The sequence below is a fragment of the Peromyscus maniculatus genome, chromosome 6, assembly GCF_049852395.1.
Source record: "Peromyscus maniculatus bairdii isolate BWxNUB_F1_BW_parent chromosome 6, HU_Pman_BW_mat_3.1, whole genome shotgun sequence".
Classification (NCBI taxonomy): Eukaryota; Metazoa; Chordata; class Mammalia; order Rodentia; family Cricetidae; genus Peromyscus; species Peromyscus maniculatus.
The window spans coordinates 71,372,915-71,517,093 of NC_134857.1; the positions used below are offsets into that span (position 1 = coordinate 71,372,915).

At 42.0% G+C, this 144,179-nt stretch overlaps 2 protein-coding genes and 3 long non-coding RNA genes across 6 annotated transcripts; 2 read left to right on the forward strand and 3 right to left on the reverse strand.

The window, feature by feature from the left end:
- Positions 1 to 36,628: 36,628 nt before the first annotated feature.
- On the reverse strand, positions 36,629 to 37,827 carry Prr9 (proline rich 9). Its single transcript, XM_006976221.2, has one exon. The coding sequence runs from the start codon at positions 37,749 to 37,751 to the stop codon at positions 37,401 to 37,403; it is 351 nt and encodes a 116-aa protein (XP_006976283.1). The 5' UTR covers positions 37,752 to 37,827; the 3' UTR covers positions 36,629 to 37,400.
- Positions 37,828 to 45,146: 7,319 nt separating this feature from the next.
- LOC143273898 (uncharacterized) lies at positions 45,147 to 46,757 on the reverse strand. The gene is made up of 2 exons (XR_013052183.1): positions 46,304 to 46,757; positions 45,147 to 45,439 (listed from the first exon to the last, which is right to left on the reverse strand). It is a non-coding gene; the product is annotated as an uncharacterized LOC143273898 (long non-coding RNA).
- A 380-nt stretch (positions 46,758 to 47,137) lies between these two features.
- Lelp1 (late cornified envelope like proline rich 1) lies at positions 47,138 to 48,843 on the reverse strand. Its single transcript, XM_006976457.3, has 2 exons — positions 48,692 to 48,843; positions 47,138 to 47,616 (listed from the first exon to the last, which is right to left on the reverse strand). The coding sequence occupies exon 2, from the start codon at positions 47,594 to 47,596 to the stop codon at positions 47,255 to 47,257; it is 342 nt and encodes a 113-aa protein (XP_006976519.1). The 5' UTR covers positions 47,597 to 47,616; positions 48,692 to 48,843; the 3' UTR covers positions 47,138 to 47,254.
- A 7-nt stretch (positions 48,844 to 48,850) lies between these two features.
- Positions 48,851 to 95,805, forward strand: LOC121830220 (uncharacterized). 2 transcript variants are annotated; one of them, XR_013052182.1, is made up of 6 exons: positions 48,851 to 49,046; positions 61,512 to 61,662; positions 71,187 to 71,376; positions 75,315 to 75,436; positions 84,342 to 84,504; positions 85,269 to 95,805. It is a non-coding gene; the product is annotated as an uncharacterized LOC121830220 (long non-coding RNA). The 2 variants fall into 2 exon arrangements; XR_013052181.1 differs by lacking the exons at positions 75,315 to 75,436; positions 84,342 to 84,504; positions 85,269 to 95,805 and having other exon boundaries at positions 71,187 to 71,631.
- Positions 95,806 to 139,287: 43,482 nt separating this feature from the next.
- On the forward strand, positions 139,288 to 140,364 carry LOC102914102 (uncharacterized). Its single transcript, XR_013051935.1, has 2 exons — positions 139,288 to 139,318; positions 140,034 to 140,364. It is a non-coding gene; the product is annotated as an uncharacterized LOC102914102 (long non-coding RNA).
- Positions 140,365 to 144,179: the final 3,815 nt, after the last annotated feature.

Sequence of the window (144,179 nt, forward strand, 5' to 3'; positions counted from 1 at the left end):
GCTGGAGTAAGTTGACTTGATTCTGTTGGGTGTATACCGAGAAGGGTATAGCTGAATCATGTGCAAGTTGTATTTTCCATATTCCAAGGAATCTCCACACTGAATTCTGCACTAGTTGGACTTATTTATATTCTCATCAATGTTATTAGTGTTTTCAACCCCATCAAATTCTTTTTTTGTTTTCTTTTTTAAAAATTTATTTATTTTAAGCCAGGCGGTGGTGGTGCATGTCTTTAATCCCAGCACTCGGGAGGCAGAGCCAGGCGGATCTCAAGTGAGTTCCAGGAAAAAGGCGCAAAGCTACACAGAGAAACCCTGTCTTGAAAAAAAAAAAAACAAAAAAAACAAACAAACAAACAAAAAAAACAAAAAAAATTATTTATTTTAATGTACACTGATGTTTTTGCCATGGGTGTTGGGTCCCCTGAAGCTGGCATTACAGACAGTTGCAAGCTACCATGTGGGTGCTGGGAATTGAACCCGGGTCCTCTGGAAGAGCAGTCAGTACTCTTAACCTCTGAGCTATCTCTCCAGCCCCCCATCAAATTCTTGCCATGTTGTTAGTCTGTTTTCTTCTTTCTTGTAGAAAACTGTTTTGACTGGAGTGACATGGAATCTCCATGTAGTTTTAGTTGGCTAAATTGTTGAACTTTTGGCCATTTAAAAGTGCCCGTTTTGTTCATTTGTCCATTTATTTATTAGCTCATCTGTTCTTTTTGATGTTCAACTTTTAAAACTCTTTCTATATTCTGTATCTTAGTCGCCCATTGGGTGAGCGTCTGATGAGGTGCCCCACGCCGCTCTCCAGACTGTCTCTTTATTCTACCGTTTCTTATGTACTGCAAAACCCTTCACATTTCTTGCAATCACATCTGTCAATATTTTCCTGTAATTACTTGAGCTATTGGAGTCTTTGTCAGAAAGTCATCGCCTGTGTTCTATCTTGAAGTGTTTTCCTTCAGTACTTTCCAAAGTTTTGGGTCTTAAGTTCCAGGTTTAGTTTCATTCTGAGTTGGTTTTTGTACAGGGTGAGAGCTAGGAATACTGTTTCAGTCTTTCCTACAGTCCCTGAGGTTTTGAGGGCCACAGTATTTCTACATGGGATTCTAAACCTTGGAAAACTCAAGTGCAGTTGACTCCAAGCAGCTAATAATTCAAAATGTCTAAAACTGAAGTTTAGTTTTAATTGATACCTGGCTGGTGTATGTTCTTTTTTATGGGTTATAGTGTGATACTTTAAAAAACTTTTCTTCCATTTTTTAATTGACAGTTTCGTGCTCTTCAAGAGGAATTTTGGTCATTTTCACGCCCCTTCCCTCTCATCTCCCTCCTCCTCCCATTGACTCTCTTTTTAAGAGTTGCCTTTTATTTTCAGGTCTTTATTTGTGTGTGATCCACTGGGATGAATTATTTTGGGTTTTAATATACTTTATTTACTTCACTATATTCAGACATTAACACCATAACATGTAATAAATATTACAGAGACATTTTACAGTCTTTTTCTCATACTTAGTCTTTGAAACCAGCATACTTTGTGTGGAGACCACATCTTAATTGGGATCAGCCGTGTGTCAAGTGGTGTCACTCCTGAGGCTGTCATAGTAATACCTTTTGTTGTCAATGTCGCAGGCCTTCATGGAAACAGATTGGATCGGGTCAGAATAGGCTTAACTATTTGATATCATAATCAATGATTTCTTCAAATAAGATGGTTTCTAGTGTTAACTGAATAAAACTAACCCAAAAGAATAACTTTAAAAAATCTACTCATATCCCAAAACTCTACTTAAAAATATTGTTCATTAAACCGGGTGTGGCGGAGCATGCCTTCAATCCCAGCACTTGTGAAGCAGAGGTAGATGTATCTATGTCAGTTTGAGGCCAAACTGGCTTACAGAACGAGTTTCAGGCTAGCCAGAAATATGCAATATGATCACCTCAAAAACTTCTATTTATTTATTTAGAAGTGTATTCTTTGAGAATTTAATGCATATATGCAATGTGTTTTGGTCATACCCAACTTCCTCACCCCTGCAATTTCCCTAAGACCTCTCCACACTCCTTCCCAATTTCCCATTCCATTTCAAAAACTACTGACTCCAATTAGGTCTCCCATGCTCCAGTGGGTGGATGTGATAATTTGACACACGATTATTTTGAGATCTATAACAAATTATTGTAAATGTTTATTACCTTACAGTGACAAAGAACCCAGGAACTTATTCTTCTTACTAACTTTATTTTGATATCCACTATCCATCCTCTGGCTGCTCCATTTTCCTTCCCTTCCTAGCAAGTAATAACCACCATTATATTCTCATCTATGAGGTAAATTTGAGACTCTAATTCTGTGTTCATCAGTACAGGCAGCTCAAGTGTATAAGGCACTATGCTAAACATCAGAGATATCCAGAATGTGAGTGTCTTTTGTAGAGTTAGGGAGGGGGACAGGAGAGAAGAATAGTGCTCTGCAATTGCTTCTGTTACCCTATATATCATTTAGTAGGGGAAAAAAAACCTCTAAGTAGTATATCCACTTTGTCAACAGGTAGACCGTGTGGGTGACACAGCCTTACAGTAGTACCAGATCTGTGGCTCTTAGCTCTCAACTAATCTTGCATGAGTGAGTGTTCTAAAAACCTATTGTGCAATCCCCTGGACCAAAAGTGTTCTTTACTTCGATATCTGTATAAAAAGCTGATTATCACTTTGTGTCATATTAGTCAGGAAATGATAGGCTTCTGTAGACTTACGACACATGCATAGTTGGGGTTTTGTAAGACTTGACATATCAAATTTTTGAGATTTATAGCTTTGGACACTTAACCCTGAAATGTATGCTCACTAGCACATATGACTTGTGCAATATGCTAGATTGGGCCATGGCCCCCGACCCTACCTGTACTTGTATTTGTAGAGGGGGATGGAGCCTTAAGTAAGTGACTCTGAGTGTAAACTGGTATTCGGTGAGTCTCACTGGAAGTGAGGATTCTTGAGACTTTCAGACAATTAGGAGTGAGACAGTTCAGTTCCAGGCATTAAGGGTCTCATACACAACCACAGATAAGATCTTCAGGGAAATCTCAGCCTCTCACTCATGAATCACAAGCGTTGAAGACTCCTTCCTTCTAGGTTTAGCTTATCTCTGCTGGAGCTCCCCATTTCTGTAGGCATCTTCTTCCTAGCAGGTAGAGAGGAGGGAGAAAGACAGCTCAAAGATGTTCGGTACTGTGATGTGAAATCAGGCTGTGTTTACAAGCTCTGTTGGAAGAGACGTAGGGAAGGAAGGTTCTGGACTCTCTCTGAGAAGACTGCTTCTCTGACCGGAGACACAAAGCCCCAGCACTTAGGGTTAAAGACTGAGGTAAGATTATATACCTTGATTTTCAGGCGTTTCAGTCTACTATAAGCTTGCTTATTACAACTTTTAAAGATCTAGAGTCAACACACCTGGGTCCTTATGACTGCACTCTGGCTGTGTCTCTAACTGAAGCTCAAACCAAATCAAATGGTTGGTGAAGAATAAAATGCCCACAGGGTGGGAGTTGGGGAGCTCAGCATGGCAGGAGCAGAGGTTTGGAGGCTTCTTCCACTTCCATGGTTGAGGAACAGTTTTCAAGTCTGGCCCAAGAAGTGTCTCAGGGTCCAAGCACCCCTTTGAGGTTATCATTTCTCTCCTCTCTTCAGACTTCCTGTTTGTGAAGGAGTGGTCATCCCTGGTTTTGAGGTCTGAGGGATTGCCTCTCTGGTAGAATTCTCTCTCTAGGGAGAGAATTTGAATTGGAGTTGCCCTTAAGTCTATTCCATACACCTCATCACCATCCTTCTCTGAAGTCTTGAGGAACTGCAGCTACCATGTAGCACATCAGAGAGTTATTAGTACTACAGTTGTTTTGAGCTATGTAGCCTGCTCATGCAATCCATTGGACTGGTCTCTCTTTTGGGTTATAGTTGTCCTTGGGGAAGGCTCTGGCAATTTCTTTGCTCTGCATCTTAAGGTCCCTATGTATGGAGTCTTCATCAGTATGCGGGTTCAGGTTGGCCTTCTTTTGGGTGTTCGTGAAGGTCATTATTTTGCCAGTGGTGAAGACTTAATCATTTCAAGGTCCTCAAGAGCTTAAGGATGCAAATACATGGAGCAGTGCATTTAGGCACACTGCTCACCCAGGCCTGAACACTTTCTCTGGAAATATGTTCATAGGCTTGTCTCCTGCTAGCACTGTTTGAGTTTTCTCAACAGTTCTATGCTCTCAATCATTTGTTATTCTCTCTCTCTTTTTTTAGGTGATGAAGTATCTCTGAAGGTGTTGGATTTGCTCAAATTCTCAGAGCCTTTAAAGCTTCAAGGATAGTATCAGGTCTGGCGAGACGGCTCAGCAAGTAAAGGTGTTAGCTGCCAAGCAACCTAAGTTCATTCCTCTGACTTCTGCATGCGTGCTTATCATTTTCATCATCCCACCTAATTTCGGCCCAGAGAGGAGCGCCATAGGAAGAAGGGGTCAAAGGGCCTGGATCACCAGTGATTTAGATTTGACTATATAGATGCCAAAACTGAAGCCTGGAAGCAAGCATCTTGCCGAGTTCAAAGACTGTTGGAGGTGAAGCCGGATTTAGAGTGCTCGAGCTCATGTGCATGTACGTACACACACACACACACACACACACACACACACACACACACACACACACCATAGTGAATGGATAACTGTAAAAACTAAACTGGTTTCAGTCTTTTCAATGTCTCTGTGAGGCCAGGAGCAGAGGATGCATTCATGAATGTGTCCAGGTCTTCTGGGACTGTTTTATCCATTCATGGTGCTGGAAGCTCCCGCAGCCATCTTCCAGTCATACCTCAGTTACAGAGATAGATGAAGATCTCAAACTGGAAACAGGCTAAATCATTCCTCCAGGCCACACAGCAAGGCCAATGCTAGACTCTGCTTCCTGGGTATACCACTTATCATTTCTCCCTTTATAGATTTTTGGTTGTGGTTTTTTTGGCTTTCCCCTGAGCAATGTTCTTCTTGGAGCTGGAGGTATGGGAAGGTATAGTTAAAATGACAGCAAAAGTTTTATAGCTCATTCTGACAAGCTGAAGCAAGCTGCTAGCCCGAGCATGTTAGCTTCTAACCTAGAAGATCATCTCATAATGGCAAGGCCCGGTTTTTTACAAGAAAACAGGTGTTGTGTAGCCTGAGGGTACAGGGCCCATGTCTTGAGCTCATATATAAACTTTACAAGAAGGGAGGAGCAGTGAGTGGCATCAGTATTGTGGTCCAGCTTGGTTCTGAGATAAGGAACATAGCCAGAGGCGTCTCAGGTGCAGGGTGGCTGTTGGTGGCTTAAGAATGTTGAATCCCTAACTAGCCCATCCCTTTATTTCCTTGGATGGCTTATCTGTGTTATTTTAACTGGGCCTAAAGTTAAACAGAGTCTGGAAATCAATAGGACTGAAAGGGAAGATCAGAAGCTCTTCAGACCTGTAGTCTTTACACTATTTGTCCTAAAGCTTTAACCCATGCCTTTCAGCTTCATGATGTCTGGGGTGACCTGCACCCTCATACTTGCCCTTTACTCAAGGTCACTGCAAAGCAAGGCAGGCCAAGGGCTCTTCTCATCTTGACTTGACTGTTTTCCTGTGTGACCCTCTGGAGTAAGGAGGCAATGTTGATGACATGCTGTTTTTAAAGACCCCTCATTGTTGCAGTGACTTTGGGCGCCACTTCTCTATTGCCACGGCTTTTAAAAAGTTCACAAATGGAGTGTGGATCCAGTCTCTGTCTTGACCAATAAACCCCATACTTCAGACTTGATTATTCTAATTTTTGAGCATTTTTCAAACTGTAGTTTTTATTTCAATAGCTGGACCTGTCCAACTCAGGTGGATGGCCTCAGGCTAAACTTCCCCCCTGTTTATAAACATAAGAACCATTACAGTTTAGTTGGTGGGTCTCTAGTAAAGAGAGCCCCAATGCCTTGGTCTGTGGAGTCAGAATCTTGCTGGGCTCCATATCATTTAGGTGACATTTGATTGCCTAATTCTCTAGTCTCACCCAGCTCAGAGCTGGACCTCAGAGTAAATACTTGATAAACATCTGTTCCTCAACTAAAGGGATGATGAGAATTTAGCTTTGTGGCCTCGGGGGTATAAAATATGACTTAGTTTTCCATTCGACCAGCTTAAATGAATTGATGAATAAATGGACCACATCCATCGATTTTCTTCCACCATCTACCACTGTTCATCCAAAGTACCCAATTCCTCCTCCTCACCTCCTGTTTCCTGTTTTTCAGAGTATTTCCTGCATCATTTCCCCTCTGACTCTTACTGTCAGTTCCCTGTTGGCTTTTTGGATCAGGCTTGCAGTATAGCCAGAAACTGTGTTAATCGTTGGTCTGTTCTAAAGGATGTCATCACAATCCTTCTTCTGCTGAGGTATCAGGATGTTGTGTGTGTGTGTGTGTGTGTGTGTGTGTGTGTGTGTGTGTGTTCTAAACCTGGCTCAGTACCAACAGTCTTTGAACTCGGCAGGATACTTGCCTCCAGGCTTCAGTTTTGCCACCCATAAAGTCAATCTAACGCTTTCATAACCCCATCCCTCTGACCCCTTCTTCCCATGGTGCTTCTCTCTGGGCAGCAAGAAGGGAGGCATAGGAAATGGCAAAAGTAGTGAAGAAACTAGATTCGATGTTGGGAGCTACAGACTTCCAAGAAGAAAGTATGGGGACCTTAGTCCTCTCTGAGGGTCAGCCAGCCTCAAGCTCAAATCAGAAATTTTGAGTTTTGGTAATTTTTTCCCCCAAAGTATTTCCCCCATCAGGTTGAGAGTGAGGAAACATGGAGGGTGTAGCAGGAAGGATGGGTGAGTGAAGGTGACCTGTGCTGTGAATAAACTTTGCAGAGTGTTATTAGGAAGGGCGTGCACAACTGTGTAGCATTAAGACAGGCATGTAGGTAGTCTGCATTGCTTCCTTCCTCTCGAACTGGCTTATGTTGCTTCGACCAAAAGGAAAGATTAACTTGTCTAAGTGTGTTCTTGTGCCTTTGCTTGTTGTGTCTAGGTGCTCTGGGGAGTCCTCTGGTGGGGACAGCTGGGCCACTAGTAACTTCCTCTGCTGAAGAGCAAGTGAGCAAGCAAACGAAAACTCACAGCAACAGCAACAGTCAGCAAAGCAGAGCAAGGCAGTTACCTCGGATTCTAGGATCCAAATGCAGGCAGGATGGAAACGTTGGTATTTTCATCTTGTTCTCTTTTTCCGCTCTTGTTATACTCTTTTTTTCTATAACCTTCAACTTTGGGAGCTTATGTGACCCTGTGAGACACAATCCCAACGCCACTCTGTGGTCTCTGTAACCACTGGTTTTATTGCCATTGTCTTATCACCCACTCCCCATCTTGACCTGTAGACTTTCCAGCTGCCCTGCAGTGTCTGGGCCTTGGGAACTCGGTTGGATTTCTTTGGGTTGTTTCCCTGCCAACCGGTGAGTTGAGACCACACCTTCCCTTGTATACCCAGTAGAATTATAAGGAAGATTTGTTGTGTGTAGACTGCCCTCTCTCCTCCCAAAACGTTTCTTCTTGGCTGCTCGGACTTCCTTGGACATAACCTTGTGCCTCAGTTCCCTGGCCTTTGTTTTGCTCCCTAGAACCCTTGATTTCTCTCTGTATGTTGCTTCCATCTTGTTTCCTTAAATATCACATTTTATTCACAAGCTCCTTGGGCCAGGAGTTGCTTGAGAATGTGTGGTCAGAGAAACCACCTCTTGATGCATGGGTTATAGGACACAAAGGCTGGGGAGAGGGGGGCGGGGAGGGGAAGCCATCCTAGAGGTACATTTGGAAAAGAAATCAGTTAGAAAGCCTGATAGCTAAGGGCTGAGGCTTGGGAAATACAGAGGAGGGAAGAGATCCTAGAACAGATGACGTTTTCATTAAGACTGGAGAAGGGAAAACTGATCTCTTTCTCCAGACTTGAGTCTGGCTCTCATACTGTTTTTGTGTGCAAATGTGCACCTATGACTGTGTATACGCATGACACATAAACATCATGTGTTCATACATGGGTGCATGTATCTATGTATGTGATGGGTATAAACGTATCTGAATCTCCACATGGCTGTGTCTGAGGTAGGCCTAGACATGTTTATGTGTGTGATGTGCGTATCTATGTCAGTGCGTGATACATGTGTGATGTATATACATGACCCTTGCCCTCCTTTGGTGTCAGCATTTCTCCTCTTATCCCAGGCTTTCTCAAGAACCGGCTCCCTTTCCCTGGGAATGCAGGGAGGTTGCTGGTCTCCTCCCTGGCCCAGGGGCTTCTCTCGGATTCTCACTCGTCAGGTCTCGGTGTGCTTGGCAACTGCCTTGTCACTCCTGGAAACGCTGTAGCACTGACCCTCATGGTTCTTCCTTATCTCTACCTCTAGCAAAGCAGTCGACCTGCCTAAGTGACGACCATCCTTCCGCTGCAATTCTTCTGCATCCTCATTTCATGATTGAGTCCCAGATTTCTGCCTGACATTCACTGTCCAGACACAACTCTGCCCAGTCGGGCTTTTTGGTACCTTCTTATCACCTGCCATGCTTTTCTCTCTAGCCACAGCACAGCCTTCCTCCTCTGATTTGTGTGGTTTTTATTTACCTCTCATCAGGCATCCTGTCCACATCAGTTCCCACTGCAGGACTTCACAGTCTGACCGGGAGAATACCTCCTCTTCCAGCCCAGCGATCCTGTTTCCCATTAGACCGAGGACCTCTAGGAAGCTGAGCTACTGCTTGTTTGCTGTCTTACATCTCACTTACCTCGCACAATGCCTGATGTGGCCATAATGAATGCTAGTAGGAAAAAAATGGGTGACTGCCCATTTCTGGGTTGTTAGCATCCTGGCCTGGACATCAGGTGTTTGGCTTGATGAGACAATATTAAGTTTTCTTCCCATTTTTCACCTTCTCAACAAGACTGCTCCTTGAAAGCAGGGATGGAATTGTAGCTTTAGTAAGTCCAGAATCTGTGGACACATGATCAGTACATGAAAAGATAAGGAAGCAATACAGAAGGAAATGGAGAAAAGGAAAGAGAAGAAGAAGGCAGGAAGGACAGAAGAATCTTACACAGGTCTGTGGCAGAGCTGGTTTTAGTCTGCAGAAAATAATAACCACCTCTCCGCAGGCAGCTGGGGGTTCTTGGGGTTCATTCCAGCCAGTCCCAAAGGCCATAAGACCAGTTGACCCCCAAAGAGGCAAAGCGAGGCTGTATCATTTTACAAGCTTTGAAGTATTTGTCACCACTGGTTTCTGAATTATTGTTCTTTCATTTTCAACACAAATGTGATGTCAGTATCTGGATTAAATTATTCTTGGCACTTGATTGCACCTCATACTAATTAGCACATTTTTCTCCTCGTCAATTGCTGAGGAGTTGCATGAACTGAAGCGTGACTGCTGCTAGTGAATCACGAGCTCTCCTCATTCTAATCATTGTGTGTCTCTTTTACTGTGTACTAGTACTCCAGATCTGTGATTTTATGGATGTGATTGCTTAGGGGTGAGGTCAAGGAAGGTAACACCGCAGGAAAATGTCTTTAAAAATAATTTTCGCAGGTGAAAATAGCAAGTTTATATATATATATAATGTATAACAACTGTGGTGGAGACAAATGCATGTTCCCCATGCTTTCCTCTACTGTTTTCCATAGAGGGTTCACAGGCCTCCTGGGAAGTGTGGTGTGGTGCAGGGGTCCTGCTGTGTTCAACCAAGGTTCTAGAGCAGACTCTCTTCTCCTGGTAGATACAGACCCACCTCTCCATCAGGAGCAGACTGCTGGATTTACGGCAGCTCACATCTCAGGAGCTGACTCTGAGTATCCTCTTTGGACAAGGCCAGAGGCCTGCTTAGGCAGTGTGTCCTAGGAGCTTCTGATGTAGCCTAGAGTGCCCTAGACTCTTCCATTCTGCTTCTAGCTCATTCCTGAAAATGTTCCCTGCCTTATGGAGAGACCTCAGTGATGGACTTGGTTTCAGGACATCTGAGGTATAAACCTGGTTTCGTGTCTTGCCTGCTGCAGGATTACAGCGCGCTCCTTTGCTTTCTGAGCCTTCTCTTCATGTGTGGAGTGGATTTGGTTCGCTGATGACTTGAGGAGCTGTGATAGCTACACTGGATCCTTTTGGTAAAGCTACTGGAAAAGACCTGGTGTCCATTAAAGCTCCAAGTGCTCCCAGTGAAGTTTAAGAATTCATTTAAGTTAGTGGGTGGTCATCTGATGGTCCAGAGTGCATCTCTACCTACTCAGTACATGGTGACTACGGGTCAGAGCTGTAGTAAAAAAGAAACAAAAAAGAAGCAAAAGAATCTGGCAAAATGTCCGGTGTCAATTAGGGGATGTGGAGTGTGGTCAGGGGCTTGTCTCTGGTTGGTTTGTGTTCTCTGTGGTTCATGTTGGACCAAAGTTCTGGTTAATCTTGCTCTTTCTGTTCTTATGTACTATTTTCTTCTCCAAGCCACTCAGTATGATTATTGCCAGTGGTAACAATGACCATTCACTGAGTTCTAATTACCTGCTATCTGCTATATACAGTGCTCTCTATGCTCCCATTGACCCTCACCACACTCCATGGCACTACTTTCCACAGTTTTGGATAGAAGTGAAATGTTACACATTCAGAGGTAACTGAACCTTGGCTAGTAGCTATTTGGTAGATATTTGCCTGGATCCAAGGCTCTCAGTTGTTTGTTTTTTTAAAAAAGTAACTTTGATGTCTTTTATGATGGAATTCAACATCAGCATCAGTAGATGTTTTCTGAGAACTATGTATTGCTGTACATTGATCTAGGTAAACACAACAAACAAATTCTTGCGTTTATCTCAGGAGCTTACACTCTAGCTTAGTGGTAAAAGGACTGAGTTTTTAATGCTATGCTGGGCAGCTTGACTCATGCTATCTTAGTTTTTTTCATTTGAACCAATGAGTGAATCTGTGTAGTTGGTCTAAAGTTTCCTCTAGCTTTGACTGCAAATTTCAAGACAGAAAGCCTAGGTATTCCTAGTCTTAAAATTCCCCACAAAATTGCTGGAAGTCTGTCCTACTTCTTGTTTGATGGGCAACCACAGTGGATTGAGGATACTCAAGTGTATGTGTATAGTATGTCTAGAGATGAGACCCCAAATGTTCTGAGTAAAAGTCATTTTGTTGGTTCTTCAGTCTTGGGTGGATTCAAGGCTAAATTCTCTGAAGAATCCATAAAATGGAGGACCCTTAGAGGCTGAAATTCTAGCAGATTTAATGGGAATCTTTCATGGTAAAATGAAGGGAAGAAGTGTGAGTCTGTCATACAGTGTTGGCCTTTGCATGTGGACTACAAAGCACTCAGGAGGAGCTAGCTGACCAGATTTTCGAAAATGGGAAGAAACTGAAGAATGAGTGAGGACTTTAGGAGGAGCTTTGCATTTGTGGCCCTACAAGGATGTGACTTCATCGGAGGGTGAACTTGCCTTGGCGACCAGGTCACCCAGTTTTACTTGAGAGCCGAGCCTTGGTGACATTGCCATCATCATCACTGTCATTGTCAATGCCATTGCAAGTGGGCTGTGGACAGGGCGCACTGGTGTCACACTTAATCCACGTTCTTGCTCAGCACCATGTTAGCTCTAGAAGCTCAATAAAATACAGAGGAAGGAATCAGGGGTGTGTTCTGCAAGGTGACGCTCGTTGTTGCTCCTACTCTACCTAATCCCAGTGATTCAAGTGCAAGACAATGGGTGTGATTCAACGGAGCCATTAGCTGGCAAAGATGGAACCAGCCTGGTCTGAGTCCAGATTACTTCTTTGCTAGCATGAGTTTCAGAAATGGTTCTGAGTTCCAGAGATGCCATAGCTGGGGTGGTTGAGTGCCTAGACAGGCTGTTGTGGACACGGGGATCTGCCTTTTTCCTTTCCTTCTTCCCCCTCTATGTTCTCCGTCTCTTTCTTCTTTTCCTCCTTCTTTCCTTTCTTTGTTTTCAATAACTCTTTTCTGATTCCTTAGCTTAATTACCTACTTTGTTGTTTGCTGTAGAACTGGACAACTGTCCTTAGCTGGACTCAGTGTCTGTGGGAAGTTGGGACAGGTGTGGCCAGTGGAACATTGCCACCATTTCTGGAATGTAGGCTCACCTCCTACTTGGTACCGTCCCACATAGGTAATGGCAATTAGTATGGCCAGACTCTAGCAGGTATGAACACAGCTTACCCAGGGTGAGCTACGACAGCCACCATCACTATCATTATCATCATTATTGTTACAAGTTGGCTCTGGATAGGATGTATTGGTATAGCCTTCTTACTCTCTTCAATTTTCTTTCTTTCAAGTATTCATATAAAATTAAGATTCTAGATAAACCCCAAATAGAGTGGACACAGAACCCCGAGATGAAGAGCAAACCTCTGTGACTAGAAAGGAGTGAGTGAAGTCCAATAGTCCAACCAACTTGGGAGCTATTATATTTGGGATCATCATTCTTATCTATTTCTTTGTACTTTGGTAGTCCTGGTAACAGAGTTATTGCCATTATTTTTTTCTTTGTACACCTTTTGAACCCAACACCTTTATTTTCATGATTACCAGTGCTATGTCTACACTGCCATTTCTTCCGGTTCCCTGCCAGTTATCAAGCATAGAATGGTTATCATTGGCTCGCTGTCATCACCATCATTACCCTTTTCCTACTACTTCCTCTGCTCATTGTCAGCGTCAATACCACCACCTCCGCCACTCATCGTTACTGCTGGGGCCACTCTGAATGTTAGTGCCACCTCCACTCATTCTCATCACCTCCACTGCTACCACTGCGATACCCACCTTAGTGACTTTACCTCTGTTGTCCCACCACCACCTCCACTGCCACCATTACCAGTCTCATCATCACTATTTATTACGCCACTTCCACCGTCATCATCACCACTAACACCAGCGCCATTACTCCTTCTCACAATTGCTGTCACCCACCAGCACCTCAAATGCCACCACCATCTTTATCACTTATCACCTCTACCACAAGCCGCCACCATCACCATCTCAACCACCACAACTACCAAGGTCACGTTCACCATTGCTACCATGATCTGTTTTCACCAACGCCACTGTTTCTACCACCATGATCACAACCAGCTGGAGGATATACTTGAAAGATATACAGCCATTCCCACATGATTGAACACCTTTAGGAGAGAAGTTAAAATTACTTTGTATCAATAAAGAAATAAAAGTTGGAAAATAGACCAAAAAATTGTAAGGAATTATAATTACATTGGAGTAAAAGGAAGGAATGTGTTCTGTGGAACTGGGGAACAGAGTGGGATGAAGGTCTCCGGAGAAATTATGATGAATTTATTGTGGACCTTATGGAGGTTTTTTTCTCTGTTGAGTAAATCCCACCCTCCCCAGGGTGACTTAAGAACAGGAATGCCTTGAGAAAGGAGAAAAAGACAATCTTTCTTTTCCCCTTAACATTCGATAACACATTTAATGCAGAAGTAGCTAGTTCTTTCTGATTATTTTTATTTTATAAACTCCAAACTATTCTACAATACTGGGATGTAGTCTCTTTTAAACACTGATCTATATTAGGTAAGCATGAGATTCTTCCTGACCGCCATTTCCAGCCACTGCTCCTACAGTACCCTCTCATAGGCCACCGATGCTATAATTTGGTATGGGGTTTCCCCCTTATTTTATTACATCTAGGCATGTATTTATAAATTATATGGTTGTGTAGCTTATGTTACCTGAGTAGTTTATTTTGTCTTTCACTTTTTTGTTTGTTTGGCTTTGTGTTTTTGCTTTTTCATTCAGTAATAAGTTAGCATAACAGTTAAGAGAATGCATCCTGGGGCTGGAATGACTGGAGCAGAGGCTATACTTGTTACACCTTAGTCACATGATCTGAACTATTAGACATGCTTAGACCCAATTTCCCCTTTTGTAAATCAGGATTGAGCATGCTTATATCCATGGGGTTAGCAATTAACTTGTGTAAGCATTTGGAACCATGCTGGGGTACATGGTGCTGACGGGTATAATGTCATATTATTGATTACCACTATTCCTTAGCAATTTAAAGCTGCATCTGGCCCAGTTACACAACCATTTCTAAGTTGACAGACACACAGGCTGCTCTGATTTCAAAGACTGCAGACAAAGCTCAAGCCTATTTTTGAAATGTGTCCTTATTTATATGAATGATATAGTTATTTAAAAGTGGACAAGAAATATATTTGGTTAGGTGTGGTGGGGCATACCTTTAATGTCAGTGCTCAAGAAGCAGAGGAAGGCAGATCTCTGTGAGTCTGAGGCCATCTTAGCCTATACAATGAGTTCCAGGCCAGCCGTGGGTACACAGTGAGACCATGCTTTAAAAAAATAAGAAAAAAAAGAAATATAAATTGCTCCTATTATATTACTAAGGAGGCTTTATTAGAAGAATACAATGATTGGGTGGGGCTGGAGAGATGGTTCAGTGGTTAAGAACACTCACTGCATAATTATGAGGATTAGAGTTCGGATCCCAGCACCATGAAACAAGTCAGGTGTCCCATGCATGCCAGTAACTCCAGCTCTGAAGGGGATAGACACAGGAAGATCACTGGGGGTTCCTGGATTCCAGTTTAGGTAGGAAAAAACTTCAGGCATACCCTGAGTTCAGGAAGAGACTCGCCTCAAAGGAATAGGAAGAATGGTAGAGGAGGATAGCCCCTTCTGGCCTCGGTGTGCATGTACACAAGCATGCACACACATGCACACAAACTACTAAACAGGTTAATTTAAAATGAAAATACAATGATAATTCACAGACATCTACTTCCTGTTGTTTTTAATTTTGTTTCTTCAGTAGTCTGAGCCACAGCACAATCTCACAGGTAGATGACCTTTAGAACTGGTAACCAACTTGGGAGCACGTAGAAGGCCACATTTTGGGAGACTTACTATACATTAAACTCTCTTGTAAGCCTGTCCATACAATTAGTTTACTCACCTTGACTATCCCAGCTCTAATCACAAGAAAATGGAGGCAAAAAAGGACAAAAGCTGCTGTAAATAGTAGATTCAGTTTACAGCTGCCAGTGCATAAGGCACTCTTAATATCTGCTCAAAGTCTAGGATACTTTCAACAAGTATCAGTGTTATTCTGAGGCTGACTAATGGTCTTAGGGCTATAGAATTGTTAGAATTCTCATTATCTTTGCTACTCACAGACTATATGTGAGGTGTTCAGACTCTGGAGCATTCATTTGCTTTGTCTTTCAAGTTGGTTCAATGATCCCTTGTATTATTCTACTGTTACAGAACACAGTCTTTTCCTTCTAGTAAATAAAACACACACTGCCTCCAAATTTTACTTCTTCCTGTTTCTTTATCTAAAACACCAGTTTTTCCTTTTGTTATGGTTGTTTCAAATGTTACAATTTAGGCAAAGTAGAATTACTTGTATGTAGAAGAAATAATTGGAGGTATGAGTTAAGATCTGTAAACTACTGTGTAATATCTCTGTAAGATAGAGGTTTGTTAGTCTTAAACTTTAGCACTATTTACTAACAAATTGCCACAACTGGCATTCCTGTTGTTTGCTCTCACATAAGAAACGAAGATAAATACCATTAAGTGCCAATGTGGATACAAAAGTATATATATATTTATGATGGGGGCAAAAACTGATGGATGAGGAGCTGTTATGTTGGGTGTCCAAGAAGCTAAGGTGGGAAGACTTGGATCTGGGGCTGGGGGAAAGATCAGCTGACATGGGAGGGTAGTGTATTGTAGGTAGACTGGAAGGGAAGGTACGATCCAGAAACTTACGCTGGAGTAAGAAAGAAATGTCCTTGTTTATTCGTGACTATATTGACAAGAAGCTGCAGCTACAAAGCTGAGAACGACCCGGTTCCTGCCCTCAAGAGTCTTATCTTGTAGTATGGAGTACAGAAATGAAAATGGATGATCCCAGGACAGGATAACAGCTACGCACACACTTCAGGAGCTCTTACAAAGTGCAGAAGTGGAGATCAACATACCTTCTGATCTTGGTAATGGTGACTGGATTTGACTGGTCACATTGGTGTGCCTGCATCATAAAGAAAAGATGCTCGGGCCAGGATCCTTCAGGGATATGGTGGAGGACAAAACAGGTAAAGGCAGGCAGAGGAAAAAAGCTATGTAGAAATGTGACGGTGGCTAGGCATTTTTGCAGGCAGGCCACTGTAGGGGTACGGAAGGATACCCCATGAGGTGGGGCACGTCACAGAGGGTCTGAAAATCATGTTAAGAGGATTTTGTCATTTTATTGAAGTTTTTTTCATACAATATATTTTGATCATGGTTTCCCTTCTTCCATCTCCTCTCAGATCCTCCTCCCATTCCCCTGAATCCAACTCCACGCCCTTTATTTTTCTCTCTTTTTAGAAAACAAACAGGCAAACAAACAAAAACCCAAACAAAATATAAAAAACCCACAAGAAACACACACACACACACACACACACACACACACACACACACACACACACAACCAACAAACAAAACCCTCCAAATCAGAAACCACAATATACAAGCAAAAGACCAGTAAGGAAAAAAAAAAAAAAAAAAAAAAAAGCCCAAACAAAGCAATATGAGACAAAATGTCTACAAAAATACCATTGAGTTCATTTTGTGTTGGTCATCTACTGCTGGGCATGGGGCCCACTTTTAAGTGTGGTTAATATACTCAGTGAGTCTTCACTGGAGAAAATGAATTTTTCCTTTGCAAGAGAATGTCAACTGGAAATAGCTTCTTGGTTAGGGATGTCTACTTCCCATTCTCAGTGCTGGGAAGCCATCTAGCTTAGACCCATGCATGCTTTGTGCATGTTACCACAGTCTCTGTGTGTTTATATATGTGTTGGTCCTGTTGTATTTGGAAGACACTATTTCCTTGGAGTCACCCATCCCCTCTGGCTCTTACAGTTTTTCCAATTCCTCTTCTACATAGCTCCCTGGACCATGAGGGGAGGTCTTTGATGGAGACATCCCATTTAGAACTGAGTGTTCTAAGGTCTCTCACTCTCTGCACATTGCCCAGTTATGGGGCTCTGTGTTAGTTCTGACATTCTACTGTAGGAAGAAGCTTCTCTGATGATGGCTGGCAAGGCACTGATCTATGGGTAGAGCAGAAGGTTGTTAGGAATAATTTTATTGCTATATTCCTTTAGCAGAACAATAATATTTGTCTTTACCCTAGGCCCATGGCCCATCTAGTCTCAGGTTCTTGGCCACCCAAGCAGAGTCAGGCATGGGTTCCGTCTCATGAAATGGTCCTTAGTTCCAATCAGAGAGTGGTTGGTTAATTCCACATTTGTGTCTCCATTGCACCAGCACATCACACAGGCAGGGTGGTCAGTTACTGTTGTAGTTGTGGTTTTAATTTTCATTTTAAAGGAGAGGTGAGTTCTCACAGGGATTTTTATATAAGAATGAATTATGATTGCCTTTTATTGTTACAGATAAGTTTTTTTTTCTTTAATCATTGATATCCCAAAGAAGAACTGAGCTGATTCGAGCTTGGTTCAGGCCTATTACCAGGAAAGAGAGCAGAGCCCGAATCCATTAGAACTAGTAGATTCTGACAATTATCTTGGGGAAGATCAGAAGGTAGATTTTAGTAAGGATGACTGAATTTGGCAGGTCACCCTGGCCTGTGGGACAATGTCACATGAAGCAAATGAGTAAGTTATTGAATAGATTAGTTCTGACAAGCCGCTGTAGTTATTTCATATAATCCTTACAATACCTCATGAATTTGACAAGTGGTCAATCCCGTCTCGCTGCTGAGGATGAGCAGTACGGACGTGCTAGAGCCTTCACCAGGCTCTGGTGTGCTCCAGATTCTGTTGCGGCATGGCGGCGGTCTTTAGAAGTCAGAGAGCTGTGAGCCCATTCTTCCTGCTGTGGCCCAGAGTCACCTTGTACAGCTGCACAAAGCAGACCCTGTGGGCATGAGCTGCTCTGTATCCAGAAAGGACTTCCTCAGTGGAAAAGTGACTGAGCCCTTTGGGATGAGTGAGTGCTTTGGGAGTGGGGGAGGGGGGGAACGGGACCCAGGAGAGCAACCGAGCTAGCATTTTCTGCTAAAGTTAACCCTTCTCCCAGAGTGAAGGCAGTATGCAAGACCTGAAGCAAGACCAGTGACCTCCTGCTTTCATCACACTGGATGGGCCAGATCAGCCAGACTCCATCTATCACCCATTCTGGAAACGCTGCTCCCTCCCAATGAGGCCCTGATCTGTCTGTGAAGTTCATCAGGTTTAGACACCTGCCCTCTCTGGTGCTGCCTTTCTTGTTCTTTTGACAAGAAGAAGGGTTTTTTTTACCTGCTCAGCTGGGAGGACAGATGGGTGGGGTGGACGGCAGTGAACCTAGGTAGCCCCACCTAGTTCTGCAAGGCTTTCTGCTGCATGAGGCCCATGGGGCTTGAGAGGTCTGAGGTGGCCATAACTCACACATTCAGGAAGGGAGGATGCCCTGGGATTCCACAGCTCAACATTTTAACTACTTTGTTTCTCTTTTAAAATACCTTCGTTTCCCCTTTATGATGTGACAGCCACCTGTCCAGAACTTCAAACCAGGACTCCACAATAGACGTGAGAAGTAGGAACTATTATCCACATTTTACAGATAAAAGTCTGTCATGTTCATTGACATCTAGCCATTGACCCTCAGGTCACACAAGCATGTGCTGTTTCGAATGATGACGAGACAGCAGATAGCATGACAAGGGCTAGTGACAGCAGTCCTCCGGCCTGCTCACAGCCTCACGTGGGATGAGGGGCATGAGTGTGCTTGGTAGACCACAAAGTGCTGCCTGCCTCTAGAGATGGACATCCTTACAGAGACAAAGGCTCCGTGCATTGTAAACATTGAGCAACACTGCCCCATGTGGGCCAGAAAGCTGAGCCCTGTCACTTGGACCTGCTTGGCCCTAATGGTGTGACTGGTGGTCTTAGCTCTCAAGGTTCCAGGTGTTTAACAGGGCATGATACTAACACTCAGTTCTCACATGCTGTGAAGGGACTCCCGTCCTCTGGCACCCACTACCTCCCATGTATTCCAAGTCCCTCTGCAGTGTTTGAGTCAGGCCTTGAGGCTGCTTGACAGAGCAGGGTCCCTGGCAACCCCTTGTGCTGGGATGGGGCAGAGATCTCCTTCATCCTCTCAGTCATGAATCTGTATGTGTTTATACTTGTGCTCTGAAAAAACACAAGTACATGGAGAAAATTAGGGGGACTTCACCGATCAACCCTTAATTCATTAGTTTGTGGTGAACTGTCATCTTCTGTTCCCTCAACTGTCCGAGTCAAGACTCTCTTGTTATATTTTGTTTAATAATATGCCACTCTTAAGCTCTTATAAAAGAATATGCAGCCACACGGTGGTGGCGCACGCCTTTAATCCCAGTACTCGGGAGGCAGAGCCAGGCGGATCTCTGAGAAACCCTGTCTTGAAACTGTGCCCCCCCCAAAGAATATGCATGTTACAGAAGTTATCAGAAACAGAAAAAAATAGAATTGAGAATAAGATCAGCAACAGGAATCAAATGAACCAGGGTCTTGCATATATTATCTTGAGTTAGCCATTCCAAGATGGATATACACATCAAAATTTTATAATTTAGAACATGAATATGTTTAGTTTTTAACTTTTCAGCAAAAAAAAAAATTGACTAATGGTTGGGTAGGGATGGCACACACCTTTAACTAAAGCACTTGGGAGGTAGAGGCAGGAGGATCTCTGTGAGTTTGATTCCAGGACAGCCGAAGCTATACAGAAAAACCATGTCTCAAAAAGAAAAATTAATGTGTAGAAATTTTCACCATCAAAGTATAAGATGTTTTTCTAACTTATTTTCATTTCTTTCAGTAATGAATAAAATAACGAACTTTTGATTACAAAAGTAATTTTTTTTTGAGGTAGGGTTTCTTTGTCTTATTTAGAACATTTCTAAAATACAGATAGCATCAATTGCACACACACACAAAAGTGACCTTCAGGCATAGATTACATGGTATTATTTTAGAATGTTAATTCCATATTTGTTATTTTACAGCCAATTTTTCTCATTAGACAATAGTATATCATGTTTTCTGTAGTTTGTTTCAATGGCCAAATACAACTACATTCTACAAATAAGGTCTATTTAACCAGTTCTCTACTGTTACTTTAAATGATTACTTTTTCCTACTGTTACAGAATTGCTGTAGTAAACATGGTTAATTGTTTCCTTCACTTTTTTCTTTATTTTTATTTCACTTATTTATTTCCCTGCGCATATGTGTGTGAACGCACACGTGGAGGTCAGAAGACAGTTTTGAGGAACAGCCCTCCTCTCACCATGTGGGCCTGGGTTTTGAACTAGGGTCCTTGTTCTTGGCAGCAGGCACCTTTACCCACTGAGCCGTCTTCAGGCCCTCAGCTATTATGGTAAATTCCTAGAAGCAGGTCCTAAGGTCAGTATACATATATCCTGTTTTGTGTTCCAGCAAGGGCAATGTGGAATCATTCCACTTAGAATCGGATTCCACCTCTGCCACCTGCTGGCTGAATGACCTTAGGTGGCTCAGGATGGGGAATTCCTCCCTGGTGAATGTAGCACATTCAACAGCAGCTCTTCCTTTACTGAGTTGCTACAAAACAGAAGAGGGTTAATCCCTGGTAAACACTTAGGCCGTGCTCTGACCCATGGCAAGCTAAATCCCAGGGCTATCATCATCGTTATAGTTGCTGTTATCCTTGCAAATGTGTCCTCCTAAAAGAATGTCCCAGTTTAGACTCCCACAAGCATTGTATAAGAGTATTATTTCCACATGCCTTTGCCAACACCTTTTTATTGTGTTGTTTGTCAACTGGATAAAGCCAGATTGTTGCTTTAATATATATATTTCTGATTACTAATGGTGAACAGTTTTGCATATTTATTGGTATTTATTTTGTACATTTATAAATTTTTACTCACGACTTTTTCTTGCTTCTGAGAGATTGCTCATCTTTTTCTTTTCTTTCTTTCTTTCTTTCTTTTTTATTAGTTCCTTCTTTGGCACTCTGAAGATAGTACTCTCTTGTAGATCTTGTGTGTTGTAAATATGTTTTTATCCTCAAATTGTTTTTTAGTGTGTGTGTGTGTGTGTGTATGTGTGTCCATGATCTTGTAAGAAGTCCAGAGTGTTCTATCATCCTCTGCTTTATTATTTTAAAATTAATTAATTAATTTTAAATTAATTAATTTAATTAATTAAATTTAATTTAAAATTAAATTTTAAATTTTAATTAATTAATTAATTAATTCCATGTCTGTTTCTGCTTGTCTGTATGTGTAGCACATGAGTGCTGTGGCCATGGAGGACAGGAAAGAACACCAAATTCCCTGGAACTAGAGTTCTAGGTGGTTGTGAGCTGCCTGAAGTGGGTGTTGGGAATCAAACCTGGGTCTTTTGCAAGAGCAGCTGGCCTGGTGACCTGGAAGTCCTGGTGATCCCTCTTGTTTGTGGTCCCTTACTCCAGGGCTGGGATTACAGATGCACACACACAGCCATGCCTGCCTTTTTATGTGGTTCTAGGGATTTAAATCCAGGTACTTACACAGCAAGTATTCTTGGCTGTTGATGCCATTCCCTGCCTCCCTCCTGATTTTTATTTTTTTATTTAAGAAATTTAAAAAATTTATCTTACATACCAACCACAGATCCCTCTCTTATCCCTCTACCTGCCCCGCATCCCCTCCTCCAAAAGGGTAGGGACTCCCATGGAGCCAGCAAAGCCTGGCACATTCAGTTGAGGTAGGGCCAAGTCCCTTCCCCTGCATCAAACCTGCTTTTTATTGTTCTATGAAATCATGTTTATGTTTTTAGACATTTAATTGTTTTTTTCTAGTTCTTGCTTATCTTTTCTCACTTAGAAACCCTCAAGTTCAACTTACCCATCTTTTAGCAATGTTTGATTTTAAGATTGTTAGTTTTTTTTAACTACATATTTATTTTATATGTATGTTTTGTCTGCATGTACATATGTGCACCATGTGTGTGTGCCTGGTGACTGTGGAGCCCAGAAAAGGGCACTGAATCACTTGGAACTGTAATTACAAATTGTTTGTGAGCCCAAACTGGGTTCTTTGCAAGAGCAGAAAGTGATTTTAACCATGGAGACATCTCTCTAGTTCCAAGGTTGTTAGCTTTTGCATTTGGGATTAAAATAAAATAGTTCTGAAATTTTAATGAGTTTCTCCACCTTTGGTTCAGTTATTTATTAATTAGTTATACTAAATTAGTTATTCTTGTTCCCCTTCTCCCTTTGCTGTCCTGTTCCATTGATCTTTGCCTTTTCCTGTGCTCATAATTTTAGTTTTTTGTAACTTTATAAAATTCTTTCATATTTGTGTTCACATTGTTATACACAAGAATTCCTCACCAACACAGAAATATTTCCTTGCTGTTATCACCTGTTATTTCTGTTGTCATCTTGCTATATCTATAAATAAGCTCAATATCGTCATTTAATTTCAATCAACTTACACTAGTTATTTAATTTGGGAAATTTGATATCTTAATCAGTTTTTTTTTTACTTCCCTGTGTAGAGATACAGAAAATCTCTATCATTTAATCAAGAAATTTAAAATGATTTTAAATTTTAGAATAGTTTAGAATTACAGTAAGGTTGCCACGGTAGAGTTGAGAGTGTTCTTGTGTGTTACAAACCCAGTCTTCCCCATCGCTACTCTTAGATCATCACAGTGCCTTTGTCATGCCATGGAACCAAATTCAGTACGCATTATTGCATTATTGTGGGGCTGGAGAGAGAGCTCAGGGGATAAGTGAACTGGCTGTTCTTCCAGGGAACCCGAGTTCAGCACCCGCATGATAGTTCAAAACTGTAACTTCCGTTCAAGGGATCTGATGCCTTCTTGTGCTCTGCAGGATCCTTCATGCATGTGGGGCCACATAAAGCTATGCAACTACATACACATAAAATAAAAGATAAATAAATAATTAAAAAGATTTATTTAAAAAATATGCATTTCTGTGAACTAATGCCCATATTTTATTTGAATTCCTCTAGGTTTTTTCAGATGTATTTCTTGGGTTTCATCATCCCATTCAAGACAGCACGTTAGTTCTTATGCCTTAGTTAGGCTTCTCTGACCATGGCAGTTTTCTTAGACTGTTTTTGGGATTACTTCTCAGTATTTTAGAGTGTTCTTCAATTTGGATTTATCTCATGTTTTCTTCATGATTAAATCAGGCATTTTTTTTTTCTAATATGGGTAGGGCAAAAAGAAAATCAGAATCCACTATAGGATCTTGGTTTTCTTGAGGGAGGCACTTTCTCTGCTAAGAAAACTGTAGAATAACTTTAGAGAGGGGTATTGAGTGTCCATCAAGAGTGTAGTGGCATATACAGAAGTAGCTTATCACGGCTTTCTGTATGACCCACATAAAATTCCAAGTCAACACATGGTGGCTTCAAGGTCCCTTCTGGGCAGACAGATTGATGCATTTCCTTACTTAGTAGTATAGTGTCCTTACATTTTATTTATTTCTGACACTAGAGACACCAGATAAATGCCCTTGCAATAGTGAGTGTCATTCCACTGACCTAAATCCAAAGACCCAGTTTTACTGTTTTAATTTGTCCTGCAAATAGAACTTAAAGGAGAGGAGTGGCAGATGGTGACTTCCTCAGACTATCTTGCCCAAGGAGGAAAAACTTAGAGCCAGTGTAACTGGACTCAAAACCTGGTTCCATGTCTTCACAAGCTCTTCAGCACAGTGACCTAACCTCTAGATGAAGTAGCTCACAGCAATTAAGTATGTGTTACTTAAAGAGGAGGGACAAATAATAAAGCTTGAATAGAATGTGTAGACTCCCTATTATTATAGATTCTTTTTCCATACTAGTCATTGATTTAACCTAAATTTTAAATATATGCAAAGGGCCAATAATCCTATACATCACACTTGCATTAAATAATTCCATCCACTTGCATAAGTAGGGGATGTGGAAGAGGTAGAAACTGAGAGCAGTCCATGTGTTTGTCAATCAGGAAATGCTAAAGTAGTGCCCTATGTTATTTGTGGGATTTGTTTTTTGGTTTTTTTTTAATAAATGATAAAAAATAATGTCTATTGACTGGAAATTGACAGGCTATCTCCATCCTGTTTTTCAGGACAGATAGTTTTTACTGTGGGGTAAATAAATTAAAATTATTCTATTTGATATTTGCATTTTTGGTTTGAAAGTAAAGAATCTGCCAAGAAATCTATACAATACATAATTTGTCAAGAATACTTTTCATGTGAAGAAAGGAGTCCCTAAGTGTCTCCAAAGAAGGCCACTAATTAATTTAAAGCCCCCCCCAAAAGAGACTATTTGTAAGTGTGGTGTGTGATGTATAGTGTATGCTGTGTGGTGTGTGGTGTATAGTGTATGCTGTGTGGTGTGTGGTGTGTAGTATATGATATGTAGTGTGTGGTGTGTAGTACATCATGTGCGGTGTGTGGTGGTGGCAAAGAAAAAACTCACCGTTTTTGGAGGGAATAACCTTCAAGGTATTTAAATGGCTACATTTGCTTGGTGCAGTTTAGACTTAAACTTGTCAATTTTAACACTGATATTACATCTTAAAAGTATGTGATGTTGCAGTTTAAAAAAAGAAGAAGAGGCAGCTGTTGTGTGGCTTGGATGATCTGGCACACTGCTGGTGTACAAAAGCACTAGTGTGGTAGTCACTATTCTTTTGGCTGAACCCTTGAGCCTCTGTGGATCAGAAGTTACCCTTTAAGACGTGTACTTGCAACACTGTTGACTGTATTCACACTTACTGGATGATTTGCTTAGCTGGTAGCTGGGTTGGTAACCCAACATGAAAATGAAGAAGTCAAACCAGTGCTCTAATTAGGATAGAAGGCTCTTGGCCTGTGAATTGAGCTAGGCTTTGGGGCCACCCACAGAAAAGGCTGCATTTTCTCTAGGACATATGTCCTTGGCTGAGTCTTTAGCTCTACAGCACAAGTAGATAACTGTGTTCTAAAAACAAAAAGGTTGCTTAGTTACTGTAAACAAAACAAGATTAAAAAGCAGGCAAGCAAACAAACAAACTCTTCTGCAAGGTTCCTTGTCTTGACTGATCTGCCTCAGCACCCTTTTGCTCTGAAGGAGATGCAAATTGGTCTCCCGGGTGTCATCTCCACAGCCAGCCTGCTTGTAAAACAATGCATCATGGAGTTGAGTTAACTGAGTTTCCAGGCAGATTTTTCAAAGATAAATACTTTCCTGAACGATCAGTGGAGGGTAGGACCTTGTCTCTTGGGACCCTATCTGCATCCTGTATGAAACTACATCATCTGTCTTCCGTTTCCATCAACCAGTCAGAGACTCATTTCCAGTGAAAGTACTGCAATGTTTCTGGACATTTGGTTTAGTTCCACCAACTAAAGGACTGAAGTTGTACTTTTGGGCTTGAAGTAATTTTTCTAAATTTTTGATGTTATAATTTTATAAATCAGAAAATATTTTGGAGTTTATACTTTAGTATTTTAATTTTTTATTTGAAAAATGAAAATTTTCATTTATAAATCAAGAACCCCCAAAGCACAAAATTTATATTACTATGAATCAAAAGTTAAGTTGATGCTGCTTTTTAAACAGTAAACATTCTTCCAACACTTATTTCTTTTAGCATATTGTAACTATTTTTTTTTTCTGTTTCTACATCTTCCTCTCCTAGTGAACTTTAATGCCCACAAGTACAGTAGAATTGTGTTATTATTTTGTGAACTTCTAGGACCTGGCTGAATCCCAAGCAAAGGATTCCATTACATGCTTATTGAGTGAATGGATAGATGATTGGACACATCATGCCAGTCTGATGAGTAATCACCTTTGTATTTAGCTGCCAACATTCTTTACGTTCAAGGACTCAACACCAGTCTGTAGCGTGAGCTGGAGATTGGATCTCCTTTTGGATGCCTGGGGTAGTCTCCATTGTTGTTTCATAGATGGAGTTCCTGACATTTCTTTTTAGAGCCACTGGATGTCAGACACAAAACGAGACTTAAAGAATATGTACTACAACTCCATATTTTACAGACAAAGAACTCAATGGCTTTTAATCTCCAGCTTTTCTATCTACCTTGGAGCTGGCACACAGATGACAATCAGAAGGGACTAATGATGTGATTTGACAGGACCTTGAAGTAGAGTCTAACATAACTTGAAGCTGTGGACAGAATAGTTAGGGATAGTCACCTACCTATGTCTTTAGCAACATCAGGGGCTGTGCACACTGAGGGAGATCTGTCAGAGGGAGAGTCTAGCATAAGCATTGGTAATTACTAGCTGGTTCTCCTTGTTGCTGTATACCTGATCCTTTCTCATAACCCTTTAAAAGCACTTTGTGAAACTATCCTCTTCTTTCAGCCCTTTCCATGAGTCAGCTCCATTGAGCCACTTCTCAGGCATCTTACCTGGGGTCTGGAGAGCTTGGGACAGGAGTTGGAAGTGTAGTGATCTTATTAGGTATTTTCCAGGGCTGTGTGAACATGGGATAGATCCTGGCACATCCTTAGTTTTTTTTTTTTCTCTGCTCTACCACTGAGCTCCAAATTTCTTCATTAGCAACTGGGTCAAGATACATTTGGGTAATAGTTTTGGCAATAGCTGAGTTAAGCTGCGATGATTTAAGCACTAGAGTCCAGAGTCAATGTTTTGACCCTATTTTTAGCTCCGGCTGAGTAGTCAATACATAACTGGAAAAACATACCTGCCCTTTGAGGACTGAACTTTTAATTTAAGTGTAGATTAGTGAGACAGTTTTTTAAAAATGATGTTTCATGCAATTAAAAAAATTAAGGTTTGAAATGAGTGAAGTTGAATATGTATGAGATAAATATCAAAACTTTTGTAGGTATTAATTAGGATTTGGAAGATTTTCTGTGGCTGGAGCTTTTCCTTGCTTCTTCAGTGGTACCTTAGGGTTAGTTTTGTGTCTTGCTATTCTGTAGAAGGTAGGGATAATTTCCTCTTCATCTTGGAACTTCCCCGAGGTTAGCTATGTCCTATTTCCCTGCTTTGGAGAGAGTTCCCTGATGGTAATCATTCAGTCATCAGATAGGGGCTTGATTTAACACAGACAAAAATCTGTGGTCAGCACAGTCCACATTCTTGGCCTGGTTGGTGGAGGGTGAGGGAGACTTGGTCTCAATATCCAGAGTCATTGCACTGGTTCTGTGTGTACATGTACATGCCTATGTCACATGGTGTGCAAGAATGTTGTGGGCAAGCATCATGTGTGTGATATTCTACAGGGTAATTTGGAAGAGTTGCTTCCTCTCCCAGGAGAACACAGTAGAGACAAAGAGGTAGATTTGAGTTCAATGAACTGTAAGGAGTAGCCACATATGGAATTCTACCTGGCCTAAAGAGCATTTACCATTTGGATTTGATTCAAACATTTGTACCTGATTCAGCTTCTGTGGTATTAAAGGCTCAGGTGTGGCTACTTTTGTAACTGGGGCATGGTGTTCATATGAGTAGTCCAGATCCACCCATGAAAGCCTTATAAATGGAAGTCTGGGCTTCAGCACTGGCTTCTCTGCTGGTGTTGGGAAGCAGGTGCTCAATCATGCTTTTTCCCACCAGCCTTCCCACACCCAGACTTCTGTAGCAAGTCTTTTATGTCCTTGAATGGGTCTGGTCTGGGTTGTCTCTGAGTAGCAAACCAGTCCTGGTGAATCCAAAACCTCCCTCAGCCCCTCCTTGTAGACCCTTGGTTCATTACATTCCAATCTCTCTCCTGAGCTACCACTTTTCTGGTCATGCTGCATTTAATGTCCTATTAGAATTGCTTGCGTCTTTGTGAACTCCTATCTTCTCTCCTTATCCTCTTATATCTCTTCACTTTGTGTTTCTTGGATATGTTCCTACTCTGCTATTCAACTCTGAGACCCTGCAGTATCCTGGGATTATTAGGGCCCTCTTTTCCTTGACTTTGGTGATCGTAGCCTCTCTCTTGTCTTTAATATCTTTTAGTGATAGCAACTCTCCGGTATATAGACACATATATTTCTGATCCAAGTATGTCTGAGTTCCTAGTATTCACCAGTCTGAAAGTGCTCCAGAATTCACCTAGTAGTCCAAGTAAAGATTATTATTAAATGAACAAGAATACATTAATTAAGCTATAGATAGCATGTTGCTCTGCTATTATTAAGCAAATTCTGCCAGCAGATTCAAGTATGAGGCTATGGGGCAATTCTCATTCAAATACCAAACCCCCAATGTTCTTTCATCATCATCATCATCATCATCATCATCATCATCATCATCAACACAAAATGTACCCATTATCTCTGTTACCTTGACCCTGATCACATTCCAAAATGACCCCAGACCCACAGCTCCCATTTGACCTGGCACTTACAGCATGAATTGTCAGACTTAAATTTTGCCTGACGGAGACAAGATCTCAGATCTAACTGAAAACATACAGTCCTGTGGCAGAAGGAGTTACCCAATGGTGCATTATACTCTGGTTAGGTGCTCTGCAGGGATACCTGTCATTCCTAATACAGGTGCTTGAATGGACTCTTCAGCATCAGATTCAGTTTTGGAGGTAGATAGAATAGCCGTCAAAACGCCACATTAAGCCTGAGTGAGAGTGTGTCACCAGAGGTCTTTTTCCTGGCTAAAGGCCGTATTTTTAGATCAAGAATACTGACCTTGGAGTCCAACGGTCTGGATGACTCTCACTGGCCAGATAGTTTTATTTAACAGAAAGAGAGGTTTATTTGGGCTTATAGTTCCAGATGAATACAGGTCCATCCCTGCAGCAGTGGGGAAATATGGTAACAGGCAGCTTGGTTATAGCAGCAGCAGGCTGAGAGCTCCCCCGTTAAATGGCAGCAGGAAGCAGAGAGACTAGCTGGGTAATCTTGATCAAGTTATTAAAACTTTTAGGTCCTCAGGTTACCAGTGGCTCATCCATTCACCCATTATTGTCGACCAGGATCTGACGAATGGTGGACTGTGACAAATGCTGTGTCTTAGACATACAGAGTGGGTGAGTAGCATGTGACTGAGGCATCACTGGGTGGCTGACCTAGGACACTGTCCCACCTCAGGACACCTATTCTGCTTCAGTATTGGGTTGTTTCCTGATCCTCTGCAGCATCAGGATTGTTGCACACTCTTGCCTTCCTGAATTCTCTCCGAAGTCACCGACTGCTTCTTCTCCATCATTTCACCAAGGCCTCCCCTGTTTCTCAGCCCCACTGTGTTGGGAGTCTCTGGGGGCTTGGTCTACAGTCCTCTCCTTGATCTATATTCTGCAGAAGATGACCTCTCCATCTTAAAATTTGGGAACTACCCGTTTAATCACAGCTCCTCAGTGTAGATTCCTCTGTTTTTTTTCTCCTGAGCTCCTGACTCTGAACCTCCTCTGTATTTACTTGGGTGTTACAAACAACTTGGCAGGAACGCAGTAAAAACTGAGCTCTTGGTCACCATCAGACCTGTTCCTTCATCTGTCCCAGTTTAACAAATGATAGCCACTGTGAGGCTGTGATTATTCTAGAAACTTTGAGTAAAGTAATAATGTTTCCTGTCCTTTTTGAATGCTTCCTGTAATCTGTTCTCATACTTTTAACTAGAGTGATATTTTAAATATATAAAGATAATAATAGTCTTCTGCCTTAAAAATCTTTAATAATTTTTATTATTTTTAGGACAAAGTTTTGTGGGAACTGAGTCCTGTGTACAACCCTTTCTATTGCAATTTTGAGTTTCATTCTCTCTATCTTTGTAGTGTTTGTGTTTGTGTGTGTGTGTGTGTGTGTGTGTGTGTGTGCATGTGTGTGTGTAAAATTCCCCCCCCAAACATTTTTTCTCTACCTACATTTTCCCCATCATCTCTTTGCCTGAACAATTCACTGATTCCTTGTTTTATATACCAAAGGGTTCTCTTCCGTCTCTAATGTCATACAATTTAGAATTAAGTGTTTACTTCTATGTGTGCTACACTGATTTATTTTTCTACTAGAGCTTGTGCTGAGGTAGAGGACTGTATCTGCCTGCCCACCCCTGCATGCTCACACTGCATGCTCATCACTGCCCACCTAGTGCCCAGAAGAGAGCTTGGTATGTAGAAGGTGCTCAAAAATGACAGAGAAGGCAAATACATATTCTCTAATCATTTTATGAATATTAACTTATTATTAAGTAAAAGAGGCAGGCCATATTGCTATTATTACTGTATAGACAAAAATACAAGTCTCAAAAAATTAAAAACTTACTCAAAATGTCACAGGTATTGAGAAAGCTGAGTTTTAAATCCAGTAGATCTGATTCCTGAGTCTATGCTGTGCTTAAAATAGTTTAAAAGATCCTCCCATTGGGGAAAGTGTCAGGGTAGATTTTCTGGGCTAATATAGAAAACTTTGCCTCCCATAGACAGCAATTTTTATGGTTCAACTATCACTTTTTAAAATGAATATTATTTTCTCAATCATTTAATTTATGTTTGTGGGATTCACTCATACTGCTTTGTGCAGTAGATAATCATTTGCATTGGTGTATTTATTTATTCATTGGCAGGAATTTGGGTTGTTTCTAATCTTTAGCTATTAGGAGTAACACTAAAATGAATATCCCGTATAAGCTTTAGGTGACCACATCCAGGATCCATGGCTAGGAGGGAATTCTGCAGTCACTGGCTGTGCATACATTTGGCTTCAATTATTACTGGTAAAGAATCTTCCAAAATAGTTGCTCGGTTTGCACTCTCAGCGCCTCACCAACACTGGCATGCTGCCTTTTAATTTTAGGCATCTTAGTCAGTATGCTTATGTTCCACGGCTGTTTTAAAATTTCCATTTCTCTGATGGACAGTGGGCTAAGCAGTATTTTCCTATGCTTATTGGCAGTACAGAAATAGTTTTATTGTTAGGGTGTGTTAACACAGAAACCCGAGACTCGGGAAGAGTTGGGTCACTTCACTAGCCACTTGGGGCACTTTCTCCCAGAGTACTCTAGAGAAGTTCTGTCTCCCATGCCCTGAGCTGGGGAAGAGAGTGGAAGCAACCTGTGTGAATGACAGTTCCCACTTGTTGCTTCACCAGGGTTGCCATAGGTTTGAGAAGCTCATTCTATGTTTTTGGATGAGGGCATCCCTTTAGTGATTGGTCAGCCAAAGCTGTTTTGTTTCATTCAGAGAGAAAAGAAGCCTGGTAGGCAACCAGTAAGCAATTCAAGTGCAAAGGATAAGACAATTAAAATATGAAAATAAATCTAGCCCTGCTCCCAAACATGACAGCCCAGGCCATTTGTTTGAAGGATTTTTAATCCTGGTTTACACAAAAATGTGTCCAGAGACTCCCCCTTCTGCTCCCATTTATTCAAAGGAGTAAAAGTTGTTCAGTGCCAACTATCCAACACATCTGGAACAGGCCCTGCAGGGCCATGTGTCCTCAGAAATCATTGCAGCTCCTATTTTCTTGGCACCAACATTTGCTCTCCATTCCCACATGACTGGCTGGCCCATTGGCTGTGACCCAGTCTGTGAGGCAGTCTCTCAATCAAAGTCAGTTGAAATGTGTCCTGAAGAAGGCTGAGTCTATCTGTGGTCATTAGGTGGTGCTGTTGGAAAAGGAAAAGATGAATCCTCAGTAGCTTTCAAAGGAGAACAGGTAAGCTATGAGGCAGGCCTGGAAAGAGGGGAAATATGGAAGCTATAGTTGAGGAGGCTCTGGCAGCCTGCCTACATCATTCTGTAGCTGGCTCTAGGTGTAAAGCAGGTGCTTTTTTTTTTGTTCTCTCTCTCTCTCTCTCTCTCTCTCTCTCTCTCTCTCTCTCTCTCTCTCTCTCTCTCTCTCTCTCTTTATGGTGAGAGAGAAAGAAGGGTATTAGCAGAAATGTCCAGACTAGATGGCAATGGGGATGTAAGGACAAGGTGTATCCCCCAGTACACCAGCTGTCTGGGTCAGGACCTGCTGACTTGTGTTTATATACTGATAACTTGAATAACTAGATCACCTGCCTGCTGATCTAGTTCCCCATGCAAGCACAGTGAAAGGGCTTATGAAGGGGACAGGTACTTGACATCAATGCTTCAGGTTTCCAGAAAGGTCTCCTGGATTGTAAATTGCTCCAATATGGATAACCTTGCTTGCTTTCCTTCTGTGCTTCTGCAACACCAAACGTCACATCTTTGTGTGCAGGTACACTACGAGGGAGAACAATGCCTCAGGTTGTCCAGAACTGGGTGGGTTCCCAGGATGCAGAATCTTCAGTGTGAAAATTTGGAAATTCCTAGATAAATCAAGATGAGTTGATCACTTCACCAGGAATGATGAAGGGGGATCCCAGAGGATCTTTGTCTCTGCCTCGGGGGTTGTGCTGGTGGACCAACTATGAGGATATCTTGGACCTCAGTTGCCTGGTCCTATGAAGTCAGGTAGAGTATAGCAAGTTTCAGGAGACATCTGGGGCTCTTTGGCTGTCAAGATACGTGTTGTTCACACCCAGGCAGCCACAAAGCATTGGGGGATCATGGAACAGATCCCTGGGTCCAGCATAGGACCTTGCCCTTCCCTATTTCCTCTGCCTTGCTAAAAACCATTAGATCACATTCCTTAAGCTAGCTATCAAGGTCCATTTTCTTATTTGGCCACTTTCTCCTCCTGAGTTTGACGGCCAAGGCCCAGCTATCAAAGTATTGAAGTCCAGCAACCAAAAGCCTCCTTTGGCTCACCTAATTAATATTCCCAATCAAAACAAACTACTCATCCACTGGGTTTCCCCTTCACCTTTATAAACTGTCATTTGCCTATGTGCCATGTCTGTCTCCTCTCTATCCAGAGGCAGTTCTTTGTCTCTTGGGACAAATATCCCTTCCCCTTCTCCCTCATCCTCTAGCTCCTGTCTTTGTCTCTTATCCCCTGCCCTTTGTCTCTCTGGGTCATATAAATCTGCTTTGTCCTGAGAACTTGGTCTTGGGGTGTCTTGTGCTGAATACCCATCCCTTCACTGAGAAAATGAGCCTGGCATCATGGAGGGGGTCTCATAGACTAGTAGACACAGGAGTGGGGGAAACTGAGTCAGATAGAGGCAAGTGCAGGTATAAAGGAGGCCATGAAGGATTGTCAGGCAAAAAAACAGGTGGGCCACTTGGTGTTGCTGGAGGGCTCCTCTCCAGGTTCCACCAAGCCCCGCAGTCCCACAATCCACTCATAAAATAATCACTCAGACGCTTATATTACTTATAAACTGTATGGCCATGACAGGCTTCTTGCTAACTGTTCTTATATCTTAAATTAACCCATTTCTATAAATCTATACCTTGCCACGTGGCTGGTGGCTTACCGGCGTCTTTACATGTTGCTTGTCCTGGCAGTGGCTGCAGTGTCTTTCTCTCCTTCCTGTTTCCCCAATTCTCCTCTCTCCTTGTCCCGCCTATACTTCCTGCCTGGTCACTGGCCATCAGTGTTTTATTTATATCGAGTGATATCCACAGCAACTTGGCACAAGGAGGAGAGAAATCTGGATGACAAAACCATAAGGCTGTAAGAGGAGGAGATGAGGAAAACAACCCAGCTGGGAGATTGGATTTGGGAAGTAGTGAAGAACTGCTACAGTGTGCTTAGGACTGACATCTTCTTGTCTCCTAAAACACATCCCAGACCTCCAAATATGAGTAAACTACTTCCTATAATTTACTTGTCCTTATTTTTGGCTTTAAGTTTGGCATCACATGTTTTGTTGGTCCCCAGGAGCCTAGAGTCTCAGAAAGCCACCAAAGAGTGTTCTAGAAGTTAGTGGCCTTCTTGCCTCTTCGGCTCAGGGGTCAGAGCTTTCAGTGTGAAAATTATGTGATCTCTTATTTCTAGGGAGAACCCTTGTGTCAGGTCCTAGTTCTGCATAGACAGGCTAACATAGGGACACTGGGAAGGCTTGGCTGTCACCTGCTGTCTTGTACATTTCCGGGGGCACAATGCATCCACAGCATCTCCAGCAGCTCCTGCTTCTTCGATATGAATCTAGTCATAAGTACGTTTTAGAACAGACCCACGGTTCATAGCTTCTGCCTGTGAACCCCAACTTTTGTCCTTTGCTACTTCATAGAAATTTCATTCTTCTCTCTTAAAAGCACTTAAAATATTTTAGGACAACTGTCCTGACTCCTACACTATTTCCTTCCTTCCTTCCTTCCTTCCTTCCTTCCTTCCTTCCTTCCTTCCTTCCTTCCTTCCTTCCTTCCTTCCTTCTTCTCCTTCTTTTCTCAATCTTTCCTTTTCTTTCTTTCTTTCTTTCTTTCTTTCTTTCTTTCTTTCTTTCTTTCTTTCTTTCTTTCTTTCTTTCTTTCTTTCTTCCTTCCTTCCTTCCTTCCTTCCTTCCTTTCTTTCTAAACCAAATATGTGACAAGTTTCTGATAGACTATTTCCCCATTGTTCTAGTTACATTTATTTTTCATGCCACTGTGGCTCTACGGAGTCAGATTCAATATGTTGGTGGTGGTTGTGGGGATCTCCATAGCTCTTTTGAATAAGTGAATCCACATCATTCTCTCTTGAACTTCTATCAGCGTGTGTTTTCCCCACAGGTCCACTGTTGCCACACACCCATTTATCTATCACCTAGAAGTCACAATACTGGGAATCTCCTTGATAATGCATCTTTCCCCTTTGAAAGGCTTCAGTACACATGCAGTCAGCTGGGGCAATCTGACTGTCATATGGTTGGATTTAGATGTCCTCATGGCCTCTGGGCTTTGTGAGCATGGATTGCGAAGCCTGGGTGAGAGCTCTGTGAGCACAAGACCCTGTGTAAGTTCCCATGACAGCTCGATGAAGCCTTTGCCAGCAGCTTGGCGTCTGCTCTCCTATCTGCAATCTGCAGCCTGGTACCCTTCCCATCACTGAGGCCTCCCCTATAATCACCAGCCTCTTCCCCTATCTGATGTGGTTGGACTGTCCCTGCTCATTAGACCTGCACTTCCTCTCAAGGTCTGGGTATCTGATCTTGGATTCCAATGTGTGCCTTTAGCGTTAGTGAACAAAGACCTCTGCTGCACTTGAGCCAAGCTAGAGACACAGTTGTGAGATTTGTCAGCCCAGAGGAAGTGTCAATGATAGGTCTTTTGAAGACCTTTTTGCAAGATTCATCCAGGAACCAGCTAGGCCCTGGAGATCGATGGAATTTTATTCTCAGTGTGAAAAATGGGTGAGAAAAAATTTTTCAACTAGCCACTGGGGCAAGATAACTGTAATTCTGGCATCTGGGGGATGTTCAGGGACTTGAGAGGACCAGGAGAGTTTTGGAAAAGGCTGTTGGTGAGAGCGGCTGGCAGAAAAGCTAGCTACTGTCTCTGCACAGGGATACTAACCTCTTGGCTCACCATTTCTCCAGTACCTGGCCGAGTGCCTGGCATTTGGGAAATGATTGGGTATTGCCTATGAGGATGATAGATCATTGCAAAGACAGTTCCCCCAAATCTCCCTTGAGTGTCATATGCACTTTTGTCAAGCCAGTCAGGGCTATAGTCAGGAGTAAGAGTGACCTGGGTTAGAATTCTGAACATGGGGCCCTACAAAAGGTCAAGCATGCTCTTCAACAGAGGGCAGCTGACCTCCCTGAAGCTGTGTGAGGATCTTGTTGAGAATGCGCACAAGACTCGGGACTTGGTCTAGACCACACGCCCATAATAACATACGATTCCACATGACCTCTTGAAGCTTTCCCTCAAATTCTGTCACAGTTGTGTCTTATTCTAGAAAATGTTTAAGTGTGAGAGACTAGTATGATTCACGTGTCAGGAGGTTCTCAGTTGAGTTAAGCAGCTGAGCCATCGACTCCACATGATCTCCACAGATTTCCTTCTCTCGAGATCCAGTAGGGAGGAGGTGGGGGATGGGAAAGGAGCTTCTGTTCTGCTCTGAGGACAAGCCTTGACACATCTTCCCCACAGGCCAGGTCAGGGCACTCAAGAAGAAACAGCCTTTGGCTCTTTCATGCCAGCCCAGCATTTTCTTGCCCTTTTACACAAGTTCACAGCTTTGTTTTGTTCTTAGGCGAGGGAGCGCTGGGACAAAACCAGGTCACCTAGGTTGGATTTACTGAAATCTGTCCAGATGGCAGTGCAGACACTTTGGCCCTCAAGTTTGTGTTCATCTCAGAGGCACCTTTCTTTCTCTCTGATGTGTGTAGCTGTCCATGGGTTTATTTGGGGGTACCTCTTCCGCACAATTTTCTACCCTCCATTTTAGTCCTTTCCTCTGGGAACCAGGCCAGAGAGCAAATAGACTACAGTGCAAAGAACCTGGGCCTGAGGTTCTCACCATGGGAAGGTCTCAGATTTTTACTGTGTTGTCTCATATGTGAAGCGTGTGTGTAGATGAGCCTGGAGAGGCTGTGAGCAGGCTGGTCTATGTGATCCAAAGGAAATCTCTCTGCCTCTGTCTTGTGCATCTGTGAGATGTGTTTTCATTCTTTTCCCAGATTCCCTTCCCAACGGAGGCTATCATTGCCACAGAGACAGCAGAGATAAGGAAGGGGCACACACACATCACTTCAGGGATCAGCTTAGGAACAGCTTTATTATATATTTTACTTTCACCAAGGAGAGAAAGGCAAGGGAGCTGGGGACAAACCAGCTCCTGTCACAGAGACACAAACTAAAGACCATACACGGCATCCAAAGCCCCCTCAAACCACATGGTTCAAAGCAGACCTTCCATGAAGCACAAAGACTGACAGAGATCCCAAGATCCCAACTTGTGTTTCCTTACTGCCTGTTTGAATTCAATCTTTTAAAACAGTTTTACAAAGCACAGGGCACATTACAATGTCCGACCATATTTTGTAAGGATGCAGAAACAAAGCTACACCATTTTTGATTTGGTAGCACCACCGACCTCTTCCTAACACCTGCTGTAGTGGCGATACCTAGAATAAAGCCATTAAATTCAGGTTGTGTTGAGGCTTGAAAGAGAGCCTTGCACTCTGAAAGGTGAACAGAGGCATCCTTGGTCAATATGTACCAAGGGATAGTTGAGCTTTTGCCGCAGGACAGCTGTGTTAGGCTTTGGTGGTCTCCCTGGATAACCACACCACTCCTGTGCTAGAGACTGTCCACCAACTGCAGAGAAGAGTACTCATTCACAGAGGTTGGGGAGATACAGAGAACTATCTTCAGAGGCACAGACCAAGTCCTGAAATCCTGGGGAAGTCAGGAGACAAGAAGGTGTATCGTACAGAGATACCCACAGGAGAAGGTCACCGGAGTGGGGACTGGGATTAGATTTTCTTCTGTTGGCCATCTTCTTGACTCCAGATGGCATATGAGCAGCTACTTTCCCTTGCCCTGGGATGAGCACTTCTCCTGGAGCTTCTGTGGGAACTCCTCCACACATTTTGTTTGGGCTAGCTCCTGACATGACTCCACACACTGAGGCAGGCACTGGTCTTGGCTTGGAGGTAGGCATGGATCTTGGCCTTGCTGAGGGCAGTTTCCTTGGCTTATCTCCTGGCACTGAGGATCACATGCCTCCTGAGCTTGGAGTGGACATTTGTCTTGGCAGGGGTCCTGACACGAGGGAACACACCCTTCCTCAGCTTGTGCCTGGCACTTTTCTTGGGTCTTTTGAAGACATGGAGGTGGCACACATGGTTGCTTGCACTGTTGATCACTGAAAGACATCTTGGGTGATTTGAAGAGCCTGAAAATAAACAGAAGATTTGAGATGTTTTGCACTCAAGGCACCAGACTGGAAGTCGGAAAGATATGGGTGGAGGGTTGATTGAGAGGGGGATGGGGGAAAACATAATTAACTCTAAGATTGATTTTTATCTCTTTCTTTTATATTTCTAGCTCAGCTCCCTCTGACACTTGTTTCCAAGATGAAAATGTTCTCCTGACTTTTGTCTGGATAGGCACAAGCTGAAAACCCCAGTCTTACCACACAATTTAACTAATAATTAAAAAAAAAACAGCTATAATATATTAAACAGAATGCATGAGATAGTTAAAGTGGTCCCAGAATGGCAAGCTGTCTAGAAAAAATAGTAGAAAGTATAGTCTAAGATAGGAACAGAAGAGTGGCCTCAAAGAGATGGAACATCAGGGAGGGAAGGAGGGAGGGAGAGAAGGAGAGAGAGAGGCAGAGAGGCAGACAGAGAGAGAGAAAGAGACAGAGAGAATGCTTACCTGATCTTCAACAAGATTCAACGAAGGATGTGAATTGTGAAGTCTAGGAAGGTGGGGACTTTTATATAGTGCTTGGTATGGCCTCCTGAAGGACTGGTGGGCCACGTGGGCTAAAGTCCTAATTGTGGAGTCACCATAACAAGCTTCATCTGAAATCATGAACCGTTTGAGTCACTGCTGTGATGCCTGTTAATCAGCCTTCATTTTGGCCTCTGGGTTCTCACCAGACCTCAGCAGGGAGGGGCTCCACTCAGAACTCTTTCATTAGAGGCAACAGGAAAAGAATGTTCATAAAATGTTATCTGTCTGTTCAACCAGGGCTGAGGTCCCTTGTCTACTCAAACCAGTTCAGGATGTGGTGAGAGATAGAATCAACCTTGCTCATCTCATCTTTGCTAGTAGGAAGAATCTACGCCCAAGGCCTGGGGTCTGCCTGAGTTGAGGACTTGTATGGTATATTTTAAACATTTCCACTGGATGTTCCTGCACGAAGAAGAAAACCCCTAAATTTATTTTGTCTAGACTAGCTCAAGGCTTGGCTCTACACGGTGAGGCAGACACTGGTCTTGGCTTGGAAATAGGCATGGAAGTCAGACCCAAGGAAAATGGCTTTCCTTAGCTTAGGGTTCTAAGTTGAGGCCCCACAGTGTCCTAGGCAGACATGAATTTTTTTCCTGTATAAAGTCCTGAAGAAAATTGGAGTAATTTCTTGCTCTTGAGTCAGGTAATATGGTGAATGGGAAAAGAGAAGATGCCAGCCTCATTTTCTCAACTTTGAGTTCTGGTGCCTTTTGAAAAGTAAAGCTTTTCTGAACAGCCAAGGAAACAAGTTGGAATACAGTACCTGTCTACTTGCCTCCTAAAAAACTTGTCAGATTTAGGTTAATGGAAATTGGGGGTGGGCTGGGATTGGGGTGGAAGGAAAAGTTTCGAAGCAATACACCATCTCCTCTGTGTCTTGCCCCTCTTATCTGATGAGTCCTTCTCTGGACCTGTTGAAATCCAGCAGTCTTCAAGCTCCACTCAAGTCTATCAGCTTTCAAGAGTCTTCCCTGGCCACTGTAAACTAGAAAGGAATTTATTTCTTGTTTTTCTTTTCTTTTTTTAGTTTTTCAAGACAGGGTTTCTCTGTGTAGCTTTGGAGCCTGTCCTTGAACTCTCAGAGATCTGCCTATCTCTGTTTCCCAAGTGCTTAAAGGCATGCACCACCACCACCGGGCAGGAATTCACTTCCTTATGAATTCCCATAATATTTATGTTCGTGATATATATATATATATATACATATATATATGATATTTATATATCACACATATATAAATTTATATAGCATATATAAATATATATGATATTATATATATCTATAAATAGACATTTAGTGTTGCTGTTATATTATTCTGGATTTGAAGTTCCAACCTGTGACAAAAATCACATATGTGATAACTGGAAGACCAGAGAAGGTAAATGATTATTGACAGGCATCAGTGAAGGAATGAAAGGGCAGGTATACAAGGCAGACAGCTGTGAGGCAGAGGAAGATCTACTTACAAGCCTCGGTCCCACCATCTAATTTTTTCTTTCTCTTCTGCTTAAATAATTCTTTTGAAAATTTGGATACAATACACAAAACAGAGTGCATAGGATCCTTAAAGATGTAAAGAAATGGCACAAGAAATAGCAAAGAATGTACAATCCCACGTAGAAGCAGAACAGGCCTCCTGAAGATGGAGCAGCAGCAGCAGCAGAGAGAGAAAGCGACAGAAAGAGACACAGAGAAACACAGAGACAGAGATAGACAGACAGAGAGACAGAGTGAGACAGAGACAGAGAGTGAGAACGAGCAGGATTAACCGAACTTCAACAAGACTCAATGAAGAATGTGAAGTGTGGAGCCCAGTAAGGTGATGACTTTAAATAGAAAATGAAAGACAGTCATTTATTCAATTAAATATTATATTTAGGGGAAATAATATTCATGACAGGAGTCTAGAGCAGGGGTTTTAAATCTTGCTATTTCTGCGACCCTCTAATACAGTTCCTCATATTTTGGTGACCCCCAACCATAAAATTATTTTCAATTCTACTTCATAACTGTGATTTAAATACAGTTATGAATTGTAATGTAAATATCTGTGTTTTCTAATGGTCTTAGGGGATCCCTATGAAAGGGTTATTAGACCCCCAAAGAGTTATGAGTAGTTGAGAACCACTACTCTATTGTGTTGTAGGAAGCAAGGAACTAGCAACTACTGAGTTTATTAATTTATTCTTTCTGCTAGGCACAACCTTGCTCTTTTAGGGACTCACACTGATGGAGATGGACAGAGGTCAGCAGTTATGTGCCAGAAAAAGTCCCCTTTGTTGATCTTGGGAGGCAGAGGCTAGAGAAGGGGCATTTTCAGGTAGGTTTGAAAGCAGAGTCTTAGTTAGAAGGTTTTTGAAGCACTGAGATCTAGTGGGATTAAAGGAGAATCCAAATCCATCTTAGGCTAGGCATGAATGAGAGATTAGGGGAGAGAATATGCTGAAGATTTCTGGAAGTTTCTAAACATGATTCATGAGATGACTTTGTTCATGCCACGTGCATTTCTGTGATTTTTGGATAAGCTCCAGGAAACTAAACAGCAATGTGAAGAAAAAATGCAGAGACAAGATCATATTCTTATGGTGGTGGATAGCCCATTTGGATAGATCCCTGGGTTCAGCTTCTCCAAAAGGCCTTCCCGTCTGCCATTAAATTAATTTGTGACCATTCTTAAAACTGATAGCAAAGTCCTCCTGAGGAGGATGGATAATGACTTGCCAAAGACATTCTATTTAATCAGCAGACTGTTTGGTTGTGTGGCAAAAGAGAATTAGATAGGAGATGGAAACTCAGTTGCTGATCAGTCTACTTTAAAACAGAGAGATTATCTTGGGTTATCCAAAGGAAGGGTGTAATATAAACAACAAGGATCCTTGAAAGAGCAGAGGGGGAAGAAACATTAATATCTAATGTGAAAGACCACACTGGCTGTTGTCGGCAAAGAAGAAGGAAGAACATGAAAAGAAGAGGGCAGCTGTGGAAGCTGGAAAAGCCAAAGAAATGCTCTCAAGGAGGCTCCCTATAGCAATGTAGCCTGGCTGGCCACTCTGAGTTTAGTCCACTGAGACCACCTGTCTTTTTCTTTTTCTTTGTCAACTAGACACAAACTTGAGCTATCTGGGAAGAGGACTATCAGTTGAGAAAATTCCCCCATAAGATTGGCCTATAGGTGTTGGCCTATCAGGTATTTTCTTGATTATTGACCGATGTGGATGGGCCCACCTGTATGGAGGGACAGTGTCATCCCTGGGCAAAGGGTCCTAAGTTGTATAAGAAAGCAAACTGAACAAGCCATGAGGAGACAGTCAGTAAGCGGTGGTTTCTCCATGGTCTCTGCATCGTTCCTGCCTCCAGTGCCCTGACTTGAGCTGCTGCCCCATTCTCCTGCAGTGGGAGTGTGAGCTGAAATAATCTCTTTCCAAGTTGCTTTTGGTCATGGTGTTTTATCACATCAGGAGGAAAGTAGCTAAGACAGCCCATAGACTTCTAACTTTGAGAGCTGCAATGCATTTTTGATGTTTTGTTCTACTAAATTAACTGTAATGTGTGACGGAAATGCTAAGAAACTAATACTTCTCACTATCTGGAAGCTCTTGGGAACTTGGAAGGAGTGAGGGCTCAGATGAAGTAGTGGCAACTCCTTCTAGTTCCTTTGTTTAGGAAGATCCCGTCATTTGTCCTATCAACACACTCGATCAAGACCTTCTTTTGGTAAAGGAGGCTTAAAGATCCATGGAACAACTATGCTCAGGGTTCAGGAGTGACTCTACCACATAGAACATGTGCAGTATTGGATTAATGGCAATCCCTTAGAGACTTATTTTCCCTTTTTGTGAGAAACCAAAAATCATATTCACAAATTCCTTTTGAGAATAATTCAGAGTATATAGTAACAATTGGTACCCTCATACTACCTATAAAGTCCTGTATTGATTATCGGCTCAGGACTTACTTTTTCCATGGATTCTTCCTTGATTTTCCAGCTCTCCATTCTATCCTTTACTCTGACTCCCTAACCTTTGACTTTACTTTTCTATTCACTGTGATATGTAGACAATTTAGTACTGTCTCTGTCCTTAACAGAGTCTGACCAGTCACTTGACCCTCTCTGGCCTCCAGCCATCATTAGGAAAGCAGACTCTTAGTAGGGTTCATTCCAACCTTCACATTCTGTGATGCTATAAATGATACTATAAATGTAAAGCTCAGTGCTTCTGTGTCTTTCTAAGTGTTTGGTCACATGTATATGGTTCCCTTCTCCTTGTTTAGAAGACTGAGTCTTCTGTTCTCTGCATGTAGCAGGGTCTGAGAAAGATGGCTGAGTGACCTTAGATGATCTATCATCTCCTTGGTGAAAAGTAGGAGATTTCGGGCATCTGAGTCTCTCAAAAACCAACCTCAGTGGCCCAGTTAGTTAGTAATGAGGCTTGGATATCTTTGGGGAGATTGTCCCACCCCAAATCATAGGATGACTAATTTCCCTGACTATGTTCAGTCCTCTAGTAAGACTAGTGCTGATCTGATTTGAAGGGTATCTGAGAATCTCGACTTCTGGACCTGTTATTATTGGGAGCTGGGATGTAATTAGACAGAGAGACTCAGGTAATGCAGATCATTGTTTTTCCTCCATTCCCATCAAATAACAATCTCCTTTGTGTAGATCATAAAAGTTCCCAGACTCCTTTGATTCATTCACCTGTATATTATAGGGCAATGGGTCTGATAACGCTGAAAAGTATAGAATGTGGCTCATCCTGTTTGCTGGCTCGTAGGTGCCTCTGGAGTTTACTGAGCTTATGAATCCCGTGTGGAGAGAGCACTGTACTTCTCTTCCCTTCTCTTCATGTCACCCACACAGGGAGTCTGAATCAGACAGGCAGAAGCTGTAAATCACAGGCCCTTTGGGCCAGAGGGCCATACAAGAACACCTGACTCCACTTCCTTGTTTTAGCTCCAGCACGTGATTTTAACAGGCAACACAGACCTACCTATCAACTGTGATTTTTAGATGATGAAAGTGAGGTGTAAAATCGTTTGGGCCTTGTTCCAGGTCATATGGTAAGCTCATGTCTTGGGCAATGGACATGAAAAAGCAGACTGTTTTACCGGAGGAGACTTCATGAGCTCCAAGAAGACAGCAAGTGTGCATACCAGCCTGTGGTTCTTACAGACGTGAGAAAATGTTCAAATGTGCATGCCTTCACCTTCAAGGGGGCAGGAGCCCCAGGGAAAGAGCCACTGACAGACATGGGGAGAAATCATGGTCCTCAAACTGCTTAGATTTGCTGTTTGTCTTCCTTTTTTTTCCCCACTTGAGTCGGGGTCTGCCTCATGGGGCCCTACATCGGGGTTAGAAATCTTCTGACAACCCAGCTAACTCAGAGTAGTTTTGGTTCAGTGGTTCCTCACCTGGGAATGCCATTTCCAGCTCAGATAGTGATGTGAAAGTCTCCTTTGGTTCCTCCATGAGCCCAGCTGGCAAATGGAGCAGAGGGAAAGACCCCCAATTGCGTTGTCTTAATAGGTATTTTTCATCCTTTCCTTCTCTCTGCCTCCCTCCATTGCACTAGTTCATATAGCAGATGGCAGGTAGCCTGCAGCCTTTCCTCCAGCCCAAGGGCATCCTAGCTAGCCTGGATTTTCAAAGCGTGCCAGTGCTAGGGATCTGTGGTGGCATCTGCTTTGACACTCTCTGAACAGACCCTTAGAACTGCTTTGCCAGGAAGAAAGATTGCTTGGCCTTGCCCACCTCATTTTATGTAAGCCCTCTATCTGGCCCTGTACAGATTGATGATCTCACTCTTGGGATGTTGCTTATATTTGTATAGCTCTCTACCATTTAAGGCAGAGCCTTGGTGGCTGCCATGGGAGCTGGGAGTAATTACAGCATTCTGTGGAGCTCTGGCACCCTCATCACATTCTGGTCTTCTTCCACAGAACTGCCTTTGATCTAACTCTTTGTTGGAAAGGTAACCATTAAGATGTCTATCTTCAGTTTCATTTACATGGAAGATACAAGTACTAAGCTGGCAATAGACATTTTCTTGTTCTCAGACCTGGCTTCCTCCTAGATGGCACATGGGCTTCTAGAAACTGAGGCTTCAACTCCTGGCCTATTTTCCAATGGTGCCACTTGGAAGGCCATGTGCTGAAGGTGAACTTGGCTCTGCAATGTACATGTGCCCTTCCAAGGTCTATCAGAGACTCTGGCAGTCCTTGAAGTACTGATTATTATTTTATGATTATTTATTTTTATTCTATTATACAACAAATAAGTGAAGGTTAATGAAAATTCAGAAAGCAAGATAGAGTTATTTATATCCCCATTATACTAGAACAGTGAGGACAGGAACACATTTTCTTCTATTATTATTCATAGTGGTTTTGTGTCGAAAATACTTGCTTCATGCAAGCTGATGTCTTACTGTTTCCTCTTAATTATTTTCACGTTGGTCAGCAGACACAAGGTTTTGAATATGCTGAAGTATTCTACCACTGATCTATAATAGCTCCTGCCCTTCTTCAGTATAGGTTCAGTGGCTGAGCAGTGCACCATCAAGTAACAAGTCTAAATCAAATGTAATCGAATCTCGTTAGATATTTACATCTTTTTTCTGAGTTACACTGTGATAATTGCTTTTATTTACCTAGCTTCTACTCCTACCTTCACAGTTATTTTTGTCTAATTTATCTGAAATGAATGCACAAGGGCAAACTGTTGAGGCATTTCATGCTTTTGACATCTATTACCATGTTTGCAAATTTATTTTCTAAAAGGGTGACCAATAATGACACATTAAGACTAAGTTCCAGGGATTTATTATTTTAGTCAAAATTTAGATGCAGAAGGTCATCTCATTCTATTTTCAGCCTCCCCCTTTCGCTTTGATTGCTTCTGAGGTGAGGTGCTTTTCCTCTTGCTATAAACAGTTGATCACAGTCCTCCTTGTAACCTCACAAGGGTTTCCAGAAGTTTCTGATGTCCAGTAGAGGTATAAGAACGTATGAATTTTGGGACAAGATCCTGCCAGGAGACTCTGAGACTCAGGCCTTCTTCATGTCAGAGAAAGTAACTATTAGTTTTCACATGTGGAAACTGAGAAAATAGCGCCATGAAGCCCTTGTCTAGCTTTGACTCCTAGGAGTGTATCTATAATGAGTATAGGGGTTCAATCAGAAGTTGTTCCTGATGTCTTTTTTCAGGCATTTTTTTTGGAGCATCTGTATTTGTCTTTGACTGTTCTGAACCATTTTCTCAACACCCTTAGGAGGATGTGGAGGTATTGACATGGTGAGCCATTCTTGGGTCAACTTCTTTCATGATCTCTTACTCCTACTACAGAGAATCCCCAACATATCTCCATGTAAATGTTGTGGGCTCTTACAACGCACAGGTGGTTTGACCCGTGTGACAAAGCTGTCAGCTGCCTGGCTGCAGGAGTAAGCTCATGACCTTCTAGGAAAACAGGTGCTTGCCTGGAGCTAAGAGGAGCACCCTCCTGACCATTCACCAACTAGACCTGTGCACCTGGAATGCACGAGAGAGTGGGACACACACCTGGAGGGAGGGAGGGAGGGAGATGGAAAACTGCGGGTGAGTCCATGCACACGGGCTCTGAGGTTCTTGGTTGCTATAGTTCTCTTTAGTTCTGTATCCCACTGCAGTACCTATCCCAGGAATACAATCCAATCCATTCCTTCTTGTGAGTTTGTTTAGTTTGTCTGGACTCTCTAAACCCTTGTAAAATCTTCACTAAATATCAGCTGTGAATGCTTTTCCTAACTGGTGCCCTCCCACACTCATATCTAATTTTTGAACCTAAGTTTTAATTTTGAAATCATATAGATTTACATATTGCAAAAACAAAGGTCCCACATACTCTTCATTGGGGGTTCCTTAAGTAGTGTCATATTATTGAATTTTCATATCAAAGTGAGGTAGATGATACAGCATACACACCCTTGTTTTAGTCGTGTCGGCTTCTATGTCTGCAGGGGCCCCTGAGAACCTGAGCGCTATGCTCAGAAGAGTTAGAGTCTACTTAGAGCAGAAGTATGGAGTAATGACGCTCAGGTGAACAACGGACTGCCGCTTCACCCACTGTCCACTGCGCTCCAGTCCACTAAACACCTGACCTTTGTCTCTTCGCACCCGAAGTCTTGAAATAGCACTGTAACAGCAGCACTGTTTGTGCCATCTTCCCCGTGGCACAGTGAAGGAAACTGAGCCATGAGTAAGTAAAGCAACTGATGTAAAGTCACAGTGTCATTAGGAGGTGGAGCTGGAGTTTAAACACAGGCAGTCTGTCAGAGCCCCTCTGCTATGTGGCAGGACTAATGGCAGATCCGTGGAATGTTGACTCAAACTTTTCTACATCTTTGACCAATCTCCTCTCTCTTTCTCTGTCTCTGTCTCTGTCCCTCCCCCCTTCTCTCTCTCTCTCTCTCTGTCTCTTTCTCTCTCTCTCTCTCTCTCTCTCTCTCTCTCTCTCTCTCTCTCTCTCTCTCTCTCTCTCTCTCTCTCTCTCTCTCTCTCTCTCTCTCACACACACACACACACACTCCCCATGTCTTGTTTTCTGGAGTTACATACTTTCCCAGACACAATCACATTTAAGAAACCATTCAGACTTTGCTCTAGCAGGGCTTGGCGTTCTCTGGAAAGGCACCTTCCTCTAAGTGACAGGCAGAGGCTGTGGAGTTCTCGGAGATCTCACTGCCAAGGATTGCTTCTTGGCATAGCGCTGTGTAACAACCACCGCAAGACAAAGCAAATCCTCTAAGACGGCAGAAGTCTTGCACAGCAGAGGAACAGGTTTACTTGTCAGTTCATGGTTTTGCTTCTAGCCCCACAAGGTTGTAGGTGGTAATGGAGGCCAATGGTGGTGGGGTTGGTGTTGCCCATGGTGCCTCAGTCTGGGGGTGGGCATGAGAAGGGGCACTTGGGAGGGCAAGTCTTAACACATACCACAGGGGGGCATGTTGGTGGGCACGGTGGTGGACATGATGGGGAGCACAGTGGGGGGCACAGCGGGGCAGTTGGTGGGGAACACGGTGGGGGGCATGGCGGGGGACATGGGGGACATGGAGGACACTTGGGTGGTGGTGGGCACTTTTCCCGGGTACACTTGTCAGAGCAGCGCTGCAGCAGCTTCCTTAGACAACTGGGCTGGCATTTGGCCTCACACTTTTGTTCACATCTGGGATCACAGTTCTTGGGATCAAGGGGCTTATTTTTATCATCACTCGACATTTTTTCTTGGATATGGAGGCCTGAGAAGAAATGAGAGACAGAGTGTCAGTGAGGGACAATTCATGGACTTCTTCCTGCTGGACCATGCTGTTCTCATGTGTTTAAGCTCTAGAACATCTAAGCAAGCTGTCCTTGCCTGTGGACTTGGGGTATGTCTGGGTGTCTGCACTCACTTTGATTTTCTTTCATCCTGTTTCTGTTCTAGACTCTAAGCAGGTATTCTTAGGGTCCTGGGATGTCCCAACAACCATAAGACCAGTAATTTCAGTGTTGTTGGTATTTTTTGTAAACTCGTGGGTTTAGTGTAATTCATGCAAGTCATTATTTCAAGGGGTCCATAACTTTTCTTTGATTGCATTGATGAACGCATCGCTGGCTCAGCAAACCCCCCAGCAGGCTGCTTCTCTACCTTCTGGAGGTGTGTTAGTGAACAGGCTTGGAACTGCAGGCACACTTGGGAGTTCTTTCCTAAGCCATGCAGTCTTGAAAACTGCTTTCTTCTCTGGTAGACTGAGGCAGGGAAGACAACTGAGACCATTCTTAGTCCCATGAACCATTCTAGAACCATCCCTCCCTTCCCCTCAGGGGATTGTCAGGCTCTGCCAACTAGTCAGGAAAAGGAAGAAGTCAGGAGAGAAGAGATTAAGTGGGGCATCTAATTTTGTGAATTTATGAATGTTAGAAGCAAGACATATGATTTCCAGAAGGGAATTCCTTTTCTGTTGAGTTTTGCCCTAGGCTTTCCATAGGTCTTTCTCTATGGATAGTTTGACTCCTGGATTTGGACAGGGTTTTTAGTTTCTAACAATACTTTAGAAGTTGGCTTTAGTTGGTATGCCTTCGATTTTTATTTAATAATAAAAAGTAAAATTCCATGAAATGCAGTTTAAAAGTCAGTATGACTCTCTCGGGAGGCAGATCTTTAAATGGAGCTCCAAAATGGGTAATATTCACTCTAGTCCTCGATACTGAAAATAACAAGAAACTTTTACAAAACAAAACCCTCCCAGCCTTCCTCGGTACTGGGGTTGATGCAGATTGTTCTTAGGACACAGGATGCACAAGAACAATCATTGCTGTTCAGATGCCACTCACCCCTTCCTGTTGGTAGTGAGATTGACAAGCAGTCGAGTGAGGTGGATGATAGGGCTGTGCTTGGGGAGGTAGACTTTCCCCCTGGTTCCTCTGCTGCACTCTGAGGAAGCCAGGGGTGGGCTGGGGGCCAGCTCCATTTATGACATCACTACAGCATCATGAGTAGTGAATGTTGGGTGACTCCAGGACTCCCAACTCAAGTCCTGGACACGAGAATCTAGCTATGGTTACTCAACTCTCAGCCTAGCCTTCTCGCTTCTGGTCCCTCAGAATCGATGCTGGGAGAACCTGGCTACGGTCGAGGCTCAGAGGGCAGAAGGCTCGTGACTGCTAGGAACGGAAAAGCTGGCCACCGGTAAACCTGTGGTCTGTTGCTTCCCTAGACTCTCCCAACTGTTTCCCCTTCACCTTTCTGGAAAGTTTGTGGGGTCAATCACTTCTACTCTCTTTTCCAGATTTTAGTCATATGAGACTCTGAAGTATCTTTTATCTTCTCATACTTGCCAGCCAAAGTCCAAAGATGATTTTACCAGTGTCTCTGCATAAATTCTCCCTCCCCTCCCCTGTCTCCCTCCCCTCCATCTCTATGTGCTACTGGTGGGAAGTTAATGATTTTTTTTCCCTCACTCAGGGAGTAGTCACCTCTTGGTATCCAAGGTTAATATTCTTCATTTAAGTAGTGAGTGTAACATTCCAGACCACTTTTGACCAGTCTTGTTAACCCCAGATCCTGCTGTACGGAAAGGCCTTTCAGAGGTTCTTTCTGGCCCTGTCAAAGGCCAGGCCAGGGAGGTTTACAGTTGGAACTGGGCTACAACTGTAGCAATGGGAGACTGGCAAAAAAAAAATAAAGTAGTAAAAGGAGCTACCCAGATACAGGACTTGAACTCAGGCCCAGGAAATTCATCTTGATAGCCAGTCACTGGGGTATCACAAGTGGTTGTTTTTAAAACATTTTTATTTTTCATCTTTTTTAATATGTCTGAGAGTTTTGCCTGCAGGAATCTGTGTGCCCAGCATGTCTAGCTAGTGTCCACAGAGGCCAGAAGAGGGCTCAGAATCCCCGAGAGTGGAGGCACAGAAGTTGTGAGCCGCTGAGTGAGCTCACGTATTCCACATGAGTGCTGGGAGCTGAACCCCGGTTTATTGCAAGAGCAACCAGTGCTTTTAACCACCGAACCTTCCCTCCAGGCCCGCAAGTGACCATTACAAATTTGGTATGACCATATCTAAGGTGTCTACATGGTGACAACAGAGGGTGGGATGAATTAGTGGAGTGGCGGAATGAAAGTGGAAAGTGGGACAGACTGGTTGAAAAAAGAGAAAGAGGTGCATGTCTGAAGGAAGGCAGTGGTGAGGGTAGAGTCTGAGTGCTGATGGCAGAAACAGCACCGCAGAGGTCAGTTTCTGTGGGGAAGTTAAGAGGGAAGTGGAGATGACCCCAGTTTCAAGATGAGAGTGCTATGACTCGTGGGAACTGAAGAAGCATCTTCTTGCACTAGAGGGATAGGTGTTTGAGTCTGAGAATGCTGAGTGTGTTACAGAGGTACCTCCTAGTGATCATGGAGTGCTGAGTGTGGTTACCTGGCCACCTCTTCAGTGATCATTGGAAACTTAGCTTTGGCTTGTGCCACTGGGCCGACCCTCAGGTAGCTTACCTCGAATTTATTTTAATCCAACAGTCTTTACTGAGTGGATGACCATGAGTTGGTCCAGAGACAGGACTGAGGGAGAGGAAAGAAAAGGGATGGGGAGGAGAATCAGTTCACAGAGAACGAAAGAATGAATAAGGCCATAAACAATTAATGCAAGAGGGAGATGGGGCGTTTAACCACTTGGGATAACTGGTATTGGAGACGTAGCCTTGGTGCAGACCACCCATTTTCCTTCCTGTGTAATTTCCCATGAACTCTCGTTCCTCGAAGCTGTTCCCACATCTGTTTGGGAGCCAGTCTCCACCTGCTGTCCAGTTTTAGACACAGCTACCAATCTGGATATGGAGAAGGCAGCCACCTTCCAAAGTCAGTGCCAACGGTGGTGGTTTTTACTAGCCACTGTCCTTCCTTTCCTCCTTTCATTATCACTCAAGAATGTTATGTAGTGAACTGAAAGCAGTGTGATTTGCTCATCTTCTCAGCCTTTCAAGCCCTTTTCTAAAGCTCAGCGTATCCATTGGTGTTGCATTTGGTATCCCTGCTTCCAGCCTCACACTGGGCTTTAGTTTTGTGGGCACCTGGCTGGTGGCAGTTACTAATAAGATGACACATGAAGTGCTTCTTAGGTGACTGGGTCTCAGGAGAGAGGCTGCAAGAGGAGATGAGTAAGTGCTGCAGTCTAGCCAAGATTGGTAGCTAAGAGCTAGGTAGGGCCTTGGTGTCAGATTCCTAGGTTCAAGTCCTGCTTTCATTCCTTACTTCCCTAGTAATTTACTGATCCAGTCTACGTCTCAATTCTGTTACCTACAAAATGATACGATAGTAGCACTCGTTTAGGATAACGTGTAACTTGCCTTGAGTGTCAGACTCATTACCAAGTTTAAAACCTATGCTCTCACCATTGCATAGCCTCACTGTTTTCAGGGTTGTGAAGATCAGAGACACATCGAGAGACACTCAGGCAGTGTTTATTGCATCTGTTGCCAGCATGATGCCTGCCTTCTTCATCCCTTGGCTTTCCGGATCTCTTTCTGTGTCTGTGTCCCTCTTTGTCTCTTTCTCCGCCCCCCATATTTTATATGTGTGTGTCATGTTCGTGCATGTACACAGGTAGGCTCTTGTGTGTGTGTGTGTGTGTGGTGTATGTTCATGTGGGTGTATGCCAGAAGTATTGTGTGTTATTCCTCAGGCTTAGGCACTATTTCTCCTCTCCTCCCCTCTCCCCTCTGCTCCTCTTCTCTTCACTCCCCTCTCCCCTTCCCTCCTCAAGATGTCTCACTGGCTAACAAACCCTAAGGACGCATCAGTCTCACTTTTCCCAACAATGGCATTACAAACATGTGTCACCTCCCTACCATGCCCACTTTTTAAAATACATTGTTTCTGGGTACTGAATTCAGGTCCTTGGAAGAAGCAAACACTCCATCAGCTGAGCTGTCTCCCCAGTCCTGTGTCTCCATCTCTACTTGCTTCTCATCTCTGATCTTGGCTCTGACACGCACCTTTTCAGTTCTTATACTGTTCTTTAACCCTTTCTCCATACTATCATTTTCTGTCTTCCAGCTACATATCCTGGTGATGTTCCCATCAAGATTAAGTATTTCAATGTTAATGTTAAAACATAATTTCTGTTTTGAGTAGGGACAGTTAATATAAATGTCATTAATAAACAATAGTAATTTAGACATGAAGGCCAACCGAAGCCAAGAGATGGCTGGAAGAGATGTCTCAGTGAGTAAGAGTACTTATTCTGCAAAGTGTGAAGACAGGAGTTTGAATCCCTAGGCTGTTCCCACAATCCTGAAGGTGCGGCAGAGTTGGGTGGGTCCTGAGACTTTGTTAACTAGCCCCTCAGTGAAAGTGGTAAGCTTCTGGTTCAGTGAGAGACGATGCCTCCAGGCAAAAGGGTTGAGAAGGATGGGGAGGAACCTGACATCCTGCTGTGGCCTCTGAATTTATGGACATGGGTGTGCACATAGCACACACACACACACACACACACACACACACACACACACACACGTGCGCATGCACATACATGCACACACGCACACATGCACACACGCATGCACGCACACACATGCACATACACACATGCACGCACGCACGCACACACAGACAGAGAGATGGACACACACACAGACACACACACACCAGAAATTCTGTGGTCCCACTGTGTGTGCCAAAAGGTCAGGGAAATTGTAATAATTGGCAATTTTAGCTAAATTTCCTTCTATAGCTTTATGGTAAAGTCTTTTTTCTTCACATTTTAATTTATTCTTTGAGAATTTCAAACATGTATACAATATATTTTAATCATCTTCTCCTGGGGACTTCCCTTCTAAGTCCTCCTGGATCCTTCTTCCATGTCCTTCACCCCAGCTGCCCAAAGCTCCTCTTCTTAGGGGTGGGGCTTAAGAGCTTTCCCCTCGTTTTGCTGGGATATTGATGAACTTGATCATGCCCAGGTGTTGTGCACACAGCCATAGCTACTTGAGTAAATGAGTGCAATAGCCCTGCCAGGTCCAGAAGACATTGTTTTGCTCTGGTCCTCCTTAACCTCTGTCTTTTCTACTCTTTCTGCTCACTCTTTTGTGACATTCCCTGAGCAGGAAGTGTACAGGAAGTGTGATACAGAGGTCTCTTTTAGGGCAGAGCATTTTATAGACACATTTCATTCTCTGCACTTTGACAAGTTGTGAGTATCTGTATTAACCATTGTCCACTGCAAAAAGATGCTCATTTTGAGGAGGATTGAGAACTGCACTGTGAGTGCAGAGAGTATTTTGAAGGTAATTTGGCACTATGTTAACTTAGTAAAATAATAGTAATAGTTTTTCCCCTAGGTCATGTGAGCTCCCCAGCCATGGATTCTTGGCCAGATTTATAGCAACAGACCTGAGTTTACTCCTGTAGAGAGAGGTCTTAAATCCAACTAGAAAACAGTTGGTTCCTCACACAGCATTCATACCACTATTGTACTCATGGACAAATCTTTCAAGGATCATTATCATAGCTCACAGTGTTCTCAGCTGGGCAAGATCTTGATTTTTCTTCATTGAGGCCTACATGGCACCTTCTGGTACTATGAAAGCTATCAAGCATGGAGGAAGCTTCCTGGTCTGTATCAGTTTGATTTTTCTATGTCTTGTGTCCAGTGTATGGTGTCTTTAGTAATAGGGTCTTACAATCAAGTTCTGGTGGGCAACTGGGAACAATGACAATAGCTTGTGTTGCTTTTGGTGGTCTCTGGGGTCTCATTGATCAACAAATAAAAAGGAGGTATTCCATACATGGCTTTTTGCTTGCTAATCGATGACTTCTTGGAGTAGAATTAACCTCTGTGTAGAACAACTCCATTTAAACTTTTGTTTGTTCATTTGTCTGTCTGTCTACCTACCCATCCATGAAGCCTATAAAATAGTAAGTTTTCAAATGAATAGTTCAAATATTGCTAGTATTAGTTACCCCTATCCACATTCCCTCCAGTGTCCCCATTGAACCTACACCCCCATTGTTATTTTTCTATTTTTCTTGGTAAATTTTGTCAAATAAGCAGTACTCAAAGAATAAAGTCAGGATGGATCACTATTCCTTCTCTTGAAGACTTTTAATACCTCTTCCTTCCCCCAGGGTTTGACTCTTCTCTCAAGGTGAAATCTCTAGTAGATCCTATTGACTCTTAGGGTCATGCTAAGAAATGAGTCTCTGTTCATTTCCTACTACACGAGCAACCTTATATCCATAGCCAGAAGACAATTTCCCTGAATGCTGTAATTCTTCCTCTTTCCCACCTGCACTGCTGGGGGTAAGATGCCTCTACAAGAAAGGAGATCATCTTCCCCATTGGCTGTTTGGAGTTTCTGCTCCTCCTGGCTCATCCAGCTGTTTCTGGTTCTGAGTAAGGGTTGGTACTATGTACAGAAGAGAGCAATGACAACAAAACATTCTAAGTTCTCTGTAATACTGTATTCTATTTTTCTTCCCTGGAAGATCCTCTCCCTGGCACTCACATATAAGAGAAAGCATACAATATATGTACTTTTAGATCTGTGTTATCTTATTCAGGATGGTTTTTTTCTAGCATTATACATTTACCTGCATATTTCATAACCTCATTTTTTCTTAACAGCTGGATAATGTTCCATTGTATAAATGTACCACATTTACATTGTCTGTTCATCAGTTGATGGACATCTAGTCTGTTTCTGATTTCTGGCTGTTATGCATAGAGCAGCAATAAACATGGATGAGCAAGTATCTCTGTAGTAGGATGATTTGGGTATATGATCAAGAGTAGTACAGCTGGATCTTGAAGTAGATCAATTCCCAGCTTCCTAAGGAACTGCCACACTTGTTTCCATAGTGTTTGTGCAAGTTTGCACTCCCACCAGCAATGCATAAATGTTCCCTTTTCCTATATTCTTGCCACCATATGCTGTTATTTGTAAAAGAGAAGATATGGTTGAAGGACACCTACAATAAATCCATATGGAAATCTACTACTGCAGAAGCTTCCAAAAGCAAATATACACATAAAAGGAATCTAAATGAAGTCACCAATTAGTAGAAGTGACAATGCTCCAAGCAGACAACTTATGCTATCAAGTAAAACCTCCAATTCCAGGAATGGGTTGCATCTTGCTGAGTCATTAGCCAAAGGGGTCCTATGAAATCCCCCGAACAATATAGGCTATTGGTTTCTCTTCACAACTTAGTAGTAAGGCTCTATTGTTGAAACACTTATATCATTGGACACAGAGAAGTTGAGCTGGCACCTGACTTGAAGCCTCACTCCTACTGAGTAGCATTCATGGGGCTGGAAAGTATTCTGCACACTACTGGAGGAGAAAAAATAATCATCATTATCACCAATCTATAAACCCTACAACAGTGACCTGGTACACTAGTGACTGCAAGATAAACCAATGCAATAATGGCACTAATGTTATGAGATTAATCAAACACTTTGTGATTGGATTTAAGGCCCATTTAATGTGATGTAATCCATACTTGACACTGCTAAAATTGCCAAGGACCTGAGACTAGATAGGTCATTGACATAGGGGAAAGCCTATACTATTATTCTGCCAAAGGAACATAGCAATACAATGACTCCTCATCACATACTGCTATATCCAGAGATCAATGCCTCACTCAGTTCACATCAGAGAGTCTTTTTCTTGTAGATAGCAACTAATGCAGAGACTCACAACTGGACAATGAGAGAGTGAGAGATTTTGGAGCATTCAGTCTTGAAAGGGATGTTTTCATCAGACCCTCCACCTCAAGGCTGAGAGATACATGTGGAAGAGGATGCAGAAAGATTGTAAATGCCAGAGCTCTAAGGAAGCAGTGTCTTCCATGTACAACAGGGCTGATACACATATGAACTCACAATGACTGTGACAGCATACACAAGGCCTGTATAGGTTCAAGCCACTTGGGGTCCCAGCACTAAGAGGAGGAAGATGATGCGAGGTTCCATCTAGAACCAAGAAGCTGTTTGCAATTGATACCTGATGGGAGAAAAATCAGTTTTCTCCAATGAAGTGTCACTAGGAATATCAACTACACTCCAGGGCATGCCTCGTGACCAGTATTAGTAGACCAACACAAAACAAACATCTTGGCTTTTGTTGTGTACTTCTTATTGTATGTTTTGTCTTACTGGTCTTTTGAATGTTCTGATTTTCATTTTTGTGTTTGTTTTTTGTGTTTGCTTTTACTTGTTTTAAAAGAGAGAACATAATGTTGGGTAGGTGAGGAGTGGGGGGATGTGGCAGAGATTGGGGGAGAGTAAGGAGCATGATCAAAATACAGAGTAAGAAAAGAATTTTTAAAATTAAAACCTCAGCAATTGAACTAAATTAACAAAAAGAACTATTCTGAGCTGATGCAAGATGCTTCCGGGCTTGCCAGGGTCTTCAAGCTGACTTTTATTTCATCAAAGTGAATGTGCTCTTCAGGACCTTCCCTTCTATTGCATGGTTGGAATTTTTTTTTTTTTTTTTTTTTTTTTTTTTTTTTTTTTTTTTTTTTTGGTTTTTCGAGACAGGGTTTCTCTGTGTAGCTTTGCGCCTTTCCTGGAGCTCACTTGGTAGCCCAGGCTGGCCTCGAACTCACAGAGATCCGCCTGGCTCTGCCTCCCAAGTGCTGGGATTAAAGGCGTGCGCCACCAACGCCCGGCCACATGGTTGGAATTTTGATCATGTTTCTTTAACATTGGCAAAGGCATCTCCTTTGCTCTCTTCCTGTGGCTCCTGCATTCAGCCAGTTCTTCTCCAGCTTCTGTTGGCTTAGATCACTTCATTCTTAGAGGGTCTCTTGGACAGGATTTTAATCAAAGCTAGCACCAGTTTTTCTTTCCTTGTGCCTCATAGGTGACTCATGGGATCCTGCACACCTCTTTCTCTCCCCAATCACCATTAGTGATGTTTCCTGACATTTACACTCATTGGATTCAGGGAGAGGGGAGTTTCAAGATATCTTCATAACTCTAGTTCTGTGTTTATCTTGCTTGGTTTCACTGTGAATTTTGAGGCTGTTGTGGCCTTTTTCGGTCCTTTCTCCTCTGGGTCCCCCATGACCTGGACAGGGTCCTGCCTCTCTAGCCTTGTCTACTATTCTTTCTGAGATCTTCCTTCTCTGCAGAAACCTTCCAACTTTTCAGCCTCTTTTCTCCTCACACACTTACATTTCATCTCATTCTTTACGTTACTGCAGCCAAGCCAAAGGATTCCAAAGCCTGTACTCTTGCTGTTTTCTATGACCAAATGTTAAAGCCCTCGAGCTGATTGAACAAAGTGAGAATCCATCTATCTGATCTTTCCCAACATGCCCCTTATTGTGAGCCCCAACTCTAAACAATATTGCTATTCAACAAAGCTGCTTCTATATCAGAATCTGCCAGGCTCACACAGCCTGCTGCCCCCTTCTCCTTCTCAGCCTCACAGCACCTGTGCTCTTAGGGTTTGGTAGCTGTTTCCTTAGCCACAGGGTCCTGGCCAGTGTTGGTGAACGATACTGATCGTCTACCCCCATCAGTCTTATTTCCCGCTGGACTGTTGTCTTCACCAGCATCATTGTCCTAGACAGACGTCCTTTCCTCCTTCCCTCCATTTCATGCTCTATTATACGGCCACAGTGGGTTGCAATGTCACAAAAGCTTAACTACAGAACTTAAGAGGAGGGCCAAGGTTGCTCATTAAGGCTATGGGAACCGTACCAATCTGGCCCCAGTGCTGGTTTTTCTACTTTCTGTATTATTCCTGGTGTCAGGCTACATGCAGTTCTCAAAATTTACCGTGTCAGTTTCTGGAAAGTGCATTTTCATTTTCTGCCAGGCATGTCTTCCTCCTCCTGTGCTCAACTGTAAGTTGATAAAGAATTTACCTGAAACATTTATCTGATTCAGGCTGCTAGTTACTGCAGCCAGCCAGATCTTTCTAAAACAATGTTTTTTTGGATTGGAGATTAGATCTTGGGCTTCACACAGCCTAGGCCAGTGTTCTGTACTCCTGAGTTATATTCCCAGTCCTCCTTTTTCCCCCCTCGCTTTGTTACAGGCTACTAACTTATACTCAGGCTAGCCTTAAACTTTCTGGGAATACTGGCCTGGCCTCTACTATAAGACCTGGTGCATTCTGAGATTTTTATCTTCGTATTTTGTAGTTATAGAATTCTCAGTCTATTTCCATCATTTGATGATCTAGTCTAGAGAACAAGACCACTTATTATCTTTGTGACCCAGTGCCCAGTATGTACCCAGCATGCTAGTCTCTCAATAATAAAAGCTTATTGTCATTTAAACATTATTTAAACAGCTCTGAGTTATTCTCTCTAACTGGAATGCCCTTCCCCTTTGCCCCTTTCGTCTAGCTGATCTGTACAGTTTGAAAACCTTGCCTTTCATGCAAGACTCTCCTTCCTTCTCCCCTTGCCCCCAGAACACCCCCTAAAGCTTCTACTGGGAAGCAGCTCTGGACACGTGTCCTTTTTCACAAAGTGCCCTCACTCCAGAGAGGGGACTTTTATTATTGCCTCTTTATTGTTGTCTTGGGCCTCATATTTAAGATGTTCAATGACTATTTGAGGGATCTCTGGCTGGATTTGCAAGATGAGCTAAGATCAAATGAATTATCCAAAGAGAGATATCTGGTTCCTGGAAGGTGGGGTCTTCTCTATGGGTTAGCCTTAGTCATCAGGATATCTGAATCAGGCTAACAGTGACAAACCAAGGTAGCACCCTCAGCCCCAAGGACTGGAAATTCTACAGTCCCAGATGCAGCTCCATCTGCTCCAGAGTCCCAAGCAGAAAGGGACTTCCCATGAGATTTAGACCTCAGTCTCCCTTTCCTAGGAGCTCAATCTTTCTTACCATGAATTTCTACTTCCCACAACAAACATATTTTTCTGTCTTCTGAGAGCTGTAGGAGCAAGGGAGGATCTGAGACTAGGGACTTGAAAGGAAACCACCCAGGCAAGGGGTGTATAGAGGAGGCTGGGTAGATAGGATCATTCTCCAGAGGGAAGGCAGGCCTTCCCATCTCTGACATTGTGAGTACAATCTGCCCAGGGCCACTTCCCAAGGCTTCCTGCCAAGCTTCTGCTGCCTGTGCCCTGTGATCCAGCAAGGGGCAGAAACTGACTAGAGCACATGCCGTAACAGAGGCAGCAGACATGGAGAGAAGATTCTTCAACATGTTGGGAGTGTTTGCAGCAAGACCAGAGCACAGGCACAAAAGTCTTTATGCATGGAAAGAAGATGAAAAACAGATCAATTTTCCTCATCTGATATAGTATTAGAAACTAGGAAAGTCGGGAGGTGTGTTCTTGCTAATTTCTTGACCAGGTTTGCTTCATACGTATATATGATAGGAGGCTGAATTGACTTTTATTTTTACTTTATGTGTATGAATATCTATATGTAGGTACGTCACATACATGAACGTACTTATGGAAGCCACACATTTCAGATCCCTCTCTCTCTCTCACCTGATGTAGGTGTTGGGTACCAAACTGGATCCCTCTGGGAGAGCAGTGCACACTCTGAGCAGCTGGGTTTATAAACTCTCTGGCTCCAAAAACTTTGTTTTCTTAATGATCTTCTGTTGCCACCAGATGGCAGCACACATTGAGACAACAGCCCTTCTAGCCCTGTCTTTCAAACAGCTAAGCTGTGGAAACAGCCTAAATGGCTACTGCTAGATGAATGGATTGGAGAATGTGATAACTACACACAGCAGAACACCGTTCAGCTTTTAGAAATAGGATAGCCTGCCATCTCCAAATATGTGTGGTTTTTGGTAAAACAAATATTTTAATATCCCATTTATCTAGTCAAATGTACTCAATATTCTCATCTCAGAATCCTTAACTGAGATGTAAGGTAACATGTTCATAAATTCAGACATAGGATGGAACGTCTTTTGGGAGTATTTGTTATGCAACCTACCACCCAGTTACAAAGAGAAAACCTATCTCAAAAAAAAAATAATTGTCAATACTCATCAACTAGAATTCTGTTGGCTGCTGTATTTGTTTTGCTCATAAAGTTTTATGTTTCTTGAATGCAGAACACACACACACACACACACACACACACACACACACTATTAATTTTTTGAGACATCTTATGTAGTTCTGTAACCCAGGTTGTCCTCAGACTTGCCATGTAATGGAGGATGGCCTTCTTCCCTCCCTCAATTGCAGGGACTACCACCGGCTTACACATATATTTGAATCTCCTAAAAATTTTAACAAAACCAGGGGTGCCTTCTAAAAGCATTAATCCTGCTTCTACAGAGATAGTCTCAAACTTACTGTGTTTATTTTGGCATTGTTTGTATTAGAACGGACATTCCTTGTACTAGAATATCAGACAGAGGGTGACATTTGAAGTTTTGATTGTAAATTAGTATCTTACAGCTATATGTAACAGAGACCATAAGCTGCTCATAATCTTTAGTTTCATTTGGTAGGTAGCTGATACATGGCACAATGAATACAATTCAAAGGGAATATTGTTTTCTCTTTGTGACTCAGTGTCTTGACCCTCATGTTTCCATCCTGCTCAGTATCTCCATCACTGGCCACCTAACTCTCCTTAGGTCTACCTTTCCTCTGGGAATGAGGCATTTTATGGGATCTGGTCAGTTGGACTTGAAAAATGGAGGGTTTCACAGGGTTCCTCTTCCTTCCCCTGGATGCTGTCTTCCTAGCTAAGCCTAAGCCGTTAGTCCTTTTTCTGCACCGTCGCCCGTTCCCAGTTGCCCATCCCCACTCATGGGCATGTATTAGTCTAGATGATACCGGGGAAGAATAGTTGAGATTCTTCAGGGAGAATGCCTTTGATGGAAGGAACAGAAACTAGGCATGTGTCTGATGGTTGGGGATTGGATTGCAGGTACAGAAAACGTCCTGAGAAGATTTTGAGAGGGAGGAGGGAGGCTGAGGAGCAGGGGAGTTAGGAGCTTCACTAACTTCTCTGTGGCACATGGCAGGGATGGCTTCTCAAATGAACTGTGAGCTCATTTAGGAGAACCACCTTTTTCCTGTATGAAATCTGGAGAAAATGTAGTATGTTTTGATGTTTTTCTTTCCATAGAACACTCTTTCAGCTTCCAGTGGTAGGTGTGGTTAGGGATCAGTGTCTTTGTGGGTACAGGATACAGCCACAGAGGAACGGGTCATAGTCTCACCCATGGCAGTGGTGGTTACTACAGAAGCACAGGCCTGTCCATCTTGAAAAGATGTAATGTATTGTCTATGGGGCAGATGGGAGGCCTTTGCTGGTTTATTGTGGAGGTTTCAGGTTTAGTTAGAGATGGAAAGAAGAGGCTTTTTTTGAGATGTCTGTGGTTCTAGTTTTCAAAGGAAATTGAATCTGTGATGAGAGGAGAATCCACCCACTACATGTCCAGGGAGAGGACGGTGATCTCGGAGATGTCATCTCTGCTTTGGTGGGCCTTCCTATTGGCATGGGAGATGCTTCAGAGGGACATATTTCTGTTGGCCAGGGAGTGGAGGACAGGGCTCCAGAACCTGGGGAGGGAATTGAGGAGGACTTTGTGTTGCTGCTGCTGGCAGGTCATTTTTCTGTGGCTGAAGGGAATCTGTAGGAATAGCACATATTCAAAAATTTCCCTTCATTTTGTTCCCAGGACCTGCTGAGACCAGCACAGCTCTGCTATTTCATGTGCCAATGACCTTCTCAGCAGTCTTTCTGGCATAACCTTGATGTCCACAACACTGGCAGCAACTTCCAGGCAAAGAAACTCTTTGGAACCCTAACCATCTCCTTTCTGTCTTCAGGTGAGCAGACCTAGCTTGTGGTCCATGGTGAACACCATCCACGTGGTGTCCAGTGCAAGGGGGGGGGGGCAGCAGGTTTGGCACTGATGTAGCACTGTGGAGGTTAGGGACAGGGCAGGTTTCAGCCAGGGGGACTGGGGTCTGTATTGTCCCATTAGCTGTGGGAGGTGGATAACAGCCCTAGACTGCAAGAGTTAAGGGATGAGTTTGACAGTGAGGCAGGTACTGAGTGGATGTTCCACTGCAACTCCAAAGGAGACACAGACAGAAATCAGTGAGGATGGGGGCAGCAAGTGTGGGCGGAGGGAGGTCCTCACAGAAGCTTCCTGCCAATCCTGCTCTTATTCCATCGACCTAGAAGCGGAAGGCGTATGTTTACGTGGGGCTTGCAGCAGAGCTATCTGATATCGATGTGACCAGAAATGCCCCGTAGTCCTGCTCCCCGTCCTCACCAACTGTGGAAGCCCAAGGTCCCTTGATCCAGGCACACAGAGCTGCTTTCTGTGCAGGGGAGGCTGCTGCTGATTTCCCTAGGCTTCATGGTTCTTCTGAGGCTGGAGGTTTCGGGTCTGCCTTCAGAACAGGGCGTTACTCCAGTGCCCATCTCCTCCTTTGGGCTGGTCTTCATCCCTTCTCTTCCCCTTTTATTCCATCAGCAAATGAGCCTCTGCTCCGCTCACTCTTCCGTGAGTTCACAGTATGAGGCAGCTATACTCTCTCTCCTGTCCTCTTCACACTGGTTGTGAGGGGTAGTGACCGCCCCAAATCCTGGAACGAAGGAATATTAGCTTATCACACAGACAGACAGACAGGCCCCCCCCCCACAAGTTTTGCCCAATCCAATATATTGCTTACCACCTGTGGTCATCTCAGCTAAGGAAAATGAAAATACTCTGAACTGAAAACAGGCCATCTACTCTCATTTGTCTTGATTTATCAGAGATTTTCTCAAGAATTAAGTAGCTATATATATGTGTGTGTGTGTGTATACATTACTGATAATAATTATGGTAAAAAGTCTCTATATTTCTTACAGTCTTTTTTTTTTTTTTGATTTTTCGAGACAGGGTTTCTCTGTGTAGCTTTGTGCCTTTCCTGGAACTCACTCTGTAGCCCACGCTGGCCTCCAACTCACAGAGATCTGCCTGGCTCTGCCTCCCGAGTACTGGGATTAAAGGCGTGCACCACCACCGCCTGGCTAAAAGTCTCTACATTTCTAAAAAACAATTGCTCTATAACTTCCTTTTATTAGACGCACATGTGTCTAGGAATTTATGTGTCTTTATCAATATTAACCTTTACAATCCTCACCAAATCCTTTGAAAAACCAAGATCCACCTTCAGTGACCCATTTGTCGTTCCAAAGGTCCTGGACAGGTACATGACACCTTCTCCAAAGATGAAGGGCTCTACCTCTGTCTCTGAGTGTGGTTGCTTTTTTGTTTTTTTGAGACAGGGTTTCTCTGTGTAGCTTTGCGCCTTTCCTGGAACTCACTTGGTAGCCCAGGCTGGCCTCGAACTCACAGAGATCGGCCTGGCTCTGCCTCCCGAGTGCTGGGATTAAAGGCGTGCGCCACCACCGCCTGGCGCTTTGAAGTCTTTAATGCTTTAACCTATTCCTTCAACAAATTCCCTGGTTACTGATTATATTTGACCATTTACTGATGAGTTATGGGAGGGACTGTCACAGATGAGAAAGAAAGATCTGTGTAGGAAGGGCAGCAACTGGGATAGCCTTTGGGTAGATTGGAAGGGTAGAAGGCACACAGGTACTTTCAGAAATCAGGACAATGGGATTTTCTCATTGGTACATTTCCCTGAGTCTCACACTGTCCAGGTAGGCATTCTAGCCCACCCAGCCCCAAACAGTCCCTCCCCAGGAGATACATGGTAGGAATATGAAAGTGTAGGCTCTGTGTGTGCTAGCATTGGAGTGCCACTAAGCCTGGCAGGAGATAGGGTTTTCAGATCCAAGAGAGGCTTGACTTTGGTGATGGGCCTCACTTTTGATCTTGAGACTTTAAGCTCCTCTGTGATCCCATGCCAGGAAAAACTCTGTCATGCTATGGGTAAAGACTCTGGGAAAGCCCTGTGATTTTCAGATTGAAACACGATGAACTCTGTGATCTTTTAATTCACAGATAGTATTTCATATTATATGGGGAGTTGTTTCTAGTCTTTCCTGAAACATTTGGATAATCAACACCCATCTCCTGAGCACCTACTGCCTGCCAAGCTCTGGGCCTTACTTTAGGGATCCGAGAAGAACTCAGGGTTGCTTGCTATACTCATCTCAGGGAAGAAAGATCAGAGAAAGCACTCCTCAGAGCATTCACTCAGGTTTCATGTTGAGAAGGAGAGGGTGGCAGGAGATGTGACGAGGATGCAGGGAGAAGACGAGGATGGTTTTCCCAGACTCTGATCCTGAGAGTACAGCAGTCTCCTAGGTTAAACATCGTTGGCTCACTTAGATCAGCCACGATTTGCTTCTATTAAATCATATTTGCTCTTCAAGATGTTAAACCAGTTGCCATACCTTGGATGGTTGCAACTGTAGGACTTTAGTTCTGGTCTGGATGAACTTGTCTGCAGGAGACGGCAGGAGGGGGGGAGGTAGAGATGATGAACAGGTCCAGCTTCATCTCACATGCGCATTCTGTGGGGATCTCTTTGATGGGGAGGGTGATGGTTATGAATAGTTCAAAAGCAGGATTGAGTGAGTGAGGAGAAGGTTCAACCCTCTAGGAAGATCGGCAGCACCTACAGTGAACCCCAATGTAAGGATTCCTACCCATAATATGTACACAGGCTCAGAAAGTGTTCAGGAACAATTGTTTTTAGACAGGGTTTCTCTGTAAAACAGCCCTGGCTGTCCTGGAACTCACTCTGCAGACCAGGCTGGCCTTGAACTCACAGATATCCGAGTGCCTCTGCCTCCCAAGTGCTGGGATTATGCACCACTGCCCAGCTCAGAAAGTGATCAAATGATAGTTTTTATGACATGTTAAAACCTCTGAAGAGATGCTAACCTGTTGATGTTAGAGCCATCTTTTCATTGTTATTGTTCTTTAAACTAGTCTCTTTGATGTCTTTATTCCATATAGGAACTGAAACTGAATTTTAGTCCTTTTTCTAAAATACCTGAATCAGCCCAGGATACTCTCCAGTCTTCCACCCAAGACCTCAGGACCATATCATCTCTCTCTTGGAGAGACCATAGCTTGTATAGTATTCCTGAGACATGCACTTGTATGGAAAGTTTAGAAACCTCAGATTCTATCCAGCTTGAGCTATGCACACCTCCTTCTATCAGTATTCTTTGCTTAGCAACTCAGGACCATCACCTGCATGGAGCTGAGTTATATACACCCTGCTGCAAACAGTGGAATGTTACTTTTCCTAATAATCCCTTGTTAACTTCCTCTTTGTGGTCAGTTTCCATTCAAACAGGACCTGGAACAAATATGGATGGGAAACAGAGTGTTGATCTAGTTAGTCTGCATGGTTTGGAGAACCTGCACAGTAAGGTGAACTGTCTCCAAAATGAACCTTTAAGGTAACTTTTCTTTACCGTATATGTCTATGCATAATTGTACACATATATGTAAAGTTTATATATATAAACATCATATATTATTCATAAAGTATATAAAAACATTATACACACACACGCGCGCGTGTGTGTGTGTGTGTGTGTGTGTGTGTGTGATTAAAATGAGATGTGTCATGGGAAAAGGCTTATGTAGTAAATAGAAGGTGGTATCACCTAAGCCTAACAATCAGAAAACCACTGACCTTTTGCCCTTTAGTAACTGACTCCTCCTTCTACTGGACCCCATAAAGGAAAGCCCCAAACAACAATCAGGGGCCCCGATGCTCAAATACAGTGTACCCTGTTGTGGGATGGTCTGTATGTCAAATTGCCCTGATTGGTCAATAAATAAAATACTGACTGGCCAGTGGCCAGGCAGGAAGTAGGTGGGACAAGGAGAGAGGAGAATTATGGGAAGCGGAAGGCTGAGGAGAGAGACACTGCCAGCAGCTGCCATGACCAGCAGCATGTGAAGACGCCGGTAAGCCACCAGCCACGTGGCAAGGTATAGATTTATGGAAATGGATTAATTTAAGCCATAAGAACAGTTAGCAAGAAGCCTGCCACGGCCATACAGTTTGTAAGCAATATAAGTCTCTGTGTTTACTTGGTTGGGTCTAAGCGGCTGTGGGACTGGCGGGTGACAGAGATTTGTCCTGACTGTGGGCAAAGCAGGAAAACTCTGCTACAGTATACCCCTGCTGTTCAAATGCAGTGTACCCCTGCTGTTCAAATTCAGTGTACCTCTGCTGTTCAAAGGCAGTGTACCCTTGCTGTATACCCCTGCTGCTCAAATGCAGTGTACCCCTGCTGCTCAAATGCAGTGAACCTGATCTTCTCTATTGCTTTGCTTCTGAAAAAAGCTCTTGACACTTTGCAATCTCTATTTGCATCTTCAATTCTTTGAACAAGATGCCAAAGACATGGAAATACCAAATCCAGACAGTACCTTCAAGTAACTGTCTCCAGGCAGCTCTCCATCTGTTTCTGTGGCTCACACTTGATTTGGACTGATTTTAGCATGCAGAGGAAATATTAGAGGACTGGCCATCCCTATGCCTAAATGTTTGAAGGCTGGGCAAACCCTGGAGATCGTTATGGCATGAAACTTAGCTTTTGGTTTACAGTTTTGGTGAAGAAGTTGAACTGTAGATGTTTCCTTTTTTTTTTTTTTCCCTTAATAACCTTTCTCCACACCAAGGAAGCTAATTTTCAGATTCTTTCATTTGCTGGGCTTCTCTGTGCCAGCTGGCCACTCAAGAGCTTGAGGAATAATGCCAAGATTGGTTTTAGTAACACTGGCTTGATTGAGACATAGGTAGAAATTCTGATTGTTTCCAGGTATGGTACCACATGTCTGTAATCTGTAATTCCAGTATGCAGGAGGCTGAGATAAGAGAATTGTGACCCCCCAGGATACATATTCTGGACAAGAGGGGCTGCTTAGTGAGACTCTACCTCAAAAGATGAAAATCAAATAAATAGTAATAACACCCCCAACAATAGCAACAAATCTGAGCTGGAACTTAGCTAGAAGCTTGCTGTTTGGGCTAGCTTTCTTAGTGCCGGCAGTTGCTGGGCAGGCAAGTGGGAAAGAAAAGTCAGCAGTGGCCTTTCCCAATTCTGGACCATGCATGCTATAATACCAACTTGCCATGCAAGACGTGCCTCCTGGTTCTATAGTGGCACAACTGTTAAGGGGGCAAATGAATGATTTCTGATTGTATCTGAGGCCCATTCTCCAGGAGGGAGTGCATTGCTTACACTATGGACCTAGTCAAAGGCATGTGACTGAGGAGTTCATAGGCACCAGGAGAGAACCTACTACTTTTGATTTGCTAAATGGACATGCTGCCAATCTATATGTTTGAACCTATGGACTGGTGCTACCTCAGCTTTGATCAAAGAAGCTCTCTGTTGTAGCGCATGGTGGTTAATTTAGATTCAACGTTGTGTCAAAATATTGAGACCAAGTGACTGTCGAGTGGTCAGCCTTTGATTAGACATCCATGTCACCCCTCCAAGGCTCAGGAAATGCTGAAGAAAAAGGGTCAGAAGAAAAGTGCGAGTGTGATGGAGAGAAGGACTGTGAACTGTCTTATCAGCATAACACGGCCCTCACACTCAAACTCATGGAAGCTGCAGCTGTCTGCAGAGTGTCCACACAAGACTGAGCCCATCAACGTTCAGTCATCCATGTGTCGGGGCGGGGGGAGCATGGGACTCTGCCACAATCAGGGTAGATACTGGCACTGGACAGCTTCAGGGGGAGAGGAAGTCATTATTTCTAGTGATGCAGTCATTGACAATTTGCTCGTTCCCCAGTGCGTCAGTCCACAGCCAGGCCCATGTGGACAGCCCTGGTTAAACCTAGTGGGTCACAAAGCAAAAGCAAAAGCAAAACAAAAAGACATTGAAGTGGGAGGGGAGCTTCCTGGAAGGGGGAGAAGGGAGGGAGTTGGTGGGAATGTGTGTGTGTGTGTGTGTGTGTGTGTGTGTGTGTGTGTGTGTGAGAGAGAGAGAGAGAGAGAGAGAGAGAGAGAGAGAGAGAGAGAGAGAGAGAGAAGAGGATGGAAGATGAGTGTTACCAGAATGTATTATACGTATGCATGAAACTATTAAAGTCTAAATTAATTTTAAAAAAGCAAAGAGAATAAAAATGCAGATTGTCACTTGATTCTGAAATTAGTTGTAATAGGCAGCCATCTGCCTGATGCATCAAAATACTTAACGGCTGGCCATCACTTTTGTCCTCCTGTTCTGATTCTTTACATCTAGTTATAAGAGGAAACACAGCTGAGGTGGGCAAGTAGGCATTTGAGAAATGGTGGACTAAAACCACAGGAATGCATATAGGAAATGTACTGAATTATTTTGTGACCTGTTTCCTCTGTATGAAAGACCCTTTGTCTCAGTTACCTTTTCTTTTGCTGTGATAAAACACTGGCTGCCTTGGGTCAGAAAGTTTACTTCAGCTCCTAACTTATAGCTCATCACCAGGGGAAGCCAAGGCAGGAACACAAGGAGGGAATCTGGAGGTGGGAACTGAAGAGAGCACCCTGGAGAAAAAGCTAGCTACTGATGCATTTCCTCTGACTTGCTCAGCTAGCCATTTTCTTTACTTTTCTTTTTTTTTTTTTTTTTGCTCACTTCATCACCTTTATTCAAGTCTTAGCTGAGAAACAGAGCAAAAGAAAGAATGAAAGTCATTCACACAAGAAAGAAGGAAAATTCAGCTGTCACTGTACACAGATGACATGATTCTACGTGCAGGAAAATGTCAGTGACTCCACCACAAATGATTAGAACTAGTAAACAAATTTAACAAAGTGATGGGCTAAATATACAACATACAAAGCCTACAGCATTCCTATGCACTAAGAGCAAATGGCATGAAACAGAAATTTTAAAAAAGAAAGCCCCATTTACAGTAGCTACTAATCTTACACTACCTAGATACAAATTTAACTAAAGGGGCCATTTTTCTTATACTGTGGGGGCAGCACCTTCTAGTTGTAGCAGGAGGAGGATTAGTTGCCTTTGGCTCCCTCTTGTGCCTTGGTCTTTGGTTGCTGCTGACTCCTGCTATCAGAACCAGAATTTCTAGGCTTCTAATACTGACCAAGGAACTGTGGCTTTTTAGGAAACTTCTGGGGTTTCAACTCCGGGTTGGGACTGTTGAGGCGCCCAGCCTCTAGGATCTAGTAACTGCCAGGTTGTTGGCTTCTCCAGTGTGAGACAGTCACTGTGACACTTCTCTTGATGTGAGGCACCTTGGCCTCAAGGACCTGCAATGCCAGGTTCTCAGCCTTTCAGATGTGAGATAACATTTGCTACTATTTCAATGGAAGCTGATTCACTACATTCTTTACTACATTTAAATATAGTCACCTTATCCGTTCTGTTGCTCCAGAGCGCACCAATACACCTTTCCCTTCCTTAACTGGCCAGTACTCTTCCACCTGCCTGAAACACAGACCAACTGGGAAATGTTCATGAATGTGTTGGGTATAGGAGTGTACACACGTGTGCATGTAGAGGCTAGAAGCTGACATCTGTTGTTGTCCTCAGTAGTTTATCCACTTGAATTTTTGAAATTAAACCAGGAGCTCAGAAATTGGCTAGACTGGCTGACCAGCAAGCCCCAGAGATCCTCCTGTCTCCGTCTGTCCCTCCCCCTATCATGGAATTACGGGTGCTCACAAATGTGCCTGGCTTTTTATATGGGTGTTATCTGAACTCAGATCCCAAGCCATCTCCCCATTTCCAAAATGGAAAAATTGAAGAAGAAGAAGAAGAAGAAGAAGAAGAAGAAGAAGAAGAAGAAGAAGAAGAAGAAGGAATGTAAAGAGCAAGAATTTGTATTTAGATGTGGGATTGATAACTGTCAAATAAAAAGCTTCAAGTGCAGACATCATGTCTGGCCTTCTAAAATGTACTGTGATATACACACAAAATTAATATTCTGTGTCAAGTACCCACCATCAAAAATGTCATAAAATTGAACCATGTTCCACATTTCCTAGATTTAACATGAAACCTGCCAAGAGAAAACTGCAAAGTGCAGTTATCATGAGAAGCTGATGCTCTGTGTTGAGTGTATAATACTGTGCAATGAAATTACCCCTCAATTCCTTGCTTTGTCGCCATTTTAAATTCATACTCCACTTATTAGAAGAACCTGAAAACACTGGGTAGAGGTTTCTATCTGCTCTGTTGCCAAGGCCTCCCCAATCCTCATTACCATCCATACCTTGCAGACTCTCTCTTAGTATTTCAAAAGTGCGTCCTTCTCCCTGTCAGCTCCCACATACTCAGCACCACCATTTCACTCTTGATTAACATGCAAGTTCTTTCAGTCATTGGTGTTACCCAAGATTTTCAAACAGCAGGTCAGGAGCATTCTGCACTTGCAGTTACCTCCCTGAGCCTGCAGGGGGCAGCAGTAGAAATGGAGGAGTTAAAAAAAAATCCTGGTCATGATCACAAGGTCAAAAACTACAAAGGGTCTCTCTCTCTCTCTCTCTCTCTCTCTCTCTCTCTCTCTCTCTCTCTCTCTCTCTCTCTCTCTCTCTCTCTCTCTCTCTCTGTAACTTGGGAAGGGAATGGGTGGATATAGGTGCTATGAAGTGGCAAATGAAGCAACAGGGAAGGGGCTTCAACTGGGGAGCAGGAAGGGAGGGCAATAAAGGAGAAGGAGGAAAAGGGGAAAAATAATGTTAAAGTTCTTTTGACAAGGTGTCAAGGAATCATACTATTTTATATTTATTTAAACTTATTCACAATGCATATAAGGACACACACACACACACACACACACACACACACACACACACACACACACCTTAAAGGAAGTTAAGCTTCTTGGGCTAACAAAGCTCCCCATAGGAATCATATATTAATAAAAACACCAGCACCAGGCACAAGAAACTTTTGTAACGGTTGGTTAGGGTAGTCCAGGTGACTCCCAAAACAATATAGATTACCAATGCATCCCTTGGTTGCCCCTCAGGGGTTGAGGGTGGGCATCTGCTGCTGAAGACACCAAACACTTGAGATGATCTGGAGCTGGATCTGACCTGAAAGCCTCTTTTCTGCAGTCCAGCTTCTGTGGTCTCAGAAATACTATGCAAGCTGCCAAGGGAGGGAAGAAATTCAGCAGTCCCACGCAGCGGCAACATCTATTAACCATGACAACTCTCAGCATGGCAAGATATGCATAAAGTTGCAATAAGTGTCACTCACGTGCCACTGGTAACCAATTGCCATCTAAGGACTTAAGGCCCACTCAGCAGGAGGGAAATCATGCTTGGTACTGGAAGCTTAGCCAGCTTTCCGGGGATATTGAGGTCATGTTAGAAACATATTTACTACCACACTTTCCAAGACCAGCACAATTCCTTAATAATGCATTCTAAATCTTATCCCATAGGTAAGTGTAGCTACCACCCCTCAGCAAAGAAGCCTCCTTTTCATAGCAAATGGAGATCATCAAAGAAAACCACAACTGGACAGGATACACCAATCAATGCATATTGTGGGGAGCCCAGCCCCACATGACACATCTACATCACAGCTCCTGCGTCTGTGTCTCAGGGAGCATCACAGAGGAGGGGTGGAAGGTAAAAGCCGGAATGCCAGGAAGCCTGCCGTCCAGGAAGTCTCTTCTAGAACCGGCTACATAAACAAAACCATCACATCAGTATCAATGGATGTGCTCTCATGGAAGAGGGAAAATTTGATGAGGCTCCACCCCTAGAAAAAGAACTACAGACAAGCAATGACTGCTAAAAGAATTAGCCTCTCCCCTTACTGGTTGTCTGCTCCAGAGTGGTCAGCCTTGAAACCTTATACACACAACCAACAAAAACAGACTCAGCAGGTTGTATTTACATAAATATATATATTTATGCATACACATACATATATGTGTATGTAACTCATATATATGCATGTAATAATAATAAAGAAGAGGCTCTCAACTCGAGAGTGGGAGGGGACATGAGGGGTTTGAAGGAGGGCAGTTGGGAAAGGGAGAGGAGAAAGTGATGTAATTCTGCATAACTCACTGAACATGACAAAGTCAATCTAGGGCCCACCTAGAGCCTTCACTCTTAATGACTAGTGTTCATGGTACAATGTGAAGAGACCTTGGGATGCTCAGTCCTGAATGGGATGTGGCTATCAAATCCCTCTCCTCAGGGCTCAGAAAACTATGCAAAAGAGGAGACAGAAAGATTGTAAAAGCCAGTGAGGGTGGAGGACACCAGGGAAACAAGACTGTGTAGGCACAGCTGACCGACACACATATGAATTCACAGAGACTATGACAGCATACTCAGGTCCCAGCCCTAGGAGGGAAATTGGATAGTGCCCCCACCCCATCCCTAACCCAGAAGCAATCTCCAATTGATAACTGCCTGCCCCCACCCTACCCCCCAAAAAAAGAAAGGGAAAAAAAGAGGAAGAAAGGAAGAAAAAGAAAAAAACAGTTTTCTCCAAGGAAGTCTCATGGATGTACAAACTACACTTAAGTGCAGACCCCATGACCAGCAGGAGATGGTCAACACAAAACAAACTCAGTGGTATTTTTGGAGGATTTTTGCCCCATAATGCTTTGTCTGGACATTTTTTCCTACCTTGCTGGTCTTCTGCTTATTTATTATGGCTTCTGATTTTGTGTTTTTATGGAATTTTTTCTGTGTAACTCTGTGTGATCTTCGTGTGTAACTCTGCATCTGTATGTGTTTCTTGTACTCTATCCTTTTTTTCTGTTTTTTTTCCTATTTTTTCCTCTGTTTTCTAATGAGAGAGAGAGAGAGAGAGAAAGAAAAGGTATGTATTTTTGTGGGTGGGGAGGTAGGGAGGATCTGGGAAAGACGCAGGAGGTAAACACTCTGTCAAGGCAGCCACGGTGGAGAATCTTACTCCTGAGCACTGCGTGGGAGAAATCCCTTCCTCCCACCCACTCCTCATCTATAAACTAAGATCTTCTCATCATCTTCCATGGTTGCCATGATGGACAGGCCATTGTGTCCCCAGAGCTCAGTTCTGACCAATTGGAGCCTGTCTGGGGCTGTACCAATGTGGCCCATGTGTGCCCACAGACATCTGGCCCTGGTTCTGGATTCTTCTTCCTAAGAAGATCATGCATACACTGCCATGAACCAGAGAACAAGTAAACTGTTTGGGAGGTGCCAGGAAACAATCGTGCCTGTAACTATACATCTAAGGAAGGGAGTTTGGAGGGAGGAAGCATGAGACTATCCATCTTAGTGCTGTCCCTTATGAAGATGCGATCTTGTGTTCCAGAGAGCTGAAATGGGATGTGTGGGAGGAAGTGATTTGTAGCTAAGAGTCCCCAATCATTTCTTCCCATCTCAGGAGCACTTCCTGCTTGCAAACTTTCCATCTCAACTGTATTCAATTAAGAGTCAACCAATCTTTCAGAGGCCTTTAGGTGGAGAAAACTTAACTATAATTACATGATTTTACATGGTCACACACAGAAAAATTCTCCTTTGGCTGATTTTAATTATGTGGAAACTTTGACTTTCCATCTAGACATATGGACAAGTTTCTTCATTTGTCCTTCCCTGGTTATTTTAAAATTGAGCTGTTTTTTGGAGGTTAATGAATACATTTTGAGCTGGCTAAAAGTCGGGATCACCCCTACCCTCCTCCAGGCTTCTGCTACCCAGCTTTGAGTGCAGGCTCAAGGTGAGGCAGCCGTACAGAGAGAAGCTAGACAAGGCTCCAGCCCAGATTCTGAGAGAACCATGCTGTGATCTAGGCCTTTGGTGTCCTTGTTTTTATTTGTTATCCTGTGGATCATAGCACAGTGCCCAGGCAGGATGAGAGGGGCTCTGGTGTGCTCGGGATGCTTACAGACCCACAGAAAGGTGACAGCATGCTCTGGGGAGGACTCTGAAATGCAGCTGCCTGGTGTCACTTTCTCTGGAGAAGTGGGAGGGGAGAAAGAGAGGACAGGTAGAGGCAGGTACTCGTTGTTTTTCTGTCTGAGGAGACAAAACAGATCTCTTGTATGTGAAACAACCACCCACTCTAGGTACACATGATGAAATTACTATCAACATTAATACACCAGTTCTGATCTTTACAATTAAGTGAAGTTCATTTAAAGTCACCGAGCATGTACCTGGGACTAGACCCCATGCCTAGCATAGTGTAGGATTGTAGGTAGTTACTGATGTTTAGATAGAGTTAGAATACAGAGAAATATAACATAAGTTTGTTCATTTCGGGTGATGACTGGGGATGGGTGGGTCATGGAAAAAAAAAGGAATCATGTTCTGCAGGGATGTGGCAGGGGAGATTGTGTATTGTTTTAGGGTTTTCTGTATCTAGACCTTGCCATATAATATATATTTATGTAGGCTTGTGCTCTCCAGTCACCTGCAGGGATGGATGCTGTGCCTTTCCCTTCTCCTTCCCAGCAAAGCTCCCTTGGTCAGTGGTCCAGAAGGAAACTTACCCGACATCTCATAGTTAAGGAATGCTAATCTTGTTACTATGTATTGCCTCTAGTCATGTGCTTCTTGCCAGAAAACGCATGTGGCTCTGATCATGCCATACCACCAGTCGCCAGCTGGTGGTGCTAGAGGCACCTCTGCTATCGGAGTAGAGGAGGGCTGGGGCTACTTATCTGCTCAGTTTTAAGCCCGTTTAAGCTATGCAAAGTGACCCCGAGACTGACAACTGATGCTCTATCTGCATGTGTCTAATGTGGCCAAATTTTTCTAGTTTGAAATTTAATGGAGGAAGCATCAATAGATATAACCCACAAGAATAAAATCTCGAGGTCCTCAACTATTTTAGTAGTGTAAAAGTATTTCTTAGACCAGTCAGAGAGCTGCGGCGGAGATCACTCCTCCTGCCAGAGTGGGCTTTATGCCCACAGTTCTGGCCCCAGAATTGCATTCCATGGCCTTGCATGGACTTGCAGGACGGACTTGCAGGGCCTGTTTTATGCTCATCCCAGCAGGCAGCCCCACCTCCCCACCACCCTCGTATGGCCAGGTGCCTATCAAAGAGGTGGATCTGGGAGGCAGCACCCCAGGCGTTGAGGATGGGAGTCCAGAGGGGAGAAGGAGGCTCTATGGTTTGAGCAGGGTCCCCACCTCACCCTCATGCTGCCCCTGATTTCTTCCAGGCTCATTCAGTGGATTTTCCACTTTCTTCCTCCTCTCAGGCCCTTTTGTCCCCCTGTGACTTTCCTGTGTTCTCTGTAAGAAAGCAGAGACATGGCCACCCAGGAACACACACACACACACACACACACACACACACACACACACACACATATGTATATATACATACATACATATATATATTCTGACATAACGTAAGTCAGAGTCTGGAGGAGGGGTACATTTTGTTTGGGATTGTGAGATTATAAGAGAGTAAGTAGAAACAGAAGATCTTGCTGCCTTCACTAAAGAATGTGCAATTGTGATGCAAAGAACTATTGAAAAAGAAACTTTCCCCTTATTTAAGTTTCTCCCCTCTCCTTCATATTTGCTTCTGGAAACTTCCAAAGTGTCCAACTCCTTGGAGGCAGAGCCGGTTCTACATTCTTGTAGTGACTTCAAATAACCACAGGGAGGCACTGTGGTAGAAGAAGCTGTAACTGGAAATACTGGACATTTTGGACCACAGGAGGTAAGTCCTTTTATCCTGGGCGTAGCAGTGGACAGGAAGTCAAAGGAGGTTTCCCTGCCATTTCCTTATCCCAGTTCTTGAAACCACCCGCCAAACTCCCCCTTTCCCCGAAACTCCAGCCTTACATGTCTTTGGCGGATCAGAGCGTTTACTTTTCCCTTGAGCTGATTCTGTGTGTACAGGTGATGGATAGAGCAGAGGGTTTTGTGGATGTGAAGAAGTAAGAAGGAGGGGGTTTCTAGGCAGGACTAATGGAATTGCAGCTTTTCCTAGGGCTTATAAGGCTGCACTGTATTTTGAGCAGGTATCTGCGCCATCCCACTTTGCACAAAGTAAGCGCCACACACAGCTTCTTTAGCCCTGATGCACGGAGTCAAGTGGAAGTAGGATTGTTTATCCAGAGAGCACTGAGAACCCCTACTAATAGGTCAGATCCTGCGAGTGGGAAAGGAGGAAGTGACAGCAGAGACCCCACCTGGGATCAAGGAAAGGTCAAGATTTAAAAAGAGGCAGATGCGACTGACAGGCAGAGCAGAGGGACCACACAGCAGGCACTGATTAGCGTACCACACTAGGCACCTTGGGGGGTGAGTGAGAGGAGAGCTTCAGGAACACAGTATGTGGATCCTCCAGGAGCCGGCCTGATCCTGACCCGATCAGTCCCTCCACCGGCTTCACACCACTGTGCTCTAAACTGCAGTCCATGAACTGACATTGTACCCCTTCTACATTCTTCAGGAGGGTTTGACACAAAAGACCTCCCATCACAGCCTGTGCATCTAAGCAGAAGAGGAGAACCTTGTTTGGTCACTAACTTTTTCTTGTCCATCAGGTTTTTTTTCATCCTTGGGAGTCCTTTCCCACATGCAGCCCCATACATGTGGAGTCCTGGATGTCACCTCTTACCACCTGGTAGACTATTGTGGGAAGGTCTGTAGTAAGCGGGTCAAGGAGCAGATCATATAGACTCTAAGTCCTCAAGGAATCTAACCTCAAATTTTAACAAAGACTGATTTTCTAACAAAAATGAAATAAGGTTCATTATATTAAAAACAAGGAAAATCTGAGAGAGACTTGGGGTAAAAGAAGAGAGTCAGAGTGTCAGAGAAAGAAAAGGAGGTCTTCATGTCCTGCCATGCCTAGACTCCCCAGAGACATTAGCCAGGCACCCCCGGTCAATGGGCCTCGTCCCCACAAACTCCAACTGCTGATACTCTGGGAGTGGATCAAGAGGGCTGAGAGATGGTGTGAGCTAAGGAAGATCTGATGTAACCCAGTCTCGCCATAGGAAGACCTGTGGAAACACATTCTTTTCTTGCTGTCACCCAAGCGCGTTCTGAAATTTTATCTTTTGTTATGCTTTAAAATGGCTTCTTCAGGTGACTCTAATCCTTCCTGAGCCGGGGACACATTTACTGGCGGGAGGTGCAAGATGAAGTGGGAAAAAGGATTAAAAGCCCAGGAAATGTAATCACCTTTAACCACCCACACCCAGCATCCAGCCTTGCCTCGGTGTCAGGGACACACAAGGACTTACTGCTTTCTCTATACCTGGTGGCACAGGGTGGCTTGAGGGGCACAGCAGCCCCCTCTTCAGAGCCATGGGCCGGGTTTCCCCATCCTTTGCTCCTTTACTTGAAAGCCTAAGAAATACTAGTCCTTCATCAGTGACCAAACTAGAATTTTCCATGCAAAGAACAAGCTTGACGTCTGTGCTCAGAAGAACCGGGCTGTCCATAGCTCAGGAAATGGCCAGTGTTTCCTCGTCTGTCTGAGTTCAGAGCAAAGGGGCGCAGGCTAGACCTTTCAGTTACCAAGGAGCAGTTTTGTGATTGAGGAGGCCCCTCCTGTCTGACTGAGGAGGCCCCTCTTGTCTGAAGTGATGGGCTGTTGGCTTCTAATCAGATTTCCCCATGGATGGTAGGGGAATAAGGAGGGTTTGATGTGATAAAGACTGACTGGATGGGTAGATAGCAAGGCTAAAATATCTACTGCTAAAAGGACACCAGAAATTTAACGACAACATTTAAACATTTATTGGGAGCCCTTGAACGATGTCCTTAAGATCTCTCTTACTGTCATCAGTGTGTACAAGATGGGAAGTAGAGTCCAGAGAGGTTAGTTCAGATCAGTGGCTTCAGATTCAGACCCCCCACCGCACCCATCGCTTGTCCATCCTTCTTGTGCCTCATTCTTCTCAGTATCTGTTCTTTAGATGCTCTGAAGCCTGTGGGCTCAATGACAGAACACTATTGTCTTTCTCTGCCCAGCATAATGGGATTCACCTTTTTGGAGTATGAGCTCACAAACAAATGGAAATATTTATGTTGTACTATGAAATCTGAGAATGAGAAAAGAGAAGGCAGACGACTTAGAAATGTTTCTGCTAAGGACAGGCTCCGCTGGCCTGGGTGCCCGAAGCCAGTTGGCCTCCATAGGAGAATCATCTGGAGACTCATTTTGCTTGGTCTCCACCTTTCAGAGGAGATCCTGCTCGGAGGGATCCAAGGGAGGGAGAGCAATGCACACTGGGATAGGAGCTCGGCTTGTAGTTTCTATTTATTCGTGAGTGTTCGACCCCTTTAATAACACAAAGTGATCTTATCTGGGCTTTAAGTCTTCTCATCACGTATGGAGGACTAAATCTTTCCTAGCACCGTCCCTTCAGTTTCTTCTGATTTTCCAACTGGTTTCATGGGAACAGGTGCTTTCATTCTCTTAACCTCCAGTGATGTTGTCCTTCCACTCCATACCCTACCTTGGAGGTTTATCTATGTTGGGCTTGATCCTAGGGTCAGTGCTTTTCAAGAATACAAGGGTCAGGATTAGGTAACTATCAAAGGAGGGCCACTGCCTGATACGATTATACCTAGAAGTTGGTCATTGTCCCCTTAGATACTACTGCAGTGAGATATTGACGAGGCTGGTCCTACAGCTGAGTGGTGGTGGCAGAATGGCAGATGCTGGAACTGACAGAATATGTCTCACACTGAAACTAACATGCTCAAATTTTGATCCATAAGCGGATGCTATTTTCCCCGAGAGCCTTTGGCATGTGGTGAGGTCATGGGAGTAGAGCTCTTGTGAGTAGGATTAATGCCTAAATAATAGTCAAGACTACACACTCGGATTATTTTGTTTACTGACACAGTGCCTTAACATTCGCCTTTCTTATTGGGAGATATTGAGGTCTTATGAGTCACATTGTGTTCTGGTAGACCAAATGGGCTTTTCTCAGTTTAATGAAAGAATTCCTTTAGAGGGTAACACCAATTCTAGAGGACCGTCTTTGTAAGATAAAATCTTCAACTATGACATCTAAGGCCATGCCTTTCACTCTTGAGAACTTTACCAGACACCAATTCGACAGGAATTAAGACAACATGGTGTTCGTGTAAAGACTGGCACTCAAGTTCATACACCAGAATATCGGTTCTAGGGACAGACTCACACCATTATGCTCTTTGATTTGTGACAAGGGTGCCTTGGTGAAGTAGTGACAGGGAGTGGATTTTGTTCAATAAGTAATTCTTAGGTTGGCTGGCTGCTCAGACATATTTTTCATGTCTGGGTTGTAGGACAGGCTTTTGAATGCATTTGGTCATTTGACTCAGGGAGGACAGGACACTTTATATTTCACTTGAATTATGAGTCTCCTCTGACAAGGGATCGCAGGGAAACAAGACAGAAACAAGGAGACAAGTGAGATAACTTTTGTGGTTGTTCAGGTGAGTGAGAGACGGAGGCTCCATTATTGTAAGAACATTGGAAATAAAGTGGTGAGAAGGGATGATGTTCTCAAGGCAGTACTCAGGACTTGGGGAGAAATTGTGTGGAGGAGAGACTAACAAAGATGAATGCTAAGATTTTAAAATTATAACAATGGTAACTATTATTACTATTTTCATTACTTAAGAAATTAATTTGGCAGACGAAGGCTATCACTGCCTTCAGTGTTGTCCACACAAATAAGTTACCTGTGCTCCCACTGAATACCTTCCCTCCCATTCTAAATTCAGTGGACCTCACACAAAAGAAAGGTGTGAACATAGGCGGGGGACTTACTAAGATGGATGCCAGTAGGAACTGGACAAGGTAAAAATGACTGAAGTATAAATGTATGAAACTGTCAATGAAAATGGGGGGGGGAATCTCATTATTTGGTTTGCAGCCTGAGTATTTCTATACACAGGGAGACATTGTTGTAGAAATACTCTGTAGAAATACACACTGTACATATTAACAGTGGAGATAAAACATAAATGATAGATAACATCATTACAGGAAAGGATAGTGAGTAGCTATAAACAACTTCATAACAATAAATCCTACAACTTATGAAAGCACAAATATCTTGAAAACACAATTAGCAAAAATGAACACCCAGTTAGATAACCCTGAGATGTTCTTTCACTATGATCACTAGCAATATTCCCTCTTTGTTTAAACAAACTAATTTACATGTTTCTGTGGAGGCAAATATAATTAAAGTATGGAGTAAATTGATTTGAAGTAAGGGAGAAAACTCTGGATAATCTGAGTTGGTCTGAGTCAATCAGTTGGTAGGCTTTAAGAGCAGAAGTGAAGCCTCTTGGGAGAAGACATTCCGGGTGGGATGGTAGCTTTAACCACACATTTCAGCCTGCCCTCCTGCTCTCCTGCCTTATGGCTTTCAGATTTGCCCACTCTGCACCCAAAGTCCCATAAATCATGCCTTTGCAGTATATCTCTGAATGCACACTTCCTACTTAAAATCAGGAGGCTTTTGTTTGTAGTTCAAAGCTTCTCCACATGGAAAGACTCAGGTTTAGATGCCTTAATTGGTGAATTACATAAAACACTTAAGAAATAATTTTAATTAATTGAAATTAATTAACAAATAACCTCTTCTAGAGAACAGAGGAGTGGGAAAAGTAAGGGGGTGATCAGAGGAAGTTGCAGCAGGAGGGCAACTTAAAGCTGCCATCGAGGATGAAAGTCTAGGACAGTAGAGTAGCCCTCCAAGTTCCACACTGCCCACCTGTGATTCTCTGGCAGTGCTGGATCTTCCCTTCTTCTTGACTCCACTGTACAAACCCATGCAGCACCTTTAGAGAGGATCTCAGATGTCCCGGGAACTGTTAGATAGTGAGCATGTCCACTGTTGAGTAGATGTAAGGACAGCAAACACTAGCCATCATTTCCCCAAGCATAGCAGGAAGCTTTCTTTTTCTTTTCCTTAAAAAAATTCTATTTAGTTATATATTTGGACAGAATAGTACATGATGACCTCAAAATTGCAGTTCTTCTGCCTCAGTTCTTGAGAGGTAGAATTACAGGCAGAGGCCACCATGCTTGTTAATGAGAGAGCCACTCAGGGAAGGAAATCAGGTAGGATAATCCCATCACATCTGTGAAAGGTCATTCTAGCTGCTGTGAGTGACTTACAGGACATTGAGAATCAGTCTTCTCCAGGAATAAGCCCCCAGATAGGTTATGCAAGTAGTCAGCCCCAAAGTCATATACATATGAACAACACTAAATGGACCCAGCAGGTTGCATTTACACACACACACACACACACACACACACACACACACACACACACACACACACACACGCTTTTAGATAATTAAAGAAGAGGTCATGAATGTGAGTAGGAGTAGAGACTAGGGAGAGGGGAGAGTGGAAATGATGTGAAGATAGTACTTGTGTGAAATTCTGAAAAATAAAATGAAAGTTAAAAAAATTAAGAAGTTTTCTTTTTTTGAGACAGGGTCTCACTATGTAGCCCTGGTTGGCTTGGAACTTGCTGTGTAGATCAGGTGGCCTGGAACTCATTCAGATCTGTCCACCTCTGCCTCCGAAGTGTCGAGATTAGAAGGAGTGTGACACCAAACCCAGCCTCTTAGAATCAGTCCAGATGAGAAACAATGGAACCTGAATCAGCGTAGCATGTGAGAAACAGAAAAAGTTAGTGGAACCCGGGGGAAGAGAGAGTTAGAAGTGTTTACTTCACAGTATTCGCTCTGATCGTTCTAATAATTCTCCTGGTCTAATACAGCAATATCCCAGCAGTCCAAATCATGGCAAACCTAGTAAGTGTAGTTAGAGCTTTCAGGCTCCAGAGTGCAGTCTACTACCTGAGATGGTCATTCCTCTTTCTCCTCGCCCTCCTATTAATAGGCTTTGCTTCAACTTGCTTGGCTTTAAAAATCAATGAAAAGTTGTGCTTATGGGAGAATGTATAATTTTTCCTTTTTTCCCAGTATCCTTTGAACATCTCACCACACCCAGACTGTCTTAGAGACTTCTGTATCCCACAGTAGAACCAGAAAAGAAGCCCCATAAGTACTGACTACCTAGGACAAAGCACTTGACTCGGGTATCTCTTTCAGAGAGGGGCAGTCGGGAAAGTCTTCCTGAAGGGTGTGTTTTCCTGGCAGGGGAGTGGCTCTCTTTGGCCCCTGGCTGAGGATGAAAAGGTGTGCTCTGGACAAAGAGGCGGCAGCAGCGGAGCAGGGATGCTGGCAGCAGCTTCCGTCCTGGGCCAGTTCTGTGGTGTGGTCGTGGACAGGGTTCTTTGATACTTAGCTTCAAGCTTTGTTCTTCAGGCCTCCTGGAAGTTCCATAATCCTCCCCAAGGCCTTTTGACAAGCCCATTTTAATCATCCAGAGTAAGCTTCCAAGTGACCCAACACTAGCTGTTATGAAATAGTCTCAAGCTGTGATTCACTGATCCTGGGGTCTTTGGCAAAGTGAAGAGGACAATGAGATCTGAATAAAGCCTTTGTTCACCTTGACTTTTATATAGAGTATGGGGTATATCAAACGTTCATCACAGACTAGAAGACATGTACAACCCTTTACCATTCTGAAGGATCTGGGTCACTGGGGCTTCTCACAGGTTGATTTCTGAGTTCATCTATAAAAAAATTAAATTAAACTGTTAAAAGGAAAATGCTGCCTCCGGCCTACAGAGTATGTCTTTCCTGAATCATTCTTTTTTTTTCTTTTTTTTTTTTTTCGGTTTTTCGAGACAGGGTTTCTCTGTGTAGCTTTGCGCCTTTCCTGGAACTCACTTGGTAGCCCAGGCTGGCCTCGAACTCACAGAGATCCGCCTGCCTCTGCCTCCCGAGTGCTGGGATTAAAGGCGTGCGCCACCATTGCCCGGCTTTTTTTTTTTTTCTTTTTAATTAATTTTTTTTTTTTAAATTTTCTGGAGCTGAAGACCAAACCAAGGGCCTTGCACTCGCTAGGCAAGTGCTCTACCACTGAGCTAAATCTCCAACTCTCTGAATCATTCTTTCAGGATGAGGAACATACCATTTTAAATCTTCCAAGGGATCTGTGAGTGGGTGGCCATTGGTGGAAGAGTCAAGGAAAATGATTTCCAAAGAGAAGGGGAGGTTTCAGTGTAGCCACCCCAAACTTAGGAAGCCTCTGGAACATTTCTGTACATGTGATTTCAGTCTTGCCTATAATGCTTACAGGGTCAAGGTGGCAGCTGTCTTCAGAGTCCCCCTCAAAGGAGGTCTGTTTTATAAAACAATTTATATCTTATATAAAGATAAAATCTGCCTCCTTTAACGTCTACACACTCTCCCTAATTCAATATGGCCTCTTTGTAATGATCTGTACACCCCCTTGCATGGCTTTTAGGAGTTGCCTTCTCCTCAAAATTGTCCCTTCTCTAGCATAAGCAACTCTGTGGCCTCTGAGTTTCTACACAGAGCTTTTCACAGAGCTAGTATTGGCAGGGTTGGAGTCAGGCAGACTATATTACTTACAGCACGTATAATCTCAGACACCCTGTTCAACCACAGACAGTTGCAGTTATTAATTGGAAGTATGCTCCCAGCCCAATGGACTTAGTTCACATCTCCATTCTACCTCTTCTAATTGCTCAAGAATTATTTAATATTTTTGTTAGGCTGTAAATTATTCAAATGATTAGTAATTTGTATTTGTGAATGTGAAACTCTTTAACCCAGGTAAAGATCTGGAATGTGCCCACTCAAAATTTGAGCCCTGTTCTATTTTGCTGTCAGCAGAAGTGGTCTAGATATGCATCTAACCTTTCTACAGCTTCTTTCATGATCTGTGATATCTATGAATTGGATTCAGTCGATCTTATTGTGGGCCAGGGCATTATATCTACTTCCTAAGTAGTCACTAGATGTTATCCTCTAGGAGTGTGTTTTTCAGTAAGGTAGATATGAGCTTTAGAGAGGGTAGGGTTGAAATTATTGGGAGGACAATGAGGAAGATTATTCTGGGAGCAGAATTCTGTGGTGTGGGGTGGATAAAACTCAGAATGTATGGATGGATAGCAGAGCTACATTTTAGGTTTTGCAGAGATAGGGCTAAAAGTGAATATAAGACAAGAGAGAGCACAACAGTGTGAAGACAACATAGTTTGGCATTGTGGAGTGCATTTGTGACAGTAAAGATGGCCGAAGATTATCTGACATTTCTCAGTGAGAGGTGGGTGTCTATGTCCTTGGAATTTCTCTAGACCAACAGACTATGGCATGATACAAGGCCGGCTCCTACTTGCTGTTGGCATCTCAGGCTGCTGGCATGGCTGGGTTCAGTATCTCAGCTGTGTTTGCCAAGGTATCAGACACATGAGTGAATCCACCTTGAACGTTTCAGATCAGCCAGCAGTCAGGTGAATAACACAGAATGATTCCAGTCCATATCATCTGAGGCAGAATTGCTCAGCCAACGTTCGCCTGACCATCTGGCCCATAAAATTTAGAGATAAACACATATTATTCACAAAGATGGATAAATACTAAAATAAAGCTATCCTTTGATATGAGACAGAGTCAAATAGACTCCATGGATTGCTAGCGATATAATCCCAATAATCCTTCCCAGATTTCCCTAGAATAAGTCATTTGTTTTTCCATTTCCTTAGGGTTGTCAGCCCCTTAATGTTTGGCTACAGGAACAAAAAGCTGCCTTGAGCCACAGCTTGCCTTACTAGGATGGAGCATATCCAGTGCCTGCCCAGGAGGAGGATGCAGTCGTGCGACTATCTGGACCTACTGTGAGATGAGGACAATTAATATCTCTATGTGGTAGGTAATGAAAGCAAGGACAGGAAGTTTGGGTGACATTCCTAGGGTGTAATTGCTGGTGAGGAGCAGAACTGAGATGGAAGTCCCTGGCCCTGAAGCCAGGGCTCTTGATTATTTCACACTGCCTAGGCTTCTGTCCTAGATGTTGATTCCTAGCCCCTCAAGAAGTACCTGGGAGGTTAACAGGAACAGGCACTTCTTTAGGTTGATCAACTGTAAGGAATACCATTGTCTGACTGTGTCTGAACTGTTTGGGTTCTGGTATTCTTTTGGGGCCCCTACTCTCAGGGGAGCAGTGATTCCAGGTCAAGAGCAGCCCTTGCAGCTGGGTAAGGTTCTCTATAAATTGTGCTGTTTGTTCAGGTAATGAGGCCTGTGAGCTTCCTGTGTGTGTACTATTGGTATAACCAAGAGTGCCAATGTGTGGATGCCTAACTTGGAGGGCAGAAACTTTGAGCTGAGATGAGAACTATATGTAAATAGCAGGAAGAAACAGCACAACTATCTTACATTTCAGAGTAGAGTTTCATAAAAGAACAGAAGCCACTTGGAAGTGTGATTCCTTCTAATCAAAGAAGGTATTTCTAAGTAATTTTGTCAATGACACCATTGTTTGCCTTCCATGCTTGGTGCTCTCCATTGCTGGCAGACATTGAGGAGAGGCTGAAAGATCATGTATCAGAAGTTATTTTAGAGCAGACATCTGTTTAAAATGTGTTTCTGGTCCTGTGACTATTCTTATCGAGGATTTTTCTCTGTTTCAGATTTCCTGTCAGGATCTTGCTATTTTTCTTTTTCCTCTTTATAGGCCAGCTTCCACACACTTACTTTTCTAATTGATATTGTACAAATCCCCTCTTCTACATCATTGTCCAAAGAATAGGTTCTGACAGGATCTAGGCAGAATAGAACGCAATAAGCCAGGAAGTCCCAGAAGTGCTTCTCACTTGAGTAGGTCTCAAGCCTTCACCCAAATTCTTAGGTCAGTGTCATCACTTGAAGACATCTTTGAACATCTGGGATTTGAACTCTGGTCCAGGTGAAACAAGACCTCCTGGCATAGAAAGAGTATATGATGGAAAAGTGGTGATCTGGATATGGAACAATCTTGGCAAGGCCACATGGTGTCACTATAACTTAATACCAAAGACCTGGGATTTCCAAAGCTAATCTTAGAATTGTGCTGTTTGTCTTGATATGCTTTCCTTTTTTTAATAACTAAGAACTCTAGTCCTCTAAAACCTTACTGTTGGGAATGAAAAGACAGTTTAGTGGTTAACAGTGCTTACTCTCTTATAGAAGATCTGGGTTCAGTTTCTAGTACCTGCAATGAGCAATTCATAAATGCTGTAACTTCAGTACGAGGGAATCTGATGCCCTATTCTGACCCATATGGGCATCTGCACAGGCATGATACACATACACTCAAACAGGCACACATACACATATTTTTTTTAAATCTTAAAGCTCCCACCTATGTTTGTGACAGCATGCATAAGACCTGTGCAAATTCAAGCTCAACCAAATTCCAGCATGGAGAGGAGGGTACCAAGTCCAACCCCAAGCCAAGGAGCTACTGGCAATTAGTTGATAGGAGAGAGAGAGAGAGAGAGAGAGAGAGAGAGAGAGAGAGAGAGAGAGAGAGAGAGAGAGAGAGAGAGAATGAATCACTTTTCTCTAAGATTGTAGCTTCTAGCAGGTAGATCATGCTCCAGTGGAAGCCTACAACTAAGAAATATATGGGTGACACAAATTGGACTTGATAGGTTTAAAACAAAAGGGAAACAAAGTTGGGTAGGTGAATCTGGGAAGAGTTAGGGGGAGAGAAGAGAACATGGTGAAAGAACATTATACAAAATTCTCAAAGAACGAGATAGTTTACTAGAACTAGTTAGAATGTGTGTGAGTGCGTGCATGCATGTGTGTGTGTGTGTGTGTGTGCACGCGCACACGAGTGTGTATGTGGTGGAAGGGAGAGAGGGGAAATGTAGGGGAGAGAGAGAGAGAGAGAGAGAGAGAGAGAGAGAGAGAGAGAGAGAGAGAGAGAGAGAGAGAATTTTTGGGAGTCCATTCTTTCCTTCCACCACGAAGGTATCAGGAATAGAACTCAGGCTCAGGTCATCAGGTTTGGAAGCAAGCGCTTTTACCACTGAACCATCTGTCCAACCTGGGATGGCATTCTTGAGTCAACCACCGACCTTCTTCTGACTGGATGGGAGCTAGCCTCAGAGCAAAGGAAACTCCCCCTAGCTGGCCAAGATACCACGACCATTGTCTCTTCTTCAGCTTCCTGCTTCTGAGGATTAAAGTAAAACAAGTGCCTTAATCTTGTATCTGGATGATTCTAAGTGTAGTCAAAGCCGAGCTTGCCGAAAGCTTAGGGGGTTTCCGGTTTCATGCTTCACTCTGGGTTCTGAAACGACTTGTTCAACCTTCCTTGTGTGGAAATCCCCAGTGTGGCAGGTACTTCGAGACTAGTAAGGTTTCTGTTGTAGGAAGGTCAGCCTGGGAGGAATGGAGCCCTTTCCTACCTCACCTTTGGGGTGGTCAGCCAAGGGTCATGATGGTGCCAGAAGAGGCAGGGACTGTGAATGGGAGAACAATGTGGGAAATGGTAAGTGGCAGGCAGGTGCTGGGTGATGTCTTGCATTCTAATCAGTAAAAGTAAAACCTCCGGGTCTGGACCAGATAGTGCCGTTCCACCATAAGCGGACTCTGCAGACTCGGTGGATACAAATCGTCATTAGAGAAAGCTTAGTGAGACAGGCTGTGAAGTAGACCAGGCTGTCTACTTGACAGCGATGGCTTCAGCGTGGTTTTATTAGTCAGAGATTCTTCATAGCAGGTGGAAGATAAAAATCAGGTTCGGTCTTATCTCACAGGGCAGTGGTTGTTGGTGACTTCATGTGTTGGTGAGTGGGTCTAAGGCCCTTGTAACCCAGAAATCCTCAACATTTACATACAATCTATCAATTTATATGTTGCCATAGCAGCTATTGACTCTGTTTTTGTATTCTAGTATTTGTGCATAGTCAGACACTCTGGATTTCAGGTGGTCACAGGACTATCCAGACAAGGGCCAGGAAAGGATGCTCTTCACTTGCTAACATTCTGGGAAACTCATTGCCTGTGGAAATTTATGCAAAAATACAGACAAGAGAGTTTCAGTCCTTGAAGTACATTGGAAGTAGGTGCACTGCTTTTTTTTTGTGAACTCTAAATTCATGTTTACTAATGTAGCTACTGTTACTAATTTAAGTCAAGTTTTAGAAATTTAAACTTTTTTTCTCCAAGGGTCTTTGGAGGAATGATTGGTGTCTCTAACAACTCAGATTAATTAAATTCTGTTAACCAACTTAAACTGAAATTAAAAGTTGACACAGTTGTCAAGTACTTTGGTCCTCTGACTGACAAATACAATTTCAAACACACTGATGTGCTGAAGAAAATTTGTACATCTTTTGATTGTCATGTTTCTAAAATACTTTAATATTGTTCAGAAATGAAACCAAACACCTGTATAAATTGCAGCTTAAAATCAGATGTAGATAAATTAGTTAGTTGTATGGTTTATTATAAACTCTAAGTCTAGTTTCTTTGATGATCTTACATTCAGATTTCACATTTTAAATGGCTGATTCCTGGGTACATATGCCCTCATATCATGGCATGGGGGACTGACACCTAAATGTGGTACTCTCACAAGTTATGCCCTTCTGATTTAAATGTGTTATTAACTAAGTACTGTCCATTATTAAAATCTGTACCATCCTTACTAGATCCCACCTTAGTCCACTCACTACTCATTAATTTTCTTATTTCAATCTTTTAGTGTATTTCACTTTTTAAAAAATAGCATCATTAATATGCTTATATCATCCTTTAATTTTTTGAACTTAAAATTTTTTTAGATGAGAATTAAAGTATAATCATTTATTACAGTACCTAACAAGAACAAACAAGGACTAACTGGAAACTATCAGGGTATTTCTATTATAATAAAAGCCATGACAATGAAAGTCAGATTGTTATAAACACTAAAAATGCACAAACATAAGGGCAGCATTAGTGGGGACGCGAGAGAAATGAGTTTCCATGGCAATAAGGCTTCATTCATTGGTTTCCTCTATTATCCTTTCAGTTATACTCTAAAAGCTGAGAAGGCTGGAGGAGAATGGGCAGAGACTGGATCTGGCAGGTCTAGGCAGAGGCCTGGCCAGGGAACCTGTGCAATCAGAGGAATCATTGCAGGTTGAACTGGAAAGACAGGCAATAGAAGTCTTGAATGCTAGGTTAGGGCTCACAATTACAATTTAATTATTTATGTGAAGAGAGTTGCACCATGAATCATCTGGAAGGATGGGAGAATGAACAGCAAAGAGGTGAGTGCATGAACCACTCACCATTTCACACAAAACAGACACAGAGACAGAATAGCAACAACTGAGATTCAGTATCTTGAAAAAGACTAAAACAAATATTCCAGCAAGAAGTGCAGGAATATGCTTGGTCTCTTGCAAGGTAGAACTGACTCTCATTACACTTTTCAAGGACGCTTTGTCTTCAGAGGGTCCAGGTGACTTTTATCTTGGATCAAGTAGATTTATAGAAACAAAAGGGATTTCTCAAGAGTAATTTTTGCTTGCTTTTGAGACATGATCTTATATAACCCAGATTGGGCTTGAGGCTTGCTGTATAGCTGAAGATAAGCTTGAACTTCTGATCCCCCTGTCTGGGAGTATAGCCATGCATCACCATGCCCAGCTCAAAAGTAATTTAAATATAAAAAGATATGAGTTGCAAGAAAATTTCTTGAGGGAGGAGTAAGAAGTACGTGGGAGGAATCATTCTTAAGCTGCCACGTTATTTCTCTAGACTGAAGGTGTTTCACAGGTTGGTTGTATGTCACTCAAACTCAAGTCGTTTTTGAATAGTGGAGCCACTTTCCTTCTCTCTTCTCTTCTTTAGACCACTTCTGTGTGCTTCTGTGCACGTTGGGGAGGTTTAGGTTAGGGATGCTGGAAAAGCACCATCTCTTCAGGGATGTCGGAGGTGCTGCAGTTCTCACTTTTGGTCTCGATCACACCTCTCTCCCTTCTCTTGGTGCAGCAGTCCCTGGCTAGTCAGCCCCTGAATTCTCTATGCATAAGAGCACTGACATCTCCTACTGTCTTTTGAGTTGTGAATAATTTTATGCATCAAGTTTTGTTTATCAAATAGCATATTTAAGTATTTTAAAGTCATTTAAAAAGTGACTGTTAACTGGAAAACACAGGTGTTAGCTAAGATATTTCATAGCTTGGAATGTAAGATGAATTGAATAAGGAAGGATTGAACTACTACTATTAATGGTTGTCTCAGTCTGTCTTGTGTTATATATAAGAATTCATCAGAACTCATACTTTATGGACATGGAAGTCTGTTTAGCTTATGATGCTGAAGATTGGGAAGTCCAAGATGGAGGAAGTGCATCTGGAAGGTAGTTCTTGCTGTATCATGACATGGCAGAAAGCACCATATGGTGAATTGTGCTACTTTTTATTTAAGAACTCTGATTTTAAAACAACCAAACCAATTCCTCTATGATGACGTTACTTCATTCACAGGGCAAAGCCTTCATGACAGAATCACTATTTAAATGTCCCACATGTCAGCTGTTGCCCTAGGGTTAAGTTTCTAATATGAACTTGGAACAAAACATTCAAGCCTTAGAAGATAGATTAGAAAATTTCCTTCCTAATAGCATCAATATTATTTGATTTCACTAAATGGTATTGGTACTATTTGATGAGGGCTAATAAATACAGGCATACTTCAGACGATGAGAAATTTTAGACTCTAGAGACACAATAACTGGTCTTGACATGTTTTTGGTTTATAAAAGAGAACAATAGGTTTGTAATGAACACAGTATATTAAATTCCTATAATTGAGGTAGAGATGTTGAGTGGGTATTCAGAAATGAGACCCGAGACTTTAGCCCACAACAGGGCTGACATACAGACACAGTGAAGAGAGGATTCATAAGAACGCTGAAGGAGAAAAGTCAAAAATTTTGTTGTGAAAACTCTTCTAAATTGCATGTTTACTGGATGTTCCTGGTAGAAGCATCAGTTTCAGGATTTCAACACACAGAAGAATATTGTAAAGTGCCACACCCATTTCAAGAGCATCCTTGTTCCTTGTGGCATCTATGAGAGAGGTCATGCTGCCCAAGAGACTCTCCAAATGACAGCATAAAGTACACTGGAATTGGACACGAATGCCATGTGGACTCAGACATTAAAAATATCAATTTATAACACATTACAAATAAACTAACAAGAGCATAGAACAAGGAAACAATATTGAAAATTGTAAGAAAATTACCAACACATTTATGAAGGCAAATCTACCAGAATAATTTTGATTTTTCAGCAGAAATTCTTCAGGCCAGGAGAGCATGGAAACCATGTGTTTCAAGCACTGAAAGGATACAATGGCAACAGTTGTAGATTGCTATAGCCAGCAATGTTACTCCTCAAAATCAAACAAGAAGCAATGACCTTCCAAGAGAAGCAGAACATAAGCATTCATGACCGCTACTCCAGGCTTACAATATTTTTTTACTTAAAAATTTAATAATAATGCTAATAGCAATGATAATTTTATTTTATGTGTATTGGTGTTTTGTCTGTATGTATGTCTGTACACTACATGTGTGTATGGTGCCTGAAGAAAAGAAGAGGGCATTGGATGCTGAGTGAGCACATGGATGCTGGGAATCAAACCCAGGTGCTCTGGAAGAGCAGCCAATGCTCTGAACCAGCAAACCATCTCTCCAGCCCCCAGAACACTCTTAAAGCAAATCTTGTACCCAGGAGAGAAGGAAAGATGAACACAATCAAAAGAGCAGCAAAGAATAAGTATCATTAAAGAGCTGATAAGCAAGTGAGAATTAGGAAAGAATCAATCACCATTTATTCTTAAGCCATCAAGTACCTAATGTGAATAAGGGAGAAAGGAACTGACTTAAGTTATTCAAAACAAGTGGAAGAAAGGAAACAAAGAGACAGAAACTAGAATAGATCTGTCAGTAATCACTCTGAATACAAATGCTACTAATTTTCAAATCAAAAGATGTGGACTGGAGGCTGAGGCGATGGCTCAGTGGTTAAGAGCACTGGCTGCTCTTGCAGAGGATCTGGGTTTGGTACTCAGCATCAGGTGTTCACAGCTGTCTATAACTTTAGTTCCAAGGGATCTGATTGTCTCTTTTGGTTTCTACAGACAGAGCATGTACATGGGATGCTTTACACACATGTATGTAAACACTCATATACATAAAGTGAAAATACATTAAATCTTTTTTAAAAAATGATGTAGACTAGATATTTGAATTAAAAAGCAAGATTTATTGTTTTGCTATGTGGGAGAAACTCATGTCACTGGTGTAGCAGGAATCTTAAATGGTCTTATTAATAAAATCAAACCTGGAGCCAGGTATTGGGATGAATGCTGGAAGATCAGAGAAGCAGAACAAGCCACAGCTACCTCACCTCGCCAGTTCCTCAGCTGATCCTGTTTTCTCAGACTGGAAGCCTCTCAGTCTTCATCCAGAATGAATCTCAGCTGAACTGTGCTGCTCAGAGCCTAAAAGCTTAACCAGCCAAATGCTTCTAGTTTCTGGTCCTCACATCTTATATATCTTTCTGCTTTCTGCCATCACTCCCTGGGATTAAAGGCATGAGTCACCATGCCTGGCTGTTTCCAACATGGCCTTGAACTCAGAGATCCAGAGGGATCTCTGCTTTTGGAATGCTAGGATTAAAGGCTTGTGCTACCACTGCTTAACCTCTATGTTTAATATTGTGGTTGTCCTGTTCTCTCACCCCAGATAAGTTGATTAGCATGAATAATATTTTGGGGAACACAATACACTGGCAAAGACAGATTGAAAACAGAGGATGTCATGGTATTCCACTTGAATGGAATCCAAAACTCAGGAGGAATAGCTATGGTCATATGTACACAAACAGACTTCAAGGCAATACTCATTAGACAAGACAGAGAAAATTACTATATTTTATATAAAGGGAATAATAACCAAAAGGATATGACATTTATGAATGCATATGAGTCTATTGGGGAAGTCAGTTTTATAAAATGAAGGCACTGCTAGATGTTATGGGAGAGGTAGGTTTCGGTATATCACAATGGGCTACCATAACACTCCCCTCTCAACACTAGATGGACCACCCAGATAAAAAATAATGAACTAAGAAGCATCACTGTTAAGTTGCACATAGTTCAATGGACTTCACAGATACCTATGGGGCATTCGATGCAGCAGTGGCAAAAGCATTCTTTCTGTCCACACGGGGAAGATGCTACTCTTCCTAAAGTATCTGTAATAATAGGCCACAAAGAAGCTCAAAAAATAAAGAGTGGTGGAAACAATTTGTGATTTGTGTCAGATCATAATGGATGAATCTAGAATTCAACAGGAAGAGAAATAAAAGGAAGTGTAGAAAGACATGAAAACTGAGACACTTTTTTTAACTTTTGAGATTATGATTTAATATCATTTCTTCCTCTCCATTCCTCCTTCCAAATCCTTCCATATGCCCCTCCCCAGTCCCCTTTAAATTCATGACCCCTTTTTAATGATGTAGGTGTAGGAAAGAACTTCCTGAATAGTGGCCTGCATCCGTTGTTGAATGAGCAGGCCATTGAAGAAGTCAGGCAGAAATATTTTTTATTTAACATAATTTCTTTATTGAATATTTTGGAATTTTACATCATGTACCCTAATTCTGTTCACCCCCCAGTTCCTCCATATTCTCCCTCACTCCTGCAGTCCCCTTCAAAAAGAAAATTAAAAAAAAAATACCCAAGCCAACCCAACCCAACCCAACCCAAAACAAACCAACCCAAACCAACCCAACCCAACTCAACCCAACCCAACCCAAACCAACCCAACCCAAACCAAACCAACCCAAACCAAACCAAACCAAACCAAACCAAACCAAACCAAAATAAGCAACTAAGCAAACAAATAAAAACAAAAACAAGCAAAACAATAAACAAACAAACAAACAAAAAACACCTCTTCAATTTGCCATCTTTCTTGCACCTCTCCAATACCTCTTCATTCATCCTGGTGGCATTGGGAGCCACCATGTGTCACACAGTATATCCTTTTGTCCAATCAGCTTTACTTGCAAATGTGCATTGCATTGAGTCATTGGTCTGGTTTAAGGCCTCTGGTTTCTGGTACATCATCATTACTGGGTCCTCACTGAAACTCCTCTCAGTTATCCTGAGGCTGCCCCAAGACATGGAGATCCTGTAGGGATTGTCCCACAGGACCAGTCTCTTCTCGAGCTCCAGCAGGTCCTCTATGGGTAGATGTTAGGGTGGGCCAACTGCAGGCCAGGCTGTGGGCCTGGGGGTTAGCTGAGCTGGTCAGTCCAGGCCGCTGGGGCCAACCCCATCAGGGGAGAGGTGGAGCCAACTTGCCTACACCCATTCCGTCAGGGTCAGTTCTTCCTCCCCGTGGTGAGAGGTAGGGCCATCTCTCCCAAGTACAGGGCAGCTAGCTCTCTTGTTGCAGTATCCAGCAAGGGACAGAGTCAGCTATCCTAGGGCCAGCAAAAGGCAGGGCCAGCTCAGCATGGCCCTCTGATTTCATCTTGCATGCTTCCTATGGACCCCTAAGGTAACAGGGGCCATGACATCTACACATACCCTAGCTGCAGCAGGACTATGGACCTAGACATGGCCCTCCACAGCAGCCTGGGCCTGAACAACATCCTGGCTCTGGGTGGAAACACAGGCCAATCAGATCAGGATGTCTCTGGTGGCAGCACAGCTCCCAGACATCATCAACAAGGCCACAGGTTGTGGCCCTGACTCCTGGTTTCTGTATGACCTTTAGTGGCAACACAGGCCTCTGACTTCAACACAGACCCTGGCTGTGTTAGGACCACAGACCCAGACATGGTCCTCGGCAGCAGCCAGGTCTGGATGTCACTATTTCCTCAGGTGGCAGTGCAGGCCACTCAGATTGGCATGACCCCGTGGCAGCATGACTCTCAGACACTGACATGGCCCCATATCTCAGCCATTCCCATGGCCTTTGATGGTAAGAGGAACCTGGGACATCAGCACAGACCCTGACTGAAGTAGGGCCACAGCCCTAGACATGTTCCTCAGCTGCAGCTCTGGCCTGGGCATCACCATGGCTTCTGGTAGCAGCGCAGGCCATCCGATCTGCATGATCCCAGCTGTAGCATGGCCCTCAACCACCAACATGGACTCAGTTTGCTGACCTGACTCTGGGCATCCACATGGTCCCTGGTGGCAACATAGGCCATGGACTTCAACACAGACCCCATTTGTGGCAGGCCTACAGTCCTAGACATGGTCCTCAGCAGTAGTCATGGTCCAGATGTCACCATGACCCCAGGTGGTAGCACAAGTCACCTAGACTGGTATGGCCCTGGGGGCAGGATGGCCCTCAGACACCAACATGACCCCAGGTGGAGGCCCAGACCCCAAGAATTCACATGACCTTCTTGGCCACAGACATCAAGAGACCCTGGCTGCTATAGGACCACAGACCCAGACATGGCCCTAGGCAGTAGCCCCGGCTCTGACAACACCATGGACCCAGGTGGTAGCACAGGCCACTCAAATCCAGACAGAAAAATTTAAATTACTAGAATCAAATTAAACTTAAAGCACAACATATCAAAACCTTTAGATATACTAAGTTTATAGCTATGATTACTTTCATCTGAAACAAAACAACAAAACAAAATCCAAACAGCCAACTAGTGAAAGCATTGTAAAATAACCGGACTGATTCCCCAGGAAACCAATAAAGCATCTCAAGAACTAGAACAAGTAAGTACAGACATTAGGATAGGAGTAGGGGATGGGGACTTGGTTTAGTGGTAGAATACCTACCTAGCCAGCACAAAACTCAGGGTTCAATCCTAGCATTGAAAAATACTTAAAAAATATTAGGGAAGGAATAAATGAAATATACCAAAAATGTAAAGCAAAGGATCAATGAAACAAAGTTGTTTTTTTTTCTTTGAAAAACAGGCCAAATTGACAAAACCTTAGAAAAAAATAGCCAAGGAAGAGAGAAGACCACAATAAATAATAGAAGATGCAAAAAGGCTGTTTTTACAAATACTGTTGAAATCCACAGAATCATAAAGAAATATGTCTAAAGCAGTTGGTCAATAAATTCAAGAATAAAAAAATACATGGACAAATTTCTTTACATATTTGACTTAACAAAATTGAACCATGTGGTTATCTAAAATGTGCTCTCTCTCTCTCTCTCTCTCTCTCTCTCTCTCTCTCTCACACACACACACACACACTATAAAACACTCACACACACTATTACACACACAAACACTACAACACACACACATACACACACACACACACACACACACACACACACACACACACACACACACACTCCACACACACCACACCATACCACACAGCAGTGAGACGAGACTGAAGCAGAAATAATTCTCCCATTATAGAAAAGCCCAGAACCAGATGGATTCTTTGGTGCATTTTGCATGATGTTCCAAAATGAATTAATGTCAATTCTTCTCAACTGTTCCATAAAATAAACAAAGAAGGGACTCTTCCAGATACTGTCCTTGAAAACAGTTTTACCTTGATACCCAAATTGCACAGGCACACAACACATAAAGAAAAGCAGAGTATAATATCTGTAATGAACATGTCTTCAAGATTCTTCAATGTAAAACTTTCTAATTGAATTCAGTAGCACTTTAAAATGATTATACACAGCAAACTGGTTTTGTTTCAGGGATGAGAAGGATGATTCAAATCAATGAGCATAATACTTACATAGAACTAGTGTAGCAGAACTTAAATAGAAACTCAATGGTAAATATCACATGACTATCTCAATAGACACAGAAAACAGCTTTGACAAAGTTCGGTGCCCATCCACAAAGCCCTGAATAAACTAAGAACAGAGGGATTACACCATGCATTATAAATGGTATGCATTACAAACTCATGACCCCCATCATCCTGAGAGGGGACAGACAGAAACCATTTACTCTCAGATTAGGAACCAGATATTCAGTATAGTAGTTTAAATTGTAAGCAGAGCATGTAGGCAATAGGAAGAAATAAATCACATACAAATTGTTCATTTCATCCACACACATTCAGTGCCCTTTACCAATTAGCATTAATAGTGCCAAAAGTTGCCATGAATGCTATTGGGAAAGAAGAGTGATCAGTGATCACATCTAACTGAAGACTCTGCATACAACAATACTGAATTGCCTGGCAAGATATGCTGATTGGTGTAGCAGTGGTGTGGATGTTCTGGGAGAAACCAGCTGCTTCTGGATTGGATTTGAGGCCCATGGTATGAGAGGGAATACAAGCCTGGCACTGCCAAAAGACTATGGCAATGGAGGTCACAGGCTCTGTGAGGGACTCTACTATTGATGTTGTACCAAATGGACATGTAGTTAAACTGTTTTCTAAACCTTTATGTTTATGGCCATAGACTAGTACAGCTCCTAGGCTTTATTAAAGAAGCCTCTTTTTTATTTTAAAAATTTTATTGAACAATAGATTCTTTTCTCATATAATAAGTCCTCCAGGAGTCCAACAAGTGAGAGAGAGGAGGGATTAGATGAGCAAGAGATATCGAGACCATGATGGAAAAAGCAAAGGGACAAATAGTCAAACTAGCAGAAACACATGAACTGTGAACCAATAGCTGAGGAGCCCCCATGGAACTGGACCAGGCCCTCTGGTTAAATGAGACAGTTGATGAGCTTGAACTGTTTAGGAGGCCCCCAGGCAGTGGGACTGGGACCTGTCCTTGGAGCATGAGCTGGCTTCTTGGAACCTGGGGCCTATGCTGAGATACTTGATGCAGGGAGGAGGGGACTGGACCTGCCTCAACTGAATCTACCAGGCTGAGCTGAATCCTCAGGGGAGACCTTGCCTTGGAGGAGGTGGGAATGGGGGGTGGATTGTGGGGGAAGGCTGGGGAGTGGGTGGGAAAAGGGAACACAGGAGAATCTGTGGCTGATATGTAAAATTAAATTAATTATAAAATAAAAATATTTAAAAAAAAAACAAAGAAAACAAATCCTGATTATAGTTTCCCTTCCCTCTACTCCTCCCAGTTCCTCTCCACGATTCCTCCCCTCTCGGTCCATTCCCTTCCTGTCTCTCATTAGAAAGGAACAGGCTTCTCAGAAACAACAACCAAACATGGAAAAATAAAATATAATAAGATGAAGCAAAACTCATCATATTGAAGTTGGAGATGGCAACCCAACAGGAGGAGAAAATTCTCAAGAGAAGGCATATGCATCAGAGACACAGTTGTTCTCATAGTCAGGAGTCCCGTAAAAATACTAACTTAAAAGCTATAACATACTCGCGGAGGACTTGATGCAGACACATGTAGGCCTGTGCTTGCTGCTCCAGTCTCCATGAGTTCACATGAGCCTTGCTTAGTTGATTCAGGGGGCCTTTCAGACAAGGCTCTTTTGACAGTGGCAGACAGTCAAACTAGAGACTCTTAACTTGCTAAAGTGCTGAGAGAGTGATTGTTACATGCTTGGCTCCAAAAGAGACATGGATGCCATCCCCTCTGAAACCCAGGGAACATAACAAAAGAGGGGATGGACAGGCAGTGGGAACTAAAGAATGCTGGGAGGTGTTGTCACCTGATATGACATGTCTATTGTAATCGAGAGCACACAGTCACTGTGACTGCCTGCATGGGCTCTGAACAAAAAAGAGGAAAACCACACAAGGGTAAGAGGGCTACTAGCTGGGAAGAGGGAAGGGAATTGGCAGGAGTCGGGAAGGGTGGGAGAGGGTAGTGTGGGAGGGTGAATGTGATCACGTTGCACTGTAGAGAAACGTGACACTGTCAAAAAGGTAAATTAATAACACAGGTTTTAGTATGACAGTGAGGAGAAAGAGTAGCATTCATGGGAGAGAAGAGAACACCATTGAGAACGAATGTGGACTTCTCTAGGGGTTGTGGAAATGAGACCTACACAAATGTGGATATAGGCTCTTCATGGGAGAGTTGCAACTGTTGTTTAAGATTAGCCATATATTCCATTTTTGGAAGCTCTCAAGTTACACCCCCAAAACACTGCTAAGAAACCTTTGCTTTTTCTTCTCCCTCCATTTTAACAACTGAGATTATAAGGTGGCTCTGAAGGTGCCCTGGATGGAATTATAATGTGATAAAGTAAAACCAGAAGCCACTGGCATTGCACAAGGGCTTTGGTACATGTCCATTTCCTGCAAACAAAGTTTCTGGTGAGATTTCTAGAAAATTATATGTTTACAGTTGGGAAGGAAGAAAGGCCTTAAGCACTGTCAGTTGTGCAAGTGGAATTCTTTCTCTCTGCTGCCACCAGGCTTCAACAGGATCACAGGGTGAGGCAATCCTCTCCATTCTCACCTGTCCCCCAATTTTCCCTGTTTATCTATCCTGTCTCCATAGTAACAAAAAGAACATTGAATTGGCAGAAAAGCAGACACCTAAACTAATTCAGTAGAACAGAGGAGCCCCCAAAGCATACACATCTATAACAAGCTGCTTGCCCACAGAGGTGAGAAAGCATGTGTCTGAGAAAAGCCAATTTCTTCAACAAATTGTTCTCTTGTCCTACATAAAACTCAACTTAAAATACCAGATACTTTAATGAAGACTCAAACTTTGAAACTACTAGAAGAAAACATAGAAACTCTTAAAGATATTAACACAGGGAAAATTTAGTCTATAAGACTCCAACAGCCCAACAGACAAGGCATTTGACAAATGAGACTGCATTGAGTTAAAAGATTTGAACAACAAGAGAAATGAATTAACAGAGTGAGAGAGATGATTTGTCAACTAATTAGTGGAAAAAGTATATATAAACAAATAAAAATCTTAACATCAAAATCACACAGAGAAAATACAGGCAAATGAATTGAACACACATTTCTCAGGCAAAATAGCTGAAATTACAGGAAAAATTATTCAAAATATCATTAATCATCAAGGAAATGCAGAAGGAAACTGTACTTCTTTGAGAATTTCAGTAAGAATGACTAACAAAAAACCAAACAAAATAGATGTTAAGGAGGATGTATAGAAAAAGAAACTCTTACACATTATTAGTGTGGATATAATATAGTATTTTCATTAAACTGAAATGTGGACAGTCATCTAAAACTAATATTTGGGCTATTATGTGTTCCAGTTACCCTACTCCTGGGTATTTATCTAAAAGAAATGAAATCAGTATGCAGAAGAGATACTTGCATGCCATATTTGTTACAGCATAATTCACAATGGCCAACAAACAGAATCAACCCAAGAATAAACAGATGAATGGATAAAGAGACCGTGCTGTATATGCAAAGACTTATAATTGATGAGAACGCTGAGATAAGTACTGTTGGATGCTTTGTCCTAAGTGGGAAACCTATATCAATGCCTACTCCCTCCCTAGTGCTCAGATAACACCGTAGAAGAAGGAACAGAAAGAATTTAATATAAAAGCCAGAGGAAGGGAGAAGGTTGAAGAGACTGACTTTTTACCAATGTGTGCTTTCTTACCTTTATGGACAATCAGCTTGATATTAGTGCTTCTTTATGGGTCCTCTCTTCTACTAAACTGGTCTAGATGGTACTTTTCTGCCAATACCATATTCCTTTTGCTACTGTTGTGGAATACTTTCCTCTAGTTATGAGATGGCAATTGCAGTCATGATCTCACAACAGCTGTGATTACTGCACAAGACTCTACAATAGGGTCCTCCAATACTCTGTTATGAAGGAGTGATGGGGTGACAAACTCATGAGGCCCGTCCCTCCCTGAAGATCTTTAAGCAGTAAATAGTGCCGGAGGAGGGAAAGACATTTTCTTCTGCTGTGTAGCCACTGTTATGGCACCATGCTCCTATAAACAGCCTCTCACCCAGTATGGAGGCAAACATCCCTAATTAAACTCATCAAGTCACCAAAATTGTCATAAAAGTAGTAGAATGGAGATTAGATTAGTTGGAAAGAGGAAGGAGATCAGTGGGACAGGGAGGGGGCAAGAGAGGGTAATGGAGACAAGCGATTAAAATAAATTATATACATATATGAAAACTCCACAATGAAACTTATTGTTATGTGTAATTTAGAAATGTTAATTAAAAAAAGAAATTATGGTATGTATACACAGGGGTTACATTCATCTGCAAAGAAGAATGAATTCATGCCATTTTCAGGGAAACAGATAGATTTGGAGACCATTACAGTAAGAAATATAAACTTGATGCAGATAGACAAATACCAAAAATTGTCTCTCATGTATGGAAACTAAGACTTGAAAGGGTGAAAAATATGATGTGACAGTAGATGGCAGATTATTGGGAAAGGGAAGGGGATTTGGTGAAGGAGTGGAGACAGACCCAGAGAAGGCCAAAGGATGCACATTCTCACAGCAGGTTGTATGCTAGTATAAAAACATCACAGGGAACACATAAGCCTGAACAATTAACACTTGCTGATGAGTATAACAAGGAAATCAAAGTACTAGATGGTGCTAAACTCTGAGAAATCATTTGTAATATACACTTTGAATGAAGCTCAGTGTTGTTTTCTTACCTTATACATGGAAGGGTAAAGAAAAGTAAGTGAGAATTTACTGATAGTCTGTGAATAAAGGCACACTGTGATTCTGTTGGAGCAAAGAAGCTTAAAATGCACATTACCAGTGTGGTAGCACAGGTCTTTAATCCCAGCACTTGGGAGTCAGAGGTGGACAGATCTCTGTAAGTTTGAAGCCAGCCTGGTCTACATAACAAGTTCCAGGATAGCCAGGGCTACATAACAGAGAGACATCAGTCGTCTTTGCATAGCATCTCCCTGGGACCCCTCTCTCCTTCCCTTTCTGTCTTCTCCTCTCAGATCTTCTCCAAATTGCTCATTTCAATGCTTCAGAATCACTCACTGTTTTATACCAGGGACTCCCATGCTCCATAATTCACATCTCCACTTCTTCAACTACGTCACACCAATTGAATTCTTGCACTTTGTTACTTTGAATCCATGTTGTATTTCTAGCAATCTTTTAATCTGTTCCTTATCTAGTTCAATAAAACAAGAAGCTTCCCTGTGTGTTAAGTGAGGGGCTGGGGCTGGGGTAAGGAAGGACAGAGAGACTCTCAAGGCATATCTCACACGTGTTTTTTTCTAGCACAGATTTAGCAAAATGTTCTTCCCCAAGACTTGTAAGATTGTTTTAAAGCTTGCATGAGAAAACATTTAGGAAACTAAACCCAATTATTAAACAGCTGTTTCCCCACCACCTGCCATCTTCCAGGACCCAGGTAAAGACACAGTGCCACTATCAAGGAAGCTGAAGTTTGAGTGAGAAACAGATGAGGGGAAACTCCTTGGACATGAGAATCAGAGCTTGAGTGTTTTGTGGGATTCCTGACTGCTTCTCTCCTGGCAGAAGGAGTCCAGAAGGGGTTTCACTGAGTGGTGGCTTTGTTACTGAGGATGGCTTAGTCACCGAGTGATGCCTTCATTGAGAATTGTGCAGACTAAGAAGATGGACTGTCACAGTTATGGTAAAGAAATTGACTGAGGAAAGAAAAAATGTGGTTTGTGATAAAAAGAATACAGGGGGCTGCATGAACTGTGGACTGGTGGCTGTGGAGCCCCTATGGGACTGGACTAGGCTCTCTGGATACAGAAGACAGTTGTTTGGCTTGAATTGTTTGGGGGGCACCCAGGCAGGAGGATTGGGATCTGTCCCTGGTCTATGGGCAGGCTTCTGGAATCCGGTGCCTGTGGTGTGATGCCTTATACAGCCTTGGTGCAGTGGGAGGGAACTTGGGCCTGCCTGGGCTCAGTGTGCTGCACAACTTCCCACGGGAGACCTAGATTTGGGGGATGTGGGGATGCGGGGTGGCTTGGGAGGGAGGGTTGGGGGGATGGGAGGAGGGAGAAGGGGGCATCTGTGGATGGTATGTGGAGTGAGTGGAAAATTTCTTAATAAAGAAAAAAAGTTAAAAAAAAAACCACACAGGGCTGGACATTATAGCGGCTTGCCAGCACTATAACACACAGAGTAATGCAATCACAAGCACAGAGTAATACATACAGGGCTGCAAGGAAGGATGTCCCTGTGACCTGAACTCGTCCTTTTCAGCCATTTACTGCATGTGTGTATGTGAAGGTGCCCGACTTGGCTTTTTAAAGGAGCTCCCAGACTGCTATGAAGAAAGAAGGTGGCTCTGAATCAAACAAGATTGTAGAAAAAAATGATATGTTAGGAAGCTATGATAATTGAGGAAGATGAAAGATAAACTGGGCCATGGTAGTCAGCATGAAGAAATGAGAATGTATTTCAGAAATATTTAGGCTGTCAAACTAGATGGGTAAGATGTTTGATTGGATAGGAACAAGTATTAAAGAGAAATGAATGAAGGAAACTCACAGACCTGGGTGATTGACAGAGAACCAGATAGACCATACAGGACAGCAAATGGTTTGTGGGAAGGGGAGCAGCAATGGTGATGCTTGGATAATAAAGGCTATAGATGTTTAGAGGGCAAGAGAATATGTTTGAAGTGAATTTTGGAATTCAAATGCAGATGTGCCATTTAGTGATATTCTTCTGGTTATTGAAACAGTTGGATTGATTGCAATTCTGACTCAGAAATATAAGCTGGTAAGATTCCAGAGGTAGGGACCAATCACTCCATTTGACACATAGAGGAGAACAGCTGGGAGTATGACCAGGATAGTAGTGGATGGTATGGATCCCAGCAAGTAGAGAGTTAAGAGGCATAGGAATTTCAGAAGAAAAATCTAGAAAAATGAAAATTGGAAATGGCAGGTTTATTTCCCTAAACGCTGTTGTAGACTTCAGAGTGCTTTGGGCAGAGTGTAGGGGCTAAAGGCAGATTGCCATGATGGGGGTATTAAGTTGGGTGTGAAGCAGAAGATTCAGCAAGTGGGGAAGACAGCTCTTTGTGAGACACAGTTTGCTTACAAACTGGCAATAAGATGCCAGGGAGCTGGGTAGTTGGATTAACAGGGGATGAGAAGGGGGAGAGAGCAGGCTCTGAGATGTGGAGACCACGGCACCCGTGCATAGGTGGGCCCGTGTGTGCTTGGGCTTTGCGGTCAGCCAGAGATTTCTTCCTCTAATCATTCTACTCTACAATGGCATCTAATTTCCTCATAGTTTGTCATTTATTGTCTCATCAAATTTAAATAAAATAACTTTCCTCTTTGCTGTGAAAATTCTTCCTTTGCCCAATCTCATCACCATTTCTCCTCTCTAAATTTTATGATTGTGTTTTCAGCTTTATAATTGTCCTTGATTTAAGCACTACAGTAGATTTCCTTCGTAGTAGTTTCCTTGGCATCCCATCGCAAGACAGGTATATAAGGATATTAGTTCCTTGGCCTTTTCTTTCACAAAGCAGGTGACAACCTTGACTGTTAAACAATGAAGATCAGCAACACTTGCCTTTTGTACCATGTCTGTATTAAAGCTAATGTAATTTGTACATATGTTAACTTAAGGTTCAAACCCCAATGGAGACAATTATATTAATGAGACCTACAGTGAAGATTTTGAGATGCTGAGCCTTGAAGCCGGCCTTCAGGACTTCTCTGCGTGGTAACACAGGGTTCTTAAATCTGTATTTCATAGTATTAGAAGATGGCTACTGAGGGAGATAAGTCATCTGGTCTATTCAGACGTGAATCCTAAAAGCCACAATACTAACCTGACAGGCAAGATGTATCCACTGGTTTAATGGTGGTATGGCTGCTAATGGGGGTAACCCAAAGTTTTCTGACTGGATTTGAGACCTGTACTATGGGAGGGAATTCCTGTCTAATACTATAAATCCTGATCAAAAGCCAATGGCTGGGGCAGTCATAGGCCCTCTGGGGGGATCTATTTCTGTTGTTTTACTAAATAGTCATGATGTCAAGTTGCCTTTTCAATGTTTATCTTTACATCCATAGATAGGGCTGTCCTCAGCCTTGGTCAGGGAAGCTTCTTTTCATAGTGGGCGACTGTCCATGCAGGAGCTCCTAACCAGTCAGTGTGCTGAGGGTAAATGACTGTTGAATGCTCAGACATAAATGGGGCACCCGTATTACCCTCCAAAGAAAAGGGAACACTATAGAAGAGGGGAGGGGAAGAAGAGTCAGAGGGTGGGGAGGGGAGTTATGAAAAGCCTCCTGGATACAAGACCCTTGTACCTGTGAACTGACAGCAGCCGTGGTGGTTTTCTCTACAACATCTGCCCTAGATGAGGTTATCAATATCCTATCTTGGGTGAAAGATGAGGTCATGAGGTCCCACTGCTAGATGAGGGCTATTAACAGTTAATGTTTGCTAGAGAACGGAGTCATTTTCTTCAATGGTGTCGCGCCCCCCGCCATAAGTTCATGCTTCAGTAATTAACCCTCACGCATGTTCACATAAACACCTCCAGTTAAACTCAGTGGGTCATACATCTCAGACAAACAAGACGTGAAAATAGAAGGGGAACATTTGAGAAGAAAAAGGGGTTCACCAGAAATTGGAGGAAATTAGAAGGAGTAATGGGTTTGCATGAAAATAATTAAAATATGTTATATACATACATGGAGCCATTAAAAAATAAAAGAATCAGCAAACAAACAAAAACTGAATTTAAATTATTTATTCTCCCAGTGGTTCTGTTTCCTCATATTTAAGCTGGGAATAATATGAGTAAATCTTTTTTTTCCCAGAATTCTTTTTTTTAATTTAATTTAATTTTACAATATAATTTAATTCTACATATCAGCCACGGATTCCCTTGTTCTCCCCCTCCTGGTCCCCTCCCCTTCCCCCCAGCCCATTCCCATTCCCACCCCTCCAGGGGAAAGCCTCCCCCGAGGATTGAGATCAATCTGGTAGACTCAGAATTCTTTTTTGAGTATTAAATTTGTAAGCATACCTAATCATTTAGAATTATGTCTGGCTTCCCAAAAGCATAGTGTCACATATTATCTAGTATATTACCAGTGTTCAGAGCTTAACTGGATAGTCTGTTAATATTGTTTTTTAAACTATGAATTTAGTGTTTTGATCTTGCTACTGAAAAATGACTTTAGCAGGAATTAATGTTTAATTTAGGCCTCTACCATGTAGGGTTTGTCTTTAGGCATCTCAGGCTGTGTCTTGTTACTTCTCCCCAACCTTGCTTCCTCCTCTTCCTCCTCGTTCTCTGTTTCCTTTGGAGCATTAAAGCACATTCTCATTACACCAAGAGAAATGCTGGAACCAACTCTTTCAGGCCCTCGAGAGCAGACTGTTGGCCAGTATCACAAGTCAGGGCATGATTTAGAACTGTATTCTCTCTGTGGCTGACGCTGTAAATAACAATGTCTGTACAGTCAGTTCTTTTCCAGCAACTTGGGAGTCATTTACAAGCTTACCACTGACTATATCTTAAAGCACACTAACCTCTTCTACTTTCTATATTGTATGTTTCTTTGAGGAAATAACCCTTCTGTAGTCCTCCAAATGTGTTGCAGTGGAGTCTGGCTGATCCTCTCATTCTCTTAATCAGTTTCAAGTGTTTTCCATCTCAAGCCTCTGCATTTATCTTTTAGGGGCTTTGCCTTTGTTTGCTGGAGCTAAACAAGAAGCTACATGGGAGAAGGTGAAACTGGATCTTTGCGTTTCTAGACATGAGCATATTTTTGTGTCATAGTTGATTAGAAGTTTAGCTACAGATAAAACACAGTCTCAAGAAATAGTTCCCCTAGGCATTTTGAAGGTATGCAAATTTGATGATTGGTCTTCTAGAAGTCATATCTGCTGACCGGTGGATTTTTTTTTTAAACCATGACTTATCTAATCTTGAAATAACACATCAAGCTATTCCCATCCCCAGCCTTTTTCACCAGGGAACTACACCATGAAAAATGTTTGTTCCTCTCCCAGCAGCTATCAACAGCCAAGGAGTTGGGTGTAGGCAAAGGGAGCAGATGAATCATATCTCATTGTATACACACATGAAATTCTCAAAAATAAAAGAAAACTATTCCCTATTTGCATTTCGTCTACTTCAGATTCACTTGTGTCCATTTTCCTATTTCTTGTATTCATGATCATTTTACCTTAGGTAAAACTGGAAGATGGTTGAACAAATCCTTACCCTGGGCTATTTCAGGGAAGAATTTCCTCTGTGCTTCTGGAAGCTTCATTTGCCTTGAGCATTAGCTTGGAGTTTTAGTTTAACTGGGACAAAGCAGATTTTACCTTGTGTTCAAGTCATCCTTGTAGCCATACTGTTCATTCTTTGGTAGATATCCACCATATCTTCCTGTTGAGTGCTCATGTTATGGCAGATGAAAGACAGTTTAGGACACTGGTGTCTGCCTCCTGAGGGAGAAGCATGGGCCCCAGCATGGAGGACACAGAATGTGAGTCTTGCATCACTGATATTCTAGACCTATAAGGGAGAGCAGAAAATAAGCTCAAGTTAAAGCCACAATGAAATCTGAAAACTAGAATTATATCTGAATGTGCTTCACAGTTATCTTATCAAAAGCCTGTGTGAAACAGATGAAGAATATCACACAGACAGAGTTTTATCAAAAATTACTGTGGACAGAACAAATGGTCAAGGACTCAGGTGGTGTAGTCAGCCAGCATCAACTCATAGTCAGGAAACTAAGGAGTTCCTTATCACTAAGGAACAATTTCCTAGTGACTCTTATCTAAATAAATAAATTATAATAGAAAAACCACACCAGATTTACTGGATTTGTAAAAGTGAGTTCTCAGACAGGATTGTAGAATGTTATACTTCATATTTCTCTGGATTAGACTGTTTTCATTAAGAAAATGTGGCAGGGATCTTCTCCATTATTTCTGAGTTTCTCTTTAGTTCTTTTTAATAATACATAGTTGTACTGCTTTTACTTAATTTATTACTGTGAGCCACATAAATATGAAGGAGGAATTCAGCTAACACTGGCAAAGCTAATACCTGGAAGAACCAAAGACTCTTACAGAGGGAAGCTGAAACTCAAGGAGTCTTGATGATATTGGCTTCTGAATGTATTAGGTATTTCCTGAAGTGAAATTCTTGTGTGCTATTGTAGCTTTCACATTTGATCCTTTTCCCAAAACTTCTAACAGTGCGGTTGATCATTTATTGGGCATGACTTCCCCTATACTATTGGGATATTTGGATACTATTCCCTAGCTGTGTTTGATAGCAGTCACAGTCAAAACCCATTTCCATCAGGCCTTTGTTCCTTTTTCTAGAAGACTTAGAACGTGCCTTTCTGTAATTATCTTCATTAGCAAACATCTGGCCAGGGCCATCTCTGGACAAAAGTATTTCATCTGAGATACTTTGCTAACATCCTAGGACAGACTGCAGATAGATAAGCATTAGCTCATCTCGCCTACAGATAAGAGAAAATAACCACTAACATTAAATCCTTAACTCCTTACCTTCACCCTGGTTTATTAACACAAGACCCTAATTTAAGAGATTTACTTCTCAAAATTCTGGGCTGGTGGTTTCTCCATCTGCTAGTTACTGAGATAAGGTAATAATTATTCATACTGACCCAAGGAGACTACAACAAGGCCAGGCAGATGACAGGTGCCAAGCTTTGTTTCTTATGCAAATTAAACTTTAATTCTCCCCTTTTTATCTCAGCTCAGATGTTATCCCTAGTTTTAAAGATTCCCCCTTTAGCAATTAACTCAGAGCGGAAAGTGCTTTTACTAACCAAATGCTACATGTTGTGACACAGGTTGCCTAGCAACCGAGTAAACTTCCCTCACCCTGCAAGAAAATGGCACAGCCAGGATAAGCTGAGCCAAGAGTGGCGCCAAAGGAAAAAAGACAGTTTTTCTTTACTTGTGACTTATGCTGACATACAGACTCCTAACCAACTTACCTAGACATTTCTAAGTTTACAGTCTAAGCACATAAATTCCTTTTTCGAATCCCCTAATGATTTTAACCCTTAGTTGACCCTACCAGAGAACTCCCATTAGTCATTCCCCCTTTGGGTTGTAGATGGAAGCTGACAATTATTGCTCTATGTGTGGATCTTATCGCCTCTCTCTACAATACTGAAAACTTCAAGCCTCACATTCATTGCCAAAGAATTGCTGCTTCTAAGTGTATATATACCAGAACCCCCACAGCACTTGTAGAATCGACTTAGAAGAATAAAAGGGCTCAGTGTAGTTAGATTTATTCAATATTCCTGACTTTAGATCCTCAGCTGGTTGTAGATTCTTACCCTGACCTTGGGAAAGAGTTATATGGAGCTAGACCCCTATAACTCTTGTTAATTTATAAAATTTGAATCAAGTTAAACATTTTGGAGAATCTTAATTCTCTCACTTACATTTGTGTTATTTTGTGTTTTATTGCTATAAGAAAGATGATCCAAGGGGTATCCCTTTGTCTGGTGTTTATATGACATCATCATTATCATGTAGTGTTGTCTTAGTACATGCATCACATTAAAAGTTAAACATTGACAACAAAATGACAAATTCCTGGGTATGTATTATACTTCTTTTTAACTTATTATTTTATGTGTATCAGTGTTTGGCTTACATGTATTTATGTTCACCTCATGTGTGCCCGGTGCCCTCAGAGATCAGAAGAGGACATCAGATTCCCTAGAACTGGAGTTACAGATGGTTGTAAGCTATCACATAGGTACTGGGAATTGACTTGGGTTGTCTGGAAGAAAAGCCAGTGCTCTTAACAACTGAGTCATCTCTCCAGTCCCAACCATATTGTTTTTACAGGTTTTATTTTATTGTTAATTTGTGTGTGTGTGTGTGTGTGTGTGTGTGTGTGTGTGTGTGTGTGTGCGTGCGCGCGCACGCACCCACAGGGGCCAGAAGAAGGGATCTGATTCCCTGTATCTGAAGTTAAAGGCAGTTATGGGCCACCTGACATAGGTGTTGACAGTTGAACTTGAGTCCTCTACAGGAGCAATATGTACTCCTGACAGCTGAGCCACCTCTCCAGCTCTCATACTGTTTTTATGTGAATATCTAATTTATTATTTTATTTTATTTTATTTTATTTTATTTTTTATTTTTCGAGACAGGGTTTCCCTGTGTAGCTTTGTGCCTTTCCTGGGACTCACTTGGTAGCCCAGACTGGCCTCGAACTCACAGCGATCCGCCTGCCTCTGCCTCCCGAGTGCTGGGATTAAAGGCGTGCGCCACCACCGCCCGGCCGTGAATATCTAATTTATATTATTTCTAACTATCTCTCTTCCCCTCCAATTCCTCCAAAGCTCCCTCTCAAATTTAAGACCTTTTCTTTTAAAATTATTATTGTTACACACACACACACACACACACACACACACACACACACACACACACACACTTAGTGCTGACTACTTGGGAGCAGAAAATCTCTCAGGGGGGTTATCCTTGGAGAAAACTGAATCCTGTATTTCAACAATATGGTTGCCTACATAAGACCTGCATAATGACCATACCAGGATGACTTACCCTCAGTAATTTTCAAAGCAACTATACTGTTATGCAATTGCTGTACAAAGAAGTATATGTATTTAATGTGTATAATTTGATATATTTGAAATAGAGATGAGCAAAAATATAAAACCCAACAAAATCAAATGTTGATTAAAATAAGTACAACCACAAACTTAAAACTAAGTAAAGGAAAAAAGAGAAACAACTTAATAAAATTAGAAATGAATGAGATGACATGACTCACATCATGAGAATAAAAAGAGGATTTTTAAGGCAACTATGGACACTTCTATACCACTGATTTAGACAAAATAAACAATAAATTACTAAAACACGCAACCTACTATGACTGAATCTTGGAGAAGTAGAAGATTGTTCAGATGAATAATCAAAGTTAATTTATTTTCAATGAAAAGAAGATCAGGTTTTGAAGCCTGTAGTAGTGAGCTTTAACAAACAGGCAAAGACTTACTATCAATCCTTGTAAATGCTTCAGAAAAACTAAAGAGTAGTGAATGTAACTGGCCTCACCCAGCATTGAGCTGATGCAAAACACAAAAGTTAATATTCATAATAATGAATGTTTTGCTATAACTTAAAAATTCTTAACAAAATTCTAGTGAGCTCATTTCATCATATATTAAAAGGATCATATATATGAGCATGTGGTAATTATTCCTAGGATGCAAGAATGGATCAACATAGACAAATCTATAGATATGATATAGCATATGAACAGAAGTGTGGGTAAAAGCCACACAATCATTTTAATGAATGTAAAATTCCTGGGACAATCATAAACATTTTCCTTAATAAAAACATAAATGTATAGAAATATATTTCAACATGATAAAAGGCAGCTCCAACTTATTCAGAACTTACATTAGGCTCTACAGTGGGAAATTGAAAGCTTTCTTCTAAGATGAGGAATATGATGAAGACACATGCTTCATCACTTCAGTTCATTTCCATTATTAATTTTATATCCTTTGTAACTTAAAGAGATTATTTTTCATAAGATAAATCTTAATTTATTGTTGGTTAGCATGGGAATAATTTTATTTTTACCATGAACTCAGGCTAAAAACATTAAGCAAATAGAATAAAAATGACCACTGAAAACAACCGTTTCCCCCTCCTTATCTTTCCACCTCTCCTTCCTGCCCCTCTACATTCCTTCCTTTTAAAAATTTCTCTGATTCCCATGCAACAACTCTATCTTTCCTATAAAAAGTCTTTAGGCAAAACAGGAACTTTGGGAGCAGGCCAGTCGATCTCTGAGCCTAATATTTGATTTTCATAAGTTATTTTGCTAAATGTTATGTAAATCATTTTATTTGCTCCACACTAAAAATTTTGTCAAAATAGTACTATGATAGGCATGCTTTCATTAGGAAAATGAGAACTGTCAAGGAATTCACTCAAAATTACAACTCTAGTTAAAATAAAGAGCATGGGTTAAACTTAGTCATTGTGTTTGTGTTATATGGTCCTGATAATGGAATATTTATAGATTTATTTGTTTCAAAGTCTCTGTGTCTCTGGGTATTTAAGCATTTTGAATTGGCAAAAGAAAACACACAAGAAATAAAAGTTCAAAAGTAATCTTAAGAAATACAAGAAATTAAGGAAAAAAAATGTCACATAGTGGAAGTTGGTCTTTTCCACTCCAATCACTTAAGATTGCTTTAATTTGCTACAGGGACAGCCACTATCAGTGCCTTTTAGTTACTGATCATCAATTTTAAAGATTTGTTTTACAGGGAATATTTCAAGTATTTATTAGGGATATTATGAGTTATTCTTTAGTTATTTTCTGTGTAGATTATGAAATTATAGACCCTCTTTGAAAAGTTGAAAATTTTAGAGACCATTTTTTCCTAAGAAAATAGGATCTTCCTTCAGTTAATGAATTATAAATAATAATCCAAACAATGCTTTGGTAAAACTAAATTTGGAAGCTCCTAGATATTCCTGAAGCAAAAACAGCAGGTCTAAAACTTCGTTGTGAGAATTCTAAGTCCTGTGCATCTTCTCTGTTTCCTTGTTACAGCAGGTACCAACTCCAGGATAGCAACACAGAACAATGCTGCTTATTACCTCACCCATTCCAAGACCATCCCTGTCCCCTGGGGGCACCCCTCTGGATTGTCAGTTTCTGGATAGCAATCTATGCAACCAAACTGCTGAGACTCAGTGCTGTGGAGAAGCATCCTAGCTCATGTCCTCCCTCTAAAATGTCAGTGGCAGGCTCAACCCAAGGAAGTTCCTGATTCTTTAACTCCCTAGGTTAGGCCATGGGTTACATTTCTGTAGCATTTGAGTCTGATTACAGGTTCTGCACAGCATTCTTGAGTAAAGTGTTCAAGGTGGTATGTCCTTCTCTGCTGTCTCAGGAAAAAGATTCAGGCCCTGCAGGGTCTATCAGACTCATTCTTCTCACACAGAGGGTCTTCACTCAGGAGAAAGTAGATGGCAGAGCAAAGACTTATTCTAAACAATGCCATTCTTCAGGAACCGTTTGGCATTTCTGAAATCATGGATTAGTCTTGATTAGTAGCTTTTTATTTTTAGTTCACTTTTCTGGGAGACATACTGTGTGTTCTGTTATGTGTTTCTTTGATTTTTTTTTTTCAGCAGAGCTTTGAGAGAGTAATAAATGGTCCCTGCTGTACAACAGTGTAAACTGCCCTTCGAAGAGGTTAATATTACTGCAGTTTAATAAGTTACACTCAGAAGTTATAACAGGTTCTGTGCCAATCATATTAGAATTTATGTAAAATGCTCATCAAGTAACATGATAAATTGCTTCAAGAACTTCATTGTTTGAGTGTGAAAGGCAGGCCTAAATTTTTACCAAATGACATTTCAAAAGGAGGGAAGCTATTAAGGAGTCAATTTAGTCAGCTCATGTAGAAGAAGGTAGCATGCTGTAGTTACAACTTTCAAATGATGTGGCTGAGACCTAGTGGTTCTTTTGAAGAATATGGAAGAAAATGAATTTGGGTTTCTTGTAGATCCAAGTCATTCATGGTCACAAAGACAATAGAGATGAGGTCACTGTTTAAATCTGAAAACATGGAGTTTGGGAGCTCTGAGGAGACTGAGCCTTCAATACTGAGGGCTGAGGTTGCCCCATTGAAGTCCATTAATGGCACTTAACAGATGCTCACTGAGGATTTGTGTGCCTGAGGGAAACTGAGACTTTGTGGCACAAGTCAATGAACTTTCCAGAAAAATATAGCAATCAATAGGCCATGACAAGGGGATATTGATAGTAACAAAAAAGTATAACTGAAGTTAAAATACGGCTAAGTCTGTAGGTTTCTGTCATTAGAGATCAAAAGCAGATAGTGGGTACAAGAATTTGTGACAGTCTTTCTTATAGAACCCTTGAGAAGCCATGTGCAGGGGAGAAAGGAAAAACCATTTCTAACTGTAGAAACTGTTTCAGTTGTCACAGAACTTCACATGTTCTCTGATGTCACCTGGCACTGGCTTAGGGAACCTGGTGCAAGGTCTCAAGGAAATCACTGTACATGACCCCCGAGGAAGGTAAGACAAGGAAGTTTCTTGTTATCAGTATGAGTGTGGCAAGTCACTTTTGAGATTGCATGAAGATGGTATTTTGGGTTGGGAAATAAACACATCTTCAAAGTCCTGGGCTGTTCCTTCTGATTGGGTCACCCGGGCCTTATAAAAGAGCTCTCCACCACCCTGACATTATCCTCTTACCTACCGCTCAGGTGCAGATTTGCGTTGGAGACTCTGGTGAGTACAAACTGTAGAGGCTTTTCTTTGTCCTTGGGTAATGGTGGGCTTTAGGTTGGGTGCAGAGATGACTATTTAGCTTGTTAATGTGTGATAGAGGAAAGAAGATAATGAGGTTCTTCTGTAAATTTAGCTGCATTTTGCAGATGACCTCGAAGGTGATGAGGGGAAGGTTTTAGAGACATGTCTAAGTGACAGAGTTTTGAATAGTTCCATACCCATTCCCGACACAACTCCCTCAGAGTTGGATCTCTGAGTTTGGATCTTAAAACAACAACTTAATATATCTGAGTTTGTTTATAGCCTTACCAGACCCTAGTGAAGCCAGGGGGAAATGGAAGCACCATTTCCAGTTACAGAAACCTTTTTAGTTATCACTGAATTTTACGTATTTTCTAAGTGTCTCCTTACACTGGCCTTGGAACCTGACACAAAGTCTCAGGTAATACCTGGACAGCGGCATAGTCGGCTCAATGAAAAGGTTTTCATGGGTTTGTGCTATAACTCCATATTTGTTTCAGGATTGTCAGGATTGTCTAGAATTATAGCACAAAGCACCTTTGTTGTCTCATAGAAAATTTCGTCCTTGGAAACTAGAAGGAGCCGGGCGGTGGTAGGGCACACCTTTAATCCCAGCAGAGGCAGGCAGATCCCTGTGAGTTCAAGGCCAGCCTGGACTACAGAGTGAGTTCTAGGATAGGCTCCAAAGCTAAGCGGAAAAAAACAACAGAGAAACCCTGTCTCAAAAAACCACAAAAACAAAACAAAACAGAGAAAGAAACTAGAAGGATAGGTATTAACTAACAAAAGCCCGAGGAACAGACTACTAAGAAACAGAGCCCGGAGACTGTAGGATAGATATCCTAGCTAACTGTTCTGCTTGCAGGACCACCTCTTGTGAACAGTGTAGTTTGTTTGTTTTTCAGATTCTCTGAGACCCCGGAGAGATGTCTCACCAAGGACAGCAGTGCAAGCATCCCTGCCAGCTGCCTCCTGTGCTTATAAATAAGTGTCCAGATCCCTGCCCTCCACTGAGGTGTCCAGAGCCCTGCTGTTCATTGAGGTGTACAGAGACCTGCTCTTCATTGAGATGTACAGAGCCCTGCTCTTCATTGAGATGTACAGAGCCCTGCCCTTCAGAAACCCAGTGTTCTGAGCACTGCATTCAACAACAACATCTGGAGTCCTGCCAATCACAGAAGTCCCCAGTGTCCCACCCTCTACCCCTGGGTACTGAGCCTGGCCTTCGACCACAATGCCCTCAGTCCTGCCAATCACTGAGATCCTCACTGAAGTGCTCAGAACCCTGTCCTCCCTCCGTTCGTCCTGAGTACTGCCCTCAAACACAGTGTCCTGAGACTTGCCAACCTCCAATGTCCCCAGAGCCCTGCCCAACATCTCTGTGTATCAATCACGGCCCTCAATCACGGTGTTGTGATTCCTGTCAACCACCAAGGTCCCCAGAGCCCCGTTCTCCACCCTTTTGTCCTGACCACTGCCCTCAACCGCAGTGTTTTGAGTCACCAGAGCCCTGCCCTCCACAGAGGTGTGCAGAGCCCTGCCCTCCACAGAGGTGTGCAGAGCCCTGCGCTCCACCACGGTGTCTTGAGTCCTGCCAACCACCGAGGTCTCCAAAGCCCTGCCTTCCAATGAGGTGCCCAGAGTCCTACTCTCTACTCCTGTGTCCTGAGCCCTGCCCTCCACCACATTGTCTTGACTCCTGCCAAGCACCGAGGTCCCCAGAGCCCTGTCCTCCATGGATGTGCCCAGAATCCTGTCTTCCACTCCTGTGTTCTGAGCCTTGTCCACAACCTCAGTATCCAGAGCTCTGTTCTCTGCCGAGATGCCCAAACCCCTGTCTTGAGCTGCAGTGTCCAGATCCCTGTCCAACTCTGCAGTCTCCGGACCCCTGCCTACCACTGCCGTGTCCTGAGCCATGTCCACCACTGCAGTGTTCTGAGCACTGTCCTTCACCACAGTGTCTTGAGACCTGCCTGCCACCAAGGTCCCCAGAACCTTGCCTTCTACCGCAGTATCCAGAGCCCTGCCTTTCACCAAGATGTCCAGACCCCTGTCCTCCACTCGAGTGCCCAGAGCCCTGCTCACCACTGCCATATCCTGAACAATGCCTTCCACTAGAGTGTCTTGACCTTTGCCCACCGGGGAGGTGTCCAGAGCCCTGTCCCCTACCAGGGTGCCCAGAGTCTTATCCTGAACCACGAAGTCTTGGTTCCTGCTCACCACAGCAGCATCAGGGGCTCTGCCTTTCGCCTGAGCTGCGTCCTTCCCTGAGGTGCCCTGATCCATGTCAACCTGCTCCCTGCCTACTTGTGCGATGTGCTTTTCCACCATACCAGCAGAAGTGCCCACTCAAGAGCAAGTAATATCGGGACCCCAAGACAACGATTTCCTGCGGCTCCACTTACTCTTTGGATTCTATGGCCTTTCTTCAACCATGGTGGCAGACACATCTTCTCTCACCCCCGACTTGGGTTCTGCCCGAGAGAGGGAGTGCTTCACTCCCGACATCCCATGTGAAGAAATGAAAAGCAGAACCCTCACCTTGGCTTTGATCTCAGCCAGTGTTTTCTTTTCTGTGGCCAAGGGTATCTCTACTCTCACTTCTCCAATAAAGCACATGGTTCCTGGTTAAGTGTGTTATTTTGTTTTATGTTTGTTTTTACTCTCAGTTGTTAAATCTATCAGATGGATGGTTTCTTTGATTCCTATTGAATTGCTGGAATCGGATTTTTCCACCACTGAATGTACTTGAGGAGGAAAGGTGTCTTTAGTATTATTTATACCAAACAATTCTTTTTACTTTAGCAGGAAGTGTGTCTTTTGTATTATTTATGCCAAACAATTCTTTAAAGGCACTTTACAGCCCTTTGTCATGATGATCATGAAATGGTCACTTGACTCTCTGGTTTCTAAAAAAATGTGTTCAGCTCAGTGCAATCACTGGAACACTGAAACAGATAATTTATCCACCAATGTTTCTTTTTTTATTTAAATTTTTTTCTATTCAATTTATGTACTAAGCACAGATCCCCTCTCATCCCTCCTCCCGCTCCCCCCAACTCTGCCTAACCAGTCCCTCCTCCAAAAGGGTAAGTTCTCCAATGGGAAGGACAGCAAAGCCTGGTACATTCAATCGAAGCAGGACCAAGGCCTCTACCCTCCTGCCTCAAGGGTGAGCAAGGTGTTTGACCATAGGTAATGGGATCCAGAAAGCCAGCTCATGCACCAGGGATAGATTTTGATCCCAGTACCAGGGGCCCCTCAAACAGACCCAGCTACACAAACTGTCTCCCATATGCAGAGGGCCTTATTCCAGTCCCATGCAGGTTCCACAGCTGTCGATCTAAAGTTAGTGAGTTCCTATGAGCTTGGTTCAGTTTTTTTTTTTTTGATTTCCCTATCATGATCCTGATAGAGGAGAAAGTAGGAAGTAGCTTAGAATGCATTGGCACAGGAAACCACTTCCTAAATATAACACCAGTAGCACAGACACAGAGCAACAATTAATAAATGGGACCTCCTGAAACTGAGAAGCTTCTACAAGGCAAAGGACATGACAAATTAGGCAAAAACAACAAAGGCTGAGCTTCAAAATATATAAAGAACTCAAGAAACAACAACAAAATACCAAACAATCCAATCAAAAAATGGACTATAGAGCTAAACAGGGAATTCCCAACGGAAGAATCCCAAATGGCCGAAAGACATTTAAGAAATTGCTCAACATCCTTAGTCATCAGGGAATTGAAAATCAAAATGACTCTGAGATACCAACAATGTTTCTTAATGGTCTATCCTGTGGTAGGTAGTCTCTGTGTGCTGGGGTATAAATATTGATATTGTGGATATTGGCATTTTGTTGACCAAAAATCTTCACAGCTCTTATGTTGTCTATACGCTTAAGGACATTTTGACTTCTCTCTCTCTCTCTCTCTCTCTCTCTCTCTCTCTCTCTCTCTCTCTCTCTCTCTCTCTCTCTTTCACACACACACACACACACACACACACACACACACACACACACACACACACTCCTCAAATGGCAGTGATACATGGATTGTATTTGAGAAAAAACTGATTAGCAACATTCTTCTAAAGTGAGTTTTTGTGTGAATTCATGAATTAATCAGCAAATTGACAAAAAGTATTCAGAAAAGAATTCAACTGTACTGAACATGTACAGTTAGTATTTTTTTTTAAATCGACATTCCCTGAGGTTAATGATAGCTGTTTATATAGCATGTATTGGGTATTAAGTGACTTAGAGTTGTGAACTTATGTGCAAATACTATGTCATTTTTATATGAGATGAACATCTCTGGAGTGTGGTGTCCCAAGAGGGGTCCTACCAACACTGAGGTATAATTATATATGCACACAAAAACATTCCCACACATACATATATATTTATATAATGTTACTATTTTAATTAATGGTATAATTTTCTCATCGATTCACATTTATATCAGCCCTTGGAACAAATTTATAGTTTTTTGTTGTTATTTTGTTTTGTTTCTTTTTGCAATAATTTAGTGTGTGTCAGTGTGCATGTGTGTATTTGTATTTTCCGATGGTTTGGAAATGGGAGTCAAGGAAGGAAAAACAGAAAGGAGGAAAGAATGAAGGTGAAAGGAAGGAAAGAAGAAAGGAAGAAAAGGAGAGAGGCAAGAAATTAACATCATTAAGTTAAGATGAAAAGAAAAAAAAATGCCGGTGGATTTACTGGACATTCATTTGTATGTTACAGTTTCTACAATAGACACCTTGTTTTTTCAAAATTTTTGTGTTTGCTGTGGTGTGTGTGTGTGTGTGTGTGTGTGTGTGTGTGTGTGTGTGTTGTATGTATGTGGTGTATGCACATGAGTGTACAGGCATGTGCTCTTATGGCTGTTGGAACAGGGCATTGGATACCTTTCTCTATCCACCTCTGCTTTACTGTCTTGATACATGGTCTCTCACCAACCTGGATGCTCACCTTGTAATTTGGCTGACTGGCTATTGAGCTCCCAGGATCTGCTTATTTCTCCTTCCGAATACTGGGGTTACATGCACACAATGTTGTGCATGCCTGATGTTTTACATGGGTGTTGAGAATTCAAATGCAGGTCCGTATGCTTGCTGAGCAAGCACTCCTACCCACTGAGTCATTTCCTTGCCCAATAATAGATACTTTTCAAAAACTATCATTAACTCTTACACAGCTGAGTTTTATGACTACGAGTAAAAATTTCAGACCTATTAAAAATTTATAATTCATGGGGCCCTGGAAAATGGCTCAATGATTAAGAACACGTATTGCTCTTGCAGAAGACCTAAGTTCAGTTCCTAGGTTCTATGTCAAGTGACTCACAGCTACCTGTAATTGTGCAGGTCAGCTTGGATGCCCCTGGCCTCCACAGACACCAAAACTCATATGCAAATACCCACACACATACACATATTTAAAAATAAAAAAAATAAATCCTTAAAAATATACAGTTTATAAAATGCAGGATTCAAGAAGGCAAGACCAAAATTTGCATTTAAACCATCTACTACTACAACTAGAGACTTTTATTTTTATATTAAGAATTGAAAAATGGGGCATATAAAACATGGTCAATTTTAATTTCAGTTGAGTACTTCTCTTTATAACTAGTTGAAAAAAACCACACAGGTCTTTCTTTAGTTTACTGAATCATGAACATGAACGGCAGAGTTACCCAGCAGGCTGATGTATACACACACAGAACAATTCACAGCTGGCACCTAGGTAACTGAGGACGTTTACAAATGAGCAGTTACTTTATATTTCTTTTGCTGAAATGGCTTTCTTTAAAAAGATGAAGCTCATTACTGATTTCATGTTTTATTATTCAGAAAGAGAATGTTGCTCTGTAGATGTAACCATCTTGTTAAATAAGAAACACAGAGCCAATGCAGAGATGAAAGCCCAAGAGGTCAGAGTAATAGCTAAGTGCTAAAAACCTTACCCTTCACTGCTGCTCCTGTCCTTCCCTCCATAAGAGACCTCCTTCCTGTGTCTCTGTCTTCTAATAGACTTTCTGTTCTGCCTTCTCATTGGTTGTAAACCCAACCACATGACCTCCTCATCACTGCCCATCTATACAGACCTCCAGAAATTCTACTGTTGGTATTGAGATTAAAGGTGTGTGTCTCCATGCTGGTGGTATCCTTGAACACACAGAGATCTGCCTATCATGTGATCGGGATTAAGGGCTTGTGCTACCACTGCCAAACTTGTGCTATGGCTTGCTATTAGCTCTGACACCTAGGCAACTTTATTTATTAACATACAAATAAAATCATATTTCAGTACAAATAAAATATCACCATATCACCCTTTATTCAGACTATTAGAAACTATGTTGACATGATCATCTTTGGCTTTTAAACACATATACATAGGATGTCTTGGCATAATATTCAGAAGAGCATATGGGTCTCACACATTCTTTTAGCCCATTTGAAAAGAAACTGCCAAACCACCCTCCAAAGAGACTTCTCCAAGTGAATTGTCACCAGCAGTGGGTAGAAAAAATTTTCTCAGATACTAGTCAAAATATGTCTGTTAGCATTTTGTTGAAGCTGTGAGTGTGAAAAACAGTATTTTTTGTTTTTATTTTAATTTAAATTTATGAGTTTTGGTGATGTTAAAGTTGTTGAGCTTTTTTTCATTTAGATTTTTTTCTAAAATTTTTATTAGCTTTGACAAATAAAGCCCTATCATTTTATGATGGGACCTTCGTGAACTTTACAAACTGCACTACTGTTAACTGAACTACAGGCTTTATTCAGATATATTCACATTTCTTTAATGTCTTTTTTCTGTTCCAAGAACCAATTTAGGGCCCCACATTTCATTTACTTACAATTTCTTTGCTGATTTTTTTGGTTTTTCTTTTATTTAATACCTTTAAAACACTTGAATATTACAGATTATGTCTTGAGTGATAATATTGCAAGATGAGCCACAGAGGTACCTCCTGAGGCTGAACCTTGGCTACTTACTTATCTATGAAGACGGGGGAACTTAGGCTCCTTAATAGAGCATCTAGCACTTCAGTTTCTTCCTCTTTAAGTTGAAAGGGGCAACCTTGGTAACTGTTAAGATTTAGTGGGTTTTGTGTATTGCAATACTCAGTTCTTTCAAATGAGATGACTGGCTTCTTGGAATTTCAAATACAGTCTATAGCTCACAGGGGTCTGTGTTGTAGGAAGCAAGGAATGAGATGCTCATGAGTATGTAGTATGGCATCTGCCTATTTGATGATAGGTTCTTAAAGAATGTTTGTTTTAAGCTGAAGGAGGCTGAGACCCGCTGAGTTGGCAAAGAGCATGGTTTTCATACTAGAGAAGACGATTGATGACCTGGAACAGAGTTACCCAGACTACAGAGAAGACTGTGGGGTTTAAGTCAGCCACTGGATTAGATACCAACTTAATTCAATGTATTTAACCCAAACAAGAAGATTGCCAACTCTAGAGTGTGCTGTGGTTTGCTCCTTTCTTGTAAGAAGTTCCTCCCATTACCCTCTCTCCACTTGGTGGGGAATGCTAAGCAGAGAATGAATTCATGTCCAAATACTTTGTTTCAGACAATCTTTGAGCACCAGTTAAAATTAAATTTTTCCTTTTCCTTTCAAATGGCACAGCTTCTTTGGCTATTCTCTCTCTCTCTCTCTCTCTCTCTCTCTCTCTCTCTCTCTCTCTGTCTCTCATACACACACACACACACACACACACACACACACACACACACACATATATATTTGAAATTAATATAATTATTTCATTTCCCCCTTCCCTTCCCTCCCTCCAACTTCTCCCATGTACCCCTGTTGCTCTCTTTCAAATTCATGCCCTCTTTCTATACGTATATATAATCCTAAACACACAACCTAACCTGTTCAGTCCGTGTAGTGTTACTTGTCTGTATGGGTAACCAAATGGCATGCCCTTCCCCGGGGAAGACTATTTCTCCCACTCTCAGCATTCCTTTGTTGCCTGTAGTTCTTTGTCCAGGGTCAAGGCCTCCTGAGATTTCGCCCTTTCAGATGAGCAAATCTATGGTATAGTTCTTGTTCAGGTCATCCTTAGGCAGCTATGTTGATGAGACTTCATGGGGGTAGTTTTCCTGACTTTTCTAGGAGGCACAATTTTGCAGCAATCTTCCTGCTCCTCTGGCTCTTACAATCTCTTTGCCCCCTCTTCTACAATGTTCCCTGAGCCTTAAGTGCAGGATTTATGTTGTAGATATATTTGTTGGGACTGTGTTCCAAACTTTATATTTTGATTGGTTGTGGTTTTCTGTGATGTTCTCTGTTGCAAAGAGAACTTTCCTTGATGAGGGCTGAGAAAGACACTTATCTATGGGTATTTATCCTTATAAATATTTAGAATGTACTTATAATGCATAATAATAATTTAAATGCATTTAGAATGTAGGGATTATATTTAGTTTAGTCAGTAGTGCTAACAATTTAATCAAGGGTGGTTGTAGAGTGAGAGAGTTTGGACAAATTGCCTCTTCTGATTAAAGCTGGAAGAGCAGAAATGAAACACTCAAGGCAGCTGAGCACTTGAGTGTAATGATCATGACAGGGCTCATTTTTATTATAACAGCTCCTTTGCTAACAGAATTACAACTTTACAGTTCAGCAGAGAAGCTTGCTTCACAGCCCAGAATGTTCAAGGTTATACGAAGCACAGAAATGTTATTTGTGTTCAGAAAAATGTCTGAGGAATGAGAACATCATTTACCCCAACCATTTTCCAGAAATTGAGGACGGCTTTAGGCATTCATGTGTTTCTTTCCCACATTTGTTGGCATTCCAAATTCCCTTGTTGAGAAATATCAACATCAGATGTCCCCATGCGCATGTCATAAACTCATTATCTACTCACATAATGTTAACTAAGCCTCCAACATGTCCCCCTTTTCATTGCTTAATATCCTCAGAATGCATGCAGTTATTTATAGGGGTAACAGAATGCTGGACATAGGTAAAAAAAATGGGGGTGCAGCAAAGAACAAGGGCTCTTACCATTAAAGGTCCAAGGAATGGGGAGATTCCAAACCAGAATGTCCACAGCTGTGACTGTGAAAAAGGTTGGGCAGTGTCTCATGAATGTCTTAGTTGCATGTAATTTGTTGATTTAGTCAGATAAACTAAAACAGCATAGGCCAGAGAATTGCTGGCATGCTCTTTCAATAAGAGGTAATCACCCAGTGTCACCCAGTTTTGTAATACAGTTGTTTTAACATCTCTTAGTTCTTGACTTAATTCTCCTAATATTTGAGCTGTAAGATTAGTGGCTAACAGTACAGGCCAGTTTTGTAATCTCCTGCTGAAGCTACATCAAGGCTAGGTACAGGCACAAGAAAAGCAGCTGTTTTAGGGACAGACATAAGCTTTAAATGGCCATCAAAATCATCAGGAAGGTCCCTATCTTTTTGTGTATAATAAATTAGAGACCAGACAATGCAAGAAGCATGACCAATGGCACGTAAAGCAGAAAAAATGATTCAAAGAGAAAGGAAGCATGATTCTTGCATAAAAAGGACAAGCCCCTGGTAAAGCTTTCCATGTGTTAAGGTTGTACACAATCCCACATTGAGAGCTTTTCTCAGTCAAAACATAAACACCAGCTATAGAAAACAAAAGATAAAGGAAGTCCTAAAATATTTCCAGAAATTATATTGTACCCAATAATGTTAGTATGTTCAATAAAAGAGATTCTTAATCCTACCAAACATTTCTTTAATAATTTTGGTATAGTATTGTACCCATTAATACAAAAGAAAATCTTATTAAGCACCTCCACACAAAGTAGCTATTTGTAGCCATGAATTATTATCCAAGATTTCTAATGACCCCACAGCCAACTGGGGATGGATATATACCTTTGTGTTACAATAATATATTTTTGTACCTCTTTTTATTTTTGACAGTCATACATGACCTCGATCCCCAAATTTAGCTATAATTTAAACATTCCAAGATCAGTATTCCCACTTCTCAATTGAGCTGGTAAATTACACTGTTTAATATTCCTGGGTTCATTTGTTTAAAAATTATTTATTCCCTGTTTTCCCAGCCAACAATGTCAACTTCTGGAATTTCATTAACATAAATATATGAACATCTCAACACTATAGATTGGCCCAACTTTGGTGCCACCTGTAGCAAGGCAGACAGAGCACAAGAAGCAGAGGTTGAACAAATATGTATTGATGCCATTATCATCATAAGAAACAAAGTTATAGCCTGATGATTTCACTCCAAGGCACATTCATCTTCTTGGCACAGTTTCTTAATCTGTCCCCATATAGGGAATCCCTGCTTTTTTTTTTTAATCTGTCACATTGTCACTCTTTTGGACTGATGATCTTCATCCTTTTAAAAAATGCTTCCAACAGGTCCTAATGTTGATACTCCCACCATTTCATACCTGGGTTTTATAGACTGCTGTGATATCTGATATGAATCTGTAACAGCACAAGCAAACCTGTTTCTCCATGTTTCCACATACCTGCTATATGACAGTGCCTTTCTGATAGTTACTGTCACCATACAGGAACTCTTCTGTTTATTATTATTATTTTTTTTCATGACAGGGTTTCTCTGTGTCATTTTGGTGCCTGTCCTGGATCTCGCTCTGTAGACCAGGCTGGCCTTGAACTCACAGAGCTCCACCTAGCTCTGCCTCCCGAGTACTGGGATTAAAGGCATGTGCCACCGCTGCCTGGCTCTGTTTGTTAATTTTTAAGAAATAAATCTCATGCTTCTTTCCAAAACATTTTAGTAGCTGATATGTTATGATCTGCTAAGATTTCAAAATTTAAGGTATACAGAACTTTCAAAGGTTGGTCATGAGGGGAAACTGGGGGAACTGTTCCTTTTCTAATTTTTAATATAAACCTTCAAGGTGCAATTGTGATGCTCCATGATAGCTTGACCAATTGAGTAATAAGGATTACCTGTTTTATGTTTTATGCTGTAAGGAGTAAAAACCATTGCAAAGCCAACTAAATGTTGAGATAAGAGTAACATACATTGGCCAGAGTCCATTGGGTGGATTCCTCAAGGATTAGTTTTACTTATGGAAGAAAAAGTATTTGAAAACATGTAAAAGTCCAGGAACTGATGATATGTAGTGTTTAGAATCTAGACAAAGAAAAGCATGTTTGTAAGGCACATGTGTAACTGTGTGCCATTGTCGAGCACCTTTGATAGCTGTACGGACACCTATTTTTCTACTTGATCATTCCTATTTACTAGGGGACCAGGAAGCCCAGAATGAGCTCTGATATGACTGACCTACACAGGAAGAATTCATTGTCTTATCAACTGTTAAGTCTGAAAAAAATATCAAAGAGATAGGGTTATTATCATTTTATATAATGGTAACTGTTTCTAAAAGTGGTAATGAAACTGTAACATATTGGGAATCAGTAATGGGATTAAACGGAGTGGAAACATCCTTTAGTAATTGCTGTGGTATGGTCTTTCTGCTGTGAATATGTGATGTTACCATTGGTTAATAAAGAAGCTGCCCTGGCCTATGGCAAGGCAGAATAGAAATCCAAGCAAAAATACAGGGAGAAGAAAGGAAGAGTTGGGGGAAAGATGCTTTTAGCTGCCACCAGGAGAAGCAAAATATGAGAGAACAGGTCATATCACAAAGCCACGTGGCAAAACATAGATTAATAGAAATGGGTTGAATTAAGTTATAAGAGCTAGTTAATAATGAGCCCGAGCCATAGGCCACATAGTTTGTAATTAATATAAGCCTCTATGTGTTTACTTGGGACCCAGCAGCTGTGGGACTGACTGGGACACGGGAAAACTTCCATCTACAAGTAATATTCATGAGGCAGGCAGCTTATGTTGTTGTGTTGATGAAGAGGATGTTTGTAAAATCTTCATGCACAGTCCAGTCTAGGCTGCCCATTTATGACTGGTACCATCAGTAAAGTAGGGAGAAGCTCCCTCAATGGGGGAGTATGGGAATGTTGTGAACTACCCAAAGAGCAGACTTTAAGGACAGTAGTTTGCTTTAGGCTAAACTTTGACAACATATACAGGAGAATATTCAATAGGAGATAGAAAATCTTGTCCTTGTAAACAAATTAAATTTTTATTTAATGTGAGCAAAACATAATTGGGGACATATTAAAGACATTTGATGATTCATAAGTTAACTGGCCATTAACTTGTATGTTTTAAATACCTTTGTTTTAACAGTTTTATTATAAATTAGTAATTTTTATAAAATTACAATTTATAAATGAAGGTAATTTGTCCCTGTTAAAATTTTGAGCCTTAAACACTTTAGTACCAAAGTAAACTTTAAACCATAAAAACAGCCTGTGTAGAAACTGGGAACTTCGTTTTTTTGAACTTTTTGTAGTATTTTTTACAAGATAGAAATTAATTTAATAGTTCTCTTATATTACGTAGTTTATTTTTCATAAATAATATGATTTTAGAAGAGTAAATTGACTTTTATAAGGAGACATTTATGAGAATAAAAAGGTATGCTATTAGTCTTTGCCATAATTGTTGTTATGACTCATTTTTTCCAAATGATTAAAACTTAACAAAGTCAACAAGGACATAGACTAGACACACATTTTGAAGTTAGTTTTTTTATTACCATAAATAAATAGGTCATTATAACCTAAGAATGTATGAAACTTAATCCTCAAACATATATCATCCTTAAGTTCCATCTTCCACAGTCTTGTTCAAACTTATTTAGTTCTTTTGTGACTTGACTTTTTAAACTTTTATGGTTAATTTCCCTCATCTATTTGTTTTTGTTTTGAGGACAAAGTCTCATTTTATCATATAAAAAAATCCATCCTTATCTGCATTTTTGACTCAGAATATAACCTCATATTTTAAGTATTTTTAAGCATTTTATACCTAAATCAAGGCTCATCTACATCTTCTTGTTTCCTCTCTGAAGGGCGCTTTCCATAATCCCATGGTTTCTCCTTGTACCAATACAGCAGAAATTCATTCAATGCCTGAATGCTAAGGTGTAAAGACTGCAAAGAGACCATATTTTTACATGTAACACTTCCCCTTCTAGATGCACCTTACAAAAAGTTTTTGATACCTCTCACCACTCTTGAACTGTCAGGGTGCTCTGGGGAGGAAGCCAAAAACAATGTTTCTTTATATATTTGTGTAATATCTTAAAATCTTGCTTAGATGTGAATACTCCATACCTATAGTTATAGCACACAGTAACTGTAAAGTCTTTCTGCTTAGTTTATTTTTGTCCCATATTTGTGTGCTTGGCATATTGAAGAGATTATTTATATTGCAGTCTTTCTGTGGGTGATATCCACCCTGTGCAGTCTCCATATTGGTTGCCAGCTGAGAGAGGTTGATCAAACCACTTCTAATTAATGCTGGAAGAAGTGACATGGGAAACTGCTGGGAGGGGAAGGAGGAAGCTCAAGGCAACCAAGCACTTGAGCGTAATTTGCATGACAAAGCTCATTTTTATTATAACAGCTTCTTTGCTATCAGAGTTATGAGAGATTACAGTTCAGCAGAGAAGCTTGCTTCACAGCCCAGTATGTTCAAGGTTAAATGAAGCACAGAAATGTTATTTGTATTCAGAAAAATGTCTAAGGTATGGGGACAACATTTGCTCCAACTATTATCCACAAATTGAGGAAGGCCTGAGACATCCTGGGTTTCTTTCCCACATTTGTTGGCATTCCAGATTCCCTTCTTGAGAAGTATTGACAATGAATGTTCCCATGCATGTATCAAAAACTCACTATATCTCTTTTAACCTTAATTTAAACCCCAATAGTAGGTTCGTCTCCAAGAACCATGACTTCACTAGCCCCTGGTAGGTGGCTAGGCTTCCAGTACCAATCATAGTTTCCCTCTTGTTGAGCAGGCCTTAAGCCCAATTAAAGAGCTGTTGGTCATCACCAAGGTGTGTGTGCTACTATTGCATCCTTAGAGTTTTCTTGCAATGCTGGTCATTGTGGTTCATAGGTGTTTTAGTTGGGTAGGACTACTGGTTGCTTCATATCTTTGGAAAGTTGCATGGCACCTTTTGCTAATATGCAAGCTACTCCATGTCAGATCCAGTTCATGTCCTTTGGGAAGTATGTTTGAAGTGTGTGTTGCCTTCAACAATAGGGATTCACATTCCATGTCTTGGGGACAACCAAGGACAACAACAACAGCTTATAATGTTTTAGGAGTCTCTTGGTCAACTCTGACCAACAATGCAAAAAAGAGTTTCTCGTGTCTGGTACTGGAAGTTTTTGTTAGACTATGATTCTTAGGAGTTTTTGTTAGACTATGATTCTTACGAGGAGTAATGTCAGTCCAGATGAGAAAATTTTATTTAAACCACACACACACACACACACACACACACACACACACACACACACACACACACACACACTCACACACACAATTGTACATAGTATAGGTATTTTTAGGAAGATAGTTAATAGTGTGTTTCCTTATGATTTTCTCAGACATCAGACGTCCTTACTATTATTTCACCCTCCTCCCTCCTGTATTCATCTCCCCCACTTCCTTCCTCTCTTCGGATCACTTGTACTCCCTTCTCTGTTACTCCTCTTACCCTGCTGAAATGGTCCCATTTGGCTTTCCTGGTTTGGTTTCTGCAGTTACTCACATTTTAAGATTCAGAGTTAGGAGCCTCAGGTGAGAGACAACATAAGATGCTTATCCCTCTGGGTCTGGGTTATCTCACGCCACACAATTATTTCTGGTTTCATCCATTTACCCACAACGTTTATGATTTACTTTTTCTTTAAAGCTGAATAACATTCCGTAGTGATATGTAGCTTATTTTCATTATCCATCAATCAGCTGGAAGACACTTAGATTGTTTCCGTTTCCTAGCTGTTGTGAATAGAGAGCAGCAATGAACATGGCTGAGTAAGTATCTGTGGAGCAGGATATCCGAGGAGTGGTAAAGCTAGGTCATATGGTGGATTTATTTTCAGCCTTTTGGGAATTCTCCACACTAATTTCCAGAATGACTACAGCAGTTTGCAACATCACCAACAGTGACTTAGGGTTCCCGTTTCCATGTCCCCTCCAACATTTGTTGTTGGTTGTGGTTCTGACAAGAGTAAGATGAAATCTGAGTTGCTTTGAGTTTCACTCCCTTAACTGAGGTGGATGATGGACTTTTTTTTTTGAGATATTTCTTTGCCATATTTTCTTCTTCCTTTGAGAATTCTCTGTTCAAATCCCATACCTGTTTTTGAATCATTTATTTTTTTTTACTCTGACTTTTTGAGTTCTTTATATATTCAGAATATTAATCGACTGTCAGATGTATAGCTTGCAAAGATTCTCTCCAATTCTGTGGGCTTCCTTTTCACCTGGTTGATGTTTCTTTATATGTTTTATGAAGTCCAACTTATCCATCATTGACCTTAATTTTTGGGCAAATGAATTCCTATTCAGAAAGTTCTTTTTTACACCTGTATCTTGTAGGGCAGTACCTGTGTAGTCTTCCAGAAGTTTCAGGTTTTAGTATTTAGGACTTTTATCCATTTGGAGATAGTTTTTGTGCTGGGTGTACGGATCTAATTTCATTCTTCTGCATGAGGACATCCAGTTTTCTCCACACCATTTGTTGACGATGCTTTCTTTTCTCCAGCATTCTTACTCTTACGTTACATTTTTTCCTAAGATAGTCAGGGAATTTCACAGTGAGTATAAATGCTTAATGCTGAGGGAGTTTTGTTCCTGGGAACTGGTCAGTCTTACACTTTTCAGCAGAGGCTCCAGTATCCGATAGTCATGTGTAGATTAAACATCAAAGTCTATAATCTTTCTCTTCATTATTGGTGAAATTATGGGAGACTGAGGTTGTTACAAGAAAATGTGTGGGGATTTTCACATTCAGAGCAAAAATAAAAAATGTGTGCTACATCCCAAGTGGCTTGAGCCCTAGAACTCTGAGTAGGGGTAGCAAGGGAAAGAAGTAAGAACAGACATATAGACATGTACAGTAAAGTCATATTGAGGCTGCTGTCATTAAAACCACAAGTTGGGATCTCAGCTCAGCTTGTTAATTAGGTATACCATAGTATGTGTGTGTGTAGTATTAGCTAATCTTGATAGGAGGTTTCTGTAGGTGAATAATCTCAGGATATACATATCTGGGAGGAGGAAGCTGCACTTGCTAATCTTTGCACACACTGATCAACCATCAGAAGCACGAATCTTAACAGGTCTTATTAAATTAAACCTGAAGCCAGGTATTGGGGTGAATGCTGGAAGTTCAGAGAAGCAGAACAAGCCACAACTTCCTCACTTCACCAGTTCCTCAGCTGATCCTGTTTCCTCAGACTGGAAGCTTCTGTGTCCTCATCCAAAATGGATCTCAGCTGAACTGCTGCTCAAAAGCCTAAAAACTTAACCAGTTCTAGTTCCTGGTTTTCACATCTTATATACCTTTCTGCTTTCTGTCATCACTTCCTGGGATTAAAAGCGTGAATCACCATGCCTGGTTGTTTCCAGTGTGGCTTTAAATTCACAGAGATCTGGATGGATCTCTGCCTCCCAAGTGATAGGATTAAAGGCATATGTGCCACCATTTTCTGGCCTCTATGTCTACCTAGTGGCTGTTCTGTCCTCTGACCCCAGATAAGTTTATTAGGATGCACAATATATTGGGGGACACAATATATCACCACAACAATCAACCACTCATAAATACTCATCTGTGAATTCCCAAGGAGAGCTCTGCCACCCTTCTTAAACCTGGCCCATACAGTTCTGAGGCCTTGGAGTCCTCAATTTGGCTGTGTCCATGTGAACAATATACAATTACTAAGAACTTCATTTGCTTAGAGCTTCCTCCACTCCCTACAAAAGGGCTGTTTTGAGAAACCATAAATCATAGCTAGATTGGCCTGGTCATGTTGAGCTTACACCATACTCCACTTAGCAGAACAAACCTCCTTTGAGCATTGCTGTAGAGGACGCTGGGTGATGATTGTTGCCTACATGTCTTCTGCTGTATCCTTGATGCTCCTCTGCCACCTACATTTTCCTTTCACTCCAAAGTTGTTCTCTAAGGGGAAGGTGTCTTACTCTAGGAGATGTCTGCTGTGGTCTAAGGCCACATGTGCAGCAAGGAGTATCGTAGGGTTCTGTGCCTTTAATACAAGAGGCAGGGGTAGGTGGATCTGTGAGTCTGAGGCCAGCCTTGCCAACATAGCAAATTCCAGACACTATCTCAGAAAAAAAAAAAATAAACAAGCAAAACCAGTGCTAGCCATTAGTACACTGAGCAAACAGTTCTATTAACAAATGTTGGGCAACAAAGAGTCTTCCCAGCAGCCAAGAAGAAGAGATGGACTGAACTTCATCTCTACTGTTCAGGGACTAGCAAAGGAAAGCTTACTTTGCCAGGACTTTAATTCCTTTGGGGATGATGATAATAAAAAACCAAGAAACTCCTGATTGAGTTAGATATGGAGTATTCTGTAGGTAGAGGCTGAAAATTCTTGGCTTTGTTTTATTTTGGCTTTCTCAGTTAACACCCAAGACTGAAACATCCCACACTCCCCAGAGGCATGGGGGCCAACTCAAGTTTACAATTCCAACTGAAAATCACCCTGCTTATGACTTATCTGAACCCCTGCACCCTGCTTCTATTTATTAAGCATCACACCACCCAGAAGATGAACTTTTAACAAACTGTACAATTGAATAAAACCAAGTCTGTTATTTAGATTTTTGTAACTATATCATGTTTGTCTCAGGACTGGAGAGATGGCTCAGTGGTTAAGAGAACTCACTGCTTTGGTAGAGTACCCAGGTTCAGTTTCAAGTACCCACACTGGGGAGCTAACAACCACCTGTAACTCCAGCTCCAGGGGATTTGACATCCTCTTCTATCCTCACAGGCACTGCACACATAGTGCACTTTCAGATGCAGGTAGAACACAGCAAATATATAAAAATTAAAAAAAAAAGTTTGTCTAAACACAAGGTAAAAATCTAAGATTATGTTCATGAACTAAGAAGCATGTTGTGATGCTTGGAGACTGGGGATGTTTGACAACGGCAAAATATTTTAGATGGAGGTCAGCTAAATTCAAATGAATGTCTGTGATGTTTGCATACAACATTATCAAAGACTTCAAAACACTGATTTGGCTTTTCATTTGATGACAGTTGTGCTTAGGTGGACTCTGTTCCTGAAGAGAAGTTTGTTGCTCTTGAAGATTCAGCCTGTAGTATACTTTTGCCCTTGAGAAGTCCATGCACTGTTCCTGAAAGTGCATCAAAATTTTCATTGCCATGAACAGTAGACACTTGGTGTGTTTATATGTGTGTTCAGGTAAATGAGGTAGTTGTGGCTGTGTTCCAGAATTAGGTAAATAGCTACAAGTTTTAATATTAGATTGTTGAAGTGAAGTCTTCCTTTAAAAAATTATGTCACAAGTGTATCAGGAAGACATGAGGAATTGCTTTCTCCCAGGGGAAGTCCCTTGGTGTGTCCAAGAGGCTATATTCCAGTAGTAGATTTAATGATAATGATATGATTTGTAGGTACTTGTTATTAAGACATTGTGCATAATACTGATCTCACCTAAAACTCTCTGATTCCTGGCAAGGGATGGTATCAGGTGTTCTGTTGCTTGAGTGAGTCAATGTTTCCATCTTGCTTAGAGCTCAGCTGAAAGGCAAATGTTGTCTCACCATGCTCACATTTCTTCTCTCTCTGGAAATGTATATTCTAGAGAAGAATTTTGATGACCTCATCAAATCAATTATGTTCAAGTGGAATTATGTGTGGTGTGTTTGAGGAAAGGAAAATAAGTTATATCATTCATGAATTAACCAAATAAAGCTTTATTCAATGTCAACTATTTACCTAGACTCTATTGTAGAACATCTAGAAAAGCAAGGTCAGGTCTGTCATTTGGAGTTTCCATTTGGTGGTGAGTGACACACGTGTGTCTGCTTGTGTAGCCAATGAGGAGTAGTGGAGAGAAGACTCATATTAAACAACAGACAAACACGGAACACCTTGCCTTCATGGGTTAGAGTCTAAGTGGGGATAGAGGAAACATATCAGTCTTGCTAAGGTCGGACCTCATGAATTCACTTGTACTCATGCCCTTTTTGAAACCAGAGGTAAGGACATAAAATGGAGCTTCCATTTTCTCCAGGTTTTGTGCATGTTTAATCTTGTCTTTATTCTTGAAGTGTAGGGTATATAGGTCATGCCTCTATGACATGTCTGAGAGTTAGGACTTCAAGTAGTTCTTTTCCCAGTGTCTGGAAGTGGAATGGCCTCAGAGTCTGGAGAGCACAGGAAGAAAGCATCATGGGGGGAGTGTGGCAGGATGAGGCCTTTTCATGGCAGATAAAATTTCTGAATTACTGAGAATTAAATCCTGTTAGAAGGATTTGAGATATATTATGGAGGTGGACATCAATTTTAATAATTTCATTACCACCACTCTTCTTTGTGCATTTTGTGAACATTATCACATACTTACTGGTTTTCATTGGAATTTCTTTCAAAATAATAGTTCTGAAACATTCAGGATTTCCAGTTGGTTTTATCCATTAATAACAATTTTGAAATTAAAATGCAGGTCATAATAGGAAACACTTAAAAAATGTCTTTGCCACATGAAATTGTCTGCAATAAACCATGCTATTGCAGTGTTGGGGGATGAGCTGGATTAGTGTTTACTAAAATAACATTGCTGGCACAAAAGCATCCCTATTTCTGAAGAATTTTCCCTTTATTTTTTAGCTGTTAAGGTGACCATTTCAGTGTGGAATACAGATGGGAGGCTGAGGAGTACTCATTTCAAGTTGGTACTGTGAGACAGATGGGTTGGTTCTCACAGCTCTTCTCTGAAGACTGAGCTGTGCTGTGAGAACCAAGAAGGGTCAGAAGACAGTACTCGCTATTGCAGCCAGTGGAAAGGAAGAAGATACGTAGACATCTAGCTACTATTTCTTAGGTACCCTGAAGCACCGTGCCAAATGTCCCATGTTGTTACCTTTTTCTTTCTGCTATCCTGCAGCCAGTGGAAGGCAGATTATGCTTCTTACCAAAGTACATATTCATACCCTTGCATGAATTAATGAATTTAAAGTGTCCGTTAAAGTAAGAATAAATACTTATACCAGATTCCTCCCCAGTCTGCTCCCATTAGCCTCAATATTCTTTGAAGTCACTAATGATTTTTTGTGACATTGAGATGGGGTGGGGTGGGAGGAGGTCACAGTGTATATGCTTTTGCTGGGGTATGTCTTTCCGTATGTTGTGAATATATGTTGTTCCCATGGACTGTATCATATGTTTGTCTCAGGACTGGAGAGATGGCTCAGTGGTTAAGAGAACTTGCTGCTCTTGTATAGGACCAGGGTTCAGTTTCAAGTACCCACATTGGGGAGTTAACAACCACCTGTAACTCCAGTTCCAGGGGATTTGACATCCTCATCTATCCTCACAGGCACTGCATACACATAGTACACTTTCAGATGCAGGTAAGACACAGCAAATATATAAAAATTTAAAAAAAGTTTGTCTAAACACAAGGTAAAAATCTAAGATTATGTTCATGAGCTAAGAAGCATGTTGTGATGCTTGGAGGACTGGGGATGTTTGACAGAGGCAAAATATTTTAGATGGAGGTCAGCTAAATTCAAATGAATGTCTGTGATGTTTGCATGCAACATTATCAAAGACTTCAAAACACTGATTTGGCTTTCCACTTGATGACAGTTGTGCTTGGGTGGACTCTGTGCCTGACGAGAAGTTTGTTGATCTTGAAGATTCAGCCTGTAATATACTTTTCCCTTGAGAAGTCCATGCACTGTTCCTGAAAGTGCATCAAAATTTTCATTGCCATGAACAGCAGACACTTGGTGTGTTTATATGTGTGTTCAGGAAAATGAGGTTGTTGTGGCTGTGTTCCAGAATTGGGTAAATAACTATAAATTTTAATATTAGATTGTTGAAGTGAAGTCTTCCTTTAAAAAATTATGTCACAAGTGTATCAGGAAGACATGAAGAATTGCTTTCTCCCAGGGGAAGTCCCTTGGTGTGTTCAAGAGGCTATATTCCAGTAGTAGATTTAACGATAATGATATGGTTTGTAGGTACTGCTATGAGGAGGGGATGGGTAGGCTGAGGTGGAGAGGCTGAGAGGGAGTGGGAGGAAGGATGAGAGGGGGCTCTATGGTTGGTATGTTAAAAAATAAAAATATAAAACAAACTGCTTTTCTTTAAACAAGGACCACCCTCAAGTCTAAACTTCCCAAGGCCTCAGGAAGAAGTGCCCCACCACGCACTGAACTGTGAATTCTATGAATCAGGCAGGTATTTCAATTACATGATAATGTATTTCCTTTTAGTATCATGAATAAAGAACATGCATCATGGTTGGGTGGAAGTTCAGTTTCTCTTTATTCTTTTTCTATAAAAAAAAAAACACAACCAACAAAAATCCTGCTTCTAGCTCTGAACCTGTTGAATGTTTCTGATGTATGGCAGTGTGCTTGTGTGCTTTAGTTTTTTATCTTTTTCTTGTTTGATTTAGAGTTTTCTGGTTTTAAAGTAAATATTTCAGAAATTTGATGCAGGTAGAACGTATAATGATGACTCGCCAGAGAATAGTTTCCCGTGGCTTGAACCTACGCCATCCTCTTGTGAGAGTTTTAAATGGCAATGGTTCTTCATGGAAGGTTGCTGGACTCACACCACCTGCAAGATGGTTCTGCCAGTCAAGGTGCTTGCCTCCAAGCCCAACCACTTGAGTTTGACCCCTGGGACCCACATGGAAGGAGCAAAGAACCGACTCCCACAGTTGTCCTCTGACTTCTGGACCCACACCTTAGCTTGTGCCTCTCCCCACCCAACTGGCAAAACAAATGCAACAAACATAACAAATATGGAAATAATTCTACAACATGGCTCATGAATTTGTCTGATTCAGCAAAATTATTAAAGAATAATGGGGGATGAGCAGAAGGCAGAAAATCAATGGTGGCAGCAGTTACCATTTCTCTGGGGATATCAGGAGTATTTTGTTACAGTTTCCATTTGTTTACATTTATTTCTTAGTTGATTGTTTAATCTTGAGTTGCAGAAGCCATCTCGGTCATGGGTATATGATATATAGTAGTAAAATTTGGGTAAAATGACAAGTATTAGAAAAATTGAAGTCTTTTGCTCTTCTCTGCTATTTTTTCATGTAGCAGGGATTTGTAAAATCCCTTCAGCAATAAAGAATGAGAAGTATTGGAATTGAGCATGGAACTTCTGATCCTTAACAGTAATAAAACACAGGGTCTATTAGACATTTTGTCAACAATGGTAGGGAGAAACATGAGCCCACTTGAGAGTATGTGTGCGCGTGCATGCGTGCGTGCGTGCGTGCGTGCGTGTGTGTGCATGTGTTTGTGTGTGTGTGTGTGTGTGTGTGTGTGTGTGTATGAGAGAGAGAGAGAGAGAGAGAGAGAGAGAGAGAGAGAGAGAGAGAGAGAGAGAGAGAGAGAGTAAAGTATGAGGTGTTTTCTGTCTCAGTCCTTGGAGGTTAAAATCTGGAGAAAGTTTGTGTTGTTGTTTCACTCTTCATCTGGGACAGTTCTTTCTATAGTTTCTCAACCTTCCCAATGCTGTGATCTGTTAATACAGTTCCTTATGTTGTGGTGACTCCCCCAACTATAAAATTATTTTTGTTGCTACTTCATGACTGTAATTTTGTTCTGTTGTGAATCACCTGTGTTTTCTGATGGTCTTAGGTGATCCCTGTGAAAGGGTCATTCTAACCCCCAAAGGGTTTGCAATCCACAGGTTGAGAACCCCTGCTACTGCTGATCTGCAAGGAACTCATTCAAAAACCATCCCAGTCTGTAAAGTGATGACAACTGCTCTCACTCTGTTGCCTGCAATATTATGATTAACAGTAGTTCAATAAATTTTATTTGTGAGTGTCAATTGTACAGAGTGAGGGGTTTTCTTATGACCTATCCATTCATGAATATACTACATTGGATCACATTCACTTCTTTATTTCTCTTACTCTTAGACCCCTTCCTGTTTCACAGCTCATAGACCCTTTGATATTTATGCTTTCCTCACACCCCAGATTCTAACTCTGGGGAAAAAAACCCACATGATATGTGTCTTCATGGGACCTCTGATTTTCTTTAACTCAATGCCTTTTTGATTGTGATGTAGTTGGAGAAAGAGCAAAGATGTAACCAAAACTTTATTGTGATATTCCCAGTTGGCCAGCTTGTTTTCTAACTTTGGATGATAGAAACAAGACATTCCCCTAGAATGATGCTTTAGATGTGATGTGAGAATTTGGAGAGTCATAAGAGATTTACTGAGTAAAGGCACTTGATCTATCTCTATGGTATGTGTAGTATCTAGTGTGAACCATTCATGATGATGCCATTTGTCAGCTCCTGGCTCTTTCCCTGTAGATACTCATTGGGGACAGTGGTGTTGTTGGCTAAACTCTTCCTTATTGTCAGCAACATTGACAGCTCTGAGGAGCTGAGCTGCTAAGCTGAGGTTGACCTTGTGCTCCTGTACTTTCTGAAGAACAGCTGGTGGCTGATTCAGAGAGTTTAAATCTTTCCTTTCCCTTGTCATCCTTGTCTTCCTCCTCTACTTGTAAAACTAGATGCCATTTGAAGTTTCTAATCATTTGATTAATACAAGGCAACCCTACCAATGTTACTTTAAATGTTGAATACATAGTTATCCAGCCCTATTGATTGTATGAAGAGGTGAAGGGACAGAAATGGGGATAGTCTATAAACGTATTGACAGTGTCTTCTGTGACTAATGAATGTTAGCATTTGTCTTAACAGAGAACAATGTTGCTGTCTTCTCTGTACAATTTGGTATATGTAGGAGAAGATGGTGGACAGGTAGACTGGGTGAAGAACTTATAGAAAAATGTCTACAGAAGAAAATTTTGAAATACTGTCTTCCAAAGTTACTAAATTTACCTGAAAAGTTAGTAAGTAAAATCCAACATGTGAGTCTGAGCTAACTTCATATCCCCCTGCCTCAGATTTCATACTTTTAATGCTCTGATTGCCCCTTCCTAATTTACTCTTCACTATTTGTATGTGGTGACTGAGTCTAGTCTTCTTGTTCTGCACCCTAGAAAGCACCACTTGGGACCACACAGGTGAGGCCCGCTACATACATTTGAATCAATGCTTGCGATATGTGTTCAATTCTCCCCTTTTCCTTTATATGATGATTAAGAGTATGATTTATAAAAAAATAAAAAGGCTTCCAGGTGGTGGTGGCACACACCTTTAATCCCAGTGCTCAGGAGACAGAGGCAGGAGGATCTATGACTTCTAGGACAGCCTGGTCTACAAAGCGAGTTCCAGGACAGCAAGAACTGTTATACAGAGAAATTCTGTCTCAAAACAAACCACCCACCCACCCACCCACCCAACTAACCAATAATGAAAAGGCTGTAGCATACATCTTGTGGGAAGCAAAGAAAAACAGCACTGGACAGACTAGATGCCACTCTGACCAGAATCTGTCCAGGGAGAGTAGCCCCATTCCCAGTGGGAAGATGACAGGTACCAAAAGCAGAGAATGTAGATCAAATCTGAGATTCTCCAGGGGGAAAGAAAGATAAAAGAGAAAATTTTATGCTGAGAGGAATCACGGATGGACCAATGTTGTTAGCACTTACTCTGAGAGACAGGTATTATTTCTCCATGCTTCTAGAAAAAATAATTAAATCTATGGTAAATAGAATACTCTGACCACAGGGCTTGTTAAAGGGAGAACTTGGACAAGAATGAAGCTTCTTTTGCTTCTCTTCTTCTTTCTAACAAACCTGTAAATGTCTGAGGAAAGTAAAAACAATAACAACAACAACAACAAGAACAACAAAATACCCAACCCCACCCCTCAAAAATGGAAATGGGTTTAAACACAGCAAAATAACAATGAATTAAAGAAGGACAAATAACACAAAAACTTGAGTTTAAGACAAAAGGATGGTTGTGACACACAAAGAGGTATGGTCTCTACTTAAGAAAGAACTTTAACAACCTGTTGGATAATCCCCCAACTTTATAGCTGCCCCAATTACTGGAACCAAGAAGAAAGGAAAGACCTCTGAGTCACAGGATTCAATCCAGTGATGATAGCCTGGATGGAATATTTCCTACTTTGCAGAGTCCCCATCCAGCCTGTTATGGATGGATTTGCATTTATGTTAGGAAATTGTTGGACCTGCCCATTATAGCAGATCCACTTCCCAATGGGTGAGGCAAGCAGTCCTATAAATAGAGTCTCAATGTTTGGTTGCAGTATTCTTGGCACTCAAGCACTGGTCTACTCCGGAGAACCTGGTGAGTCTAATTTCTTGAGTTCTTGAGAGGGTCTGCCTTTTGGGTATTCTCATGTGATGAGTTTAATTTAAACACAGTAAGCTTGGTGAGTCCAAACTGATCATGGGTTAAATGTGAGTGTAGATGCAAATTTAGGAATGGAGGACAATCATGTACTGTGCTAGCTTGACTTGTGTTTGTTTGAGCATAATTTGATTTCTACATGGAAAAGCAAGAAAATCAAGGAAGTTTTGTTTTGAGATGAGAACAAAACAAAACATGCATTTTTCTTTTATCCATATCTTGATGGAATACCTTTCAAAGGCTTATGTTGCAAGCAGGTGAGAGACCCACTTATTCTTTCTTTAAATTTCTTTATTTGTGTTGCTCAGTCATTCTACTTGGAATACACTAGTGTTAGATGGGTACTGTTTATAAGAATGCCAAGGTTATGAGGATCTTCTCTTCACATAAATAATATTACCCAATGATGTGGAACAGAAATACGTTCTTAGGAAAAATGATGTGAGATTAAAAAAAAAGATTGGCTAAAGCTATTGAAAAAAAAAAAAAACTTAGGTAGAAGAGGAAACCCAGGACATCCTAAAATGAGAGTGGGAGATTTTCATGTACACACAGGTACACAGGAAGAGATGCAAAGGCTCTACAGTCCCACAAGCCTAGTTTCATTCTCTGCGGGGATCTCTTGTGAAAACTGTCATGTAATGTCTTTCAGATCCTGAGACTTCAGCATCATGTCTTACCAACAACAACAGTGCAAGCAGCCCTGCCAGCCACCTCCTGTGTGCCCACCCCCTAAGTGCCCAGAGCCTTGTCCTCCTCCACAGTGCCCTGAGCCTTGTCCTCCCCCAAAGTGCCCTGAGCCCTGCCCCCCTCAGCCATGGCAGCCCAAGTGTCCTCCTGTGCAGCCTCCTCCATCCTGCCAGCAGAAGTGCCCACCCAAGAGCAAGTGAGACTTCAGGAGTCACCAGAAACCGGGGAAGTGAAGAAAATCTGGTTCGCCTACTTCCATAGAAACGGCCCCATCTTCCTTTCCCAAGCTTGTCGTTGTTCGTTACAGAAGAATCTTTTCCACTCTTCACCCTCCATGTGCCTCTGATGACCCCTGATAGAGAAGGCATTTCTCTGAGGCTGTTTTCCTGATCTTCTCAAGGGGCTGCTAAGAATGGTTCTTCCTCAGTGTTTCAGTGTCCCAGATTCTCAGAGGGAAGAACAGCAGTTCACCACCCTGTGCCCTCGGAGGAGCCTTCCCAGTCTGCCTGTCACCTGGACAGGGCAGTTGTCAGTTGCCACTGTTGTTTCAATTCTTGAATAAAGTACCTTTTTGGTGATGGTCTAATAAATACGTTTTTGTTGCAAAAATGATTTTTTAACATTGTATTACTATTTTGGAGTATTTCCAACTTTTGGGGGAGGAATTTTAAAGTTTAATTCAATGCTGTCTGAATTCAGCCATATAAAAGTCTAATTCAGTATTATTTCAAATTTATGTTCTTGACCATTTAATTGTTTTGAGGACCGAATTACTTAACTTCTTAAGATGTTTTCTTTTTGTACAAAGCGGAAACCTCTATCATCCATCTGTCATCTACCTATAATCTATTCAACTATTATATGTTATTAATGTGCATCTTAGCACACAATTAGATCATCACCTGTTGTGTAGTCAGTGTCAGAACTCAATGCACGATGCAGAGCCCAGTGGTTGTTTGTGGACTAGCAGAAGCAGTTTAACATAATTGTCAACACTGCCACTGTGTGACACTCTCATAACTGCTCATTAAATGTTATTTTAAAACTACATTATTATTTTCTCACGGCCTCTTTAATAGTCAGTTCACCCCATTTCCTATGTAATCCTGAAGAAAATGGGCTTTGTGGAATGTATGAAGTTTCCTGTATAAAATGATAATAATCCTTAAAAATAGGCTGGATAGAAGAAAGGGAGAGAAAAGGGTATTTAGAGGTCAAATTGCTTCCTCTCTGGCCATTCTTCCTACTTGAGATCTCAAAAACTTCTGTATGTTACCATTTTCCCCATTCTTCCCTTCTGGAAGGCAGACTTTCATAGAGTAGAATGTTTAAAGGCAGCTGAATCCACAGGGGATGAGGATATTGCTGTGGATGCTCAAGAAAACACCCATTAGTCCAAGTTCTGAGATCAACAAATGACTGATGTTTCATTACAAAGGAACCTCCAATTGAGCTTCTGGCACTGACATGAACCTGGCAGAGCTTTAGGCAAAAACCTTATTTTTACAAAGACTTGAAGTTAAATAATTATGTATGTGGGTATAAGGATGTAGAAAGATCCCTTTTTAGTACTCAAGTAAGCAAAGGCTACATAAATTGGATTCCAATTTCCACATCTCTCGTAGTTTTCTATCACTGAGGTAAGACAAGAGCAGCTTCACACAGCATGGGAAATTGCTGTGTTTTCTCTAAGTATCATCAAAGCACAGTCTCCAGGTTTTCTAAGCTTGTGTTGGAGATCGGACCTGAAACAAAGGACATTTCTTGTGGGATGACACCTTTGCCTCCAATACTTGTATGTTGAGATTCTATCCCCCAGAACTCTAGAAAGCACCTGCACTTAGAGGTGTGGTCTTCAGAGAGCAGGCTAATGTAACCTGAGGTCTTATGGGCAGGTCTTCCTCTTGCTGGACTGGTGTCCTCCTGAGAAGGGTAAGGCACAGAGAGACATGGGCCACACAAGGGAGAGACAAGGGGAAGAAGGCCATCTCTGGGCCACACTGCAGAAGAGAACATCTACAGCAAGCCCTTACGTGTGTGTCCTTCAGAGCTGTGAGAAACTAATCTCGGCTCTTCGAGCTGCTCAGCCTGCAGAGCATCTTACTGGAGCTCAGGCCAGCAAATCCAGCAGAGCTATGGAAGACAGTAAGTTCTGAAACGGGAACTGAAATACTTCCATCCAAGTTCTCACCTCTAATCTGTCCCACAGTACAAAGGCTGAACTGATTCTTTCCACTGTTGCTTCAGGTGGAGAGGGAGGAGCAAAAGGCTCAAGAGAGCAGCGCCGGGCTCCCTTGCAGGGACTGTGTCCTGCATTGGCACGTGGCTTTCCTTTCCGGGATTTCGAGTGCAGACTTCTCTCTGTGCAGGCCACAGAACACAGATATCTTGGTAGTCAGTTATAAAGTTCTTTGGTGGTGTTTGGGGATCCCTCTGCAAGAGAGAGAGGAAGGACTGTAGGAGCCAGATGGCCAAAGACATCAGGGGAACACAGCCCACAGAATCAACTAAGTAGGGTTCACAGGGGCTCACAGAGACTGAAGCAACAATCACAGAGCATGCATGGGTCTATGCTAGGTCCTCTGCATTTATGCTATAGTTATGTAACTTGGTGTTTTTGTGGGACTCCTAACAGTGGGAGTGAGGTCTGTCTCTGACTCTTTTGCCTGCTCTTGGGACACTTTTCCTCCTACTGGGTTGCCTAAACCATCCTTGATATGAGGGTTTTTGTCTAGTGTTATGGTAAGTTGTTATACCATATTCGTTTGATATCCCTGGGAATTCTGCTTTATTCTGAAGGGAAACAGAGAAGCGGATCTGGGGAGAGGGGAGGGGAGGGGAGGGGAGGGGGGAGGACTGAGAGGAGTGGAGGCATTGGAAACCATGGTTGGGAAGTAATGAATGAGATAAGGAAAAAAATTCCTTTGGGTTTATGTCCAGGAGTGTCAAGCCTGAGTCATAGGTTGCTTCTTATTGCTGCCTTTTGAGGACTTTGCGCAATGATTTTCAATGTGATCGCACCAGTTTGCACAGCCACCAACAGTGAATAATTTTATTCCTGTCCACACTAGCACTTTTTTTTTGTTTTGTTTTTGTTTTTTTGAGACAGGGTTTCTCTGCGTAGCTTTGCGCCTTTCCTGGAGCTCACTTGGTAGCCCAGGCTGGCCTCAAACTCACAGAGATCCGCCTGGCTCTGCCTCCCGAGTGCTGCGATTAAAGGCGTGCGCCACCACTGCCCGGCTTGCACTTTTTGTCACTGACCTTTTTGGTAGTCATTCTGACTAGAGTGACGTGGAATCTCAAAGTAATTTTAATTTGCATTTCCCATATGATTAAGGATGCTAAACCTTTAAAGGTGTTTTGTCAGCCATTACTATTCCTTTCTTTGAAAATTTTTGGCCTTTAGCTTGTTTACTGATTTGGTTGTCTTGGTTTATTAATATTTTATTTTTAATTTTCTTTTAAAATTATGTTTTTAATTGTAATAGAATCACACCACTTCCCATATCCCTTACTTCCTCCAGATGTCCCCAGCAGCATTCTTTAGAATACCTCCCATGTCTGCCCTATTCTTAAATTAATAACTTCTTTTTCATTTTCATTGTTGTGTGTATGTGTGTGTGTGTATGTATATGTGTATGTTGTATGTTTGTGTTTATGTGTGTATGTTTGTATGTTGTGTGTGTGTATATGTTTGTGTGTGTGGTGTGTGTACAACTACATATCACTAGTTGACTCTTGTTCTTTGTCTCAGTTGGAATCCCATGAAATATTCCTTGTCTCCTTAACATGTCCATTGATATTCTGTTGTTCAATCCTGTTTGTGCAGCCATTTCCAGGAGAGAATGTTTTACTGCATAGTTTCCGGTATTCTGGCTCTGACAATATTTCAGCCCCCTCTCCAGTGATGTTTCCTGAACTATAGATCCAGGAGTTAAGCTGTATTGATTGGTGTTGGGTTCCCCACAATCTGTTGATTTCTGTGTTGTGTCCAATTTTGGTTTTCTGTAAAAAGAGGCTTCTTTGATGATGGGTGGTAGCCACAAATGTTTGTGGGTGTAAGAATGAAATTTAGTATGTAGTTAAGATCCATGCTTGCCCAGTAAAG

What these genes read in the sequence shown, in the direction of transcription:
- Lelp1 (XM_006976457.3), bottom strand. Translation starts at nt 47,596, where the DNA reads ATGTCGAGTGATGATAAAAATAAGCCCCTTGATCCCAAGAACTGTGAT.
- Prr9 (XM_006976221.2), bottom strand. Translation starts at nt 37,751, where the DNA reads ATGTCTTTCAGTGATCAACAGTGCAAGCAACCATGTGTGCCACCTCCA.